The sequence below is a fragment of the Rhea pennata genome, chromosome 5, assembly GCF_028389875.1.
Source record: "Rhea pennata isolate bPtePen1 chromosome 5, bPtePen1.pri, whole genome shotgun sequence".
Taxonomy (NCBI): domain Eukaryota; kingdom Metazoa; phylum Chordata; class Aves; order Rheiformes; family Rheidae; genus Rhea; species Rhea pennata.
In genome coordinates, this window is record NC_084667.1 from 28725493 (window position 1) to 28869671 (window position 144179).

A 144179-nucleotide genomic window follows, 5' to 3' on the forward strand; every position below is an offset into this window, starting at 1 on the left:
CGACCCAAATTCAGCAGAGAGGCCCAACAAGACATTGCTCTTAACGGGCCCTTCCCACTTGCAACGGGCGGTTGTTCAGCGGTAACAGCCCGCAAGGCCCCCCCGACAGAGGCTCTCACTGCCGCGTGCCCGCGGCACCGCTCCCGGCTTCGGGGCGAGCTTCCCCGCTCAGCCGGCCGCGGGGAGCCGCCGCCCGCCCCGGCCTCCCGCCTCGCCGCGGGCAGAGCTCCCGCGGGGGGCACTGCCCCGCCACCGCCAGGCCCGGGCGGGGCTGTGCCAGGCCCCGGGCGGGGCAGGGCCACGCCGACCCCCACCCCACCCCACGCCGCCAGGAAACGCGCCTCTCCCCGGGCGGCAGCCGAGCCCCCAACCCCGGCGCCTCAGCCCACCTCCGCTCCGCGCGCGCCGCGAGCAGCCCAGCGGAACAAAACGGCCGCCGCCGCCCGGCCCCGGCCGCCGAATTCAAACACAAGCGGCCCGCCTCCCCTCGCCTCCCCATTGGCCGCCGCCGCCGTGACGTCAGCGGCGCGACGGCGAACGGGCGCGCGGCGTCGCCGCCCGTTGCCGTTTGCCCCGCGGGCCGGGGGCGCTCGCAGGGCCGGCGAGGCGGAGCCGCCCCCGGCGCTCCCGCTGCGCCGAGGCCGCGGACCCCTGTTGTCCGGGGCGCGCGGGGCTGCCCCGAGCGGGCTTGCCGGCGCCGGGCTGAGGTGGAGGCTGCTCCGCGGCCGCGCCGAGGTAGGGGCGGGCAGGGCGCCCCGCTCCCCCACGAGGAGGAGAGGGGAGCGGCACCGGGGGCGGCCGCGCCGCGCCGCGCCGCGCCGCGGGGGAGGAGCGGGGGGCGGCGCGGTGCGGCGGGGAGGGCGAGCCGCGGCCGGAGCCCCGCTGCGGGCGGCCCCGGCCCTGGGGCGCCGGCGGGCCGCGCCGCGCAGCCCCGCGGGGCGGGGGGGAGGGGGGCTGCTCTCCCTTCCCCTCCGCTCCGCACCCCGCGCCGCCCTGCTGGGCCGGGCCCGCCGCGGCGGCCCTTCAGCGCGAGCCTCGCTCCGCGGGCGTTTGGCTCGCGCCGTGCCCGCCAGCCGCGTTAACGCTTGAAACGGGAAGAACTCTGCTTGCTTCTCGCAGTGTTAAAAATAGCATAATTGAAAAAGCCCGGACGCGCCGTGCAGAGTGAGAACGGGTGCGAGTAAAGCGGTCTGTGTCCCTAGGGTTAGTAACATCTTCTGAGGCTTGTAGTATCGCAAGGCAGTGACACCGAGCGTGCGAGCGGCTAGATCATACTCGCATGTGTTCCCTGTTCTGGCAGTGATCTCCACAGAGAGGTGGTTCACTGCGGGACACGACTGATTAAGGCTGCAAGGTGATGCATGCTTTGAAATCTAAAACGGGGGGACGTAGTGCCCAGTCGGGGCTTAAAGTGCTCTGAGAGCGTAACTTCCCAGAAATGATGACTCTGCACATTCTTATCCCTGCATGCGAAATGGGCAAAACTTCTGGCTAGCTGAATCTAAACAAAACATGCAAAAAAAAATGTGATAGGTAAATAGGATTACGCATCTGTTAATGGTTTAAATACAGGATGCCATATTTTCAAATGATGTGTTAAAATTTGCAACTTTCCTGGATGGCAAGAGCAAGTGTAAAATGTACTATTATATAAGATCTCTGATCCATAAGAAAACATAGAAAACTTGTAAATAAAGCCTTATTATTACCTGTGTTAAAACAAATTGAAAGTTAGGTTATGGAAGGTAAAATCTGTTTAATACAATATTTTTCTAGTAAGTCACTGATTTATTTTTTTCATTGGGGCATAGGGAAAAAATCATCAGTTGTCAGGTGGTTAAAATATGTGTTTTAAAAACATTATATCTAACAGTTCTGATATTTCTGGGAACAAGACTACTGTTTCAGTTAGCAGTAGCAGTCATAGTTAGCAGTTCTCTCTCTGGAGATTCCTGTAGATGTGCTTGATGGTATTTTTAATTACAAGACACAATGTGTGATAAAGCTAATATATTTACTATGCATATGTTAATTGTAACACTATGTAATTATAGCACCATTTTGAATCTGGTTGCAATGTTTTGTCAATTCCTGGTTTAACTAGAAATATGGAGAACTTAGCAACCAAAGTGCTACTATTCAATTCAAGTGTCTTAGTATCTTCAGCAAAAGAGGGAGGAGGAGCAACTTGAAAGTGAAGTTAGTATTTTACTTATGCTTAATTTGATTACTGTTGTTTAATGTTATTAACCTCAGAACTTTGTAACACTGTTAAAGTCCAATGAAAAAGAAAGGAAGGTGTTTGTGAGAAGAAAACTGTTATGGATTGAACATGATTGATGGGTAGGTGGCCTTGAAATTTCTGAAAAAAAGACTTAAACAAGAGATTCTGATGAAATTTTTGCTGATGTGATGTTTCTGTGGGACCACCTATCTTGGGATGTGTAACAATGTTCTTACAACATTTTCACTTTTTTTTTAACCTACTATTTAAATATTTTTTTCTAAAATAATTCTGAACATTTACTGTTTTTTCTAGGTTGACCAACTTCAAAATGTTATCGCAGTGTCTATGCCAAGCTTACAAATGTTTGCTTCTACACAATTTAGAACTGAGCTCAATAAATGTAATTACTTTCACCAGAAGGATCCATTCTTCAGTAAAACAGCTTTCTGAATGTAAGTTAAGGGAAGAAGCCATACAAAAACATGAAACTCAAGAGTTGCCTCAAAATGCAGAAAACAAAAATTTTGGGAGATTGCATATACCAGTGATGCTGGAGGAAGTTATTAATTTCTTATCCCCACAGCCTGGCCAGGTGAGTTAAATAATAATTTACAGTTCCGATTCAGTAGCAGTCCAGAAAAGTATGTGCAGTATAGGGATAACAGAGAAATAAACGTGTGCACTTTAAACATCCTTTGTACCTTTTAAAGTTCCTAAATTGATTTTCAATTCAGATTAAGCTTTTATTTAAAAGAATAGAAATATTATTTATTAAAACTACAGTAAGTATTTGCATAATCTCTTGCTTTTGTGCTTTTCTAGGGTTGTACTAATTACTAGTAGTAACAGGGAGTTCTCGCGTGTCGTTATGCTGTTGATTTGTGAACAGCTTTGTCCCTTTTTGTATGAAGAAGTAAGTATATGGGTTTTAAACATCATCATCATACCTTGTTTTAAGATGCTTATTTTCATGAATTTAGGGGATTTGGAACACTACATCACATGAGGGTATGTTTCTTCTGCATGATGTAGTGCATTAAAGAGATGTTTAACGTAACCAAAAGCAGTTTAGGATCAGTAACATGGAAGTTGCATCTAATCTGGCCATGGTACAGTGGTTGCAGATAACTCATCCCTATTGTATGTGGGCTACAGAAGAGAAGGCTAATGAAGTGTTGAGCGTAAGGGTGTGTAGTTATTTATCAGAAGACATTGTAATGGAGAACATCAGCTTTGGGAGCTGGAGGTAGAGGTTTAAATCCTTTTTTTTTTCCTAAAGTAACATTTGGTAGGAGAAGTTGTAGTGATGTTCTGCTTAATTTTTTTGTTTTATTTTCTTTAAATTTTCTTCTTACCTTCATTCCCTGCCATACTCTAAGAAGGGGTGCAATCTTCACTCTTTGTTTTACAAGATCAATACTTTTTATATTAGAGTATTATTAGTAAAGTATTTTGTTTTCTGGAGCTCCACTGGCAGGGAATAGGACTAAGGGGATGAGGAAGTATGTGAAAGAGGATATTTGGCTGATGATGATGAAGGAATGTTCTACTGGTTGGCTACTGATTCATATTAGGATAAATAGATTAACTACATGTAGTCAGAATAATAGTTGTGAAAGTGGCTGGAATGTTATTTATTGTTGTTTAGATTTGTGTAGGAATGGGGCTAGGAATAAGATTAATATGGAGGCAGCTAGGGCAAATACTCCTCCTAACCTCTTAGTGATGCAGCGTAGAATAGCATATGTGAATAGGAAGTATCATTTTGGTTTGATGTCTGGAGGTGTGACTAGAGGGTTTGCTGGGGTGAAGTTTTCTGGGTCTCCAAGGAGGTTAGGTTAGGAAAGGGATGAATATGAGTGTAAATCCTTAGATGTCTTTCGAAAGAAGTGTGGATGGAAGGGAGATTTTATCACAGTGTGAGATAATTCCTAGGGGATTGTTTGATCCTGATTCATGTAGGGAGGTGGGGTGAATGAGGGGGATGCCAGCAAGTAGGAATGGGAGGAGAAAGTGTAGAGTGTGGGATTGTCTACTGAGAAGTCACCTCAAGCCCATTTTACTAAGGTCTCTGCAATATAGGGACAGCTGAGAATAGGTTTGTGATGACTGTAGCTCCTCAGAATGATATATGTCCTCATAATAGGATGTAGCCTGCAAAGGCGATTGCTATTAGTGTCAATAGAATAGCTCTGGTATATCAGGTTTCCTTGTAAAGTAAAATCCATAGTAAAATCCTTGGCTGATGTGAAGATAGATGCAGATGAAGAAGAATGGTGCTATATTTGTATAGAGTTTGCAGGTAAGTCATCTGTATTGCATGTTTCCACAGGTGTGGGCTACAGATGAGAAGGCTGAGATGTCAGCTGTGTAGTATATGGCTAATAACAGTCCTGTTAGGATTTGGGTAATCAGGCAGATTTCTAGGAGAGATCCAAAGTTCCATAAGGCAGAGATTTTTGAGGGAGAAGGAAGGTCAGTTAGGGAGTTTTTAATGATTTTAAAGTAGATGTGGGATTTTTGGATATTTGGAGCCATTTGGTTTTGTTCTTTAAGTGAATAGAATTAGGATGAGAATGGATAGGGTGAATAATCCTAGGCAGATTTTGATTACTCTGGTAGGCAGGGAAGTTGAGGTCTTCCTGCACTGAGTTGTAGGTTGGCTAATTCTTCTGGTTCTACTTTCTTGTATCAGGAGAGGTCAGTTAGGTGGGGAAACAAATTTTTTTTTTTGTCTGCTGTTGAGTACTTTTGTAGAATTGAGTTGATGTAATAGAGAGTTAAAGTACGCTAGCATAACAGAAGTTTGAGTAGGTATTTTGTTTGGGGGGAGTAATATGAGTCATGTTTGTTAGTTCTAGTGCTAGTAGAATGCCTATGATGGTGATGATGGCAGCTGTTTTTATAATTGTTGATGTAGTTATTGGGGGTATTTTTGTTGGCAGAATGTGATACTCAGATTAGTGAAATATGTAATGAATTTTTAGTTCAGATTTCCTCCAGAATTATGAACGAAATTTTCCCACATTAAATGAATATATAAATTAGGACACTATATGAGAAGTATTTTTTCAGTTTGTACTTAAATAAGGATTAAGAAGGCTGGTGGAGGGGATGCTGTTTCTTAAACTCTGGTTGTTAATAATAATAATAAAAAAAAAACTTGAAGGGGGAGGGGAGTCTTGCAAGAGAAACTCCATTCCTGGTTAGAAACTGTGGACAGTAATTTTTTATTGTTACTGAAGGGACTTCTTGAGAATTTTAAATAAAAATTATGAACGTAAAATGCTTATTAGTAGGGTGGGATTTTAAAAATTTTAATTACTGGTATTAGTCATCTCAGTTTTCAGATCTCTGTATGTTACTTCGCAGAGATTCCTAAGTTAGTAATTGACCACTAGTCTCAGAAGAGGCAGTGAAAGCATGTTATCTTGGACAAAAGCAGTTATAATGGCTAACCTGTGCCTAACCTTTTTGCAATAGCTAAGTAAGCTGAGGTATTTTAAAATAAATTTATATATCTTAAAATAGTTTCAGTAAATGTTTCCTAGTGAAGGACTATTTTTTTTTTCTTTTTAAAAAAGGATTTTGGATTCTGGTTTTGAATAGAATAATACTTAGTCTTATTCATGGGGATTCCTTTCAATTTAAACTGGGGTTCAAATATACATTTCACTTTAACTTTACAGTTTCTATTACTTTGTATTGTTGTAAAATGTAAAAAATTCTTCAAAGGAAATTTATTGGATTATTAAAGTGAACTGCTACTACAGGTGGATGAAGTTTTGTTGTTATAGTCACAGAATCCCATTTCTTTTCCCTGAGATTTTAACCGTAAGTGCTAAATGCACTTTTGTTTTTAAGACGGAGTAAATCCTGTATTTGCAGTGCTGGTCAATATTGAATCTTAAAGTTTTTCAAAGTCTGCAGCTTTGAAAATAAGCCATGTGCAAAAGAGCACATTGTGTTAACCAAGTTTTGCTAGCGTATCATCAATGAATTTTTGAATAGAGATTAAGAGACTGACTGCCATTGACATGAATGCTTAGTTACTGTTAGTATGTAGAACTGGAACTGTTGCATCAATTTACATTTTTAAGGTTATGATCAAGACTACAAAACTTAATGTTTTCTCTTTTCTTTGGTGGGCCAGGGAAGGTAACAAAATATGGTTTATGCTTATAATGTTCAGATCTTCAATTTTATTTTTCTGCTTCATGGAGATTTCCTGTATTCAGCTTTAATGCAGTTGTTCTTTGTTACATAAGAAGAAAAAGAAAAAAGCTGATTTGGGCCTTTATTTCCTGTAGTGTACTAAGACCAGGAATTGCTGATATATAGAAAATCCAATTAGAAGGACACCTTCTCCCTGTGGTTTTAGTTAGTGAAAAGGGTTTCCATTTACCTCATATGTATTCCTAAGAAAATAAATGGTACTTAAAGATGTTAGTGCCCCCCTATTGAATATTCTTGTTGGCTATCTCTTTTATAGAATCTGTTTGTCAAGAATTTAAGCAGTAGTATTTCCATTTACCTTTGAGTCTCCTTTTATTGCTTTAGTTCTTGTTTCTACAAAGTCACTGTGGTAGGACTTTCTTGGAAGCACAATGTAGAAATTATTATTTTTTTTTACCAGTCTATCTCAGTTCTCCTCAGTGAAAGTCTGTTGCAGTAAATCCACACAACTAATTTCCTCCTAAGCTTACTGTATTGAAAAAAACTACATTTTAGTCTTCTCAGTCCACTAGTGCTCTTTTTGCGTGCTTGGTGACAGCTGCTTCAGTTGACTGAGTGGCTTGAGTTTTCTCTGTCCTCATGAGTTTTACAGGTAGTAAAGAACCAAGCATACCTTTTCAGAATTAATGTCTTTGTCCTTCACATGCATATGTTCCTAATTTTCATTCTACTTTTTTGTAATTTTTCCTTTGTCATTCACTTGCCTTTTTAATTGATGTCTTCTGCATCATAGGATACAGTAATGTTAAAAAATTTCATTAGCAGTGAGTTCTAATATGAATGCCATTGGATGAAAATTTGGAAGTATTCTTATCAGGGTCTCATAATTAATCTTTTAAAAAGTTCCATATCTCCAGGAAACTGTTTTTTTAGTGTTCTAGCACAGACAGCACATACAACGTACACTCTATCTAGAATAAAAAGAAATACTGTATTGTATTCAGATTTAATGAAGAAAATGGTAATCTGGTAACATCTATGGATTTATATTAAATATGGTAGTCTAGAGAAGAATGGAGATACGGTAGGCTCTAGGTGAATTAATTTATGATAGCTTTGCAAACTTTAATATCTCTACATGAAATAAGTGGTCAAAGTTGGAGTGAGAAAGAGACAAGACTGATGCCTTTTATTTAGTTTTTAAGTGGTTCATCAAAACCAGTTAATATCAAATAGTCTTTTTAGCTAATTAATTTATATTAAAAAACAACAGAGTTAATTTCACCAAACAGATCTTATTTCACATCTTCTTCTTGAGTTAGTTGAGATTTTTTGTGGAAGCATCCCCTTTGATTCTTCGTAGAATTATTCAGATGTTTTTCACTCCTTAGCTTTCAATGAAAGCGTCCTCCTTCTCTTAAAGTAATGTGTAAAGGATCTCTAGGTTTTTAGAAAGAGGCAGGTACTTAAAAACATCCAATTTTGCTATGAGTTTTCCTTTCAGTCTTCCAGGTACATATTTCATTGTTCTCTCAATAGCTACTATGTGAATGCATGAAACTGTTACATGAAAGATTCTTTTTTTTTTCCAGTGGAGAGGGTACAAATGTGGCCTTCCAAAATAAGAGGAGGAAGCACAAAGACTTTGTTTATGGAGGTTTCATGTTCGTCTTTGACCGCTGAAGTGTTGTGTGAAAGCAGCCTTTCACTTGCTGAAATTCTGTTGCTGCTCTCGGATGTTTTTGGTCTGGAGTATAGTCATTTCTTATTGCTCAGTGCTAGTTACTCAAGTATTGGATGATGCTCAGTCAAAGGAAGCTGAGATAAACTACTAGTGTGCAAAAAGCATGGTCTGTTGTTCTGATCTTATTGTCTTTGTATCCTTGCCCATATGTCAGTATTATTTTTTCCTTCTCTTTATACTGCTCTTAAGGACAAAAATAAGCTTCATCTGTGTAGTACCCTGCAGAGTGGACTTCTGTTTTGTGAGAAGGGTTTCCAACTACCATGGTGTATAAATAGTTATGTGGCTGTGCTAGTGGCCATGTACTTATAATAGTTCTGAAGCAATCTGCAAATAATTATAACTGGAATAACTCACTTTACTGTAAGGGTTCTCAGATCTATGTGGTCAGCAGAGTTTCCAAAAAAAAACAGAAGACTGAAAAGCAAGCTGGAAAAATGCACTTTTCAGTTCCCAAGTAGTATGAAGTATTTTGTTCGGCATAACAAATAAAAGCCCAGAATACTAAGCTTGTCAGTCTCATGTTGCAAGATAATTGCTGAAATAGATGTTTTGGAAAAACACAGCATCCTATGGACGTTCTAATTGCTTATACCATTTTAACCTGCTGAAGTTATAAAATGAAAGTAGGTCCAATGGCATAAAGCCAGTGATTTAGATGATCTTTCATATTGTAGTAATAGCTGCATATTTTTAATGGGAAGCCTACTGAACATATTTTTTGCAAATTAGGAAGTTAATTTTCTGACAGCACAGCGATTTATACTGTGATGAACATAGATAAGCAAGTTGTTATGGAAGAGGAAAAAAGTTGTGGAACTTGCAGAAAGCAATAAATTAATATAGAGAATTTCTGAAGATACTCTGGAAATTTCAGAATACTTTTTTTTTTTTTAAGCTGGGGAGGAGATTTACTAAAATAGAATCTCGTCAGAGAGGGATCACTATTTAAAATATATTTATCTAAAATAAATATATAAAAGACTTTTTGTGAAGTTAGCATTGAAAATACATTATGAAAATGCAAAATTATGACGTTTTGACTAATAGGTAGTCCCTCAAATATCTGTTCTTTTTAATTAAAAGTAGTAGTAATATCTGTTTACGAAAGTAGTATTTACATGAGGATTTGGAAAACTAGAAAACCATTTTCATTTGGTCTTTAACTTATAATTGATTCTTAACCAATGGGTTTCTACTGTGAAGAGCAGTCTAAGTGAGAGAATAACAGGAGGAGAGTAGTATCATTTAACCAATGTGATGGCAACAAATGTGGTACAAGTTCTACAGTATCTGGGGCAGGGTGAATTGCATCATGAAATGAAAGAGGAAAGGGGGGAACAGGGAAGAAAACAAGACAGGAGATGGTCTTTTGAACAGCTTGTCAATTGAAGGTGCAAAGAAAGTCCAGTTATGCTCTTTAATTTTCTCCAGTTTCTTGCTCTTCTGTTTTTGCGTAGGGGGTCCTGAAAAAATACAAGGTACAAAAATTCCCTGATGACAAATTAAGACGCACGATTTATTTGAGATTAGACTGCAGTGGTGCCTGGAAATTAGAAATACTCGTATATTGGATCTGGAAAATGGCAAGACATTAACAAGACCTGGTCAAGAGATCCCTTCAGAGTTTACTTTTTTAAAGAGCTTCAAGATTTTGCTCCCTAAAGAAAAGTAACTCAAAAACTTGTGAGGAGGAAAAAGAGTAGGTTGATGACTACAGCTGCATGGGAAGAATCTTTTGGTTATAATTCTTAGACATCCTCCAGTCCTCCTCCTCTTCTCATCTGCAGCATGGCTCTCCACAGGCGAATCTAGATGTTATCCCCAGTAGCAACATATGACAGCTCTTACCAACTTCATTCTACATCTTTCTCTATTGCAGTAGAAGAAGGGAAGCTTGCAGCTGCTGCCTCCAAAGAGGCTAGCAAGGGAACTTGGTCTGCCTACTGAGAACAGCTCTGCAGATGCACCAGATTTCATTTTATTGTAATACTGAGTTAGCTAGCTGTTACCACTCTATCGCATAACAAATGATAGTGCTTCAGGAAACTATTTAAGACTCTGTGTTATAATAAAGAAAGATTCAATGCTTTTGGGTGACTCAGCTTGTAATGACGCTGTGTATGCTCTCCTTTTCTATTGTAACAGTATTAGTCTTTGCACCTCTTGGGGCAAACTAATAAAATTCACCAGAAAGTAATCTCAGCCCTTTAAATTTTAACTTGAGTGAGCCTATGATCCCAGAAAGGGTGATAATTAATATATGTAGCTACTCATTTCCTCTCCATCTAGTACTGTGTGCCTTATTTAGTCAGCCTTTTGGCTAAGCTTTCTTACTAAATATTTGAATTCTATTTTGCAAACAGGAATACAGACTTCTACCATACAAAATATTACCAAGGGTTTAAGATCATGATTGGAGTACAGGAAATAGCTGCAATTTTTTCTTACTCTATTGCATTCCCATTTAAGATAATTGGTTTAAGTAGCTCCTTTTGCAGATTGCTCTGCATAAAGAGGTAATTTAAAGGTTAAACTACAAATTAGCAGGTACCTGAAGTCATCCAAATGTATGATCTGCTTCATAACTTCAGTGGTGTCTGCTGGTGCTCAGTGTCTTGTAAGAATACTCTTTTCATAACTGCATTTTAAGCACTGAAATCAACTAATGTTGTTCAGACTATAACTTTATAAAATGTTGTATTCTCTAACATAGAATTGCTGTTTGCACCTGACAGCCAGGAGCTATTGGAAACATGCATGTAGAATTTTTTTGAGGTTGGCTACCCATAAATATAAAAGAATGGATTAAATTTGCAGTTGAGCCCTTGTAAAATTTTCATTGCATCTTAAGCACCTCCTTTGTTATAATAGAGGAAGGAAGTTTTTTTCTGAGATAGCTGAGGAAATCAACTGTCTTGCTAAGTCTAGTGATTAGCTGAAGTCATTCAGAGATTGAAATTTTAATTTCATATGGAAATGTTAACAATGGCCTGCTTGAGTCATAATGTCACTAAATCTAATTAGAGACAACATAACTCCTAGAAAAATGAGTAAAGTAAATAATGCATACTGAAGCGCAGCCTAACAGAGCTGTCTAAAAGCAGGTGACAGAGGCACTGTTGGTTTCTTCCTTGCTTCCCTTTCTCCCAGTTCTGAGAGGGAAGCGGCGGAAGGGTTCGTATGTTGTGTTGCCTTAGGAAAGCTTGCCCCCATTAATCCTCCTGGAGTTTTCACTCAGTTAAATGACGGGTGATATTTGGCCCTCAGGTTTCTTGCTGTGCAAGGACTGTCACTTGGCGGACAGGAGAGGGGCTGGGTCACAGCCCTTTCCTTCTGGACTTTCGAAGTCCAGAAGCTTTACCAGTTAATGGGCTCCTGGCAGGCTTCTGGGAAGGAGCTGCAGTTGATGACTGAGAAGGCTCTAAGGTATTTTAAAGTAAATTACAGATAGTTTCCTGGTGGAGTGTTCCAGCATGTTCTGTAGATTCAAGATCAGAAAGAAAGGTATTCAGTCTTAGATAATAAGAAAAGAAGGCAAAACAACAACAGAACAGATAAACGGCCTTTGTCTTGACATTTTAATACAAGAAATGTTTTAAGTAGAGAAGTATCTTGCCTATAAATTGCGGTTTCATATTTAGCTGTAATCAGAAGGAAATTTCAACCTGCATGAGGAAAATATTTGAAATTAATTTTGAGGATATTGATGAGTGGTTGTGATTGGTTACTTTAAAATACAATATTTTTAGCAATTTTTTTCCCTGCTGAGTAGGATGGTGTAGAAATAGTTGATACAAAATGCAAATTAGTGTAATGCTTGAATATTTGTCTGTGATATGACAGGTTTTGGTATGGGAGCTGTACAGCAATTTCATTTTTTAGTAGCCTCTATTAATGTACCAATGAGATAAATGCAGAAATATGGTTAATAATAGCTGTAAATAAAGCACTACTTGAAAATCATTTTCTGTTGTATTTAAAATAATGCATTTTTTTTTTGAGGGTTATTTTCCTACAAAATGCCAAGTGTTTATTTGAATTTCTTTTTGTAATGTAAGTTACTAGAGGTGGAACATAAACAGCTTTTTTAGTCTCTGAAAAGTGCCATCACATAATATACTTCTGGAAAAAGCTACAGTCTGCTTATAGTCTTGCTGCCAATTCTTATTTTTAAAAATTATTTGTGATAAGTTTTATATAGGTGAAAGGCTTTGTACTATGTAGAACTGATAGGAAATGTTTCTTGCTAGCAGATAAAATATTCTTTTTGGTTGTGTGCTTCATTTGCCTCTCTGTCTTCTGAAAGTGGTTTCTATAGAATTATAGAATAGTATGTTACCGTTAGCAAGAATATAGAACAGTAATTTTTTTTATTTTGTCTTTTTTCTAGCAGTTGATTTCATAAGGCAAAAGACCTTTTATCCTTTTAAAGTATGTATTACTATCCAGTTCACCTTGTGTGCACTTGAGCAGAATTCTGCTTACTGAGGTGAGAAGCGTGCTGCTGTATGTCTGTGTCTGTAGAATGTATCGCATTATACATTTCAGATCGCTGTCGTCAGCATCACTTTTTTGGTAGTAAGTGCAAAGTTCTGAAAAGTTTGATCTAGCTTCTGCATGCTTTTAGCATTTTGAGGTCCCACTACAGAAAGACTTGGAATGACTACTTTGAGCTAGAAGGTGACCTCAAAAGCTTTTTGCCACAGGTGGTTTATATTCTTCAGAAGTCTCTCTTTTTTTATTTACTTTTCAATGTTAAATAATTTTCTAATACAATGTCTTAGTATTTTGTTTCTGATTGAAACTGAGATGACATTTGAATGTATACTAAAATAGTAAATTTTCAGAAGGTGATTAGGAATCAAATGGATACTTTTTAGTGTAAAAACATATCTCATTTACCTTATGAAACTGAACATCTTTTTAAAATGTTTAAAATTTTTGTAAGAGGAAAGATTGTTAGTATACCTAAGATTAAATAATACTTCCTACAGTATAAAAAGATACTGATAAAAATGCCAGAGTATCTCAGGAGATTATCTTTGACCTCTCATTTTCATAGTTCTAGGATAATTTTATATATTGCATGAGAATAACAGTTGTGTATAAGCTTTAATAATTTTTTTCAACTGTGATATAAAAGTATGTATAGTTTATTATTTTATTTAGAGAAATACTAAAACCCTTCCAGCATTTCTCTAAAAGTAGAGTTCTCTACTAACAAATCTCTGTTATGATCCCATGAGTAACCAACTTTTATAGCATGTCTCACTGCAAACATTTTTTAACAATCCATTTAATTTAAAATAATTTGTGAAGGTCCTGCCTTTTGGCAGTCATATAAAACAAGTATGCCTTTTTAATTTTGGTATATTTAATAGTAATCAGAGACAAATTATTAGATATTTGTGGAGAAAAAAAGGTAACCTGCTCTGCAGGGTTTGCCTATGCATATATTAAATAGGACACAAGAGGTAGGTGAAATAAACAGATTAGTGGTAACTTTAAGGATAGATGTGGCTTGTACATCTTAAGCACAAGCATAAACCAAATCTTGAATCAAACAAAGAAGAACTGCTTAGAACTGAGAGGTGTCATAACTAACATTTATAGATATTTGTTTAGGAATTAATTGGTTAGGTAGCTAGACTTTGAAGTTGAGATTATTCTCAAGTCCTTGTTAAATGACTTTGAAAAGCTGCATGTCTTTAAGCTTACATGAGCTATGTTCTTACAAGAGAGAGCTTTTTTTTTTTCTAGCACTAGTAAGTTGTTCCCTCTGAGAGGAGAAAGATTCATAGCAATTTTCTGGTTTTTTTTTATGGGTAATTCTATTACCTGCTAGCTTTTTTGGAGTTTGAAGTGCTAATGCCATGAATAAAAATATGACTACAAATTAATACTTTTTTTATAAGTATTCTTACTCTCTAGTTCTGGATTGATATGATTAAACATAATACAGATTTTGACAGATGCCATTCTGTCAAACCAGCAAGATTAGTGCTGTGAAATCTGAATGAGTTAAGATAGTATATGTTTTGTTTGCATGGTGAACATTTTTTTTCTCTCAATCAAGAATTTTGTAGAAGAGTTATTGTTCCACAGGATTGAACGCTGATCTCTTTGCTGACTTGAATTTGTAAGCAAACAATTACCAAGGAAAGGTAGGTATGTGACAGTGACCTGTGGAAATGGGGAAAATGAATGTTGAAGAGGCCTTATTAGTGGAAAATAAGCCATTAATTTTTGAAGTAGAAAACTCTTACTTGACCAGCCTTGCACTTCGTTTTTTTTCTAAATATTATAGTACTTTTACCTTCTTCAGAAGGCTTTCTACTATAGATGTGTTTTATAACACTAATAGGATTTCTTCCTTTTGCATAGAGCATTTGATATAATGTTGAAAATGTGAACTATTGTAACGGTTTGAGGAGCTATAAAAGATTGCAGACTCACCTCAGTTTTCTCGTGCTGTCATTATCTTGTTGGATTTCCATTTTTGAGGAATTGGAAATACTGCCAGATAATCAAGCTCTGCTGTTACTCCTTCTAGTTACTTTTTTTGGTGAGGCGTATTTAAAAACTTCAGTTTTTGCAAATAATTAATCTTTTTGAATTTTTTCAGAAGATGTTTTGAGCATAGCTGACTTCAATTTATGTCTAGACGTGATATTGACTATGGACGTACAGTGAATAAATTTAAAGAACTTCATAATCTGATTCTTGTGGGATAGGTACCCTGAAATGCAGCTGCCATATGAAGATCATCCAGACAATTGACTCTGCAATAGTTGTTAGAGAATCTCAAGAGAACAGGGAGTTCTTTTGAGAATAATGATATTCCTGCATTGTCCTTTGTCAAGAACTAGTGTTACACAGTCCTTTGCAGTATTCCATTATTTTAGCTTTTTTCACAGAATTACAGAACATTTGAAATCTTAATTTGATTTTAAATGCAAATATTTTAAATGTAAAGTGTTGAATGTAGGCATGAAACTGCCTTTCTGTCTGAATCAGTTTTCCCATCTGTAGTGTTCAGGTAACACAGTGGAAGATAACTGAATTGTTTAATTTTGGTCACTTAGAGTTGTGGTGTTGAAAGGCTTTCCAGATTGCATCAATTGTTTCTATATTTTTTGTGCACTTTGGAAAATATTTGAAGACTATAGACACTGGGATTTGCTAGCTCTAAATTTATGAAAATTATATCTAAAAATAGTGTAGAATTAAGGTTTCAGAAATGGAGCATTCAGAAGTTAGGGAAAAATAAATGTAAGGTTCATATTTCTTGTAAGCATGCTATATGATACACAATTATAAATTTGAAACGAAAATCATTTTTTAGCACAAAAGTGAGTATTTGCCTGAGTGTTTTAGTTCCAGTAAAGAATCTGATTTTGAGAGGGGAAAAAACGTCCCTGTTTAAAGTGATTTGGTTCACATTGCAGAGTTGTCCTTCAATGCAGAAACTGGACTTGTTTCAGACTAAGCCAGATGTACTCAGAATGTTTATGTGCTTCAACTGTTAATGAACATTCAGCCCAAAGAACCAAAGTAGAACTGGTTTGTAGTAAATCCCCCTGGAATGTTTACAGGGTCTTTGGAACAGTTGTTTTGTCCTTTGAATCCGCCTCTGCTAATAGGCCTGCTAATATAGACATAACCAAACAACACTGAGTGAATAAGCAGCTATTGATTATTGTCTTTTCTACAAATGCATGTCTTATTTGCTGTTCACTATTTAAACTATTTTTAATTCAGAGGTTTTCCAAAGAGGTTAATGTTTTGAGGGCATTTACTGCTTCAAAATACATTGGAGTGGCATCAGTTTATAGTTGTGAGGAAATGGCATTTCTGGAAGATAAGATCTAGAGTTCTTGAGTTTGGTAGCCGAAAGGTGAGAGCCAATAATGTGACCTACCTGTTTGGTTTAAGTGAGCTGTCGAGAATCATACGGGAGCTCTTTCACAGAGATTCCAATATTCCTCTATCTGCTGAGTGTTTCTTCGTTACTGTGTGGGACATTACAATTTCTAACATTTCTTAGCTTTTTAAAATACATTTTAAATCACCAGCATTCTAATAATTGAAACAGTTTATTCCTGCAGAGTTTGCTGGAAGAGTGACTCTATGCAGAGTTGGGATTGAAGGAACAGGAACAATCAAATTGCTTGCTGCCTCAGAAAGGTGGAAGTCTGGCATCCCTTCTCCCTGTGCCCTTCTGTGATTCCATCCTGTCCTGTCCCTTCCTCATTGTTCTTTCCTGGGCACCCTTCCCTTCCCTCCCAAATCTGACCAACCCTGCCACTCATTGGATACTTTTGTGAATAGCTTAAACATGCTAACATGGCAGAACGTTTTTTTTTCTATGTTACTTTTCTATGTCAAGTTAAAGTGGCTTGTGGAAGTACCTGATAAACACCAGGACTGGGAGAAAGGAGCCAGAAGTAATGAATATGAGAAAATATTGCAAGCAGCTTCAGTTTTTTTCATCTCTTAATTTCTTGTGCAAACTACATCCTTGATACAGAGCTTTGTCCTCTGAGTTAGTTATAAAAGGGAGCTGAGGTATGCCTGTTCCCAGTGAAGTTCACATTTTTTTAAAATCAGTAAAAAATAATGTATTGGTATTGGGCTTTCTAGATCCTCTTGCAGGTTCTGGAGAAAACATCCTTTAATTAAAAATTCTGTTCAATTTAATTGTAAGATTCATGTTTGTTTTAGTCTTTAGGAACCCAACTGTCTTCCAGCTTGTGTTCCAGTCCTAAAATCTAACTTTCTGTTCTTTCTGTAATTTGTATGGCCTTGCATTTCATACAGCTTAAGAGATCTCAAATTACCCTGCATTTCATACTTCTTTCTGATTGCACATGCTCATCTTCTCTCTTGCTCTGCTGATTGTGCAGTCATGGGAAGGGCTAGAAGGAAGACAGTTACTTTACTTGTAATTGGTTTTAGGGTAAAAGAACAAGCTCATGTGATCTTTGACAAGGGGCCAATGCAAAAACAGCATCAGGAATGTGCACCTAGAGCTGAAGATGATAGTGAGCAGCCCATTGTCTTGAGAAGCCATGCTGCTGTTAGGTCAGTTTGCAGATACAAATGCAGGGCTCCTTTGCAAGTTGCGTGCCTTGGTTCTAGGCACCTTTCTCATCTGCTGTTCTACAGCAAGCAGACTGATTGCTCCCTCTGAATTGACGCCATCAGAAACGTGATTCAAGAGAACAGGAGAGATGACCGCCCCTTTCTGAAATACTGTGCTTAGCTTAGACATCATAGACTTAGCATTCAGAAAGAACAACTGAGAAGGAAGTCTTGCTTTTAAATCTATCTTGCATTGAAATTTTGGAGGTTTATAAGAATATTACAGTGTTTTACCCAGAGCTGTCAATTCTGTTATTTTACCCTTTGTTATTCTCAAATTTAATACTACTACTACTACTTAATGCAATTGTGAAATTCATGTTAGAGTTTTAATATTTAAGCAAACCTTTCTTTCCCCTAACCAAGGAAAAGGCTGAAGACTTTTTATTATTCTGCCTTGCACCACCCCATCAGCTGAAGATCTTACTTCTGAGACAAATTTCAGTCCCCATTTTTAAATCAGTCAGGACTCTAAGTGGTGGAAAATAGGATCTTTCAATGAAAAATGACAGGTGTCTTATTAACAATTAATACCACTGCTTGAGCAGCTTGTAAAAAGGGAATCCGGTGCTTTAATTTCAAACTGTACAAAGCATTGCTTGTGTTTTGATTTCTGAGATGATGTTTATCCAAAATGGAATTAAAATATTCTTGATACCCTCTCTCCTTGGAATACTTATTGAATGGTTGTGTCAGTATATGCTTTTGGTCATCTAAATTTAACACCAGACTTTTGCTAAGAAGGTCAGTGAAACTACTTTCCTTTTGATCTTGCATCCTTTTGAGTGCCTGGATAGTTCTTCTGTAAAAGAAAAGTTTTATTGGATGACTCAGTGCACTGAGTCATAGGCAGCATGAAGCCTGTAGTGCTGTAGACTAACTAATTGGTAACAGTCTCAAATTTAATTAAAGCACAGTTGTCAGCTCTGTTACTGATTGACATCCCACTGAAGTATTTTGTTTTTGCCAACTTACATTAATTGTTCTATGCTGCTAAAATTTGTATGTTTAAAGATCTTGTTTCTTTTGAATAGATCTGTCCTCATTATTCTTTTCATCCTTTTTATGATTTTTATACCATTCACATATTTTCTTCCTTGTTAAGTCACATATTCAGTAATTATGTTTTTACTGTGCCTGTGAATTTACAGATGTTTAGAATCCTTTGAGGGTTTTAAGTTTGCTTCATTAAGAACTGTCCTTTAAGCATTGGATATTTCTTTTTCTCTTCCCAAGTTTTGTAAACATGCAGAATTTCTTACAGATTAAATCAATGATTTTATCTGTTTTGTGCTTACTTGCAGATTACATTTTGAATTTTGATAGCTCTCCTATGTCCATCTTGGTATGTTGTACCTTGTTTTATAGTAATGCATGGCTTTATCTCAGCATCTGCCAGCATCTGCAGATAATGTTTCCAGTATTAGTGGGGTTTCTCTTCCTCCTTTTCTACAGTTTCTTTATGAATGTTTATTTCTTTGATTTCTAAAGGAGTATCCTAAAGGCTGCATCAGGATATAGTAAGCACTAAAGCTGGGATGGTGAGGAAGAAATTCCTCTTTCTAGGGACCTGAGGAGGAGGTGGAAAATGTTTGGGTTATCCTTCTGTCTCAACCATTTTTTTGGCTCTCCTAGCCTATGTGTATCTAAAGATCTTCTAAGTCATAAAGCCACCAGTAATGCAGTAGTGGTTCAGCCCAAAGTACCCCTGATTGGGTATCCAGCCTCTGACAGTACCCAATAACAGCTGATAAGAATTATACGGTTATATGTTATATACAATATAATGATGATTGCAGAAAGGGGAATTAGGGAATAATTGTTTTTCTTCTTTGCATGACCTTTAAGCTTCTGGCAGTTAGTAGTTTAACATGCAGTGTTGGGGATGCATTATCCACTGGTGTGGCCTTTCTTCATAGGTTTGATTAATCTCCTTTAAAAATGTGTCACATTTTAGCTCCCCCAACATGGGATCCATAGTTTCAATGTTTGCATGAGAAGCACTGTCATTTGTTCTAACTTAATGCCTGATAATACCATCAGGTTCCCCAAGCTCTTGTGTTTTGAGATACAGTGAATCATACCATCTGCTACAGCTGTGTAAAAGCAACATTAGTAGTCCTCCACAGAAAATAACTTGAGCCTTTGGGCATTGTATTGGACCAAAGAGATGTGCCCTAAGGGACTCCTTTTCCTCATTTTGGATCTTCTTGTCTGCATCTAAGCCCAGCTTCATTTGAAGCAACAGACACTGAAGGCGTTCTGCTTTCTCCTGAAATGATCATTCATCTAAATCTGAAATTTGTTCTTTGAATGTTGTTTTTTTGTTTTTTGTGTTGTACATTTCCTTCACATCAATTTTCTCCTACAGTGCCGGCCTTACTGATGCAGCTTAATTTCAGCTTTGTTCTTTTCTATTGGATTTCTCCTCAATTCATTTTTTCTTTGTTTCTTTTCCACTGCTTTTAACTGGTCCCTCTCCTTTTCTAGCAGTTGTTCCTATTTCTCTAATTGTACTGTTACTCAAAGTATCTGCTCAATATTTTTGATGTTAAAAACATATCTGTTTTTAAAAAGATTGAAGTATTTTAACATACTGATCTTGATCGTGAGATGTTTGAAGAGTTTGGGAGTTGTGTTTGCCCCTGTGTGATCGGTTTCTGAATAACCTTTTCAAATCTTAATGTGTTTGAGTTGTATGTCTCTTAAGTAGCCAAAACTCTTCCATGTAGGCATTTGTTATATTTTATCAGTTTGTGAAAATGTCTGGATATTTTGAATGTGACCACCAAAATAACTTTTATGCTAGAAACTCACAGTAAAATTAATCGTAGAATCAGTAAGGTTGGAAGGGACCTCTGGAGATCATCTAGTCCAACCTCCCTGCTCAAGCAGGGTCACCTAGAGCATGTTAGACAGGGTTGCATCCAGGCAGGCCTTGAAGATCTCTAGAGAAGGAGGCTCCACAACCTCTCTGGGCAACCTGGTCCAGTGCTCTGTCACTCTCACAGCGAAGAAATTCCTCCTCGAATCCTTTAATTTAGGGGAAAAATACAGTATATTTCAAAGCATTTTTTTTTTTCAATTTGAGAGAAGCATTAGAAGTGTAATGCAAAGCTTCCATCCACCTTACTGTTACTGAACCAAATAAAGCTCTACTGGACATACCAAATTTTTAGAAAAAGTAAAAATTGAATTAAAACCTTCCATTAGAGCTAAAATTTTTCTAAATGTTCTGCAAGGGGAAAAGAAAGATTTTTTTATATTATTGCAGACTCTCTCAACTTGGATTGTAAATTCAGTAATTTGGGAACTCTTAGGTTCTGTTTTGCTTAGTAAGAGGAGTAGCCTTGTCTTCGATAATACATGCATGTTGCTGCTTACATGGTTTTGGATATAGAGTTGACAAGGGTGATGGTTTCCTATTTGTTTTCTTCCTGTTTCCCACACAACTGTTTGTACATATTTTTTGTTTTCTTAGCATTTTGGGGGGTGGGGGGGCTATATTGTTGCTAGACAGAATCTATTCTAAATTGTTGAGTTGAAGGTGACGAAATGAGAATTTCTGATTTGTTAATGGGATTTCTGCAACTCAGCACATCAGTTTGGAACATCCTGTCAATAGTGGGATTTTCATTTACTACATATAAATATTTCCATATTCTGGTGAAGTCATGTTTCTTTAAATTTTGTGGGACACAAAGCATTCTTCGTAACCCAAACAAATAACTACTGTTGGTAATGCCTATATTTTTTTCTGTGTAATTTAATAAAACACACGAATGAAATATTTTCAGGTTATCTTCTGTAGACATTGATATTGCATGTTACAACCTGTGGTTTTGGTTTGCTGTGATAGGTAGATTACTTTTTACAAATTTTGCAGAAGAGCTTTTTTGGACTGCCTAATTCTTCCACTGAAGTAAGAAAAAAAATCATTAAATGGAGTCAGAAACACCAGTCTTTGAAGCATTTGTTAGTCTCTTGGCTACCAGTAGAGAGAATAATTAGAGAATTAAGACTTAATTTTAGCAAATGTTATGCAAAAGTTCTCTCTTGTTGACCTGAGTCGATTGAGTGGGCAAGAGTAAATGATCTGAGCCTGATAGAACTGTCATTTAGAAAATCTAGTAGGTAAAATTTAACAGCTACTGAGGTATGAAACACAAACCATTAAGGTAATCGTTTTAGAATAACTTCAGAGGCTATAATAATTAAAATCTAACAGTCCATGAGGTACACTTGGAAACATATTCTTAGCCCAGTGGTCTTTATAGTCTTGTAAAAAGCTTTCCTAACTGGTTTAAGAATATCTTTTTTCTTTTTTTTTTTCTCAGCAAGTTAGGTTATTTGTTTTAGGTTTTGTCTATTCAAATAGTATATTAAATTAGATAAATATCAAAAGCAAAGGAATGGAATGCAAGGTGTAATTTATTAAAATTATCCTAGCAATTATTTTAAGCAAATTTTAAAAGTTGTGCAAGACACTGTTATCACATGACTAATGGCCTGTGTGGCTCTGTGGACCATGTCCTTCTTGCTCTTGGAAGCAAACTTTAAAACTTATTAGTGAGATTTGTTGGATTTTTGGTGGCTGTGGTTAATCTAGAACAAACGTTAGTGCTGAAAAAATAATGTTGCTGTTCAAATACTTGATAAATATCTTTCAGTGGTGGAATTTTTTCTGCTTAATTTTATTAATGATATTCAACACTTTGCTGCTGTTATGAAACGTGAACATGTAAGTTATCGTGGTGAAAAGTCATATTTCGTATGTAAATTGACAGTTGTGACTGCGCTGTAGTGACAAAACCAAGTCTTTCCTTTTTTGCATTGCTTTTAAAGAACTCACATAACTAAGGTAGTAGCAGTTGGACATTATTTTTTCAATCAATGAAACTGTTAAAAGTCCTAAGTTGCCTTTACAGTTGTACGTTTATATTTACCTATTTTTGTGACCTGCTGTAGCCTTCATCAGTATTGCTGACAGCAGTTCCCTTTGTCATGTATTTGATTTGTTTGTTTTTTGTCTGGTACTACTCTCTTAGCAATTCCATGTTGTGCTTTGCTTTTCCTTGTAACTTTGGTACTTTGTCAACCTGTAACTTGCTGCTAATGTAGGAAGTGAAAAATGGTGAATGATTTATCCTGGCCTTGGACAGAAAAGTAGTAATCAAGGCCAAGCTTTGATGGTATTTAACTCTTTCAAATACTGATTTTTAAGGTGCTGGCATACTTTCAGTGTTGAGAGTAGATCTCACCATTCTTGAATCATTCCGTTCTTTGGGAAAAAATACAACACATGACCTAGCCCATGGTGTCTTTTGCACACACTTTTTTTAATATCTTCTTACTTGTATAGGCATGGTAACCGGGAGTATCAACCTGGATGAGGATGGTATGCTGCTGCATGTAGTGCATGTTCAAAAATTTTATTTTAGTTTAAAATAAGCTTAATAGTGTTTGGAATTATGTAAAATTTCCTTAGGAGGACTACTGGGAAAAAATGCCTGTTTTATTATATTTAGTTTTCTTTTTATTTCTGTATTTTGTTTGAACAATTGAATGTCTGGCTCAGACCGGGCCATATCGAGCAAACTGGCTGAAGTTTCGTCTAAATAAAATTGAAATAACTGTATATTGGAGAAAATAACCAGAAATCATTCATTTCTTTCAGTAACTGGTGTTATATCTTCACCTGTTGCTACTATATTCACTGCCTGGATGCTGAGCTATGAATTTGAGTGCTGCTGGAAAACTCTTACTTACAGTTAAGGTTGCTACAGGTTCCTCCTTCTTCCCTATCATGACCTGTGGGGTACATGATGTTGGAACTGACCCCATCTTTCTAGGGTATCATGTTCAGTTTCAGATCCAGAGTATTATACAAGCTTGGTACTTTTCTGTGTGAAGAAAAGAGTAAAGGATCTTCTTTATGAAGGAACGAATCCTTCCATTTGGCATGCTCTCCTTATTTGTTCAGTGTTCCCAAAGTTGGCTTTACCTTGTCATGTGCTATGAAGAAGGAATAAAAGAAACTATTGTTGGGGTAAATTTAAGGGAAATTGCAGAAGAGAGCATTCAAACTGATAATTGCTTTTTAAGTTTTTTAATCTGTACAAATTTTGGAAATACCAGACAAAACTAACACCTGTCAAACTAGTAGAACCGTTTAATTATGCATAGTGATTCTGAGACGGCTAAGTGCTCTAAACATTAACCCCAACATTAAACCTTTGAGGAGTCCTTTGAAGGTGAATGAAACTAAGTCTAAAGATAAATGTGTTTAATTGCTTTGCTCTGAGGGGAATGACTACTAATCTGTGTGGTTACGTAAAATTGCTACTTTTATCTGTACAGTCTTTCCTATTTTGTCACATTCACTTGTTTAATCGTGTCTTAAATTAATTGAGTCCTTTTGAAAAGAACCGTATTGTGTGTGTTTGTGTACCATTCATAAAAGAAAAAAGTTTTTTGATAATGGTAACATCTTTGGCTTCTGTAATAAATAATCATGTCGCACTGACACATTTATAGCAAAATTGAATAGAAGTAGTTAATTTTCAGGCAATAAATAATAGACACAGAAAAGCAGGAAACTTTTCTGTAGCTTTTAGTGATTAAAGCTGTCTCATTTCCTGTGCGTTTTTATGTATTTTTTAGAACAAAAATTTAGACTGGAGTATATTAGGTAGCGTTGCTTCTCTCTATTATGTTTTAAACTAATACTGTGTTAAATATGCTTGAGGCAACTATTGCATACATCTAATTTACGTAATTAATTTGGACATAGTTACTGTCCACTTCTTGTGGTGGACAGTTATTATTATTGTGGCCAATAATAGAAGTGAGTCAAAGCAACCCTTCATTTTGTAACATGATGCTACAGGTAATATTTACATCATAAACAAAGAGTGCTGTCAGCACCAGGAGATCTTGGCATGCTGCCTTCTCTTCTTGCTAGCTTTTGATGAAGACTTATTATGGTATCAATAATGTCATGTTAAAACACAATTAGGTTAATAACTTCCATGTAGAATATAATTTATGGTATTCTTAATGTGCTGTTTTTTCCTTTTGTAATTAACAGATAAAAATCCAGAGCAAATTTGCATAATCTAAAGTCAAGCCACTATATTCAATGCATTTCCAGCATTGTGTATTGTATTAAAATACCTAAGTAAGATGATGATGAATGCTGTTTGCCTTAGAAAAGAGCTAAAAGGACAGCTGTTCAGAATACAGACTGCAGTCACATGCTTGTTTTCAGTGACTAATGTCAACACTTCAAACACTTCAAACACGTTTTATTACTATAATTACATGTTGCTGATTAAGACCTTTTATACTACTATCGAACCAGCTGCAAAGTTGCAGCAAGAGGTTGGAAGTTCCTGGTGTTTAATTTTATACTCTAAACACCAGAGTTAGTCCCTTCTGTAATCAGTGAATTATATGAAAAAAAAAAAAAAAAAGTTATACAAGGTTTTTATCCTCATTATTGTTCCCCATTTTAAATGACAGGATTTTTTCAGGGTCAGTATTGTATTTTGATTACTATATGAATGTGATAAGGAGTATTACAGTAAATGATAATTTGTACTATTCTCACTAGGAATTTGAACACATATTTGTAGTAGGAAATTAATCTGGTTTTAATTGCCCATGAGTCTGAAACATGTTCCTTTTGTAAAGCTGATCTCACATAAATATAAATCAGTAACTGCCTGTTCTTTAATTATGTATTAGTGTATTGTATCTGCATAGTAGATGAGAGTATGAAGATCTCAAGTTACAAGGTATTCAAGGTCATTAAATCTTCTCCGCTCTGCGAAGTTTAGTAACAATGCATTTCTAATTACCGAAAAGTGTACTATGTTTGTGTTGCTTGCTTTAGAGTCATTATGTTTAGCTACAATAAAACAATCACTCTGTTTATAAACATGAAGATTTTAGGCAATATAGAAGACAATTGCTGTGAACATTTTACAAAATTACAAAAAATAAAACAATTGTCACTAAATTTTTTTATAATTTAATGTAAAATCAAAAATACCACAGTTATTTCAGAATATTTTTACTATTTCATAAATGCATGGCTTGATTCTGCTATGATATGAAAATATGTACTCATTTCATGAAAAGGTCAGTAACATGGCTAGCATTCTCAATAGTAGTATGTTTTCTCCCACCACTTTACACTTAACGTTTTTCCTTCTTCAGGCAGAGATTGTTTTTGCTGAAGGTACTGTAAAATTTGTGGGTAGGAAACTGAGATATGGAGGGATCAAATGATTTGCAAAAATTGTTTTTAAAAGTAGATAGGATCAGCTTTGTATTGCAAATTATAGGACATGGGGATACAAAAACTTGCTGCAATTAATGCAGTTGTGATTTGTAAGGATAAATTTTACTGATCCTTTTGGCAAATATATATGATTTATGTTTGAGGTAGCATGATTGCTTCTCTAAGAAGTGTTATAAACAGGGGTGATCATCTAACTGACAGAATCTGACTTCTGGTGGTATTTTAACTCCTATTCTGTACTTCTGTATCTGTTTATGTTATTTGTTTGGATACTAGTTCGTCTTAAGAGGGCTAGAGCAAGGACTGGTTTTTCAACGCAAGACAATTGTATTCAAAAATAGTTGACTAATATGACACGCCACAACTTTTAATAAGTCACCATATTAGCAGACATGGTTAGCATCCAGTACAAAGATGCAGGGCATCAGTCAAGGTCTAGAGACATCAGAATACCTTGGTCCTCTCTCCATCCTCTAGATTCAAGGTATTTCATTCTGCTGCACCATATTTCACTAAAGACAATTCCTTGACCATATTAACTGCAGTGGTCTGTACTTCCAAGTAGAACATCTTTTCTCTGACATTAGTCTGCCTTCTACAGTATCTGAAGTAGGCACTGTCAGCTCAGTATTCAGTATGTCTCTGTTAGGGAAGCATTACATGATCTGCATGCTGTCACTTCAAAATGCAGAAAATTCTACTTGATAGGTTAACATAAGCTGACATGATAAAGAAATAATTCTGTTGAACAATTGCTCAGACTCCAAACGTCATTAACAAGTGAAGGTTGTTTATTGACTAAGTGTGTTAGGAGCAAGAGAGCCATTGTAAATTTATGTGGAAAGAATATATGTATGTGTCAGGCTGCACAGCTGCTTTATCCCACCAAAATTCAATCAAGAAGTGTTTGGTGCAACATGCTGTCAAGCTCTCAAGCACTGCACAATTTACAGCAAGATTTACACCGTTTATACAGGTTAGAGTATCTGTTGTGTAAGTCTGGGAATGTGAATTGCCTTAAAGATCTTAAAGATGAATGGTGAAGTGTAATCTAAATTGTAATATTTTTTCTTAAATTCCTTCTTTCAAAATGATCAGTAGTAGCGTGGAGAAACTTTTTTTCAAATAATTTTTAATCTTAATGATTTTCTCAGACCAAAACCTGGCCTGGCTTCAGATGCCATTTCCTATTGTGTTAGAATCATTACTGTTGGACATACTTGTTACACTTGTAACTTCTTTTAAATATAATATTTAGTGCTAGTGAAGTTTTGTTGAAGTGTTCCAAGAGAGAATTCCATAGTTCTTAATCTTTCTTTGCCTACAAGCAGAAGCTGCAGGCAATACTTTCTGAACAAAACATGTTTTGTGTGGTCATTATCCTTCATGTACAATCAAATGCCAGAGCAGCAGATGAAAATGCCAAAATAGAATTTGTGTTATTTAAACTGCATGACTGGAGCTTTAAGAAATCCTAACTCCTTGGGAGGAATCAAAATACTACTACTTAATGTCTACTTTGATTCGTAAATCATTTCTAAATTCATCTAAGTAAGTTTTTATTTGTCTGCAAAATGTGCAGAGTGTACACAACCCTTAAAAACTTCTCATCTATTCTACTTGTCTACACAACCTGTTAAAAACAGAAAAGCATCTAAATTACATGCTTCCCTTGACAACTGGTTCTATGTGCTGTATCCCATTCCAGTGTAGTGCCGAATTGTTCATATCCTGAGCAGGAAGCAAATAGTCTACAGACATGACTACCTACAATTTCTCAGCACTCCTATGTTTGAGACAAAGGACAAATAATGTATTTAGCAGAGCCGAAGCTCAATGCTTTTTACAAGGTGCCTGTTGAGTAAGAAACATGCATAGTACAAATTTGCTTGACAAATTTCTTTTATTAAAAAAAGTAAAGAAAATAGCTCTAGTGTGCGGAATATGCCATTCATTTGTAAGTCAGCTGAGCTGACTCTGTTCCTGGAGAACAGAATTAATTCTGGTAATCCTATGGCCAGTTCCCTCATGGGGGTGTGCATGTCCGTATGTTTTTTAAAAAAACAAAATAACTCTAAAGAAGTTCAAGTTTACACAATTGAAACAGGAATTAGGAAATGGAAAGATCAAGGTAGCATAACAACCATGTCATCTTTTCTGAATAGGCATTATGGTGGAGACTATTTCATGATAACGTTTTTCAAGGTGTTTGTCTGTATTCATGATAGAAGACCTGAGATCTTTATTTTGTGGATGTGGTTGTGGGGGCATATAGAATATCATGATTCTTTTTTCCCTTATGAAATGGAACTTTATGGAAAACAGTGCTTCATTTACTCTGGGACTAATCTTTACATAAGCTGGCTCACAAATGCCATGTTATTTTGGATTTCTGCCTATATCACTTAAAACATTAACTCTTAGATACTGAGTTTCAGACATTTCTTTTTAGTAAGTTCACATATTAGTTATGAATAGTGGAATTTAAATACATTACTGGTCTGGGAGAGAGAACTTTCCTAGCTGTTTCTCAGCAAAACATAAATGAGTTTGTTACATGAAGGGTGTTAACATAAAGATGGTAGATTATGCTGCTGCTTATGGAAGAATAGTGCATATTTGAAATGTATTTGAAAATACCTATTTTTTAAAATATCCTTTGTTTAAAATAATGGTCAGTTGGCAATATTATAGGAAATAATACTACTAGGAGAAATCTTTAAGAAGGCTAGAATCTTTTGAAGCTAAGAGTTACTCTGTTCAACGACTTCTTTCATTCATAATGTAGTTCACTTGGTAGCCTGTCAGCAATTGATAATCTCATCTTTATGCTTCAGCCAAATAGGAATACTAAAAAATATTCTATTTTTCAAGACAACTTTTTTTTCTGGAGAATACCATGTTATAATTATGCATTTTTTAAAAACTACTCTAGCATACTAAAACCAAATTGAGTATCTATTAACATATTTAACAAAGACTATTAATTATTATTTATGTGCGTTGCAAGGCAACCATTATTATCTAACGATAGAAAAGTATCTGTGAGATTTATACACGCTATATTTTTTAAGCATATTGCTCTGAACAAAGTTGTAAATTGAGTCTAGACGTGAACTTCAGTTGACAGGAAGAGGACTCCCTATGTCTTTCAGACGAAAAGTGATCCTACTTCCATTAGCCTATCTCAAATGGATTGTTTGTTAGCATAATAAGATGTTTCAAAGTCAACACCAACGTTTTGGATTGTTCTGCGTAACTGAGCCTGGTGTAAGTGACTTGTGCACAAGTGTGCAATGGTAATGCAAATAATAGCTTTTTTTGTTGTTTGCACATATTAATTTAAGTTTAAAAATTTATTTTATTATATAAATCTTTTCAAAATGGTAATATTTGCAGATCTTTGAACTAAGGAAAATGTTATTTTTTTGTTGCACTTCTTGACCGTTAAATTTGTTCAGACTTGTAATGAAAAACACAATACCTAAAATAAATTCTATTTAAAGAGATTTGAGAGTACTTCTGTTTTTTCTCTTGCAAAATTACACTTTTATAACACCTTTTAAATTATAGAAGATTTAGCTTACTGGACTTTATTTTCAGTTTCTGGACTGAGTTGTTCAAAAAAGTGTTACTTCCTAAATTTCATTTTACCTTTCCATTATACTTGGTCATGACCTGTCGTGTGTGTGTGTGCATGTATGTACAGAAATTAAACATACATGTGTGTTTATATATATGTATAAAAAAAGCATTCTTTTATATACATACATGTATAAATACACATACAGGTATTTCTGTGTGTGTTTATATGTATATATGTACACATGGTTTAACTTACTCTTCAGGACAGTAAAGTTAACTTCAGTTTTTGGATATGGTTTTAAAATAATTTGGACAAATATAATTATTCTTAATGGACTTAAAAGGTTTATTTTATCATTACTGTGTCTGTTGTAAAATGATTGAACTGCGTAGGTTTTGCTGTGTGTATATATATACACACATATATATAAATAACATATATATACTGTAGCTAAAAATGATTTTTTTTTTAATAGAAAGCTATTCATTATTCTGTCCCTGAAATTACTATGTAGTACACTGCTGCATGTTGCAACTTCAAAAGTTTATTTCTCTTAGGATAGATTTTATATATTTTGTGAAGACTTTTTTTCCTAGTTTACTTGGTCAGTTCTCTTCAAGGCACTTGAATATGTCCATAAATTGCTGTTTTTCAAAGGGGCATAGTAATCTCATATATAATTTTGATGAAGTATGCTTTAAGTAGGAATAAAGAAAAAAAAACTCATTCACAATGATATTCTGCATTACATCACAAAGAATGTCTGAATACCTGGTAAAAAGGCCTAAATTCAGTGTCTGCAACTTAATTCCAGTAAGTATAATAGATTTGAAAGCAAAAGCACTTTTTTCCTTTCTTCTATAATGTTGACCAGATGTATTTTGAAATAAAAAATATTTTTCTCATACATTGAAGTTTTAATTGATACTTTAGTGAAATTCAGAAAATGATTTGGAATCAGATGAACCATAATTATATGTTCTCAACAATTATTACTTAAATCTGCAACAGAAAGTACTAATCATTAGCTATGCAATATTCTTATTAATACAATCTGAGACAGTCAAGAGAACTTTTTTCATGCCCAGAGGTTTCCATTCATTCTCCAAGCTTATCAATATTAACATTTCTGTTAACTGTTCTGTATAGATAGAATATGGATGCGGTGTGAGCTGTCATTGTCTTTGAGAAAACCTTCTTCTAAAAGTGACATTTGCTACCAGGTCCTGACAGAAGCCTATTCAGGATCTTGCATGTTCTCAGTCCAGCCTGTTGGCTGAAATAAGATTTGAAGGGGCTTTTTTCTGGGCTTGCACCATCCTCTTCTGCAGTATGATTAAGTTCTGTATCATTTAGTGGATCAACAGAATCCCTGCTTTGAAGGGATGTATTTTTCTTCCTTTTAGCATCATTTTTAGGTTTGTATTTCTGATTATTTTTCTGTTTTATTTATTGAAACTGTAGGTTCAGGGAGGTTGGTATTAACAAAGGCCAGCCATAAGCAATAATTCTCAATTTTGAGCTAGTGGATATAAGCCTTGGGGAAAGGAAGAAAAAGACCACAGAACTGAGAAAACCTTCCTCCTTCTGCTGTGGTCCTTTGAAAAATATATGCCCAAACAATAGTTTATATTTTATATTACGAAGCAGTTATTTTTTTTAAATACATCTATGATTAGCTGTGAAAAATATGGTGGTAATAAAAGTATACTTAGCAGAGTAGCAATTCCTTGAAAAAAAATCACTGCTAGAGAAGGAGATTCCTTTGTCACTCCCCTACCCCACTTTTTTGTTCAGTTTTCTTAAAACAAAAAATTCAAATCCTGTAATTAAACAAAATACTCATTTCACATCAGCTAAAAACTAAGAGCAGAACATGCCCCTAAGAACTGCACATGTACTTCACAGGCTACAACCTGTTTAAAGTAGAGACTAGCACTCAGTGAAGCTACATATTTATTTTTTTAAATCAACTGCAAGTTCTAGTTACAGGGCTCAAACAACAAAAGCAAGGAAGAAAGGTGGTAATGAAGAAAGTCAAATAGAATGGGAGACCAGCCTCGGAAAGTCATTCTCCTTTCATGTATATGACATAGTTCTTGTACATGAACAATGTATTAAAATTGGAAGCTATGGCAAACTCAGGATGTTTGAACAAGAGGTCAAATATATTTATGCTTTAATGCACTTAGAGTTGATATTTGAAAAATAAAGTCGAGTGGAAAGCAAGTGTTGTGACAATGAAGAATTTCTGTTGTGAATAACGAGGAAATTCAGACAACAACAAGTGTTAGAGTTTGGAGAGAATGACTCATCATAGTAATAGCAGTAGAATGAAGAGGAAGAAAATGTCTTGCAATATATTGATTATTTTGTTAGTGATACAACTTTTTATGGTAAAACTTCTTTATTTCTGGGCGTGTGGTGGTGTTTACAGTACAGTTACCAGTGGTGCCTGGCAATGCAATAAAAAATATTTATTGTTAATCTTAATAAACATCTCAGTTCAAAATACAAGTGTAATAGTAGTGGGACTTCCTATTTACAAGAAAATGCTATAATTCCTTTCAGATTGCTGGCTTGTCATCCCACTAAGAAAGATTGGTAAAAGCAAAGAGAAACATCATAACCTAGTCTTGATTGGTTTAGAAGGTACTAGTAAACAGTGGTCTCAATACCATACAAATATGCCATTGCTCTAACAAGATTACCATTTCTCCTGGTGATTTTTTTGTTAGAATATCTAGTATAACAATATGCCGAATTAAATTAGTGGTATTTTGATAGTTGATATCTCAATTGTATGAAAGAGTCTGTCTGCATTTCATTTTTCTTTCTTCAGGCAGTAGATACCAGGCATTTTCTTTAATGCTGACAGGCAGAGTAGTTGGGCAAGGTAGCTTTGATACTGCATAATCATTCTTTTCTTTTTCCCTGCTAAATTGGTTTCTAATAAATCTTGTGGGGGGGGGGGGGGGGGAAGGTCTGCTTCAAGCCTGTAAATAGTGGAAAGAATGAAGTTTGCTGTCAAAATGAATGTTATGCAAGCATAGTGACCAGCATTCTTTCCTTCGTTAGTATTACCAGCTATTATTTCCTTATATAAAGTACGCACCTGAAGGTACTATATTAAAAGAAAACTTATGCAAGCTGGTCATCCCTGTTTATAAAACTACAACTACCAAAGATAATTTTATGTACTTAAATCAATGTTTGCATAAAGTCCCTATGAGCACATTCATAAGCAAGAAGTGTACAGAGTCTTTCTCTTTGATTTCCACAGATAAGAACTCAGAACTACATTCCCAAAGTTGAAGTGCTAGGTGCGGTATCGCTTTCAAAGCTTGCAGCGAAGACTGAAGAGAACTTGCGGTGTGATATATGTATATTGCAAATGACAATGTAAGAGCTCTGTATTTGTTGAGATTGTATGTTGTAGTGCATGCAGTATCAGGATGACTTTCCAAGGCCGGTCTCCCATTCTATTTGACTGATGTTTTAGCTTTCTTCATTACCACCTTTCTTCCTTGCTTTTGTTGATGGAGCCCTATAACTAGAACTTACTGTTGATTTAAAAAAAAAAAAAAAAAAAAAGAAAGAAAAAAAAAAAAAACATAGCTTCACTGAGTACTAGTCTCTACTTTAAACAGGTTGTAGCCTGTGAAGTACATGCGTAGTTCTTAAGGGCATGTTCTGCTCTTACTTTTTAGCTGATATGCAATGAATATTTTGTTTAGTTACAGGATTTGATTTTTTTTTTTATTTTAAGAAAACTGAACAAACTTTTACATCCTGTTATTTTACTTGTTTGTTACTAATTTTTGCAGGTTAGCACTTGTAATCAATAAATGTAGTAACCTCTCTTTAACCCTCCAAATATGTCTTTTCTCAAGAGTGGGATATTAATCCTATAGATTCCATAATTTTTAATTTATGTTAAAATATGAATGCTAGACTCAATTTTTTGAAATTTATCTAGAGTAGATAGTATTCCTCTTTCAGAATTACATTCTACAACATGACCTTTTCCTGTTCTCTACACCATGTATTTCAATTTAGGTTATTTTAATTTCACAAGTGATATGCCTGCACTATGCTTGATAGGTCTTATGAGTGGTTAATTTGTGAGGAGGATACTCTAACAACCTGAAAGATTCTCCTCAATAAATTATCCTGTTACATTTGACTACCACTTAACAAAGAGTCCTTCAGAGAACAAGAGAAAAATGCCAACAATATGCTACAAGAGTTCAGGAATAAATGTACGATTGTCCCTTTGGTAGGTGTGTCAGTCCTCAGGGAAGGTGCAAAATAGGCTAGAGGAAGTAACTCCATCTCACTGGGAAGATTGGTTTGAGATTGATGTTTTAGTGAACTTGGCTTTAAGAGGTTCACGTAATAACACTGGTTAATGGTACAGAAGACAGTCCTTACCAGCAATGCACAGAGATTTCTTTTTTAGGGAAAAAAAAAATGGAGGAACTGGGCTGAAGAAAAGAAAAATGAATTATATGCAGGACAAGATTGTTTTTAGAATAACAGGCTTTCAGTTTTTGGAAGAGATTCTTGTTAGCTGGTGGAAACAGCAGTGGAGAAGGCTTCATGTGTGCTAATCGATTATATTATGCTAATGATGCTTTGGTGTATAGGCATGAACAAAGGAAGACCGAGTGTGTCTAGGTGAAAGGGTGACCATCAGAAACCTGTCATATAGTCAGTAATGGAAAAGAGAGAGATTACCCATGAAGAACTACTCAGGATAGAAGCCTGATTTGGCTTAATACTTTATGTAACTCAGGATCCAGCTTGAATATTTTCTAGTTTGCCAAAGCTAGGCCTTCTTCGAGATCAGAAAAATAAAGGAAAAAATACTAGAAAAGTAAAAGATGTAAATGTAAAGGAACAGGTGATTGTTTTAGAATATGAGAAAAGTTCTTGGCTTTAAAAAACAAAGCAGAGACTAGAAATGACTGGAACTAGTGAGAAAACCTTACATATTTTTAAAGCAAGACTCATGTAGTTTTAGTGCATGAATGTTGAGTTTTAGAGTTTCAGTTTTATACCAATTTCGATTTTATACTCATCACCTTTTGCTGCATAGTAAAAGAAAATGATTGCAAAAGCTATCAGGTATAGAGGAATAAATTTTTCTTAGATACAGTCTGTAGTGGTAAGGGGAATTACAGTTGACTTTTCTCATAGTAAGATAAAGTGCTTAAAAGGTATTCATTAGGAGGTACCTTGTAAGTGAAGTCTTGTGTAGAAAAACCAAAAGTATTTTTATCTGTATAACTATCTTGGAGCTAGCTGTAAAATGAGATCTGTAAAGTGTTTGCTTGTAGTTGTCTGTATGTCGTGAAAGAGCCAAATGATTTCTAAAATGTACAGTCATAAACTGATTATAAAATTCCCAAGGGGAAGCCTAGTGGAGCTATTGTAGCTTAACAATGGAACTGAGTCACTGTAGGAAGTACTCATGTAATAATCTTTTCCAGTATTTATAGGACCATGAGGATAAAATGTCATTTAATTCTATTTGATTAGAAACTACTAGGCAAGAAATAAAGTGAAAGAACAAATGAAGCATCTTCTATTTCAGACATGAAAGATGAATGGGATATAAAAGAAAAGTATATTACAAATCACTATAGCATGGTAATTAATTTTAAATTACTTTAGTGCTCCAGATAGTTGTAGTAATAATAAAATTACTTATTTGATAATTTAAGGTGGTGAGTTTTTTAGATTCTAGTTGTAAAATTTTGCCTTTGAGTGGAATAGCCAGATTATGAAGCTTCTGTACGAGTTCTTACTTGCTAGTTTAGGCATATACATATGCACTGTTCAAAGATTATCCATGAAAGGTCTTTATTTACTGTAAAAAGTTATACCAAAATGTACATAATTTAGTTAACATTCACTAGGTTTGCTAGAATGCCAAGAATGCTGTAGCCTATTCCATTATATAGTGTTACCAATTAAAGATCGTGTTATAGTTGTCTGCTGTTGCTTAAAGGTTTTTGCAGAAAGGGCAATAAAGTTTTGTGAGCAAGCATGTTTGCTGTGAATGCATGCATGAATTCTTAACTAGAGCTTTTAGATGTACTGACAATAAAGCAGAGGTTGTCTATATGATGGTACAATGTTCTTTATTTTTTTTTTCTTTTTATCTCTCTGCATTGCTAGTTTTAATTTTCTGCTTCTGTAAAAGACCTTCTATATTGTTCATCAATACTCAGCATGTCTAAAAGGCTTATCAAACTTAGTTTAACAAATGTAAGATTACTGGAAGCAGAAGTGGAAAGGTGAGGAAGTGGAAGCAGAAGTGGAAAGGTGAGAAAGCAAACTAATGAATACAAGTATTCTTGATTGAATCACAAGGTCCTCAAAGTTTCATTTGAGGATTAAAAAAAAATGCAACATTAAATACTGCTTAAAAAGGTCCCCCATTCAACTTTTCACACTTTCACCTCTTCAGACTTGATGAAATGAGGAACCTCCTCCATAATTAGGAAGTGTTAATGAGAGAAAAGATGCAGAGGATCATATCTCTGTAATATGTTCCAGAACTCACTGAGGAAGTAGTAGTTGTTTGGAAGAAGAGCAGATCCTCAAGAAATAGACAGATAAACCCATCAGAGAAGAAACAATATTTTCTGGAATTTTACATTGCTAGTGAGCTTAAGTGGAATAAAATTGCTGTACTAATTTTCCTTTGGTTTAAATAGAAGACAAATAGCTTGTTACTTCTAACACTTCCTATGCCTTCCTTGACTGTCTTCTGCTGATACTGTAAGTCAGTTTCAGGAAAGGCAGTGTTGAGCTTATTAAGATTTCAGTGTTAGGTTTCTAGCATTTCTTTATACTGGTTTTATTTTTAAAAGAAAACAGTAAATGTTATTTGTATTGATTAAATAGATGTTTTCTATGAGGTATTCTGGTGCAATTTAGCTTGATCTTGATAGTTTCAAGTCACTGCAAAATAGTGCAACCCTACATGATGCTTGAGACTGTTGTGAACTTTCTTCATGAGTGGGTTAATCCTACTTTATTTTCTTATTGTTCTTTCATGTTCTTTCAAAGGAATTTTTCTAAAGAAACAGAAAATAAAAGTTGAAGGGCTGTTTATTGCCTATACACATTACTTCTGGTAAGGATTAAATGGAGATAACTTGAGTGGAAGTCAAAAAATGCTGCATATCTCTTGGAAATTATAAGAGCAATTTAAGAGGATTCATATATTTTCTGCAATTTGTATTAATTTTAGAATTTCCTAAGCTAATTGCACAGTTAATGATTATATGCTTATACTAATAATTTCCACTTGAAAGGTAATAAAAATTTTGCTAATTAGTCCAGTATCCTATTCAATAGCTAGTATTGGATTTGTTCAAGGATAGTACAAGTAACAGTCTAGTCCTCAACTCCAGCTATTTTGCTCTAAACACATGCTTGGTAATTTATGCATAGCCTATATTTGCCCAAGAAAGAAACCTTTGTCCCACATTGGTGCTGCACTTATCTGTATGTAAAGAGAAGCGAAAACTGAACAATACAAAGGCACACCAGTTTAGCCTTGCTCAGTACCGTGGCAGAGCAATTGAGCTTCTTGACTCTTGAGAGTCCCAGATGAGGAGGCAAAAATCAGCTTCAGATTCTGCTCTACGGAACTCTGCCCGGGGGTTTCCTGGACTTCCTCATGAAGTTTCTTGTGACTTCTTTAGATGCCCATGGAAGGGAAGTGTACTGTTTTTTTTGAGTTGAGAGTTTCTACAGGAACCCAGAACTTTCTTAATCACAAGCCTGTAAAATATGAATAGTAAATGTTTGAATAGATATTCAATTCTAGTCATTAATTCTTAATTTTGAGAAACTGAATCAAATATCCATATTTTTTCTTAACTGGTTTGGACATTTAAGAAGGACAAATTAAATTTGAATCACGACTCTGTTTTGTCTCTCACAAAGAAAATTTCCAGGGCTGCATAGTAAGTAGTGATAGAGAAATAACATTTTAAATTCAGAAGTTTTAAGCTATAGCGTAAATATGATTTTTTTTTGTCCACATTACATCTGATTTTTTTAAGCTTAGTTGCATGCATTGATAAAGTATTGCACTAAAGTCTTCCTTTTAACATTTCTTCTTATCGCAGCTCTTTCCATCACTTTTTGTATGTCTTTATTCTTCATTAGTATTTTTGTACACCGCTTTTGTTACAGTTGGAAATAATAGCTTCATTTAATACAAGCTATAGATTCCTCTTCCTTCTCCCAGAGGTTTTCAAAAACTGCGTTGATTTTCATACCCTTCAGCTGAAGTTACTGGAGCTTGCATGTGCTGCTTATGTTACAGACTTTGACTTTGAAATTCTGATGCTTTTGTGAGTATATGGGGTTTTTTTGTTGTTTTTAGTACTTTACCTGATTCTTCTTGTATTCCTAATCTTAATGTAGCAGCATTTAAAGATGGATTTTGCAATTCTTACGACAGTACTTTCAAGGATCTAATGATTTAGTGAGTAGCATAACTTTGTGTTACATGTTGTTTACAGAAAACTGATATTCGATGTGAGTTCCTCATATGAATGATGCAATTTGATATTGGAAGATGAGCCAAATACTTTTTCCCCACAGGAAGTTTGTAAAATATCATAGGAAAATTCTGCAACTCAAGCATAGGCTGAGGAAGTCTGATAGTGTATATATAAATAAACTAAATAGAATGTCATATCAACCTGAAGATCTACATAAAGGTTTGTAATTTTCACCGACTTGTAGCCACAGTAGTGTTGGATTGTTAGTATCTTAAATACTTTTTTTATTATTGTGGAATGTCCTTTAAAAAGTCTTCATGGTTCCTAAAAAACTGTTTCCAGAAAAATGTTTGGATTGATCTGACTCTGGTCTTAATTGTCTTTGAATTTCTGCTTTTATTCAAAGGGACTTAGTGGTTGATACTTTCTTATTTCAACAGTTAAATTACAATATGTTTAGTCTGTTTAGTCTGAAACTGTTTAAAAAAAAAAAAAAAAAAAGAGTGTGAAAGAAGTTATGGTGTAATGTGCTAAGTGCAGCAGACTTTTCCTAAGAGGATTTGATAACTTTTAAAGTCTCTGGGCTTGCATAGGCTCGAAGTGCATCTACGTACATGTATATCTTACTAGCAGAATCTGAAATAATTGCTAGTTATAAAAGTAATAAAACTGCCATTAAATGGTGCTTAGCTTTCATGTGTATGATATATGAAAATAAATTTTGTGTACATGAAGTTTTTAGGTATTATAATTTGACTGTACTTGATAAGTAGTTTTCAAAAACTGTTTTATCATCCGAAAATTTGAGCAGGGAAAAAAAAATCAGATATTCATATTAAAGGATATGAGGACTCTATTTTTCTAGTTTAGTTTGCATGGAGTCTGCCTATTAATATCATCATTTTTTTGGACAAATAAAGTGAGAGGATAGAGTTAAGGGAATTTAGAGATGCAGAAACTACTGTTTCTGAAGATACTGTTCAATATCAGTTCTACTTGTGTTAAAATATACTGTTGTAAAACAACAGAATTCTGTTTGGTTTTTTTCTAAGCCTCAGTATATTTTCTATAGAGAGTAGAATAATAGTTATTCTCTTAGTAGTAATTTGAAAAGGAAGTATTTCTTAAGTAGAAGTGTACTCATACAACCTCTGAATTGCTGAATGAAGGGCTAGTTGTTTCAGTACAACAAAGCTTAAGTGCTAGAATTTCCGCCCAAAAGAGCAGAAATACAAACCAGCTCCTAGAAAAAAGTATAGTTTTACAGATTGAAAAAAGACTAATAAGTCCATTAAGTTTCATGTAGTTTTCCTGTATTTCTCCCTTTAGGGAGGACACATATCAAAACCTTTCTTTCTCTTATAACATCCTGTAGGTCCAACCTGCCTTGGTTCAGGGTGGTTTATCTGTCCCAAACAGCTCTTTCCTAGGCAAGTCTCAGGAATAAAGCCACCTGGTCGGCCTGTTAGTCAAGTGTACTCTGATTACCAAACCCTCTCTAGCATACAGAAATCAGGATGCAGAAACAGTAGAGCAAGCAGGGAGGGAAGTGTCCTCCTTCTAGTGTCTTATCTCAACCGCCCTTCTGCTGCTTTCTTCCTTTCTGTTGGGACCTACTGCATGCCAGTCAGTCCATCTCCTTTTTTGCACACAAATGATTTACCCTAGATGTTCCCCTTCATGAGTGTGGCATAATCAGCCTCTTGAAGCCACCTTATCTCTCTGTAAAATTCTGTGATCCCATCACTCTCCTCAGTCATGATACTGAAATTTTGTTGTTGCAGTTTTTGTGAAGTTTTTGATAAAGGAAATGGGAAATTTGCATTCATCTCCAGGAGCTCGGCATTCTAAGAGACTCGTTATCAGAATTGCAATGCCCGGTTCTACTTAACTTGAGCTTATACTATACCTGCGTATGTTTTTGTCTGAGTGCGTTCAAAGTTCTTTGAATACATTTTCAGTTTCAGTTGAGAAAAGGAAGTTTGGAGAGGATGGCTACATGTGGCTGCTACTACTGAAAATCTTTCAATCTGAGTTTGTCACTGTACCCAAAACCTTAACATGATACATACACACAGGTAGTAAATATTCTTCGGAAGTATAGAAATGTACATTGTTCATCAAAATGTGTAATTTAAGCACTTAAGTTGTCACATGCAGAAATTTAAATGTGGTGGTGGTTTAGGGAAATGTTCCTGTACAATTCTGAATCTAGTTAACACGTGTAATGCTGGTAGTGAAGATGCAACAGTATGGGTTTCAGCATATCTTAGTAACCTCAGTACATAGCCTTAACCTTGTGTAATGAATCTGAAATCATTGGTAGTGTGTCTTCAAAACTTACGTTTTCTGTGCTGGTTAGATTAGTCGCAGTTAGGATATCTGTGCTTGTGCTGCCATCATACTTTGTTCTGTGATGTTTTTTTTTTCCTGATGCACGAATCCATTAGCTTTCCTTTTACACAAACGCTTAAAAATCAGATGGTGTTGATTACTCCTTGCAGCCGTACATCTTTCAGTACGAGCAAATCTGAAGTTGTAAAACAACCAGCTTTCCTCTAAATTCAGAATGTAAAGAAGCAGGAAGAATATGGTGCTGTGCAAATGTTTGTTGCTTTGGGACTGGAAGGGACTGGAAGGGTAGGTGAAGTAGGTTAAGAGGATTGCAACCCCCAGAAAAGCACTGCTCTGACACGATTGCAGTTCTGCTCAAAATATGAAAATATTTCTACAATTAAATTTAGTGTTTTTTCTTCCTCCAGCATACGAGAGATTGACTAAGGAAAGTTCAACTCAACAGTAAGCTTATTTCTATTTTCACCATTATAAGGTAATGGTGTTGTCTTTTGTATTCAACAGTGTTTCCTTGATATGACGTTCGGAGCTGGAGGTCATACTACAGCTCTTCTACAGAAAGCCAGAGACATTACAGTTTACGCACTAGACAGGGACCCCATGGCTTACCAAATAGCTCAGCAACTCTCAGAATCTTACCCGTGAGTAGTTTTCTGCTGTTTTAAATATGTTTGAGATGAGGTTAATATTGTGATATTATATACCCAATTCAACCTATTTTTATAGTTTCGATATATAGTTTTTAATGGCTTATTATTGTAGAATGACATTATGTACTGTATAAAACTCATAAAGAAGATATCCTGTTCAATTTATTCACATAATTGCATGCAAGTTTTTCTGAGGTTTTTGGAGTTAAATATATGTTCTATACTCTGCTAACTGTGTATGTTTCAGGTAGCCAATTTGCTATTTAAAATTTATATATTTTTTAAACAATTCACATGCTCTTTACTTTGAGATTATTCTGATGAAAGTTGCACAAAAACATGTATGTCATGATTTTGTTAGCAAAGAAATATTTCACAAGAAAGTTTGGAATGATATACTTTAAAATAATGAGGTAAACTAAATATGACTCATTCTGAAAATTTTCTTTATAAAAGCAAACACAGTTAATTGTAATTCAGTATTATTTACTAAATATTTTCATTTGTGCCACTTGCTTCAGGAACCACTAATCAGTTAAGCCTCTTCTTGTGTTAAGATTGTTCTTCAGTTTCCTCGTTGAATAGAGTGCTTAATTTATTCAATGAAAAGCTGCTAAATGCAAATTCTTAATTTTTTGTTAGTTATACAAAGATCTTGTTCTTTTATTCAAAAAACAGTCAATCAGAATGGATCACGCATAAGTATGCAGTATGTAGAGTTGAGTATGTGCATTTCAAAAGCTGTTTTTTAAATTTGACCAAGAAGTAAAAATACATGGGTACAAAATCAAATATGGAAAAAATAATACTTAAGGATTTTAAAGAAAGGAAGAAGAGAGCATCTACTATCATGCTAAAAACTTTAGTTCAGGTATTTAGTTTGAACAGGATTTTCCATGAAAAAAAGACAATATTTACCTGCCTCTTCCAGCTTTCTCCATATTAGAAACACCTAGGTTAAACATACTCCCAGGAATGGAAGGGAATGGGTTCTAAGAGAGCAGTACTTAAAGCAATGCAGAAGATATTCCTCATGTTTTCTGAAAGAAAAGATTTAATTATGCGTTCCTTTATTCATGTGCTGTTGTCAGAGGCCCAGTGGGAAAAATTCAAGCATGTGAGAAGAAAGTATAGCTAATTCTCTGATCTTCCTACTTTGTAAGACCACTTAAATATGCATCTTCAAATTTTCAATTCTTTTTGGGCTGAAGTGAGATGCAGTGCGTACAGATAAATTTGTAGAATTCATGTCTCAAATACAACTTTGCCATTACAGGATAATTTTCTTTTTGACAGCATAGCGTGGAGGATATATGTTAGGATAGGTCCATTTTCTCTTGAACTAAACCTGCAAACACATTCCAGCAGATGTTATTGGAGTAGTAAAGGCTACTGTTTTTTTTCATTTTCTGTCACAGAAAAAAATATGTAGTCCAGGTATCTAAAAGTTTTTGAAAACATTTGTCAAGCATAATACAATGATGAAAAATCCTTTGTTCATCAGTATATTTATCCATGAAGTATCCTATGCAAACCTTGATGTGAACAAAGTTTATTTTCCAGATAGATGAAGAGATTTTGCAAGTATCAGATGTTGTTTTGCCAACAGTTAATTAGCTCTGAATTGATACAGTTTCTTCTTTACTTATATTTGTTAGGAGCTATGCTTTAATCAATGTAGTATTGCTGTTGATTTAACTTTCTGTGGCATTATGAAAAAGGGAGTCTTTGTGGTTTTGTTTGTAAACTCATATAAATCTGTTCAATAGTATTCCAAATATATTTTTATCCACCATTATTGACTCAAGGTGTCATTAGAAAGAAGTGGATTCTTAATGACTTAGTATTAAACTGTTGTTAATGTCTTAATCATTGAAAGAAGGTTCCATGCTATTTGTATGTGTTGTAAGATACAGAGCAGTATTGGTTTTGGTGTTTTCCCTCATCTTCTGTTATAAACCAGTGGAAAGAACTGGTGGGTCCTTTTCCAAAAGGTAAGAAATATATCTGTCTTACAGTAGTTTCTGTTGAAAATTAGGCTAGTCATCTTAAGATCGATGAGTGTTCTTATGTGGAATAAATGATTATTAGTAATCTACTTACTTTAGGATATCAGTTGCATTTTAAGTTGTAAATTAAAAGGGAGCAGAAGAAAATATGAATTTTATTTTATAAATAACAGTTGAACTTAAGGTCTGTTTGCAAACAGTCTGTATAAAGAAGTATAAAAGATTACTTGTGCTACAGAGGATAGATTTTTCATAAATTTTTTCTTTTGCTACTCCTTTAAAAGATGGTTGAGCTAATATAGTATTTTTTTATTGTCTATTTCTAGTACTGTTAGAAATAAACCTTTTATCATAGTTTTATCAATTCAGATCCATTTTGCCCCCCAAAAGATCAGGGAACCAATCCAGGTGAAAACTTTTATCTGGTCAGGTTAACTGTCAGTTAAAATAATTCCCTTGTGGCTCACCAGGCAGCCACAGAAATGGTTGTGCTATCATAAAGGTGGTAAAGGGAGCATGCATTTGCAGACAGAGAGAAGTGTAGGCTGTTCCTTTTGTAAGTACAGACACAAATGAAACTGAAGAACTGCAACACTGAAGGAATATAAACTTCTCCATTGTTTTTCTGATCTTGTTTTTTCACCTCTTTCAATTTAACTTACTGTTTTGGGAGAGGTTATTTGACTTACCAAAGTACTTCACTTCCTTTGGATATGATAGCACAAAGGGGGGAAAATGCTGTTATGCAACTGTAAGTAGTAAAATCAGAGATTCGTAGTATGCCTGTGAAATTTGAATGCAATGGGAAAATCAAAAGTCATACACTTACTGAATTTTCTGTTACACTTTTATTTCTGCTTAAAATAGAATGTTGTACCTATTTAACCATGTAAATGAATCTGCTCAATTTTTTTAGCATGCCAGCTATGTCAGATCTTAAATCTTGCAGTGTCATTTCTAGTAGTCTATCCTAACATCTTTAGTTATAAATATATTAACGGCTATTGCTTATTCTGGTTAAGCAACTTTAATAATCTTAGTAAAATCTTGTAATTTCAACTGTTACTTGGTTGCTTATTTTTTTTTTCTGTTATCATCCTATATCCTATGTCAATGAGTTGTGAGATTATTAAAGCTCAAGCTGCATAAATATGCCCAAAGATATAGTTGGAAGAGATAAGTATGACTAAATTAGGGTTTTTTCTATATTCAGAATAATAAATGAAGTCTCACGTGTACTTAGTCAAAAGACAGCTGGAGCAGTACGTAACTGAATGAGAACACTGAGGAAAAATGCATTTGATGTTTGTAGCTTAAATGCATCTTTTAGCTTCTTGGTAGTGATTTTGTCAGAAATAAAACACGAAAAGGGTAGAGTTCCCACTGCAATTCTTGCATTCATTTAGCTTCTCTGTTTATTATTATTTTTAAGTATGTAGTGCTGCTTTAATAAGGAGAAAAATGGGTCAGGGTGGTTAGATATTCAGTGTGTGGGTGGGAATCCTTTGACGTGCTTTCTGGGGAAGCCTCTAACTTGGGAATTGCTGAGAATCCAGGAGAACAAGATGAAATTCTGTCAGTAGCAATATATATTACAAGTAAACCCTTTCACACCCACTGAAAGAGAGAGGTTAGAAAGGTGGCTGAAATCTAGCAATTAGCCAATATCATTGCAAGCTTTTAAATATGAGAAACCTACGCAAAGCCTACGCAGGGAAGACAGTATGTTCTTTGTAATTCTCTGCACAGAATAAGAAATCATGCCCCAGAAGTAGGATCAGGTAGTACAAAATTTCTCACTTAATTGAACTGTCGTATATTTTACTGCAATTCTGGAATAATTTTGAGGTGACTGTGTTTGTGGGTTTTTCATTCAGGGTGACAGTAAGTTTACAAAAGTTTACAGCTATATCTTATAGGTTCTGGGAAGAACAGAATGTATATTAGGTCCTAGAAGAAAAAGCTTTTTTAGGTTACGATAAACTCATCCTGAGTGCTTGTGAATTGTAGCTGAGTGTGTAATATATTGATGCTTCTGTTGCTGTATGTATTAAAGGTTATTTTTTAGCTTTTGACTGTGGACTTGAAAGAAGGTACACTTGCCTTGTTTAATCAAGGCATATATATGTCATCATAATGATACTTTGACTATATGTAAACAAGGTTGTGTGTAAGCAAGTTTTAAATCTTCCTAAAGAATTCTCCTTTTGTATCAGCGTGTCTCTCTCAAATACGGCTAGCATAGATAAATGTCTTAGATGTGTGAGATGGAAAAATGCTACTAAGATCCATTAAGTGATCTTAAAATGCCATTATATAAGAATAGGGTTTTTCTGTCATTTAGTTTGTTACACAAAAGATTGATTTGGTAACAAACATGAGTAAAGTTCCTTCTAAAATACACGGAATAAAAATTCTTTCTATTGTTGCCAGAATTCAATTGTACAGGTTTCAGAATGCCTAGAATCCTTTACTTGCTTTCATATGTATAAGCTGATCCTTCATTGTGTTGAACTCTCGGTTCAATATTGGGTCCAATTCAAAGTTACTCTAGCACAGAAAATACGATCTACTATTACCACCTATATTTCTTCCCCTTTTACTCTACAATCTTTTATAGCTTGGCCTTTTAGGTGCATTCTTAAAACCTTGTCAATATGAGTGTTAGTTATCTTTTATGCAGTGTACTTCGATGTTGTATTACCAGTATCTCCTTGAAATTATAATTAAATCTTTTGTATGTGCACATCTTAATTTTCCTTTCTTTACAGGCATTTTGAGTGTCTTTTAATCCATTATATGGTCTGCAAAATCAATACTAGATATGGACTACAGTCTAGTAACTTGAAGTTCAGAGTTTTCTTTACATAAAAAACATACGTTGTTGTGATAGATAACTCCATAGTGGCCGAAGAAGTACTCGCTACAGTGTCGAGAATCCAAAACTGGCCGATGACCTTGAGTTTTACCATGGCAAAAACTAAACTAAACTGGTAGAAGAAACCAGCTGAGCCTTTTCAAGACTGTCGATCTTCTTTCTTCCCGTAAATATTCTGTAAAAACAATGAAAGGAGGAAAGCAAGTTTTGTGATTGAAAGGAAAATTTCTTGACAGAAAAGGGAATTCTTTATTTTCTATGGTTGAAGTGACTCATTAGTGAAGGTGTCTAAACCCTCTGTGCTGCTCCTTGAAAGCCTTTCAAAGACAGTATCTCTTCATTTTGGGGTATACAATACCCTGTAGCAGATGATACTGGAAAAGAAGAGACTGGTGTGTGTGTAGGAGAGACTTTTTGCAACAATTTCCAGAAGTACCTGCTTTTATGCTCAGCATCAACTTCTTATGTACCTAAGTATGTTAACTAGCAGCACTAAATGTTACTGGATTTTTTTTTTTTTTTTTTTTTTTTGATTTTCCTAACAATCCTGTGGTAATACTCTGTATTGCTATTGCATTCTTATACTCACAGTTAACAGTAATTATCTCTGTTAAGGAATTGTGAAAGACAACGTTATTGTTTTCGTTAGGGATTTAGATCAAGGAGCTGAAATGGAGTGACTAACATGCAGTTAAGAGAAGATCGGTTTTGTATTTGTTTGGTTTAAGCAGAACAGAATGTTTCATGTGGAAATGGCCACTGAATTACAAATGTTTCCTGGGTCTCAGGAAACTCAAAAGGAGAATGTATCGCTATGTAAGACCAGGTAGGCAAACAGACATCTTGGAAAAGCAGGGGGAAGAAAAACGGAGTGCAGAAGTCCAAGCGTTTCTTTAAAAGGGGATGTAATTTGGTTTTAGAAGTAAGTTTAGGAGGATGTAAGCAGTAAGAAGCCTTGAGCATGATCATGTGAAAAGATGACAAAGTTAGGTATACTGACAAAGCGGACATGATGGTGTCAACCTGAAGCTTGAGAAGGCTGAAAGAGTTGGATGTAACAGTGCATCTAAATATCTTTTAGATACCCTCCCCCTGTAGTTCCAATGGACCTTTAAGTTGCTCTGTTCGTACTGTGTTTATTCACAGATTGTTGTATCTTTTAAGATATAACGGTCCTGTTTTGCTACTTTATGGTGCAGTCGGAAAAAAAGGTAAGAGAAAAGAAGTTCATGGATTGGCTGAAGAATAGGAAAACTTTCCAGAATGATCAAGAGTAGTAAGGAAAGTTGGTTAATTTTCCTTCTGGGATAATGCCCCTGTCTACCAGGCTGTAGTAGGCACAATGTAGTGATATTCCACTGTGGCTCTTGGACCAGATTCAGCTTCCAGCATGTTTTTGCTTTTGCTCAGAAGAGAGAGATGTGAGCAGCTCAGACACTGTACCTTACAGAGTGGGCGAGGATATGAAAGTGCTGTGACTGCATCCATATGGGAAAAAATTAATAAGATCCTAAACTGGGATTTGTTTTTCCTGCTGTGTGCCACTATTGCCTGTGAAGTGAGTCCTAAACCATTGGTGCCTTCACTGGTATTCAGTTCCGGTGGCAGGAGTTGTTAGCCACTTTGTGCATGAGAAGCCAGAAAAACAACTTTTACTTTAATTATGTAGTCAATGAGGGCAAGAAAGTGCATTTTCAATGGACTGAAACAGGTTAACATGCATGTTTGGAAGACTGGAGCAGAACATTTTATGTTCAATGGTAGGATGTTAAGGATAATTTTTTGATGTGGTATTAACATCTCATACCTCTCCCTCACAGAATTTTTTTTAGCACTGTGTCAAACCAGAATTTTAATACTGAGTGACATAGAAAAGTTCTGTATACTGGATTTTCCAATGTAAATTTATCAAAATCATTTCAGAGCTCTATTTTTTTCTGCTTCAGTTGCAACTGCTGTCATGACCTGACTGTTGTTTAACTTATGAGATCTGTCTAGCTCATGCATTGAAGTGGGATGGCTACAGGCCATTTGCAACATTAGTAGCTGAGTTTAAATTTCACATACTAGTTATATAAAAGAGAAGTCCTCATTTGCACTGTTTACGTCTCGAAGGAGGAGTAAGGTGTCTTTTAAGAACATAGCTGTGCCCAAATACTGCCTCTATATGTATATACAATAGCACTAGTTTCAACACACGTAAAATTATGTTGACATTCCCACTGAAGCTTTTACTTAACACTATAAACACTTGGGGAATGATTAAATACTATTCAGTCTATCCAGGCTCATTCTATTTACTAGATTCTGTTAATCCCTTTTATGCTGCATACATTTATCTCTTTTATCTTGGCAAAACTATCTGGTGGTTATATTATTTACTAAAAATGGTTTTTGATGTGATGTCCTAAATTTATATTTTGTATTTCTTTTCAAAAATAACATTTCATTTACTAGTGTCAGACAATGTTATTTCCAGTCAAATGAATCAGTTTTAGGAAAACAAGTTGCTGCAGTTTTTGACCTGAATAGTCTTGAGAAAAGAAGCATCTTTATATTATTTTACTAAGAAAATCTTAGAGATGTTGACTTGAAGCAGAGAGATGTATTAGGCCTGAAACAAGGAACTACTTTATTTCCATCTTTTCTTTTTTGTATTATTGTTGTTGAGTCATTTACATTTAGATACTAAGTGGAAATTAGAGTTTTGTAAATAATTGATATTTATTGATTCAGTGATTTAGGCAATTTCTCACAAAAAAAAATACAAATTTTTTAAGTTTGGAAGGGATCTTAGGAAGTCATCTAGTCCAGTCTTCTGCTTAAAGCAGGTTTAATACAAACACTTCTAAAATGTAGATTATAATCTGATATGGGTGGGTCTTTTTGGATATTTCTAAGGCATGAGAGAACTCTGAAATTCATTTACTTTCTGATCTTACTGTACTGTAGTGCTGTGGCATTAAATGACAAGTTTGTGCACCAATGTTCTGTAGCAGGCAATAGTATCTCCAGGGTGGGCTACGGGGATGTAATCAAATATAGTGTTTTATGTTGGGTTATACTGTTTATGGAGCTTAAATTAAAATTGAGAAAGATGCATCGTCTCCCCAGAGTTCTTGCAATGGATCATCATCCAAAATGTATAGGCAGAGGTTCTGTTTCTGCAGTTCACTTCCTCATTCCCATTAATCCTTTCACACTTACTCCGTGTGTTCTAGATTTTACCTGGTCAGGGCAGACTATGTGAGCATCTGCTGTAGGCCAAGCAGTATTACCTGTCGGCCTGAGGTGCTGCTGCACCTTTAACCACAGATAGGTCAAGGAACTGCTTGAAAGAAACCAGGAAACGCTCTGTTGAATGTCAAAATTTTTTTTGTGCCACATCATTTTTCATCTGTGTTTCTAAGGATACTATAAAATGTTAACTGTTTGTACAGAATGAAGGCAGCAAGGACCTTTATTTCTTGACTCTTGATTAAGAGGGATAATAGGCTTTTGAAATAAATAAATAAAAAAAAAAAGCCTCTAGGTGTTGGTCAGGGATGCAGACGTTTTATTTTACATATATATATATTTGTAGAGGTATGGGAGGTTTTATTTTTTCCCAGTACAAATATTCAGATCTTTAATTTATCTTTAAGGACATATATATCTACTATCCTGCTTTCTCAACTTTATATGAAATGCAGTGCCAAGTGTTACTTAAAGGAGGAGTAGTTTCAAATGTGTTAGTCACTGTTCATTTTAATTCATTTATTATCAGTACAGTATAAAAATGTTCAGAACATCTTGCAGGTTCAATGTTTCAGCTCATACATGCAGAGCGTTTCTTAGGACAGTTCTTTGTAGCTTAATGAGAGTTAAGGCAAAGAAGGAAGAGAACATAAGTTCTTATCTTAACTTCTGTGCATCTGGCAGTTGCCTACAGATCTTTTTCTGCTGTTGGGAAGGTGATATCTTCATGTTTCTCAGCAACAGTTAGTACTTTAGCTTGGTATTTGTCAAAAGCTGTATGATTAGGCTACTGTTCACTTGTAGAATAAAAACCATCAGAGGCATTCTGTGCAAAGCTAAAGGACATTATCTGTATTGAGATACAGATACAGACAATAAAAGCGAAACTCTGTTGCAACAGTATGTAGATTGTAATTTTGGAGAGTAGAATTTTACTGTGAATCAGGATACTATCAATTTATGGACAAAAAACGGTACTTGTCACTTACTAAGAGAAGGTCAAGACTGAGGAGAAGTTAACATAAATACGTCATTTATTAAGTAGCTATAAACAAAAGAAGCTGTTAGTCTCTGATTCATACTTTTATTTCTTTAAATTGAATAAAGAAACAGGGAAACAGATAATTGAATGAAAATATTTGTTAATGGATATTTTTGCACCAGTACTGAGCTTTACACTTAGCTAAGTATGAAATATATACATACATGGAGAAGTTACTTGGAGTTCAGACTATTTTTGATTGAGTCATTATACCACAAATTCTGTTATTCTTACCCTTAGATACATTAGGAGCATGCATATAAGTGACATGAACCATAAATATGAATTATTTTGAATTTGACTGTATAATTCTATTTTTCTTGTCATCATAATAAACATCATTTGCATTTTAATTTGATTTTTGGGCAGTGTGACTCAGCCGTGCTAAGTGTTGTACAGAATATTCAAAGGACTGAAAGCAAAATCAGACAGTTGGTGGTTGGATTTGTATTCTAATACTTGAAAAATGCACTTAGATTGACCAAGCAGTAAAGATTTGAAAGGGATGATTTTGGAGAATTTCTTCTTAAAACCTTACAGGAGAAAGCATACAGCATAACTTGAAATGGAAGTTCCCTGTGGCCTTGGCACCACTGAATGGTGCAAGTATTTGAGACTACTGTTGATTAGTAAATAACCTTAACTTTGGCTCACACAGATTTGTAAGAAATATTACATGATATATCTCAACAACAGAAACAATCTGTAATATTAACATTACTTACTGTACAGTCTTAAATTGATCAAGATAAGTTAGAGATTTCTGAATAATTTTTAAGGAAGAATCAGGAAAATGGAACTGAATTCATTCTGGTAATAATGTCCAGATTGTCCATTTATCTTTAAGCTGATCTATGCCTGCCTGCTACTGCCTCCACTTGATTAAAGCGGGCTGGGAAGGACAGGGAGGGAAAGAGGAGGGTAAGAGCTGCTCCCATCCCCCAAGCCATTGCATCTTTATCTCTGGGAAACCACAAATACTACTTTCTATTCTGGTAATTATATGGGGCCTGAAAACCTATACCTTTACCCCTTGAAAGAAACTAGAAACCTCTTTCCTGTGAAACAGGCAGAAGCAGCCATTAAAAAGTCAATCTTTCTGCTAGTAGGGAAGGTCTAATCCATTGTTGCTTCCTATCCCTTCCCAAGACACAATAGGATGTGTCCCAAGACTCGTTTTCCATCTGTTTGAGGTAATAGCTTGTCCTCTTTCATCTCATTTCTGACCACTAGCTGTTCAGATGAAAAGAATAAATTACCACTAAGGCAGGGTAAAAATCTCATTTAGTTGACTGTACGTCTGAATGAATTTTAATTACCTGTAATACCAAAACTTCAGGTGAAAGCAATGTGTAACCTTCCAGATATTCCATACTTTAGTTCCAGATGTGGAATAAAAGAGCACCCATACAAAATCCCCATTACACAGTCTGCATTTGTAAAACATCGTAGATTTTATCAGTTGATGAGCCAAATACTAAGGTATGACCTACCAGCATTTTGAATAATATTTGAGCCGTGATCTGATAGTGTGCAAAATGATGCCAGTACCCTTTAATAGTCCCCAAAATTCTGTGTCGCAACAGAATTGAATTTGCAGTTTGTTAATCCTTGCCTTCTATGTACCAGGGAATTGCTTCTGTGAGGACTTACTCCATAATTTTTTCAGGGACTAAGGTGACATCTGCTAGCCTGTAGTTGACTGGATGCTCCTTTTTGACTTTTTTCTTTTTTCTTTTGTTGTGACATATGCCTTTTTCCAGTCATCAGGCACTTACCCAGGTCACCATGATCTGTTAAGGATGATAGAATGGCTTCACAATGACATCAGCCAACTCCATCAACACTGATATCTCATCTGATCCCATAGCCTTGCGTGTGCCCAGCTGCTATATATGACCACCTGTCAAATATAGCAGCTGGGCATACACTGTTGCATGTATAACATTAGCACCTTTTCTTTCCAGTGTTTGGTATTAGGCACTTTGAGCAGATTTTGCTTGTAAATAGCAAGACAAAGGATTGGACTATCTTAACCTTTTCTGTGACTTTTACTAGGTCACCTGTGCCTTTTCTAGTCTTCCTTTAATTCTTGACTCATCATTTCATATCTCCTCCAGTTTCTTCAGCCAAGTTTACATCTTTCTAACTCCAGCCCAGTGCAATCCAGCCCTGGATTTCTGCTTTTATATTTCTTCTTGGTAGTTCATCCCTGCTTCTCCCTCCTATGTCTGCCCCCCCCTTTTTTAAAAAAACAAGCATGTTGGGGTGGATTCTTCTCGTGCTTTGAGGAGACTGGTCTTGAAAATAGACTCACTGTCCTGAATTCTTTTGTTTTTCAGTACAGCTTTCCAAGTCCTCCTGCTTGCCACTTCCCCAAACAGCCTGAAATCCTTTTCACTGAACCCTTTAGTCTGGTACTACTCTTCCTCACTTTCATGAGGAAATATTGTCCAAATGTTAGAATGTGTTAGAATGAGCAATGACTCTATCTAATCTAGGATACCAATGTTCAAATGTCTTTTCAGACAGTTTTATTCGTTCTGTAAAGAATAGTCTGTTAATGTACTGTCATTCTTCAAAAATCTGTTCATTTTCTCAGGAGTTGAATGTCTTGAATTCAAATATAATTGAAATACTTGATTCTGATCTGCAAAGGTTTTTAGCAATTCTATGCCTTGGTTAGTATAGGTGTTCTACTTGACACAATACAAAGTGAGCCCAGAGCTTTCCAAGTACACAGACAAACGATCTTTGGATTTTCAAGTAGCTCAGAATCTGTTGTAGCCTTTTTTTTTGTTTCCTTATAGTAAAATTTACTGTAAGAGAATAGATTCCCAGAGAACAGTTAAACATGATGATGCAAATCACAGTTTAATAAATACATGGAAGGCCATTTCCCATAAACTTCATGAAGAGCTTGACTTCATTTTTCTTGCACTTGTAAAATGCGTGCAGGTTTTTAAACCACCTAGCACTGATGTTTAAATCACCTTTGACAAATGTGAGTTGTAATTTATATTTGTACATCTTAAACTAAGAAAAGCTATTACAGAGAAAAATCACAGTAACACATCAATTATGAAAATAGTCTATTAAAATTAGTGCATTGTATCATTGACTTTAGCTCAACAGCAAACATTATACTCGGTATAGGTGAAGTTGGACTCAGCTGAATTCTTCTATTCCTTTTAAAAGTGTCAGCTAGATTTTAATAATTAGTGCTGGTAAATCCTTAAATCATTTTTACAGATTCTGATTGGAAATGAGTTTGAATGTGCCCATTAAAAAAATCATCTCTGCTGTAATAATTAAACAACTTTATGTTAAATTGAACTTTTTTCGCACAGCAAATTTGAGAGTTTTTCTTTTCGAGTTTATTTACTTTTGTCTAAAGCTTTTGTGTAAAAGTAAAGAGAGAAGTGAATGATAACTTGGTACTTTGTTTCTTTTACCACCTACAATAGTGATTTGGAGAAAAAGAGTTGTAGTTCAAGGTTCAGTGTTTCTTAGTAAGCATGATTGTAACAGGAAGTGTAGTCTCTCCCTAAAATAGCTGGTGGTCTTAGAAAGTTATCTGTGTAGGTTACAGGGATTAGATATTTACTTCAAGAATTATATGGAGTTTTGTTTTTGCAAGTAGACCTTGATTGGCCCCAAGTCATCAATATGCAGAATGAGAATGGTAGTTCTTAAAAACTAGTGGATTTTTTCATTTGACTTTTAACATTATTAGATATTTTGTTTGTTCTGTCCTGTGCAGTGTTCACTCACAACCTGTTAAAGCGCTGTAGTGAAACTCCTTGAGTATTTTTAAGCTTGAATGACAATTTCAATAGAGGTTGTTTTAATGAAAAAATGTGTACCCTTTAACTAGAATCAGAATGTTCTCAGTGTTTTGGCCTTCTGACGTCTTTCTATCCCATAATCAACTTTAAGAGATAGTGCAGGAGGCTTGAAGGTAGAGTGAGTTAACAATTAATAAGAATTTACGCAGCTTTTTGCGTCACTTTTTATTTCCAAATCATTTGCTAACAAGTCACCTAAGGGCTTAAAATTGACCAGGACAATAAGCAGCAGGAGCCTGTAGTGCAATTGATGCTGAAGAACAAAGAAAGAAAAAATTACAGAAATCAAAATAAGTATTGTTTTATTTACTTGGTTTAACTTGATACAATAAAACATTTTTATAGTTAGGAATACAAAGAACCAATTCAAATAATTTCTCTGTTGCAACTGTAAGCAGAATCTAAACTTCCCTCCTTTTAATCAATGCAGCAATTACTCAGTATACTAAACGCTGGTATATGGGTTTTACTGAAGAACATTCACTCAATTGAATAACAGTCTTAATTATTTGATTTTTTTTCAGCTTTTTTCCCCCATGTTATTCATAGACCTCTTTGGAGGATGTTGTTTTAGCAGGAAGGCAGTATATCTTCAAATATTACAAAGCTAGATGAGCAATAAAAACAGTCATTTCTGTGATCATGTGGAAGGTGTCTGTCTGAAGAGTATATTTCTTGTGTTGTTCTTGATGTGTTCCTTTTAAGCCCCAGGATCCTTGCAAATAATACTAACTTCTTATAAACTGTTAACTAATGAAGGCTAGAGCCTTCTGAAGAGACGTAACATTTTGTTGAATACAAAATGTTGGGATGTATTTTTGTATTTTCTTTTTTTTAATCAACTCCATTGCCCTGGGTACTGCTTACCTAGTACATAAGCAATTCCTGTATTTTCTGAACAAATCTTAGGGAAATCTTCCCTTCTTTTTCCAAAATTGTCCTCACAGATTTCATAGAGTGGTAATATTTACATAATATTACCTGCCTTACATAATTTGATTATAAACATTGTGTTTTGCAGCTGGTGCCTAATTTTCTCACATGCTTCTGTAGGCTCCTGTACTGCTCAGATGTTTTCTGATTAAAGCTTAGATGTAGTATTGGTAACTTGTAAGCTTATTGCAAGTCTTTTGAGGGGAGGTTTTTATGCCTTTGACCCTGGATTCACAGTGGCTGCAAAGTGTTTTGATATTTTTTTTGTTTTGGGAGGTGCTTGTAATGGTGTGAATGTCTGCCTTAGTATTCTTGAACTAAACACTGAATGCTTCTCTCTTTCGTTGTCAGGTTGGCAACTCTCATTACTCCTAAAGTAGCTCTGATTTCTTCACACTTTAATCTGGAAATGTGTCCTAGTTCTGAATGATTTTATAGATTTTTTTGAGAGCTATACAGTTATTGCAAGACAGGATGACTTAAATGCTAAACAAATAAGTATTTAGATTTTATTTTTAGTTAGGAGAAGAGAAGAAATTGGAACTCAAGCAGTTAAATCTCCTTGACTGAAATTTTTTTTTCCAAAATGGCTCTTGTGGCTTAAGCAGAAAGTGCATACATCGTTAGTGTGCTGCATGTTTGCTGTGTACGAAATAAATTGGAAATGGCTATTAAAAGTTTGCATGTTACAATTAGCATTTAAAATATGCGCAGTTTATACAGTGATCTTGCATCAACGTCTGAATGTATCATGAAAATTTTACATGAGGTGATTTTCTAGTAATGTTCAACTTGCTTATTTTCAGTATGTTGGTTAATTTGTTTCTATATTAAGTAGCTACATTCTTGTGATGTTATGTGAAAACGCTGAATAGTTAGGAGTAAAAATTAGATTCTTAACTGGATGGGCTCACCCTGTTTCTGTTCGGTACTTTAGTCCTGAGGTTTATGTTCCTTTCTTAGGCCGTGGCTTGTTCCTGTAACACAAATGCTTCCAGTAGGAGATTTAATTTTTATGTCATCTTTATCCCTCACAAAGAATTGTGTAATAGAGTATCTTGTTTCATTTTACATTTTATTGAAGATTGGGAAAGGAGCACTTTTTATGCTTGTTACTGTGTATTTGTGTTTTCAGTGGTCCTGAATGAATTTGCATGAGAATCTGGCACTGATATTTAGCGTAAACTAAGTCATATCCTTAGTATGGCTGTCTTGCAGAAGAATAATATGATTGTTGATCATGTTTTTTTTTCAAAGGCTTTAGAAGTCTCTTAGTTTTAACAAATGAAGAGTACCTCCCCACTTCCTATTGCTTGCCAAGAGACCATTCTCTCCACAAACTTGGCACCCACCTTAGCGGACTCCAATAAGACTTTCCTCAGTGCCTAAGCTTGTGTGTGGAGTGTCCAGCTTTGAAAATAAATGTAAGACTCTTTAAGTTTGCCACTCCCTAGGAAAGAGAACAGCTAGACTTCAGTGCTCTCAAAATTAATTGCCTAATTAATGCAATTACACATTAATTGCATAATAAAAATGAACACATAATTTTGTTATACTCAGATAAAGAGTATAGTGTCTGTTTCCAACAATAAATAAACAGAAGCAGTTACAAAAGAAGAGCACAATGCAGAAAACTGAATTTTATGTTAAACTTCTTAATTAAAATCTTCCTTCATTGCTTGTCTACTTCGGCTAGATTGGGGTCTAGCCATTTAGTATCTTCATCTGACTCTGAGCTTTTTTCAAATTTTTTTAAACTTCTCTGTCAGTTTGAGTTGTCCATCCCTTTTGCATGAGCCGTAAAAACAATGCAAGGAGAAGGTGCTGACTACAACTTGTTTTCTTCACCAAGTTTTAGTCTCCGTTCTTGCTTGCCTTGTAAGGAATTGCCCATTATTCTCTGTATCTTGGTACTCGCATTCAAAATGGTAATTGTTCCCCATATTTCCCTAAGCTATTTGATCTTTTTAAAATGCCTTACCTAGTATAGTTACTTAGTCTTTCATCTTAGATTGATGTTTCTCTTTAAAGCCTTCAGAAGACACAGTGCTAAAACTTTATAAAATTGATACTTGGATAAATAAATATCTTAAAGCCACAAACTGGTATCTGTGCCAGCAGCTGTTTATCAATTGTGTTTTTCCAAGTAGAGGTTTAAACGAAGTTGTGGCTCCTGAAAGGCAACCTATTTTACCCTATCTGCCTTCAGAAAGGAAAGCATAAGGTGTGTGTAATCTCACTCAACTTGTTTTTATTATCTTGAAGTCCTTCAGTGTATTATTTTTAGATTATTGTATTATTTTTAGGTTGTTGTGAGCATCACATAAAGACCAATCAAACAAAAATGACTTTGAAACAGAGAATGGGATGTCTGGACAATGCATTTAAAATTACTGTTAATTTTAGAGGCAGTCTAGTAAAATCTATCTTAGTACCTTTTTATGCCCTTGGCTGCCTCAAATCTGTTTCCTCCCTCTCCCTTACCCAGGGAGGGAAGCAAGAGATCAGTGACTTACACAGTTGGTAGAGTCTTGTCCGTGTCCTATCTGGTCACATATCTTTCTCCCTCTTAGTGTACCATTAGAAGCTGCTACATAAAGAGATACAGAATTACATAATAAGTTTTTTTAAAGATTTGGATAATAACCTTGTGCTTTAAAAAAATTAAAATACCTAAGGAAAGGACTGAACAAATGAGCTTCCACAGACTAATGATATAATGTTAGCTATCCTCAAATATTCTAGAAACATGAGATTTATTTATTTATTTATTTTTTATCTATTATCAGCACTTTGACATTTGTGACTGTGGTATAACAAAGATGATTTTCAGGTTCTGTTCTAAAAATAGAGTCTCTAAAATATATAGAGATGCTTTCCTACAAATTCATTCTCTCCATTCTATTTGAGTTCTAAGAATACACTTTTAATTAAATGGTGACATTAATAAAGAGAATGTCCTGAAATACTGAGAACTCGGTCAGTATTTTCTTTAAAGGATGTTTTTTCTTATCAGAAACTAAACATCAGGGGAATTCTTGATGCAGGATGTACTTTTAAATGTAATACCTTTTGCCTTAAAGCTAAAAGTGATAAGGTAGTGAAATGCTGATGTCTTTTTAACAAAATTAATGGTTACTGTTAAGAGAAAGTTATTTTAGATTTAGAAACAATTAAAAAATTTTCCTAAGTGTTATCTTCAAAAGCCAAGTGAGGAGCTCAAAACTGATAGATGGTGTTTTTGTTTCTTTCTGAAAATGTCAGGGCTGACACTTAGGATGTTTGCTTGCATTTTGAATTCCAGTAAGAACAAGGAGGGAGATGGTGGGATGAATATGTCCCATCTATAAAAACAGTATGGTAGTTGCTAATCATAGTTTTTTATTAAAAAAAAAAAAAAAAAAAAAAAAAAAAGTTATACAGCCGGGACAACCTGCTATCCTAAACGAAAGAACTCCTACATATATACTTGAAGGTTATAACATGTATCACATAGAAAAATAAACAAGTGATGTCAGCTGAGGGGAATAGACACTGTAAGTTAATGTGCAGCTTGGTATAGTGTGGTAAAAATTTGTGACATGGGCAATGCTACTGCTTAAGTTCTAAAAATGTGCTCTAAGACAGTTTAATAGGTCTGGAAATTATCTGCAGAATATTATAATGTATGCACAACTAGGAAGATTTTCTAATACATGAAAATAAACTTTAAAGTAAGACATACTGAACATAACATAGGCTAGTTGCATAAGCTTTTTGTTTAAACTTAGACTGATATGGAGCAGCTTGGAGGTGAACTGTCTCATAGGTCAGGTGTACTGATGTTCTGTCAACTTCTGTGCTGTTTATTTTTGGTTATGGTCTGATTTATATACCCATCTAGAGTTTTAAGATAAACTTTTATTTTGGATTACAAGCCTTTACCTTGATTGCCTGTGTTCTACGTGTTTGGGTTTTTTTTTTTGTTTGTTTGTTTGTTTGGGTTTTTTTTGTTTGTTTTTTTTTGGCTTTGGTTGGAAAGTACTCTAGGAAAGTTGGAATAATTAATATAAGTTGCCAAACTGTGACTCTTGAGCCTATTTTTTCTCACATAAATGGAAGTGTTTAATGCCTTTTAACTAAATGAAGAATTGGGAATGTTATTTTGCCACTTCTGCCCTATTACGAAGTGGCTAAACTTGTATTCCCCTAGTGGGAAGAGAAAAGAGAAATCTGAATATGGCATAAATATTAGATACAGATTAATTAATTAAAAAAAAGAATACTGTCATGTGTCTGGCCATTTGTTCCTTATGAAAATCTGTGGTTGAAACACGCTTGTTCACTCTTGAGGTAAATTTCCTTTAGCTAGACTAGATATGATTTTAAAAAATAAATAAAAATTGGAAAGAAAACACTAGGCCTGTGTTTTTGAACAGTGATGTATTTAAAATGTAATGGCTATTCTGCAGTGTCAGAAAATAAAAGAACTAAAAAGCACACGTGCACAGTAAATGCAATGAATACGACAAGTAGTCGTCTTTATTGAAAGGATTAAAAGCTGCCCCATCTTTGTAAAGGAAATTTACTGGTTCTAATTCATTGTATTTTGAAAGGGCAGTTGTTACTTGTTGATTTTTGTTCTTTATTCTTTTTAGCACTTACTGCTATTCACTGGAGGCAAAAACTTACTGGAAAATTAAGGCTGCTTTGCAGCTGGAAAACATGCTTGTAATACATAAATAGGACACAATTTACTATTTAAAAGCTACTTGCAGACAATTTTTGCTTTCAGTAGCTTGCTTCAACTTAGAATCAAGTTCTGAAAATGAATTAGACAATTCAGCAATAAAAATATTGAAATGTAAATGGTAAGCTCTGTTTTGCCACACCGTGGGTACTCATGATAATCAATATGTAAGGATTCCTTTTTTTCAAGTTCTTTGTTACATATTTTTTTCAATTTGGCACTAAGTGTCCTAATACTTTTTGTTTTTAAAAGGAACAGATGTTAATGTTAACATCATTATCATTTTTTATTATATTTTGTGTAATCTGAATTAGTATTTAAATGACCATATATACTGAGTTTACAATTCAGTTTCTTAAACTTTATTATAAAAGACTGGTTACCAAAGTATTTTTGATACTTAGGAATATTGAAGTAGTATAGAGTGCCTAGTAGCATAGAAAGACAGCAAAGTAGCGTAGAGTACCTTTTCCTTTAAATGGTATAACCTCTGGGCACACATGCATTGATCACAGAACTGAGACAAAAGGGTAAACTTTGCAGGGGCTAGAGACTTAACTGGATTTATTTTGGCTGCATGTTTTCTTTGAGCAACATCTTGAGAAATTTTTGTTATTGTGAATGAAAGCTTGTTTATTTTCTTTAACGTGTACATCTAACACACACACACACACACACACACACAGAGAGAGAGAGAGAGAGAGTGTGGCACAGGCATTTAAATTACTTAGCTCACATTCTGATCTATGAAATGGAAATAGCAAGTGTTCTCCTAGGCGAACTTGGAAGGAACTCAAAACAGAAATGATTTCTTTGAGATGAACAGGTCTTACTGTTTGAGCAAAGACTTTTTTTTTTTTTATGGCTACACGAACAGTGGGTAAATTGTTCCCAAAATATCTTAATGGCAATAGCATCTTTTAAACAATTCCTATTCTACACTGTATCTCACTTGTTCTTTTTTGTCCGTAAAGAATAATAATTAAAAAAAAAAATCTATTAATGAAGCAATGAATTAGGTTATGTAAAATTCCCATTTAAAGTCTCAAAAGCCAGGAAATGAAAAAGTTAAAACTACTCAGAGTAATGACCATTCACATCAGTTTTAATTATTGCTGGGTGAGTGAGTATTACCTTGAGAAACCTAAATTTTTCCAGACTCCTCCATATTCAAACCTTTTTTTTTGAATTACTTAAAAAAATAACAAAAGCAAGCAAAGCCTGGAAAACAAACAAACAAGCAAACAAAAACTGCACTGAAAGAATTCTGAAGTTGAAAAGGCAGATACTTGAAAGTTGGACTATAATGGAGTTAATATTGTCCTGATTCATTCTCCAAGTATTGTGCTTCCTCCCTATTTTAAAGTGAAAGGGAGGGATCCTGTGGAAAAGGATTGTATGATTCTGTAATTACAGACTGCTGTATATGAATTAAAGCTGTATGCTAACTTCTAATTTTGAGGACTAATTTTACTGTTCTTTTAACATAGTTTTAGTGAATGTAAATTTATACTTCTTAATTACTGAACAAAAATGAGAAATTCTGTGAAACATTATTGACTCTCATAGGACTAAAGAGGATTGTTAGTACTGCTAAGTCCACAACGCAAACCTCTGCTCTTCAAACTCTAGGGTAATTGCATGCGGCACAAATCTTACCACGGTAAGATGGTGTGAGAAGTAAGAGAAGCACCTAGGCTATGCAGTCTTGTCAGGATGACCAACCTCCTCCTTTTGGGTGTGTAAACTTCTGAAATATCCTTTTTGCTTCTAGGTCAGAGCGTACTCAGTGATTCCCCTTCCCCTCCCCACCCCTCACCTTTTATAAGCCACAATCGAAGCATGTACAGAATTGGGAAAGTGCAGTTTTCCGAGGTTTATAATTTGGCTGAATGAGCCTGACCCTGTGCAGCTACCTTTAGAAAGGCACACCTCTGGAGATAAATTTCAGGGCTAGACTTACAGGAGCTGCAGTCACCTGCTTGGCAGGACTCGGTATAGTGTATGTTTTGTATTCAAGTGACAAAGCGGAGGTTTTGTTGCTGGGCAGCTTTTATTTCCTCTCGAACTCTCTTTGTAGCTGTATTTCACACTACCTTCTTCCTGCAGGTTCCAGTTCTGGAAAATGTGAGCTGCTGGATATGTTCAGTTAAACGATCATAACATTTTTGGCAAAACCAGCATATTTATTCTAATATCATGTTTGGACATGATATAAGGGCTTATTTTGTTGAAACCCTTTAGAGCATTAAGTATTTGAAGGGAGGGTGTCAAGAGGATAGGGCTGGACTCTTTTCAGTAGTGCCGTGCGACAGGACAAGAGGCAGCGGGCACAGACTGAAGCACAGAAGTTCTGCCTGAACGCGGGACGGGGAGAGAATTTCTTCACTGTGAGAGTGACGGAGCCCTGGCACAGGTTGCCCAGAGAGGCTGTGGAGTCTCCTCCTCTGGAGATCTTCGAGGCCCGCCTGGATGCAACCCTGTCTAACATGCTCTAGGTGACCCTGCTGAGCAGGGAGGTTGGGCTAGATGATCTCCAGAGGTCCCTTCCAACCTTACCCGTTCTGTGATTTTGGCTATCCCGAAATAGAACATTTTAGCATTTACAATTATGTTTTGGCAAGATTGTAATATTAGAAAGCTTAAGAAAAAGATTAGTCAGATAACAGTAGTGTTTGATCAGGGTGGTCTAGTCTTACCTGTATGGAACCCAGATAAAAGCTTGGGGAGTCTCCTCTCAGGTCGATCTTTCCGTCTCTAGCCATGCGTGTTGCCTTGAGTGTGTTGTCCTGACAGCTCCATTCCAGCCTTTCGCAACCATGTGAATGCAACTGAGTTTAAAACTAGAGTCCTCTAGTTGTGCACAGGCACAGCAGGAAGCATTCAAATTTAAGGTCCACGCTGGCACCATAGATATTCTCTATCATCTTGGTGGCGGCATCAGTGAACCTGTTAGCCATCAGTTTTAACTAGCGTGGCTCATGAATTATCTTTTACAAAATTAAATTTAAAAGAGAATATTTTGTTAAATAGTTGCTTTTTCCATTTGCCACTCTACAGGAGGAGTTGAAAGACAAGATAAAGCCTCTTGCTATTTAATATGTTTGTTAAAGAAGGAATCAAAGATTTTTTACTTTATTTATTTATTTTACAGTTTGCGTTTTACCGAACTGTCTTTTGGATAAAGGTAGTATAAATGTTTAAAAAACATCACTTTCACTAGAAATTGCTTATTCTGTTTTTGGCCATGCATTTAAAGAACAAAAGAGAAATCTCCTTGTTTTGCCCTCTCGAATCGAAGTAAGAGGATATTATGAGGCAGAAAATACTATTTTTATACCATCTATCACCTTTGTTAACATTTTATTAGACATAAATCATGTAGTTTCAGGTTGCATAGTGACAATATGGTTCACCATGCATTCTATTTTTATAACTTTATTTAAAACTGACATGTAACTTGCTGTACCTGAAACCCCAAGTGAGCCAGTTACTGGAGTGTAACAAAGTTTTGACGTCAGAACTGCTATTTATTCCACTGGCAACCATTAGCAATGCATTACCCTTTGGCACTCGCGTTTTCAGAAACATGGTTAAATTTTTATGACTGGTTCTGGCCAATTAGGATTCTTTCTCAATATAGGAATAAGGGAAGAGATCTTTTTTATATTCTATTAAATATAGCTTCCCCAAAACAACAGCATAGAAATACGAATTTTTCAAAGTTCACAAAACATACTGTTCAGCCACACCTCACATTGAGTGCTTGCTGTACATGTATACAGTCGGGGGTTAAGCTAGGCTGACTTGTCAAATGCATGAGCCTTTATTAGAAATTAATGTAATTACAGCTGAGTCATGCTTGCAGGTCATCCTGTTAGCTTCAGGAGGATGTAAAAGAGGGCAGAAGACTTGAGGTAGGGAGAGTTAGGAAGATACAGAGGGCATGAAGGAAAATTGTTGGGGGAGGGGAGAACCCCTCTCTCAGACAAATGTTAGTTTAGGTTCCTGTTGCTGTTTGTCCACTGCCACACACACACACACACTCTAAACTTCAGCAACATTAGACTACAGGGCATTTGCATAAACCATACAGAGCATAATGGAACTTCTGAACAAGGGTGTTACAGGATACGATAGTATTCCTAATTGCTTAGTATCCTTATCTGTTTGTGTTCTGGTGATAAGAAATGCCATTGTGTACAAATGTAACATCTGCAACAGTGAAATTTTTCTTCTGCAACATTTTTGGTGTATTTCTCCTGAGGGCTTGGTAATATGCACTGTGTATTCGTGCATGAAGTTGAAGCTGCCAGTCTACAAGGCTGATGAAACACCAGTTTGTACATGTTGCTTGACTAGTATATTTTAAGCTTACGTTGAAGAGATTGCTCTTTTACAGAAGAAGATTTTTCAGTTTCTGCACTTTGTTAATGATCTTGCATTCTCTAGATCTGTAGTAAAAATATTGTCAGCTTTTGCTGTAGGTTGTTGCATTTCCTGTAATAACACTTATCTGAAGTCTCTGGTCTTTATTTTTACAGGCCAGTTCTAATATAGTGCATAAATGTTACTGCTTGCAAACTAAAGATCCTTTGACTTGTGGCAAACAATTTTTATTTGCCAAGTGAATAGAAGAAGCTCAATCTTGCAAAGTACCAGGCATCTGCATCTTTTTACTCAATTTTGCTAATCTGCATAGTATATTTACATAATATAAAAAATACATAGTATAAAAAAAGACCATGAAGATAAACAGAAATATGACAGTCTCAAATTCACTATATAGCAATATTTATTTCAGTTGACTGAAATAAAGATAGAAAAGTGGAAAAGATAGAAAACTGCTTTAAATCCTAACCTTAAACATTATATTCTAATGTTAGTCCAACTTTAAAATTACAACAAAATATTGTTCCCGCTGTTTCTTGAATGCTAACAACTTACATGTGTTTCAGTTTAGGTAGTAATTGGAGCAGTCACTTTTTGAAGTTGAATAGTGACTTGACTTGTAGAATTTCTCTTACCTGCTCTATTGTGCAAGATTGAGGGCCAAGACAGACTCAAGCTTTTGTTAATCATATGAGAAGGTTCTTGAATGAAGAAATTTTCAGTGCAGGATCTACCCTTTGGTCTGGTAAATATTTGTGTAAGGCCTAAAATTAAGTTCCCTACTCAGACATTATTATAATAAAGACAAGAGGTGCATATTTTGCTATAAGGTGTAATTCATTCAGCATTTGCCTTCCCAAAAAATCAAGTGCATTTATCAACACAAATGTTAACTTTTTAGATGAATCTGCTTGAGAATATTCATCTCCCTCAGTATGTTACACTAACTTGTATAGTGGAATATCTGAAGTTCAGACACTGTTATATATTCTTCACATTGTCACAGAAGACTGTCGTACAGAAACTGTATGACAAAAGGATATTCCTAGTCCACAAATCAATTTCAGATGTGTTTTATTTTCTTAACATGCACAGTTTCATCATGAACTCAGTTGACTGCAGAAGCAAACTACATATGTGATTATTTGAAGTAACAGAAAACTTTTTATGAAGTACTGAATCATATCTATAATTCAGTACTTCAGCCCTCTAACTTCAACTGTGCTTTGGAAAAACTGTGATATAAGCATAATTAGCTTTAGCTGCTGATCTTTCTTTGTGCAGAATTGTGAAATTTCAGTAATTTCAAATCACTTCAGATAGAATCTATTTGTAGTAAGCATGAATATATTTAATTTGTTCTCTAGTGATGTAGTGGAAAAGAAGTATGTACTATAACTATTTGGGTTGTACCTTGGTTAACGAGCAATAAAGGCAGGAAATAACTGTTCCAAGAAAATACTTTTTTTCTCCTAGAAAACAGAAAAGCTGTTTCAAGTAATATTTTTCAGTGATATCTTATGGGTAGAACACCCATTCAGTGTTCAGTTGGTGTGAAAAATATATCGAGAATACAAATGGACTAGCACTGATACTGCTTGGAGAAGCAGTGCGATTGTGGAAGAAAGAAGGAAACTTCGGAATGTTTAAGAACTTAAAAATTTAGCAATTGAAGGAAGAAAAAATGCAAGTCTTAAACTAGAATTTAATGCAAAGTTTGAGGAGAATGTAGAGTCATGGAAGTACTGAAAGGTCAAATGAGTTTGGTAATTCATAAATGAAGGAGCTAAGACATTTTTAAGAGGACTGACATGAGTCAGAGGTGAAATTAATGGAAGGGATATAAATTTGTAATGTGACAGGAAAAAGTGCAAAGAGGAGCAAAATTTAAATTTTGATTAGCCATTTCACATCGATAGTTAATTTATGGAGAAGTCAAGGATAGCCAAGAAGGAGCTTTAGAAGAGTCTGCAGAATGTCTTCAAGATATCTAGTTCTCAGTAGAAATACTGAGTGATTTTTTTAAAAAAAACCTGTAGAATTAACAAAAACAAATCTGTTTGATTATGTATTTCTGTCTCACTTCATTCTTTGCTATACTGCAAGTGTATATACCATCTCTTACAGTTGCCGTGGAAAGTAATATGGCTTCACATCTGTTTGTCCACTTTAGCACAAAATGAGTCAGTGAAAACACTTCTAAACATACACTCTTACCTTCATGCTCTGCTGTCAAGCATCACATGTTTAGAAAAAAAAAAAGAGAGAGAGAGAGGGGGAGAGAGAGAGAGGGAGCGCTACCTCACTTCACACTTCACCATGCAGTAAGTGATTATAGTTTCCCATGTCCACTAACAACTGGGTAACAACTTTTGGTTCTCAGGTAGCTGACTCGCAACAAATAGAAATGTGGATGCTGTATGTTACACCTTTCTTGAAAAAAGTGTGTGTGGGGGGAACTCTGAGATAATTGTTATCTACATGGTTCTCATAGAATTTTTCCTCAGGAATGTTATATGTCAGTTACTGCAGTTTGTTGGAATGATCTGGGGTATTTTGGTATTTAGAATACTAAAGGAAAGAGAGTCAGGGAAGAAACAGCCACTTGGGGGGATCAGCTTCCTGCTATTACTGTGACTTCTCCATCAAAGAAATAACGTGCAGACTGAAGCAGAAGTATTTCTGTGTATCAAAATCTTGGTTTTTTTTCAATGCAGAATATCAAGTTACTGATAGACTAAGGTGATGAGGAGTAAATAGACTGAAAAGTGGAAGGCGATCTCTGCCTTTTAGATGTCATACTTGGGAAACCATTGATTCCTGAAGGGACAGGAAGATAAGAAGATAGATAGTATAAAAATAGTATATTGCAACTACCTTTTATCCAGAAAAAAAAAGCAAAACTTTCAATGTTTCTGTATGAGTCATGTTTTCTAACCACTTCTTTGTTTCCTCTGCATCTTTTTTCAGTTTGTCCGCTGCTTTTTGAAATGCTGTCTATAAAACTTGGTCCAAGAAATACTTGTTTGTAAAACTTAGTTGAGACCTGATTAGTTCTGCTAAGATGGTATAGTTGACTTTTAATTTTGTTCATCAGACTTTTGCTAATTATACTGTAAAATTATTTGTCTTTTTTTCTAACAGCATCACATTCTGATTTAGGATGTTTTGTTGAACAGTGTAATTCTCAGTTCTTTTTTGCAGGATTATGTTAATTCTACAATCCATGATTTTTGTGCTCAGTGCCACCTGGGACTTTAAAAGTATTAGTATCTGTTTCCTGAATATAGAAAATATTGACTTGTACATGGCCCAGGATTAGTGCCTGTAAAAAATTCTGTTGAATTGCCATCCAGTTTGGTTACAGGCTGTTTATAATTACTAGTCTATGATATTTAAATCATTTATGCACCTTACAAAAACTTTCACTGTACTTCCTTAGTGTACTATAATTTTGCGTGGAACACTTAAGAACTAGCATTACATGTGCTCTGTATTCCCTTCCTACAAGACACGCATTTTGTCAAAAAAGAAATGATTTCTTTTAATCTAAGATGCAGGTTTGATGAGACTTTGTCTAGCAAAATTATTATTTACTGCTACTCCTAACTGTTACTTTTGAGGTCCTTGCATATTGGTTCTTCACTAGCCTCAAGAATATTTCAATCAAGCATTAAGCGTGTAGTATTTCTAACCCCCTTTTTCAAAGGGTTTTATAAAGTGAGCCTGGTGCTATCTGGAAACAAAAGCCTGTATATATGATGATGGAAATTTTCTTTCATCTAAATCTCCAAATCCACAGCTAAAAAGAAGTGTAAGCCTTGTCTGAATTCGCACATAGTATCATGCGACAGCAGTGGTGGTGTTTGGGACCTGACAATCCATGCTTCATTCATTTAGTGGTGTTTACCTTGGACTACCCGCAACTCAAAGACTGAATGCGTTTCGCTGTGAGAGCACATTAGGTGCCCATCTTCATATTTAGTTTCATTGGACAGGTATTCATATTGTGCTTTGAAATCACTCTGATGCAAACTAAAGTGCAGTTAGGTGCGAGTAATCAGAAGATTGTCCAAAGAGCTCACCCCTAATGAAATGCTGATGTGTAACTGCTGTGGGTACGTGCTCCAAGTAAGGAATCTTAGAATACCAAGTTCCTAGCTTTGTGGGAAATCAGGTTCAGGTCCCCAAGATCACCAGTAGAAGTCTTCCGGCTTCATGTTACAAAAATTTATCAGCTAATGTACCGTGAAGAAAATATGTTGAGGAAATCCCAACATTTTATTGTGTAGAGTGTCTTTTTGCTGTTCTTTTCTTCACTGAACTGTGGATGAGAGCTTAAGTGTTTGTTAGAGTGATCCACAGAAAGATGGTGTCATGTAAACAAGTAGTAAAGATAAATTGCAAAAACGTTCACATTTCTGAGAAGGCCTCAAAGCATTGTTAACACAAATCTAGCTTAATCTGCTTTTCCTGCTCTTTGGAGAGGAATGGTGCAAAATAGTTTTGACACAAACCATTTAAATGGATGTATGTTTTTATTCCCCACCTACTGGGATGTTCCAGAAATACCTGATCATCTTTTCAGCAGACAGAATCTTCCATCGTATTTTATTCATTCATCTGTGTTTCAGAGAACTCACTGGTTTTATGCAAAAAAAGCCGTATGACATCAGAACAGCTTTCTATAAGGGTTGCACAACTTTCCTTTTATATCATGCTAGATTAACACTTTTAAATTATTTTGTTGTTCTCTGTGAAAAGGTAGATATTGAGCTTTTCCTGCAGTAATGATCAAAGCTGGTAACCTTGAGATCCTGATGTCCCTTTTTCAGTAGCAAAGGGGATTGGGAGGGGCTTTCTTTTCTTCTATATTTATAAAAAGGCTGAAAAAATTTGTATTTGGGAGTGGTACCTTTTTCAGAGTTTGTTAGCAGTAAGTAGAGTTTCCAGTCATACTAGTCTTATTTTTGATTCCAAAATCCCTTGTAATCACTTTGTGAAAATTTAAAAGAAAGAAGCCTTTTCAGTGCCAGTGTAAAGTTATGCATGCAATGTAGAGTTCTCTAAGAACAAAATGAAAAGTTTATTCCTAAGAGTTATTATATTTTTATTATTAAGTTGGATTATTTATATACGCTTGTAAAATGAGTAATGTATATATACATTCTGATGAGCTTAAATAAACATTATCTGGGTGAACTTTACAATAGAGAATTTTAGTATCTGTTTGAATATAAACATGCTGTAAAAGACTTCTAGATCATTGAATCCAATAGTATGGTATTACAAACCAAAACGTAATATAATGTCTTTCACTATGCTCTACCTTAAAAGTAGTTAGGAGTCCTATAGACATGCTTCAGCTGTTCCAGAGCGCAATTTCTCATGATTTTTACTTTCCACTTAAAGTAGTTACCTAGTCTAATTTAAATTAAGCAAAACTAATAGTTGATCGATATCTGTTAATTTTTTCCTGCCTGGCATTTAAAATAGTCATATAAACATTCACATCACTACATTAAAATATTAACTAATTCACATTTATTTCTTGATTGCCATCTTTTCTAGTTTCATTTCGTAATAGTGACTCTTATTCCTTCTAGTCATTGAATTAAAGCTTTTTCATATCAGTTCCACTTTGAGTTGCTCTTTTCTAAGTAAGGCTCCCATAATGGCATACGCAACTACAAATAAAGTCTTACAATCAGTAATTTTCTCTGCATAATGAAAATACTTCTGGGTTGTACACTCAAGGGGTTTTTTTTGCCTGTTTATGCTTGTATTAGCACTGTTGTTTACTGTTTATCTTTAATGATCAACAAAACTTCATATTCCTTTTCCTCTTGATCATTTTCAGATGATAAACTTCTGGGTCGTAGGAGAAGTTTTTCTTTTGACTCCTCAGTAAATGGTCTTACATGTTACACTATTGAACTCTAGTCATTTCTCCATGACTTTGTTATCCTTTACTGTGGTACTTGCAAAGAATTTAACTAGATTGATATTACTGCCTCTTCTAGGTTAATATAAAACTTGAGTAAAAATTGACTTTGCCATACTTTTTTGCTTATGCACTTTTAAGGATCATGCTTTCTGATGGTTGAAACTGGGTCTTGTGTCTCTAACAGTCTGGCAGTCACATTTTTATAATTATACGGCTCAGCACACTGATTCATAAATTATCTAAGTAAGACCATAAGTTAGTGACAAAGTCACTGATAATTGTTGGTGATTCTAAGTTATTCAGTACAGCAAAGATCAAGCTTACTGTGAAGAACTTCAGAACCTTACAAGACAGATGTATAGTTAAGCGTAAAACAGTATGTGACAGAAAACATCCAAGGTTTGCTTACGTAGTGATGGGCTATGAGCTGGCTAGTCAGTAATGGAATATTGGGCTTGTAACATATAATTCTATGAAAACATAAGCTTAGTGCTCAGTAGTGGTTAGAAGAGCATATTAGAAACTATTAGGAGTGGAATAGAGAATAGAACAGAGAATTGTGTCATTTAAACTCATGATATGGTTGTGTTTTTAATGTTACTCACGGTTCTGCTTTCCCGATCTCAAAAAAAGATAAGGCCTGGTATAAGCAAAGATGTAGAAAAGCAAGGGGTTATGGCTTGTGTAATTTCCAGCTGAATGATGCCCCTACTTCACTTTGCCTTTATTTTCATTGCTCTTTTTTTCTCATATTTTTCCTTCCCACAATTAGAGGTATATGGTTGGGAGGTAGACATCTAAGTTTTTGGATGATGCATAGAGAATTAAACGCTCAAAGGAGTAGTCAGTTAGGAATGTAGACGTGCTCTTTCTTATGTGAGAGAACTGAGATTTAGAATGACAGAAGGGCAGAAGTTACTTGTTTCTTTCATAATATATTCTTGATGCCAGATGTATTCATCCTTAGTGTTCTAACTACCATGTCAAACAAAGAAATAGTTTGTCAAAAGAAATAAAAATCGTATAGGACTTTTCAGGCCATTCCAATACTGTCAGCTGCTGAATAATTAAGGAATAAAAAAGCTACTGTGGTTCAGATTGTTTTTCCATTCATTGTCGTAGTATTACCACTGAGTCTTAAGGTCTAGACTCATGTTTTGCTAAATAGTCAAAGGTTATGCAAGTGTATTCCAAATATCAGTAGCAGCAGATCTGTCAAGGCAACAAGTATACACAGTTTTGAGCAAGCTCTCGCCATGAGTAGAGCACTTCAGAATGCCAGAGCTTATGATGTGGAAAAATACTGTGTAAATTTGTTTTGTTAGCTAAAGAAAATGTAATGGTAGTTACATTTATTAGAGGGTTCTGCAAGAGGGGGAGTTGTTTTTTACATGCTGCCTGTCTGTGTTTTTATAAGAGTCTTACAAAATTTAAACTAAATTGTAGTAGAAGTCATATTAAAGCAATTGAACGTGCGAGTGTAGCTAGAAGTAGCCTATTCTGACATTTCATTACATGTTACACTCTAAATCATTGATGTATGCCTTTTAATTTCATGTTTTATACGCAGAAAAAAAAAAACAAGCTCTTTCAACCAGTAAATGAATACTCTTGGAAGTTGCATAGCTATATTTGAATCTTATAAACTGACTACTTTCTCTATAATCCTTTGTTTATGAGCAGATTACTATGAATTTCTGAAGGGATAAGCTTGCTTAGAGAAAGCGCTGAACAATGTAAGGACTTAATTTTCCTTCACATAAAAATGATTTTTTTGATCTGAGTTTCCATTATTTGTAAAAAATTTCTTGTTCATTAATTTCTATATTGTTCAGAGAATAGTTAATTGCTGCTTTAGGTAGAGCAGAAGCATACTTAGCACAAACCAAGATGTTTGGGGAAAGAATGAAATTAAGGGAGGAAATACACTTTTTATTCCTTTAACATAGCACAGCAGCAAGCTCTTATCTCTTACAAACTTTAATATACACTATTTTGGTCATTATACATAGCTGATCATAACTGATTAGTAATTGGTCAGTAAATCTGATACATAAAATACATATATGAAATATGTATATGTATAAAGTATACAGAATTTCTTTCCATATTTTACAGGGTTTTGCGAATGAATTAAAGAGGACTTTTCTCCCTTTTAAGGCCAGTACAAGAATTTTTGTTGAGGTCAGTGAAGCAGCTTTGTATGTGTAATGAAAGTGTGGTGGGAAAGGGAGAAGTTTATAAAAAATACTTTACTAAGATGGTAGTATAGAAAGAATGAGGAAATAATGCATAAGATTTATTTACTCAAAGGAAAGTTGCTTTACTACATTGTTGTTTTTTTCTTTTTTTCTTTTTTTTTTAACAACAAAAAACACTTAGGAATAGAACCAAACGGTGAGATGAACATCTCCCTTTTAAAGGTGTTTGCATAACTGTCAGTAAAAATGCTAGAAGAATACCAAAAACTTCTTGCAGAAATCTAGTTAGTTATTAGACGATCTAAAATAACCGGCAGTCGTTCATGTATGTAATATTGTATCTGAGTGGATCCGTGTAGTTTCATTGGCTATAGAAATTATTGCATAAGTCTTTTCTGCTTTCAGAATTACTCTATTGCCCACTACTTTGCTTGTGGTTGAGTGGAAGGAGGACCACAATGATTGTGGTTGTAGAAACAAAACCTTTCCTGGTGTGATTTACTTCCATTTTCTTCAGTTATCTCAACTTGTGTTTCCTTGGCACATACGAATGACAAAATATATTTCATATTTTATAACAAAGATGATGTACATAAATTCAGTTATCTCAAAAATTTGATTTCTGTAGTCATGGAAAACAAGCATTTATGAAAACATACCTGGCATTTTTGCCATCTCATTCACCATCTTGCCCAAAGAATTGTTTCCGTCTTGATCTGTGTTCTGCTTCTTTATTTGCATTACGCTGCTTTCTGTGGAGGTCACGTGAGCAGAGAGGAGAGGGAACAAAAAGCAGTACAAAAAGAGTACTGAAGTCTGAAGTGAGCAGTGTAGCTTAAGTAAAAAACAGTGTTAATGAAGCTGTGGGTCACAGTGAATGTTGGTAGACCTGAGATGATTATACAGGCCTTCAGCTGGTTCTGTATTCCTCTGAACCTTGTAAAACTAGATAGTCTTATTGCCATGAATGCTAACCTAACATTTACCTCAATATAAAATCAACAGATGATGCAATGTAAAGTCAGAGAAATATTTACGGCTCTTTTCATGGATAGTATTTTGTCCTTTGAGCTGGTAGGTTCCTTGAATGAAAGGCAAGGCATTCTAAAGGTTTGGTTTCCTTGGCACATATGGATGAGGACGATATATTACACGTTCTGTAACAAAGGGAGGTGCATAACAAAATGTTACATGTTTTGTAGCAAAGATTTTAACTCTGGTTATCAGGAAATTGTATAAAATAGCATAATCAGCCACTATTATTCGGGAGTAATACTTAGAAAATTTATAAAGACATTTTAAAGTTTGAGGTATGGATTTTTAAATTTACTTCTTTAATCACCGGTCATATTTTATTGGGCTTGTGTTTGCCAAGAAAAAATCTATAGTGTTGATCTTTAATTTAGCCAGAGAGGTTCATTAGAAATTTATATTTTCAGTTTTGTTTTGGACTGGATTGAACATACCTGCTATGGAAGGTGTCTAATACAGTGAGGTTTTTTCTATATTCTATGGAACTGATCTTTGCTTTTTTGATTAAATAATTATATCTTCTCTTTTAATTAAATAGCTTTTGGTGCCTGGATTAAGTGGGACATGAAGGGCAAAGGCAACATCACTTTATGGCAGGGTGAGAAAGAGAGGAAGTTTGTTGGAAGCTACCAGAAAACAATTAGAGCAGGAAATAACTTATTTCCTAACGGTGTGATTAGGAAGCAATGAAACGGAGGTGGAAAAAAGGCAATTGACCAAAGGAGGCAGAGAAGCAGTGTACTCGCCTTTGCTTTACTAGTCTTGCCAATGCAAGATGTTTGGTGCTGTAGAGGCTAATATAAAAAGCTGGGTTTTTTCTCTTCAGATTTTATGGAGAAGAAGTATTTAACTTTTGGAATATATGAATGCCTTTTAATTGTTCCCAAATTTTAAGGGGGAAAACATGATGAGTAAAACTTTGTTAATTTGTAAATACTTAGAGGCATGTCTGTAATTGTAACATGCTGAATAAAATTATGGTTATACCCTCCAAATTTGAAAATAGGAACTTACTTGATTCTATGGAAATTGGTTTTTACGTATACTTCTTCCTAGTTTTTCAGGTCTTTGTTAATCAGTGACTGAGATTAGATTTTGTAATTTTGTGGTACAAAAGCCAATGTAGGCTGAACTGTTACTTCTTAAATAGATATATGGGCTTTTCCCAGAGCTGTAAATAGTAGTTTTTATAAAGCTGGGAATATAATGACAAAACTTCTTTGTCAGTCAGCAATTTAATAGATGTTGAAAATCTTCATTTATTTTTTGTTTGCAAACATAAAGACTGTGGCAATTCCCATTTGCCAAAGGTCATTTAAATGTTTTGGAGAATATGCAGACCTGGTTTTGAGAGGGAGTTTACACTGCAACAGAGTAACGCTCATAACCATTTCTAGTTAAGGTGCTGGAAGTTCCAGAGAGTTACAAACAGAATATCGTATCATTTATTCCTAGGTCCGTGGTTTGTATCTGCCCCAGAGCAGCTGTAAATGAAAATCACAACTATCTGACAATTGTTCAGTGACCTCGGTGAAGTGAGTCAGTGATACCAAACCAGGTCTAGCATCAGTACAGCTGGTGCTTATTGGCATGTATATTGGCAATCAGTAGAGTTGCTGAGTCAAAGTGCCAGGTTGGTTTGATTTGCATTGACAAATTTATCCTGTTACCATCCATCTTCCTCCCCCCCCCCCCCCCCCCCCAAAAAAAAAAAAAAAAAAAATCTATGAAAGCTGTGAAGGGTGTTGTCTGCTTTTGACATTCTCAGACTATAATCTCCTAAACTGTTTTAACTTTCTGCATGCCTATATTCAAGTCATTCGTTATTAAACCCTATAAATCTTCGCCATTTATAAGTTGGGACTAAAAGCACTTCATAACTGTTTAATATTTCTAAAATGTTTGAATATTTGAAGTGGTGTTCAAGTACTAATTCTAAGTATTTATTCTTAAGCAAGGCAATTGGATTTGGTTAGATTTTGGTCATTAGCTTCAAAGAATGTTTACAATACTTGAATTACTTTCTAGCTTTGTGATGCTTTTGTAGTCTTGATAGCTTCTTTGGTATCCCCAGGATCACTCATCCAATCCTAGTCTGTAATGTTTCTATTGGAGCAATGCTATGAGAAAAACCTTGCAAATAGTTAAAAAGACTCAAGGATAAGGGAGAGAGAAAAACAGTACTGCAAAGGATAACCAGCTCCAGCTAAATAACCTTGATGAAACCACAGCACTTTGAAGAATGTGAGAGGTAGGCAAGACAAAAACAGGAGAATAATCCAGAAGCGACCTTAGGTTCATTAAGGCTTATTAACATATTAAACTACACACCCCTAAATGAATAATGAGATGGAAATGACATGATAATGATATGTTACCGCCTCTTCTTCGCTTCCTATGCTAATTAACAGGAATGTGAAAGCGCAAGTGATTACCTGATGTAATGAAATTGTAACCAATAGAAAGATTTGTATAAAGTACTCCCCGAAAAGTGTGTATAAATAAAGAATGAGGGGGGAGGAGATGTGCTAGCTTTGTGGATTTACCCACCTAGCACCCATCTCTGTGCAGAAATGAAATAAACAAACATCTCGACCTCGTGTGTCTGTTGGTTGCTTGCACACCGGGTAACAGAACTCAGATTTTGGACAACATTTCCATATCCTCTCTCCTCTCAGGCTTTTCTGAACTATAAACCAGGCTATTTCATTTAATGCTTTGGGATGTTCCCTAAGTCACTGGTTTGCCTTTCTTGACTTCTCTGCTAAGTACTGTTTTTGCAATATATTAATACAGGAGGGGATTATGGATAGATTTTCACACTAGATAAATACGATCATTTCTGCATATCTGGGGCAACAGAAGGCATGTGACTCTAGGAAGTAAACGTATTTAGCAGAGGGTTCATAATTTTTTATTATTTGATCGTTTATTTGAGGCTATTTTGGAAAACAAGACAGTTTAAATTAAACATTTTTGGAGAAAATCATGTGCTTAACAGGCAGTTATTATTTGAACATAGACAGAAAGGGGAAGAGTTTTATTATGTTCTAATAAAATATTCTGAATGCTCGGTAAAATATTTTTCTTTGATTAAATATATCATTCTCATAATCAACTAGATTCATCCACGTCATCATTATCATCATTACAATCCTATGAAAAACAGTTGAGATTCATTATATACAGTTTCTGTATGCAGGCTATATTTTCACACAGGTGAAAAACTGACATCAAAATGTCAACCTGTTTTTTTGTTGTGGTTTTTTTTTTTTTTTTTTTTTTTTTTTAAATCTCCAACCTTTTCTATTTGCAAAGTTCAAAACATTTTCCAGCTGAGGGATACCTAACCCAAATAGTAAATTTCAATTTCAGATAGACTTGTTTATTCTTTTTATAATTACCTTTTCCTGATCGCAAAGTGTTGGCAGACCATAAAATAAAGGCCACTGTCTTAAACATCTCAAGCATCCATTTATTTATGATTTGCTTAAGAAACATAATCAAGTTTCTAGCAGGTCATAAGGATATAGATCAAAATAATTTTTCATAATGATTGGTAGCAGAATACTGCACTAGTTCATAGCCCCCAACATGGAATACTGTCTGGTAGGGGAACTAGACAACAGTAATTTAGGATTTTTTTTTTCCAATTCTTATTTATTTTTCTCTGCCACATACAGTAGTGTAAAGTTCATTCATTTATGCAAGTTATGAAATAGAAAAACTGCAGTTGGACAAAGAGAAATGGGTTTTCAATCAAATTCCTCTCATATTGAGGAGAAGAATAATCTCAAGCCTGTCACTACTAAGCTTCAGTAAAAGCAAATACATTGAGTGGATGATTGTACTTTTCAGGAACTGTCAATTCTTTTTCTTACTAAGCTGAATAGTTGCATTTAGTTTTGTACAGTACAGTAATGTGTATATGCGATCATGATAACCTTCATGAAATACATGTTTATTCCAGGTGTTTTTGCTAGAATGAACTATTTTAAATAAGTTGATTCATTTTACTGTAATGAGGATACCATTATACAGCTAAATATTCTTTCATGTATTTGAGTTTATATCATAATTTTTTTTAAATGGTGCATTTTTTCCCCTTTTTTCCCCTCATAGCATTTTTTTGTTTACTACAATTGGATGAGTGCAAAAATACCTCTGATTTTCTGTTCACACACTAATTTTAAAATGAAGCCACTGCAGTCAACTAAATTATGTCAAGGTATCTGTTGTGTCAATATTAAACTGATCAGAAAGTGGGATTTAAGATTTAAGCTGGTGTTTTGAAAAGGCGGTTGTCTCATTTCCAAAGTGACTAAAATGCTCAAGTGTCAAAAGGTATAAGCAGCTCTCCTTTTGTAGTTGGAACACTAAGGAATTACTCTCTCTGTTCCCTCTGTTGCCCATGAAACTTGGACACAATGATTAAAGTTAACCCAGCTGGCCTTGTAGTAGGTGAACATTAACCCATATGGCTGAAGAGCACTAATCCAAACCATTGTCGAAACTCAAATGCGGGGGCTCTTGCTTCTGTTTAGGGGCAGTAATATATTGTTTTTTTGCAGGTACTACTAAAACATTCAGCAGCATATTGGTTTACATTATAAATCGTTATGAGATTGTTGAGATTTTGACAGCCGGATCTAATAATCACTTAGTTATAGATCTCCTGATGCATAGACCATGATGAAAAGTACAGGCTTAGACACCAAGAAAGAGTTGGGGGACTTCGGAGGTGTGTTTCTTCCACTCTGTTGCCTCCTCACTTTCCCTTTTCAGCACAGGCATTTTAAGCAAGAACTACCTTAAAGCTAAGTATGAAAAATAATAAACTCAAAATTGCATATGACATTCCGCCCCCTCCAGTAATTAGGTGGCTGTGTCAGAACTGCACAGAAATATTTGATCTGCTCATGGTCCGGTGCACCTAATCTTGCCCAACTGTTGTTGAAACAATAAATACCACAAAAATAAGTGTTTGTTCAGTAGTAGGAACCTGAAATTTTCTCCTCTCAGATTAAGAATTAACCAAAAGGCTGTGCAGTCGTGGTCTATCTTGTCGGTTTTCCTTTGACTCTTAACAATCTTTGTTCTTTTCTGCATTTTGGCCTAACTTAGTTAAGAGCCCTACCAAGAGCAGTGGATACTCTAGTGGTTAGGACATTCCCTCTGGACAAGAAAGATGTCCCTTTGTATCCGTTCATGTTGAAGCAATGGAACTGAATTCCTGTTTCCCTTGAGTGGGTGCTCTACGTAGGCTGTTTTATAAAAGGTGGCTATAGGGCTGCCACAGGCTGTCATATGTGTACTTAAAACTTTATCTGAATGTGCTTTCACTGCATTTTGTTAAGACTCAGTTTTATGGTGTGCATTAGATGGGTTCTGAATTGCCTGTCAGATCGGCCTGATCTAGGAATTAGGCTTTGTTCTGTCAGTTATTTTGGATGTGAAGCAGCCTAGTCCTTGGCGAGCATTTGAAGAACTTTGAGGTCAGACTGGAAGGAAGTAAAAAGTAGCCACTGACAGTGGCTTGGATCAGTTTTGCATGTTGACTTATAAAAGCTACCTAACCTATTATTTTGAGTATAGCCTTGTTGCTTTTGAGTCATGTGAGCACTATTACCTAATTCCTACTATATAAATGGGAAGCACTGCACTATTACAAATAAAATTGAGACTATTCATTTGTGATTTTCTTACAGGAAACAGATTCAAGCTCTTCTAGGACAGTTTAGCCAGGCAGAGGCTTTGTTAATCTCATCTGGAGTTGAGCCAGGGACTCTAGATGGAGTTCTCCTGGATGCTGGCTGTTCCTCAATGCAGTTTGATACACCAGAAAGAGGTTTTTCCCTGCAGAAGGACGGTCCTTTGGACATGAGGATGGATAGTGACAGGTACCTGTTAATAAAATATTTCTCCTCAGAACTCCAAAAGCTATTGCTCAGCAAAACTCTGTGTATTTCATTTCGAGTTGAAGAATTCCCATCATAAAACTGCATCTAATTTTGCTCTAGTATGCTCTCTTTTGCCATGAAGCTTCTCTGGATTTTAATTCCTAGAACCTTGGTTATGTTCTCTTTCACCTCTCTGAAATACAGGAGAAGATATAGAGATGAGTAATTAAAACAATAACATTTTTTTTAATTATTAAAATTATTTTTGTAATGTATAGTATGTACAGTTATTGGGACAGCTTTTTAATGCAAGACTGAAGGATTTCTGATAACATTGAGGAGAGTAGAGAAACTGCCAAGTATGATGATTATGTTGACAAGTCACTGAGTTAAGAAAGTTAAGATTTGAGGTAGATTTCCTACACATTTTCCTATAGTGAGTTCCCCTAGAAAGATCATAGGCCTTTAAAGTTTAAAAATATATTTATTAACTAGAAGTTCTCACTTACGTGCCCTCGCTCTCCCACACTCACATTCTGGCACTCTCTCTTTTTCTCGCTTGCTCACGAACTCCTCCCCCCCCCCCCCCCCCTTATTGAGGAGTGACTATCTGAGACAGATTTTTTCACTCCTTTCCTTTAAAAGTTGAAGCTACTCCACCTTTTCCTGTTAGGTCCCTGTGAGATTTCTAGTCTTGGTTTCAGCATCTCCATGACTAACTGCATTGCAGTAAGCTCTCTACAGTCTTCTTTGGCCCCTAGAAGGCTTTTTGTTTGCTGCTTCTTCACTTTCAGAGACCTGTTTTCTCTGTTATTTCAGCAGTTTTTCAGACTCTTTGATCTACAGGCTCACAGCTCCTTACTGGGATCCCTTTTATTTTCTGCCACACTTACTATTTGTGGAAACTTCACTTAAGCACATTCAGTTGTTCCCTCAGGAAGGGAACAACCTCCCTCTTTTCTGGAATGGCCATCTAACCCAGTTACTTCTCTTTAACATGAATATAATGTAAAATTAAAACAAGAAGGAAAAAGATCTTGTCTTTGATACCTGTCAATTAAAATTAGAGAGCAACCTTGCTTTTAATGTAAGAGTATAATGTTGTCGTATGTGAACTTAGATTTTATAGTAAGCTTTCCTTGGCAGTATTATAAGCTTCCTTTCACATTGTGAAAAAAAACCATAACCTACTTAAGTCACAAATTAACAACTACTAGTAAATCTCATGTGTGCCTAAATTATCAGAATTGGTATGGAGTATATTCAAGAGGATGAAATGCAATAGTAGGATAATAATTTCTGTTTATGTAGGAATTTTCATCTTCAAGCAACCTAATAGAGGTTTGTACTTTTTACAAGAAAAAAAAGGAAGATCTTTGTTGTGTAGATAATAGTAATTGTGTAATGCATTATTAGGAAAATGAAAATTTCTCACCCAGTGTTTTGATGAACCTGTGGTCTTAAGAAATATCATTTGACCTTTCATTTTCACATAGAGCCTGTGGGAAACCTCAGTTATCGAGAAATTATTCAGAAGTCTTAACACATAACAAATTCCATGATACTCCCTTTTTCCAGTTTTGTATAAAAAGCTCAGATGATCCTATTGGGATTCAGCCCTCTGATTTCAAGAATCTGAACTTCGGGCTTGCATTTGTATCATAAGAATACATACATGTAATGATATCACAAGAACAAAGAATACCTGTGGCATAACAAAAGCCTACACTACAGTTGTTGCTATGATACTACTTGCCTCTGATTTCTAAGTTTTGTTATCTTTTGTGAGATACTGCAGGAGGGTAATAAATGGCTGAAAAATATTCTGCACATTCGTAGAAGAGAATTTATTAAGCAATAGATGATATGTTCTTTCCACATTATTAAACCTGCATATAATGTTCATAAAATACCTTGAATTCTTTCGGTAGCAAAGTGGCATAGATTAAAAAAATATGTATGTATGGTATGTAATATGTAATAGTTTTTAATAATTTTAATAGTTCTTTTCATTTGTCATATTAGGTCATTTGTATTCCCTCAAAAACAGTGTTTGAATATAAATTCTAATGCCTTGTAATAATAAGTAAATTATTTTCATAAACAATTACTTTTATAGCAGTAGATGTGAAAGAAAAGATCCTTGAGATTAGTTCTGAATAGAAACCAACATATTATGCAAGGTGACTAAAATGAACCTGTGAGGGACAGGTTTATATTCTGAAGCTGTCTAAAGAAAAATAGTCACACAGCATTTCCATTTTAAGGTGATACAGAGATATATTTATTCTTGTCAACTCATTAGGCATAGTTGTACTGTAATGCTTGGAAATACAAGCTAGTCTAATTAACGTTGAGGAACATAGTCCATCTAAAGTAGCAAGAAATAGGATTTATAAGGTGCAAGCTCTATCTGTTTTCATAGGGTTCCTGTCTCTTATTTAAAAACCTGAAAGGCACTTCTATGCAGTGTGTGTGTTTGACTCTGTGTCTCAATGCTATGAAGCTTCACCTCTTGTCAATGAAAACTGACGTCAGTGGACTAATTGGCTCTTCTTGTGCGTAGGTATCCTGACATGCCCACTGCTGCTGATGTTGTGAATGCTTTAGATCAACAGGCACTTGCGTCCATCCTGAGAACATACGGGGAGGAGAGGCACGCCAAGAAAATCGCTTCAGCCATCGTTCAGGCACGCAGCATATACCCCATCACCAGAACTCAGCAGCTTGCAAGCATTGTTGCAGGTACCCTCATTAATTCTTCACAGTGGCTGAGAGAGAAAAAATATTAATCCCCAAGGTCCCAGAGGGATCTATTTGTACTTGAAATCATGCAGGATCTAATCCTGCCTATTCTGCTCTGATGTCAGCTCTTTTGTTTTGTTTTTTTTTTTTTTTCATTTTGTAAGCTCCCACTTCTACTTTAGTTTGCCGATTAGTATAATAATAGATTTTACATGAAGCGATTTATTATTTGTGCCAACCAAGTTGAAACATAAAAAGACAGCAGCCTAGAGAATTCTTTATCCCAGCTATGGATAAGCCTTCAAATATCAGATAGGTCGTATGCTCTTAGTTTTAAAATTCTACTTTTTAATATTTTGAAGGGGATAGGGATGTACCACACCAGTTTACAATTACAAATGAAATCAAATTATTTCTTTCATTAAAGAACAAGAAAGCAAAAAGGATATATAGCTTGCTTCACTTCGTGAATGCCAATGAGTTCAGCCTGAAGTGCCTGTTGAAATACTTTATCTTACTTGCTCTTCACAAGAAAACTGCTTGAACAAAATGTAGTTAGGCGGAACAAGAACCTTCATGTTTGTGTTCTCGAGTAAAAATTTTAAAGGAGAAAAATGAGATACAAATACTCAATGTTATAACATACATTTTTTTCCCCCAAGAAATGAAAATTACTGAGTCTTGTCACAAATATGTCTAAATTGTTGACTCCTATGAATATAGACCTTAAAACTGGCTATCCACATTTAACATTTAGTAAAGAATAGTGTTAAAGTTGTATGTATGTCTTGAAGATCTTTAAAATTATTACTGTTTTCACAAAAATTTGTATTATCTAAACTGTAAATTTAATAGTAATTTATAATAAGTGATAATTAATAGAATAGTAATTGACAAATATGCTAGTAATTAATAACAAACCTTAGTAAGTTTGATAGGGACTTATTTTTAAAGACAAAAACAAAAGTTTTGGATTGTTCAGATTACCTCCAGCCCAGTTTAGCTGTTATGATAAAAGTACTTGAAGCAACTGCTTGCAATAGGAAGACTGTTGTGAATACAGTGTATGTGGGGAACAAATAATGTTGAATAACAAAGAGGTGAATCATTGTATGATCATTTAATGATACTTGACAAGTTACACTTTTAAAATAATCGTTGTTATCAACTTTACTAGTTAATAATTCGGGGAGTTTTGTCACATATATCTCATGCTCTTTGGAAGACGGTTAAATAAAGGTATACTATTACTAATGAATTTAAAGCAATCATATTGCTATGTTAAAGATACAATGTGTTATGTGCTGTAAAAAAAAGAAAAAGCAATAAAATAAATTCCAAATTAATTTTGCCCACTAACTTGAACTTGTAAATAAAAATGTTAGTGAGTATAAAAGACAGTGATCAAATATGCCTTCATGTTTAATGGGTTACATGTGGATCATCACCTAATGGTCACTTTAGATAACAAAGCTTTTTTTGTTCTCATTTTAAACCCTTACCTCTGTTTGAAGAGCAGTTTGATATGTGAATCAAGTATGCATGTACAGGGCACATCCGCCAATGTGATTGCTAAATACCTATGTTTTATATGTGCTTTTTCAAAGTATGCAAATAATTAAAACAAATTTAGATTGTTTTAATTGTTTCAGATTTAGAGCAGTACCTCTTTGGGTAGAATTTAATTTGATTCTTGAGTAAGGTGCACAAGGGTAGATCCTTACTAGTTTTTAGAATGATTATACCTTAAAAAAAACTCTAAATAATGGATAATTTTCAAATAAAAGAGGAAACAAACCACCAAGAATTGGTAACTATATATATTTTGTGTAATTCATCATCTCTTATCAATATATATTCTTCTGCAAAATAATACCCATGAAGGAATTGAGGTAAGCTAAAGTGCTAGACACCAACACCTGCAGAATTCCCTTGGTGGCCCAGCACAAAAATCTCAGACTAATTAAAGATTTCACCAGAGTAAAATCTATGACCCATTGTTTAAATATGAAATCCTTTAAAAAAAATTAAACGGAAAAATAAAATCTCGCATTTTAGATTTCACAGACTCTATATAAACATGATTTCTTCTCCAGAACAGAATCATTTTTTGTCCAGTGTAGGGGTGAGAAAAGAAATAAAAAGCCTAGCTAATGAAGCTATGTCTTTCTATCTCTTTTGCTATTGATTCTTCTTGCTGATCTGAGTATCTGATAATTCAGGTATAGCCATATTTGTTTCACAAGACACAGTTTATTATGGCTTCAGATTTTCTAAAATGCCAAACTTCTGTGTTAAGGTCCAGCCGATAACCAGAATCTGACTAAGTCCAAGCTAGGTTTGGACCAGCCCATAGAATGCCAGACTTCTGGTCTAAACAAAAAAATTAGAGGAAGTATTGTTCTTAGTAAATTGATAGGGAGGTAAGTGTGCAGGAAAAGAAAATATTTAAGCTTATAGAAAAATCAGAAATTTGTAACATTTTATTGGCAAGATAGAGAATTTTGAGATATAGTATGTTAAATTTATGAATAAATTTGTATTTCAGAGTTGCCTATAGCAGCTTGGGGCTAACTCAGATGTCCAAGTGATTTCTTTCAGCTTTGTGTTCCAGTTAAAGAAGATACTTTGTTCAAGTTCTTACATCTTTCTACATAGTGTGCCACTGAATGAATTCTTACAAAAAAAAAGTAAAGTGTCTGGCTTAATATCTTTTTCTGAATGCTATCCAAAAGGCTTCTGATCCATTTATATAAGCAGACTTTGTTGCTATGGAATTTGTAGTTTACTTTAAAGAAAAAAGAGGAGGGCTGTTCTTGTAGAATTAGTAAAACTTAAAAGTTTAACTGTGTCAACTATCTTGTAATCCTGATGTACTCAGATCTCAAAATCTTATCAGACGTCTCGTTTTTTATTCACTCCTGTGAACATCATCTCTTTCTGCAGCACAACCAAAACCCACTCACACTTTATATTTCTTTCAGCTAGCTATCTATAATGATAAATGCTCTGTAAATACTAGACATCAGTGGTTCTTAACTGAAGATTTTTGAATAGATGTGTGGAAGTCAATTAAGAAACACTTTCCAGTGGCCTTTGCTGTAGCTAGTTGAGTTCTGTTTGAAAGTGCTAGGCTTAACAGGATGTGCATTAAAACTGTTCAGCAAGATTAATTATTGAATGTGTTCAGTGTAACTTTAATATGCTTTTTCTGTATTTCTGATCATCTACTTTGATTTCTTTTCAGTTGGTAACATACTTTATCTCTTTCTTTGTGTTCAAAACTTAATTGTTCTCAGTGGCATTTAGATAGGTAATCTATTAGCAGGTTATTTTGAGATCATGTAATCATTTGGCCTTGACAGAAACTGATGATGAGCTATTAAAGAAATCTGAAGTTTAAGAAGAACGAGTGAGTTAAGCTACTCTCATCCAGATCTGTCCACATTTTATAGACTTTAATTATCAGTTTGAAATTTGTAATATTGCCTGAATTTCAGATGGGTGGGAATTAACACTGTGCTAAGGGAGCCTAGACAAAAGGACATCAGTTGCGTCAGAGAACCTTATTAAATGCAATGCTAATACAACAGACGGATTCCTGCAAACAGGTGCAAGATCTGAATTAATTTTTAAATTCTCCCACTCTCCTACACTCTAGGGACTTTAATAGTTCATATTGACAGGCACAGCACGTTGCTAATTTCATTCACAAGCTTAAAAAATTCAATACCTTTTAACACATAAATTTATTAGATTTTTTTTATAAAAGTGTAAGTAACATGAGGATATCCCAAAACTAAAAATGATAATTTATCTCTCTGGGATTTCAAACTAGTCATCTAGCCAGAAGCGTGGTGTTTTTATGAATGAAATCCATTTTACAAGCTTCCCATACAGATTTTTTTATATTATTGTACAGCCCATTACCAGGAAGGATTTTCTTTTAGTTTCATGATAATTGGAAGGAGCTGGGGGAGGGATTTGTTTCCTTAGCAGAAAGCACAAACAGGTTATTATTTAACTATATTAGGATTAACAGTGGGACAGAAAAATTTTTCACTCTACAGATCCATAGATTCATAGCTCAGTACATAAATCTGTAGATCCATAGATCAAATCTGTCTGCTCTAAAAAGAAAAAGGCTGGTGTGACAAAAATCACAATGAGAGGTTATATTTATTACATATTAGTGATCTTTGAAGACAGACCAATAGGTCACTGGACTTCAATATGGTTTGGTTTGGGGTTTAAAAGTGGGATTTTAGCTACATAAAGCTGTAAAGTGTTACCGTGAATATTAGTATTCTGTACTGCTCTATATGACCTGCAGTGCTATTTGTTCATATTCATCTGAGACATACAAGACTATTATAGTTACAGAATGTATTTGGGTTTTAATTTATTTATTTTTATTCAACATATGACATAAATCTGTATCCTAAGGATTCAGTTTTCAAAATTAACTCTTACTTTACAGATATTTCAAAGCACAGTTAATTGCATTCTACAATGGCCATGCATTTAGAAGAACCTTCCAAAGACATTTTAATGTTCTAGTCATCCTGGTAGCCTGAGCATCTTATTTTATTAGTCCATTCAGTGGACAAATGCTATTCATTTGTCAATTGCAATTGCAAAAGCACTGCATGGTGTTCATGGTCATACTGTAAAAAACCTGATCAGGTATCACTGTGTCATGTCTATTTAGATTTTTACAAAAGCAGTTTTGAAATAGAGCAGACCTTTATATTCTTAGTTCAGATAAGTGAAAGATATTTTGATGACATAGAAGATAAAGCTTTCTGTAGTTGACTAAAATTCCAGTACAATGGGCTATGGAAATTAAAATAAAAAGATCTCATTCTAGGCTTCTGTTTTTATGGGTTGGTTCCCAAAAATAGACACAGATTTGTACCCAGATTTCATCCTACCCTCTCGTGGATTGGCTTCACTTTTATCTATGATGCTTTTGGACCATGAATACTCTCAGAACGTCAGGAATGGATCATCCCCAGAAAACCAGCAGTATTTATATATATATATATATATATATATATATATATATATATATATATATGGATATCAGTATTTAGACTGCTAATACATGATACTTAAGATTTCTGGTCCTGCTTTGAGAAGTGAACGCAAGCTCTGGATGGTAACATCCCAAAATTGAAAGTATAAAACCCATGTTAAAACTAAAGTCACAACTGTAAAATTTTCAGCAAATGGCAGGAGAAAGGAAGTGCCAGTGTAAAGCTAATAAAATAACACAGAATTGAAAAAACACTTTCTGTTTTCTAATCAGGTAACTTCCTAGTAGCTAATATTTTGTAAAAGAACAGTACTTCTTTCTAGTTTTTTCTATTTTCAGTAAGTGAAAACAAAGGGATGGACTTGGTTTTGGAAGGGGGGTAGAAGGGTGAGATACAGTTTCAGTATTTTAATTGTAGGCTTGCAAAAAGCAAGAAATAAGTTTGTGATATGAAATCTTTCACAAAAACAGTAGTTTCTCCTCTCAAGAAACCAATAACTTCTGTAAAGTTCAAAAATATACTCAGGTGTCAGATGTGATTTTTTTTTTCCAACAAATTCATACCCTGACACTTTCTGCTGTATAGACCTGCAGGAGAGCAACTGTGTCAATTGCATTTTGTAAATTTCTCAAAATATTTTTGTAAGCATTTGAAGGAAGGAAGACAAAGAGGTAAACAATGTTTATACCCACGCAAAGAGGCCTCTTTTAAGCTTTAAGTAATTAATTGAAAAGTATTTATCACCTAGTAAGAATTCTATTGATCTTACCTGCCTCTGAATTAATGCATAATAATCTAGAAGGCAGCATTTCAAATTTACACCTCCATCATACATTATATATAATTTTTTTTTGCCTCAAGAGCGAAATACCAACCACAGCTAAGAAATACTTGAACTATCATTGTCTATTCTGAGTTGTAAGGCACAGGATTTATCTAGCCCATCTCCCTTTTTTCCCCTTTACAGTTTCAACTATTGTTTTGCATTTTAGCTTTGTGAAGCATTTGAGGAAGCAATTTCTATGAATGGTCCTAGGAAAAAGCAACACCCAACTTAAGCCAGCTCAGTTTATTAGGGTTTACTTTCAGAATTCAGAGCAGGCAATAAAAATGTTTTATAAAGAAGGAAGTTCACTACTCTGGGTTCAGTCGTAAGTATACTTTTGTTTAAAGTAATCCTGCATGAGTGGATCAATATCTGGTTAGCAGTATAGGAATAAGAAAATATTAATGTTATACCTTTTAAAATTTGACAGGTGCTTTTCCAGCATCAACGTTGTATGCGCGAAAAGACTTGCTTCAGAGACCTACACATGTTGCTACTAAAACTTTCCAAGGGCTGCGAATATTTGTAAATGATGAGCTCCATGAACTCTTTATGGGGCTGAAGACAGCTGAGAAGTTTCTAAAACCTGGAGGTCGACTTGTAGCCCTTTCTTTCCATTCACTAGAAGATCGTATCATCAAACGATTTCTTCATGGAATAGACATGACAGAAAAGTACAATCTTGGCTCAAGGCAGAAGATAAGACAAAGTCTAAAAAATTGTTCCAAAGAAGAAGACACAGAAGAACTTCCCTGTGGAAAATCCAACTCAAAGTGGAATTTTATACAGAAAAAAGTTCTCACACCGCAGGCCAAGGATATTCAAACAAACCCAAGAGGGAGGTCTGCCAAGTTAAGAGCCGCTATTAAGCTTTAAAACAAAATGTTTGATAATAAAATTGTGTAATTTCATTTTCCAGAAAGATAACTGGATGGATAGTATCAGATTAAAAAGAAAATGAAAAAAAAAAAAAAAAAAAAAAAAAAAAGGCTGTTGTAAAATATTTCTTTCTTTCTTTTGTGCCTCTTTTTACTTGGAATGTAGTGTTATAAACAGGGCATGAAAAGGTAAAATATAGGTAGATGAGAGAATGTTAATGATTATACCAAAAAGACATCATCTTAAAAAGAACATTTACAGTATTTACAGTGTATTTACAGTATTTCCTTTAGATTTAACACAGAACTTGGACATTAACAGTCTAAATTGAGTAGCTGATTGAGATGCACATTTTTACAGGGATTGATTTAGCACAACTAAATCAAATGGCTAATTTAGTCTGGAGTAAGTTTAAAGTAACCTAAGAATTCACAATATGTAAAATTCTATCTCCCTATTGTAGGAATATTCCAAGAGCTAGTTCTTAAATAAATTAATACCAATATCTAATATTTTATCCAATAATTTGTATATTTTACCTCTGTTAATTAGTAAATATTTACCTTATCTAAGTGATCAACTAGTTATATAGTGCTTATGGCATCTAAATAATGAATGTATTTTGGGGAAAGAAAAGATGCTTAAAAAAATCACCATTTGTATGCAGACACTAAAAACAGCAACAATTGAAGGAAAGTTTGTAGTAGATAATATAGATCTATTCCTGTGACTTTAACTTCTGTGCATAGATCCTGTATGTGTTGATTCAGTTATAATTAAACCATCAAAAGGGGAGTTTTGTGGGTCTTGTGCAGTGTTCTCATTTGCTGGTGACGGTTTATTAAGAGTTGCTACTTAGGTAAGTAGTAATTATTTCTGAGTGGCCCACTGTAACACCAGGTTCCTATTTAGATGCTATTCTAACTGGTATAAATTGTAATTTGGGGTTTTTTTTGATAGAGCTAATTAATATTAAATGGATTTTGCTCAGAGTTTGTATTCTATCTTACAAGACCAATGCTTTGTTATCTTAAGGATGACCCCCAAATAACATGAGTTTCAACGTCTTTGAGCTCTGACTCATCTCTTCAGAAGAAAAAGAAAAAAAATATTTAGATAATCAAATCTGTAGCAGGATTTCATTTCTGGTAAACCTGGAGCTTGGCTGGTAGAATAAGAAAATGCAATTTCTGACTCTGAGTTAAATGATTACTACACTAGCTTGTGAAAGAAAACTGGGTAATTTCAGAGTTGATTTTCATTGAACATCCTCCTTATGTTGATGTAAATATGATTACTTCACTGGAGTTGTTTGAATTATAAGACATTAACAAGTTGAAATTTAGTTTCCCCATCTATAATATATGCTGTACAGAAGTATCTGAATATTGTATAATTCCTTGGTAAAGCTAAGCTATCTAATGTTGGTGGTATTCTTAGGTATATACATCATGACATGCATCACTAGTCTGAAATAACAGCTGAATATGATGGGCACTTCATATTTTCTGAAATTTCAATATTTTTTCCTATTTTCATTATATGTGCTATTAAATATTAAATACAACGTTTCACTTCAAATAATATTATTTATTGTTGACATCTTAGAGACAACAAACTGTACCTTCAATAGACATTTTTTCATCCAAACATTAAATATAAATAGCTAAAGTTATTTTTGGTTAAAGTATCATATTGAAATGTTCTTCAATTGTAGTTGAAAAAATTGTGCGTGTACAATAGCTTAGAGTTATAATGCAGTGTTATGGGTTATTCAGGGATACACATCAGGAAAAGAGTATCAATAGAAGCAGGTAAGTATCTATATCCCAGAAGTTATATGAAAGTATTCCTTATTATTCCAAATTCCTTATGCTTAAAACTGTGTTTAAAAACCACACTCCTCCCATCTAATTTCAAAGGTACAATTTCATACGCTCGTTGCCAAGATTTGATACTATATTCCTGTTGTCAGTTCCTTACCTGTTTGTTGTGAGTTCTACAACCATGGCAGGGCATCAGTTGTTGGGCGCTTCTCGGTAGATGATCCGTTTCATTCCTCTCAGGGTCTCTCTACTTTCGGCTTTGAACTGGTGATACAGAGAGTGCATGGGGCTTAACTGCTCTTTGAAAGCAGAAGTTTCCATTTTTCCCAGAAAAACTTCTGTTTATCATTGGTCAATGTCTTCTTGTATCCATTAAGTGTTTCATTTTCATTTAGTAGGTGAAGTTGTGTTAGGTGAAGAATGTAAGATCTTTACATTCTTTTCAAAATGCAGCTATAAACATAATATGTTAAACTTCCCTAACATGGTATGTATGACACGTTAGTAGAATTAAACATTTTTGCCACAATCAAAAATGTTATTTGTGAAGGAGACACTATCTGATGAACATTATAGTCTCGCTGAAAACCAAATCATGCTATCAACATACAAATTGAATGTTATTTCTAGAATGTTGCCATTCAACCTAAGTGATGTTCATTTTAATACAGCCAAACATGAGATAATGTATCTAAGGAAAAAGACCGTAGCCCACGTTTACAAGAAATATGGCAATACTGTGCTGTTAAACACGACAGGAAGAAGAGAAACTTGAGATATGTAAGAGAAGAATATCAGGGAATAGTTGTGGCTGTTGCCAAAACAATTTTGATGTACAGAGCATATTGCTAGAGTACATCATATTTTTTCACATCAGTACTTCTAAAGGATGTTGAAAAATTAAGAAAAGGATCAGAAGTCAGCTATGTGAGTATTTCTGTACCTTGTAAGCATGCTTTATATTGAAATGTTATAAAAACTTGATTTAATTGGGTAATCTAAGAAAAAGTGAAGTGTTATTTTTGCATGCTGAAGTACCTATCTGGACAAGAGGTCACTTATGGTAGACAGTAGTAGAATACATAGAATAATTACATGAAGATTATGCACTGTTATACCGTAAGAAAGGTTTTTATAGTAAAAATAATATCCTTTTTAAAAATACCATTTTAAAGTAAAGCAATTAGCTGTATTTAAAGCCTATTGAAGTGTATGAGGGCCTGTCAGCAGCTATTAGTATTGCTTCACTATTGTTGCCTAAAGAAAATTAAAGTTTCTTTTTTTTTTCTGGAATATAAAGGCCTAATCATGTGTTATGTTTTCAATAATATAACTAATTGATACCATTTTCATTGATTTTTTTAAAAAATCTATTACAAATGTGTAAAATAATATGAGTCTTCTGGAGTAACATACAGAGAACACCATTTGAGAAAAATTCTTATTTAAAATGTCAGCATTTGTATAGCTCTACAAAAGTATTTTCACATATGGTGGCTTGAAGGAGAGGATTCCTAATGTAGTAGAAATGTTATTTCAGTAAACACTATTAGCAAATGGTTACCTTCTGGTAGCAAATATTGTATAAAACTTTTTGTGTATTGCTTTCTATAGTAGTATTTCTATTATTTATTACTAACACCTTACAGTAATGGCTACAATATTCTTCTTTATGTTGGAAAAGACTTGGTTATAATTGGAGAGTTTATACTCTAAAGAGCGCACCACTATGGGGGAGGAAGCATGAGAAAATGTGCCCTGAGGTAAGGGTGATGGTGCACGTGTGGGATGATTTCAACAAGCAGTCTTAGATACAGATTGTTGTTGATTTTATTTGATTAGTTTAAGTTTTAAAATAACTCAGACATTGATCTTGGCTCATTGTTTTGAATACCACTGTATAAAAGTGCTTGTGAAGAATGAGAGGAATTCAAATGAACAGGAAAGTAATGAACTCACAGACGAATTAGTTGCTGTCAACCCACTTAACATCCTTACCTTCAGCAAGATTAATAAATGGTTCAGCCCTGTTTTTTCCCATGCTCCATAATATCTCTAGACAAACTCCTTTAGTAGAAGTAGGACCATTTACACTCAGATTACAGAGACTACTCAGTAGACTATGGGAGTCTCTCTATGTAGGCGTGCATTTATTTTTCTGCATATAACACTTAAAACTAATCTCTAACGAAGTAATGTGCCACTATATTTATAATTTTTTCAATGTGTAGATCTTTCTGCACCTGAGGTATGCTGGAATTAAAGTAGACTTTCCTGGATTAATTAAAAACTGCAGTTCTATAGTGAATCTTGTAAATACTTTAAATGAATGTAGAACAATTCCTCCCCTTTCTCTCTTCCCAGCCACTGTGGAAGACAGAAGAGAAAACTATGTTTAATTAAAAAGTAAGAAATAAGCTCTAAAGTTGAACAACAACTTTAGAAAAAAGTCCCTTTTATAGTGCGGTTGAGTAAGTTAACATCCATCGTTAACAAAATTACATATACGTAGATGCAGTGTTCTGTTAGGTTTTCTTTATTGCCTATTTTTTTGCTGTTCTGGGTAACTGGCAGGATGGTAGCTCATTCCCCATACCTGAACGCCAAGCATAGTTTCTAATGCGTAATCACGGGTAATAACGGGAAGACATGGATGCTTCTAAATCCATGCCTATATGCTTTTTTTTCCACTCTGTCTTCCATGCAGTTAGAATTGTGTTTGTCTTTTTGAATTCTAATGTGAAATTACACCAGTATGAATGAGAGAAAGAGGCTTGGGAAATTATAATACCTGTCCACCCAACTTTATTAAAAAGTACAGCTTTCAATGATTTTCTTTCTTTTGACATATTTCACTGATGACATATGATGACATACCATGTTTTCTAATATTGCTATTACATAACTAAAGCAAGAGAAGGGGAAAATATTTGTTCACAAGAAGTCTAAGCTGAAAAAACTTAGTAAATTGTTGCTTGCCTGGATTTCTTACTGTACCAATGTAGACATATTTATAGAAAGAAATAAAACTTTTTCATTGCACCTTGATTTTTAGACAAATTAGATTTTGTTGATGTGTTTTTAAAACCTGCTTGGATTGGTTATAATAATCAAAAACAAGCAGAGATTATTTTTTTTTTTTTACTTTTAGGATTGCAAATTTAAACTTGACACCTTGTTTATATACACCTCTTTGAAGAGTAAAACTGGAGATGTAGCTCCCTCTATCTGTCTTGGGAATATCTATGCTTTGTTCCTTTCCCAATGCACCTGCATATGATTATAGTAACAGTATGTTTATTGTCGACATGAAGATACCAGTCAAAAACATATGGATAACTTCTTTTACCTGTCAGTGGTTGTTTTGAATTATTCTAACTGGAATCTTAAAAGAACAAAGACTACAAAAGGGTGAGTCATTTTCTCATCTGGAAATACTTCAATCAAGATTATCTAATTCAAAAGATAGGAAAACTAATGTGGATAGCAAGAATCCTAAAACTGTAAGTTAAAACATATAGAATAAAGAATAAAATTTATTCTGTAAATATGTAGGATACTATATGTATGCGTACAAATTCTAGTTATTGAGTGCTGTTTCTGTAGAAGTAACAGTGGCAAATGTATTTCATGTTTTTGTTAACATGCGTGAAAGACATGCTTTCTGCTTTGGTGGACAAATCTCTATAATAAACAGCAAATGCTAGAGTATATGACAGATACTGAAATAAATGACTTTCTATAAATCGCATCTTAGAATTCATCCATGGTAGAATACCTGAGTAAAAACGTAAGTTTTAGAGTATTCCACTCTCATTTGTTTAGAAGTCACATTAGCTGGAGTTTATGCATGTGCTTGTGGCAAAGGAAGTGTGATCTACCTTACAGTTTTGGCTTGACTGCACAGGACATACAGCAGAACTCAGTATAAGTCACTGCTAGGCTTATGCTGTTATTAGCATTATTTATTACCTGTGGTTGCATTAATAATATTAACAACATAACGTTAGTAACTGTATTGTAAGTTGGTAACAACAGCAAAATAATGAAATGATCTTGAAGCATACTGCCACAACTTGTGCACTAAAATGTATGGAAGCTTAATAATAACTTAGTAATCCACAATTTAGGCTAGAAAATCTCTTTTTATTATTTTAAACTGTATTTTATGCATTTTTAAATTTTACATAGATTTCTACACACTTTCTGAAAATTGTATGTTTTTCTCCTTTTTTAAAAAATCAAAGCAATTTTATGCATAGAAACATGTCTTACAGATTTTGCAAAGAACCGAAATAATGGAGAATTGGCAGTCCTGACTGATAGGTATCTGAAAATGAAGGTATCTATGTAAAACTGTTTTGTAATACAGTGCTCCTGGTGCACACATGCATGTTCATACATGCACAGTCTGAGAGCCTAATCAAACAACCTTTACTTTTGGAAATAGCTTTGTTGTAAGCACATGTTATTTCTAAATGTCCTGTTTCTCAAAGTCCTGTTAGAAATTGAAGTAGAAATCTTGGTAGTTAATGAGAGATGGGTGGAGATAAGCCTAGTAGTCTTACATCCACTGAGTATGGGGCAGGCCAGGCAGTTAGAAATAAGATAATGCTGAATTAACAAAGTTAGTGTAGAGGTAGATCCACTAGTAAATACAGAATATTCACAATGGTTTAATAATGGCAACAAAGGGTTTCAGAAGACTAAGGTTAAGAAGACTTCAAAAAATCCTTGGTACTAAATCTGCGTACAAAGAATGTGTTGGAGAGGGCAGGAAAGTGTGAGAAAAGTTATTTGAGAGGAAAGGATTTGCTACTGCTGTTGCAATTAAAGCTAATAAAAGTCTTCCACTGATTTCAGAAATGCAGGATCAAGACCTAAACTGCACGTGTACTGCAGTTGTCACCATTGATCACAATCAATTTATTAAAAAAATTAGATGTTGCAGACTTATAAATTGGGAGATTAATTAAATGAGCTTGACACATACCATGTTTTATGGTTGTACAGCAGTTAATTGTATCCCAAAACTGAAGTAATTAAGATAGAAAAGGAGGGATGTGTCACACTAGCTTTCACACCAGGCCCCTGCCAATTTTTGGTGTGTAGGTCTTAGGTAAACATAGCAGTGTTGGACTGCACCCTGCACACCTGAGTAGAAGCACTACTGTTGCTGATACAGTGTGATGACTGATGTAGATTAGAATCTGAGCCTTCCCTTAGAATGTTGCAATAATTTACTTTTTAGAGCATTGACATATTAGCTAATGCTTTATTAACAGAGCTTTAGTGATGTGGAAAAGAACATATTACAAGCTGATTGCAGGGTTGTTTTCTAGTTACTGTCTGAATTTGATTTTTTTTTTTCTCTCTCTCTTTCTCTCATTTGGGGTGAGCTCCTGTTCCTTTAAAATTAAGTGAAATTTTCCTGGAACAAGCAGCAGTCAACATTTTTCTTTGAGATATGAAAAATAATTAATGAATGAATTTAATACAGTGACAGTTCCAATTATATCCCAATGGGAGCACAATCCTGCTGTGTAAATACCACATTTTGCAATAGTTCAGTAGTTCAGCAGAGATAAAAATATTCTTGTTTGCTCTTTAGCCACTTCCATGGTTAAAACTGTTGGTTAGTTTTCAGGATTCTGTTTCATATGAGTAGGTTTCTTGTAAGAAATGTAAAGCATTTAGTTTTCCTTAGAAAAGGTAGTTGATTCCCTTTATCAAACATAATCCAAGTACTGAGAAAACAATGCTTTTTTCATTTTTTATTCTTGATGAGGAAATGTAGATCTAGTCACTTTGACTTCTGTCATCATGTCGTCTTTGAAGTAATTCGTTGTTTGCGTTAGGAGTACAGATTTAACACCGGCTACTGAATAAAACCATTGACTATCACTTCCCCCTTATATATCATGTGTTAAATGGCCTAACTTCCTGTCACTTCTTGTACCCGTATAGAATAATAAGCTCTTCTCACCATGCATTCAGCTTTTGTTCCTCTTAATACATGACTATAAAATACCTATGTATAAGTCAGAGTTTCTTTTCTCTAAGTGAAGTCTATGCTAGTATATTTTTTTTATTTATTTTCCTTACAAAAAATTAGGAAATGTTTTCATATTCAAGTCAATGCCTCAGATTTAGTGTTAACAATGCTCATTACCCATGTAATTAATGGTGTTCCAAATTTTCTCATAGGCATGAGAGTCTAGGCTTTCCTAAAATATTTAAGTCACTTTTCAGCCTTTTCCATAACTGTGGAGAAAATCATGTGACTTGGGACTCCTTATCTTTTCTATGAGCCCTTAGGTGATCTTTTCATTTTTTTTTCTTGTCCTTTCTGTCATCTCTTCAGATAAGCTTATCATTTTTGGAGCCTCACTTCTGATTTTTGAATGCTTTGGTTTGGCATTGGTAGAAATTAAATGTAATACTTTAGGGATTGCTGTTTTATCTGGGTACTTGGCTATTTTCAGCTGTTTTCTTTCTTGCTCCTCTACTGCTTTTACCATTCTACAAAGTGCATGTGTGGCAAACTGGAAGAAGATGGTTCTGCAGTTTGTCACTGTGTTTGCCTTCCCTTGTTCTTTCGTGTTACTGATTTGTACTGAGTCTGTTACTGAAGGATACTGTTAATTAACCGTTTATTGAAATGGTTAGGGAACTATGTAATAAAGTAAATGCATAGAACAAATCAGGGTATTCAATTACACACCTATATACAATGTGAGTGGTCTTTCCTACATGGATTACTGGCTCTGGTCCATTTGAGATCTTCCTGTTTTTTCAATTGTTCACACAATTATCTAGCTTTTGTTGAACTTTGCCTGCTATTAAGCTACAAAACAATTCTTGTTACCATCTTAGGAGTACAATAGACAGGAATCAGATGTCTTTATTTTTAAATTAATGCACAGAATTTGAGAATATAATATAATATAGCTATTCTTCTAAATGTTTTCCAAACTGAATTCTGAGCCAAACTTTTTTGTATTGATTTTTTGTATTAATTGTCATTTGCCTTTAGTATACAGGAATCCCTGTCATTACACAGTTAAGAAAATTTTATGTCATTGATTTGAAGTGGAAGAAGAGGAGTACCAGTACCATTGCACAGTATACGTGTGGTATGTGTGTAATAATCATGTCATATTCAACACACAAAGTTTTTACACTGTCTGTAATACACAAATCTCTTTTAAACTTGAAACTTTCAGAATGGATCCTTGAAAGTGTTTCTTATGCTTTATAACCCAGTGGATTGAACTGAATTCATGATTCAAAATTATTTATAAATACAATTTTGTAAATAGTCTTTCCCAGTGAGCAATTCCATTAGTCTCAGTAGCCAGAGTTAATATGTTTCCATAAGAATGTTTTTTGTTTATGTGAGGCAACTTGCCTAAACAAGAGTGTTAATGATTCACTAAGCTCTTTGAGGTTCATTGTTAGTTTGTTTGTTCTGCCTCTGGTTATTTTCAGCATTGACTAAGTATTTAAGCTATTTTGAAAGCAGTCTGATCAAATGATGAGTGCCCTTTGCCCACCCGAGATGCCCCAAAGAGATAATAAGACAGTATTTTACGCTTTTGCAATTCATGAGGTCAAAAACTTTCTAATTGAACCTTTGTGCTTGGAAAATCTCAGTTTAAACTGGTCTGGTGTAAACCAACTTAATTTTCTGGCATCATAGCCATCTTCTGACCACCATAGATGAAGAACCCAATAGTGGGACTTTCAGCATCCCCAAAGAGACTAGTTTTGAGTTATGGAGAAGTAGGACCGTCATTTCTCTGGGATGTTCATGCAGGCCCTAGGGAATGGTTTTGTAGTAAAACCTTGTGTGGGCTACTTAAAATTACCTTTATCTTTAGTATCTTGGTCTTTAGTTCTTGTTCTCACTGTGCAATGGAAAACATGTGCTGCCTTCCTCTCATTTTGCAAGTTGAAGAGTGAGATATCCAGCTTGTTTCAGTTTCAAGGGAAAGGTTATAATTTCAGTCACTTCCCTTCTGAGTCACTATTTGTCACGGTCAGATCTGTTTCTGTGGCATTGCTGCTACATGGCCTTTCTTTATCAGGGCATAGTACTAGCCAACGTATGAAGCAAGTTCAAAAGTCTATGAATAAAAAAGCAGAATGAGCCTTACATGAGTATTTTGAAACAATATGATGTGAATTCTCTAACTAAACACTGAACTTGCAAACAAGTGCATGAAATAACGCTTTATTTCCCAGCAATTAATACAGGATTAAATGCATCTTTACCTTCATTGATTTAAAAGTAAAAATCCTAGGACCTTCTCAAGCAATCCTGTCATATACTGGGTTTAGAGTGCCTGCCTCTCTAATGCCTTGTGTGCGGCAGGGCACTGGGATGGGGTATGCGATGGGTCTGACTGTTGACCAACATCTAAAAGCATTGTGCAGTGATATCAAGAGACTGCGTCTCTTCTTGCTGAGACTCAAGCAATTTGCAATATAATTGGTGAGTGTGTAAAGTGGCCTTTGTCTAACCCTCAGTATAGATTGAGGTTTATTATTGGAAAGGGAGAATCATTTTATTCTCAAGGAGAAGAATAGTGCACATGACTTTGTTGGGGCAGGTTGAGTGTGGGGGGTATCCTCTGCAGCGGGGAGAAGTGTTTAGTTTAAAAGATAGTTCTTCAGCAATATCACTTTAAGTGATTAAAATCTAAATACAATTCAAGTTGCATGAGATGTTTCCATTCTTTCCCTAAATCAGATTAGGCTGGTTGGCAGCTAGCAAATATATGGAGTCTGACCCAGTGTTAAATACAACAGCTTGAAGTTTTCCAAAACAGCCTTTAAAATGGGCCAAACAACTTTAAAATGAGCAAAAATCTATATTGTTTCTTGTATGCCATTTTATGCAAGTTGTTTAATGAACTAAGATGCATCTCTGTAAAATACATGCCTGTAACTGTCATTCCATCATATAGTCTGTACATACTCATCCAAGCAACAGCTAAAACATGCTTGTATGTATGCAAAACATGTCTAGTGAATGCTTTGGGCTTTGCAGGCCAGAAAATACTGCAGAGCATCCGAGGTGCTGAGAATGCTGGGACTGCTGGGAACGGGCTAGCGTCTCATGGGGTCTGGCAGGATCGGCTTCATCGCTAGGGGAGGTTTTGGATTGATATCTAGGAGACGATGGCTGCTGGAATAGGAGCAGGTATTAAAGTGTCACTGTGAGAAAACTCGAGAAATGTAAGAATGTGTGACTAGTGCTCAGTACATTAGTGGTTGCTGCCTTTATTATTAGCTCTGTTAGCATTCCCTCAGAGCTACTGCTTCCTTCTCAGAGTTCAGTAGGGACCCTGAGCAAAGGGAATTGTAGTTGACTGGTTGCCTTGGCAGTGTATGGTGTGATGGCCTTTTATGGCAAGAAGGAGGAACAGCGTAAAAATGTCATTCTTTATCTCAGTTAAGCTGTATGCAGGTATGAATAGTTGTTAAATGCCTGAATGCTTAATAGAAAGCACAGGTTTTACATCAAAGGAGAGTCGAGACTTTGGTATGATTTCACTCAGAGCAAAGAATTGGCTTATCCGCACACAGTTTGTAATGACTTAATATGAGTTGATTTTAATAGCTAGCATACCTGTGCATAATACCTGTACATATGACACATTCATTCTGGAAATTAAAGCAGTTTTTTTTAAACCAGAGCTATTGATCCTTGCTGAGCAAAATGTATTAGTTTGATAGCATGTTAAAATGACTATATTGCTTTGGGGACAAAACAACTGTTCTGTCTCTCTATCCTTTTCTTGAGTGTACTAACTTGAGTCCACAGTAGCTTGGGTTCTTATCCATGATATTTTACTTAATGCCATGTTAGCTCACTTACAAGCATGTAAAACTGTCATTAAATGCCAGAGCATGTTACAACTTTAACTTTTCTTTGCAATATTTGTGAATGTCTTTTTATAACTTTTTTTTACATTATCTTTCTCTCTAGAATTACTTAGTATGTTATGAGCACTAGTGGAGCACACCAGTAAAGCAATGTTAAATTAATTCAGGAAAAGGTTGACAAGTACTATTTTGGCAAATAGTGTGGGTTTTTAGTCCAGCGAGGTTAGAGTTTTAGACTCCTGAACTCTTTCCTGGGAAATGGTAATATCTCCAGCAGCTTGCCAACAACTGTATGTCATTTATTCTGAGTTTAACATACTGGAGATTCGTCATCTGTGGCAGATGTCTGTAAATACACAGATCTATTGATCTGTGGACTCATTTTCTGCAGAAGTTTAGCTGGCAAGGATGTTTATTTCTCCTCTGTGCCGAATGTAAAACATGTTGCCTTATCTGTCTAGACACAGAAAAAAAGAAAATGAAAGGGGTTTTTGGTAGGTCATTGAATAGCAGAGGTTAATAGGCTGGGAAAGTATGATTTCCTTATTATCTTTGCTTCTTTCCTATCATCGACTCTCATCAATAAATAAATACGTTAATTAAAAAGCTGTTTCTAAGGGACGAAGTACAGATCTTTAAGATATATCAAAATCTCTTTAAAGGATTTAGCCTCTAGCTTAAAAAAAATAACTAGGGTTGTGGATGGATGAAAGCCCTCAGCTTCAATGGCTTTTACCATTATAACAAGCTGTACAAGTTACAATAGTAGACAAATGATACAGCTCCCCTGGACAGTTTGGCCAGTGGACCATGACAAGGATCACTATGCAGAAAAGGTAACATGAAGATCCTTGTTTCAAAAATGTGCAATATTTCATATATACATTTAATTGTGTTCCTAATATTTTGGAAATGTTCCAAATAATCAGGATATGTATAAAATATTCAGACTCTAATTAAATGCACATAGGAAATTCTTTCTGATGTTCAACCAGGAGTTTATGAAGTGTGTGTGCATGCATGTGCAGAAATGAGCATATTATTTAATATTTAAATACATTATTTAATATAATTTATTTACCATGTGTGTTTTTTTCTATGACCTCTTTCTTTTCTGTGTTTTAGGCTCCCTGTGATTGCACTACTTATCCAAAGATGCAGTATGATATTTGAATTCAGTATATCTGAGAAATGTAGCTTTAGCCCTACCAATATATGTGAAGAAAAGTAGGTAGGTACTCTGACGAATTAGGCAACATATCCAAATAAAACTTTGGCTGAGAAATTTCAGTTCTAGGAGTTTAATTTTGCTTAATGAAAAATCACATTTCCATGTACGTTTTATGACTCTTTAAATTAAAGTCTGTTTTCTAGCTATTTAAATCAAACTAAATTTTACATTGAAAATGGTTTAGATAAAAGAATTTCCACAACCCAGTTTATGATCTAGTTTATACTTGCTTTTTCTTATATATCAGCAGGAACAGCCTTTTGCTTACGTCACTGTTGGGGGAGCTGCTATTCTGAGGTTTCTGTGACAAGTTAAGTGTCTGTGTGAACCGATGTATTTGTGCCCAAGTGCTTCTTCCATGAGGTGCGTGTGAATTGTCTTCTGTGTATGGAGGGTAAGTAGTCAGAAAGACTGAACAACGCAAAAGGTGCTCCAGAGCATCCAGAACTTGCAGCTCTCGCTCAAGCCGCTGGGAGCCAAGGGCACTGCCTTGTGGTGCAAAGCAAGCCAAGGTGGCAGGCAGCGGACGGGGGGCACCACCCTTGTTCGGTATCCTCACCGAAAAGAGAAGATGGAGAACTTCACTCACGGGAGGGATAGCACTTTGCTCCTCCAGAATCAAACAGCATTCTTCCTGTAGTAACTATTTCTGCCATTTTGCTTGCGAAATGTAAATCAGACGCTGGTGGGTATTTTGTTCATTATTGTTTCGCACCTGAGTTGTCTGCGAAGTAAATAGAAGACCCTGTTACAGTCAATGTAGCTTTTTTAATAGGACTCGTGACCTCTCTGCACAAATTAATAACTGATGATAAATACCTGCCTGGTATTTCTAGATGCATTTTATTATATTCAGTGCTCTTTATAGCTGGACGATAATTTGTTCATATTCAAGTAGCATCCAACAGTTCGGGTAGGTTTAGCGAAATAAACTTTGCCAGCTGTATTTGTCAAGTCACAGCAATTCTGACAAACAAAAAAAAAAATGTATTTTGTGAACAATAAATTAGAAAAGGGAAGAATGTGTATTTCTCTAGGAAACTTCACTCATCACAGAATTAAAAATGTTTGAGAGCTTAAATTTAGCTAGTATTTTTTCAGATTAAGTTTTTGTTGGATATTGGTCATTCAGGATGTTTAACCCTATGCAGTGAATGAAGATTAGCCAATGTGAACAGCCATGGAGAAGTCACTGCTCTTCTTCCCAACAGGCAACACTTACTCATTAATAGAAGAATTTAATTTTGCCTGTTTAGTGTCTTCAAAGGAAATAATAAGTAATATCATCCACAGAAGACAAAGAGTGGGTGATTGGTTCCTTTCATTTTCCTTTTTAATATAAATACAAGCCCTACAGCTTTATAATTCAATTGTGTAATTTCCTTCCTTTTAACCTAAGTGGCTGTTTAGGGAAAGATTTCTTTTCTTGCAGATTAGTTCATGTGAGGGTTTAACTTTTTTTGCAAAAATATACTATTGTTTTCTTTTATCATCTTGGTGGAGAGCAAAACACAACATGTTCCATTAATTATGTCTTGTTTTCTTTATTTAAGCTTTTCCAGGGCTTAAAGTTAACAGTATTATCACCTATTTCTGCAGATTGCTTTATGTAGTGCTGAAGGAAGGTATACTTATCTGAGTGGATTAAGTCTGTTTTTAAAAATAGAGTTATGATTTCCCTGCCTGTATAAATGTGTCCTTGTCTCTCCATTAATAACACTCCATCTGGCTTAAATATTTCCAGTACGTTATAATGAGGCTCATTGTCTTATCAAAATGGAAATGCTGTTCTCAGATCAAGAAAAAACGTATAAAAAAGCAAGCCGTTCCTGAAGGTGGTACAGTTTATTCCATAGGATTAAAGTTAACAGATAAGTTATGTAATTTATCTGTGCTACACAGTTAACTAATTACCTGGCATTACCAAAGACCTAAACTGAGAACGCAGTATTGCAGTTTATCATGAAATTGCTGTTTAATTGTATATTGATTAATATGAAAGCAAGTTTCTTGCTAACTAGACTGCAGTGCTTAGAGGGTAGGACGGCCAGCCAAGACCTCAAGGTCTATTCCCAGCTGAGTGCCTGCCTCTCTGGCTGGCTGGAGGCAAGTCAGTTAAACTGAAATGTTTGAGTATGGATGCTAAAAGTTAGATGGCTAAATCCGTATTTCATAACTTGCTTGGCTTTTGCCGAAATGCTGAACACCAGAGCTTCAACTCAACTGAAACGGTAAATAGACTATTATTAATTCCCTTGCTTTCCAGTGCTAGTGAGAAGAGGAGACTTCTGTTGCACTTCCTGTTTTTAATTGAACTGATAGTCATAGCTTTTAGTAATTTATGGTCAGGAAAAAGTCAATCATAAATATGTATAGATTTACATATTTATAAATATAAAATTACTTATAAATTATTAGCATTCTAATGGCATACATATAGAGAACTGTCTGAAAACAAAGCTTTTATTAGTATAATTACAACATAGTTCCAGCTCCAAAGTTGCCATTGCAACAGCATAATCTCAAAATGGGATCAGAGTTCTAACATGGTCTTTGTCAGCATGCTACTCAGTCTATAAAAGAAAACAACACCACATTTCTAGTAAAATTCTGTTTTATGTAACTATTAAATACCTTCTGTTGAATGAAGTACCAATTAGGCAATGAATTGCAAACTATTGAAATTCCTTTGAAATGGTGTTAATTACCTCTGTAGTTCCTAATTGATGTTGAATCTTTAGGTGTGGACTGAAGGGATAAATATCTCACCTTAGAACAGCTTTGACCTGGTAGTGTCTTCCTGTTACTGTTTACCAATACTGAAGTACTCAATACTTTTCTGAAGTATTCTGAATTTCTTCTCATCTTTTGTCTTTCCCCTGTGCAAATCCTATCCCTCCCTGCTCTTGATGTCACTGAAATAATGTACAGCTTGCCTGAAACTACCTTACACCTAGTGAAAATATTGCACCTCTTTAAAATGATGTCTGTTGGAAAATAATAAGCATTTTCAGCCAAAATTATTTTAAAAAATGAAATAGATTGTGTATTTGAAAACAAGCAAATCTTTTCTGGGTTTTCAAGTTGAAGCAATGAAATTTCTGCTTTTCTTTCTTTATCCTAAAATGAAATATAGAAAGAAATGAATGGGGTTTGAGCTATTTTTCATCTCCATTTTATTTTTCTTCAAAATTTGGACCAGCTGTGGTGGAGGTTAGAGCAAACTTACATTTTCCACAAATATTAATGATAATATGAAGAGCAATACAATGGCAAATGATTCCTGAAGGCTATGAATTTGTTTGCATCTAAGGTCTTATGCTGTAGGGTCAAATTCTACTATCATTGCTTTACCTCTACACATCTCTACTTCTACATACCTTTACCAGCACAAAGTTTATATAGTTGCACTGTTATAACAGAATTAGTTGTTTATATACACACATATTTGTAGGGTGTATATGTGTGTGTACACATTTATATTAAAAGAATTCATGCTCCATTAATTAGCATGCCCTTCCCTATGATATTTAGCAATATATGACCTTTTGCTTCAAGAGGATGGCAGGCTAATGAAGGGAATATCGTATATATGTAAGCGTGAGTACAGATCATACATTATCTGCATATGTCACCAAGTCATTTGCATAAATACAGTGCAGTCCTATGTCTACCATTTATCACATGTTCTCTGAATATGATTTCTTGCTCTATATCTCACCAAAATCTTGTCTTTGTATCTTACTGCCTTAGGCTGATAGCATTATACAAAATTCTCAACTGAAAGCATAACCTGAAAAAATGGGGGACAAAAACCTAAAAAACCTAAAAAAAAAAAAAAAGGTACAAAGATGAAGTGTATTATTTTAAGAAGCACTTCTTCAGTCACCAGATACCAGATTCTAAATTATCAAATGTGAACATCAATAACAGTGCACTTGCTAATCCATTTACTACAATAATCTTTCATCTGTACATTGAGTGCTTGGCTAACAAGTGATATTTGAGTATAAGTACTTGAAAGGTGCAAAGAGCAAGAAAGAAGAGTTTGAGGATGATTTGAAGGAAGAACGTGAATAGATGGATTAAAATATAAGGGTAGTTTTAATGGAAAACTTTAGGTTAAGACAGGAGATTTTCTAATGAAAGTGTAGACGCGTCTTTGCCAAGATATTTAAAATTAAATTTGATAGAGAAATAACAATTATCATGGAAGAAATTATTCTGTACTGGAAGCAGAATGAACTGAAAGAACTTCTCCATTTCTCATTTTAGGCCACTTGGTTGTGTGGATGCTATTTAATTGAGCTCTGATACTTGCATCTATTTTACAAAAAGTTGGAGGTGGAAAATGTTGGTGAAGTCACCTACTTTGTCTCTACTCTCTTCTGTTTTTTTTTCAGATAATTTTGGTAACCCGTTTTCACATTGACTTTCTTGGGAAGACAACTGGTATTTCCCATCTGTGATACTGTTCAAAAAGAACATTAATTACATCAGTATTTCTACTGTTATATTACATGGCCATTGTTTGAGGAAATGAGGTATGTATATGAATACAGGGAACAGAATGAACTTGTGGAAGTAAAAAGACAATTATGATGGCAAATGAAGTTACTCATCTCCAGTTTTTCATCAGTAATACTTTAAAATATGTTTCTGTTATCTCTGAGGGTGAGGGTGGTTTGGTTTATATAGTTCAGTTTTTGCAGTATATATAGCATAGAAAAGTAGCAAGGAGACCCTGATTGTTGTTGAATTCTCTCTGGGGTTGTGTAATTTAGTCTGTGAGTGAGTCTCATATTTACACGTGAGTGATGCCACGGAGAAACATTCTGGGTTGTTGTAAATTACCAAAGTAATTGTGTAACTTTGTAAAGTTCCATGTTCTGCTGTCTAAAGACCACACTTCTTTTGATCCTGCAGGGAGCTGTTTGTGTACAACTCTGGCTGCTGAAGAGTGCATTGAGTCACACATCAAAAATGCAGCCTTTGTCCTCTCTTGGCTCATACCGATTATTCTTTCCTTCTCTATTACTTAATGATACACCAACTCCTTCCATGAAGCGTGCAAGACTCAAGGCTTACACCATACAGTTACCCCTGAACTATTCTTCTCTTTCTGAATCATAGCTTGGAGGCTTGGGAGGGGTTTATTAAGGGAGAAATATGGGAAGACCAAGTTATAAAGTTCTTGTGATATTAGTTTCAATTCTTAAAATGGCAATTTTGTTTAAACCACTTAATATATTGAAAAGTCGGTCTGAAAAGTTTTAGAGATTCAGCTTAAAAAAAAACACCTCAAAGTGCAGAGTTTCTGTTGAAGCTCTCAGTGCAAAAAAATTCATCTGAGGATTATATGGGATGGGTTTTTTTTTCTCTTTACATTCATTTGCACTTTAAATGAGTCCAGAAACACTCTGAAATAAGCCTTTCATTCATGATTTTTCAGCATTTCTGATTAAAACTAGTAAACTGAAGCAGCATGCAGGAAGAACCAGATCTCAGAAATTGTTTTGTATACAGAAAATGAAAAAAAAATAGCAGGAATTAAATACCTTGAAAATTCCTGTATACTCTTATCTTCGTCTTTAGGTGCTTGAATAGCAGACAGTGTTTTCTGGAATTTTGTTAACTTTTGTTTTTACTCTGTGAACAAAGATATTTGAAAAAGAGTAATTTAATGTGAATCACCAAGATTTTAAATAAGAAAAATGAAACTTTGTATCAGCCATATAATTCACGTGCTTAAACCTATTTTGCTGCAAGTTCCCGTCCTAGAAAAATAGGTTAAATGGCTTAACATAAAGAAAAGAAAAGAAAGAAAAAGAGCAGTGATTAAAAAAATAAAACTACTTTGGGGTTAGTGTCACTTTAGAGATTAGATGTTGGACCCTGTAACTAAAAAGAAGATACTGATCAGTTCTTTACTATCTCTAGCTTGACTGTTGCTGTTAGGAGACTCAAAACTTCATGATCTAAATACAATATTAATATTCCAACATCAGTAATAAAATGATGATAGCCTCATTTTTTAGGTTGGTTTGTTTTTCCAAAAGATGACACACACTTATAATATGAATTTCTTATGATCATTAAAATAATAAGACTCTCCTTCATCTTGGCAAGGCACTGATAGAGCTAGTTCTATACCACATTTTAAAGCAGGCTTTAAAAGACAAATATTCCAGCTTTTACCGCTGGCATGCTATCAAAGTTTTCTCTGTGGCAACCTAGATTTGATGTCTGAGGGGCAAAACACATGAGCACACTTTGTATTAGAAGCATCAGGTTATGTCTGTGTTATGTCCCAGGGATGTGGCTGTACATTATCTAGTTGCTCCTTTGTAACTCGTCTGCACTTTTCTCCACAGACAAGATGGCCCACAGTCCTAATGAGAAGGTGTACCACTTGGAAGCTGTGGATGGTCTGAAGCTGAAACTGTCTACAAGAGCCATGTAGTCATAGAGAGGTAGATCATCTTGGATGTGCTCCAGTCTCATTCTAGAGTTAGTTAGTCAGCTGTAGCTCAGTGTTGATATATATTTGTGCGGGTATACATTTGTATATATATTTATATTATATATAGATGCTTAATAGAGCATATACCAGCCATCAAGGGACTAATGAAGCACATGGAACCTCTGGAGATGGTCCTCTTTTGGCAGTAAGGAGGAAATCTGGTTTTAGCAATCTACTGTGGCTGTTTCAGGGGAATCCCCCTGTGTCTGGTTAAGTCATTTCATGGGTAAACACAGCTGAAGATTGCATAAACTCATATAATAATGTAATATCTCCTGCCAGAGGAATGTATCTGGAGTTACTGATGATCTCAGTCAAATCTGCTGGATAACTGATCACATGATTAAGGTGCATAAGGCCAAAAGCTAAAGAGGAAAGGAAAATGGATGTACCTAACTGCTAAAATGTATACACTGCATGTTGGGAAAGCAAGATTGACAGTCAAGTGTGCAGTGACTAAAATCTTCCAGATGATTGAGAATAGTAAGTCTGATTTTAACTTAGATATTGAGAACAAAACAAACAGTAAAGAAGCAAAATAGGAAGAGAAGGGTATGAAAGGGAGGGCAATAATCTTTTACTATTTGTATTTACTTCTGTATGTGCAATTACTTGCTTCATTGCTTTGGCTGTTATTCCATGGTACTTCCTGCTGAGATGCTAAAATACCCAGAAAGCAGTAGCTTTCAGTTTCTACATACCTAGGATGCTGAGAACACTTGCTTGATTTGTGTTGCTCATATTCAGTACATTTTTACTATATAATGATACTTTGAAATCTTGGATCCTGACAGATTTTTAGAATTTTGAATTTCCTTAAATAACTGAGATACAGGAATGCCTAAGACTGTAGAGATCAGCCAGCCAAAGAGTAAAAATTACTTCGGTTTTACATCTAAGCTTCATTTAATTTTAATCTAAGTTTTCACAGAATTATTTAGTTATTTTTGGAATAAGGCTTCTGTGTTAAAAAAAAAAAAAAATCAGGAGTGGGACAAAAAGCCATTTGGTAAAACATATGAAACTCAAGTTTCAAGCATATGAACTCAAGCATCTGGAGATGCTGGATAAAACACAAGTGAGCATTTTGAGGAGTAAAAAAAATTACTTTTTTCTTTAAGTCAATTATTTTTTAATGCTTTTATTAACGTTTTTTGTTCTTTAAAAGATTATACTCTCTGCTGTTAAATATAAATTAAGAAAAAGAAGGCAAAAATCTCCTTACGGTTTCTGACAGATTCTGTCAATCATAGTAACATTCAGGAATATGCCTAGACTAGAGAAGCTCTTTCAGAGGAGGGCTTATTCACACATGCAGGGATGACTAAGTGTACAGCAAGATACATAGCCATGTAATATTCCACTAAAAGAGAATATTCTGCTTTGAATTCACCCCTTCAGTATGAACTAGAGATATGCAGTCACTCAAAAGGCTGCTGTAGTGCCTAAGAAAGTTGAACCAACCATTCAGGAATTCTGCAGCCCTAGGCAAGACTGAATCCAGGTAAGTTCACAAATAAGTGTCTCATGCCCAGAGAGGCTGGAAGAAAGATAACTGGCTGTTCAAAAACTTAACTTACCTATTTCGGGGTACATAGATTACATACCCTACTTCTGGGCTAATGTTATCATATTGAATTTAGGGCCACTCAGCATTATGGTTTTACTGACTGTACTAGTACCTCTTACGGAAGACTCTGGAGATGGAAAGTATATTTATTCACAGGTTTCGGAGATACTTTCAAAGAAGGCATCAACTAATTGAATCATACTAAGGACTCAGCACCTCATATATTTGTCTAATCTTGCACAGCAGGTTGCCCCAATTTTATCTTGTCCCCTATCTTTGCTTAGAACTACCTCCTGTAGCAAACTAGGATCCATGCTAAGCTGAAATCTCTTGCAAGATTTGTATTTTCCTCATTATGTCACTTCAGCATGTTATGTTTTGTTACATGCTTTCGATCTGTAGGTGACAGGAATGTGTTGTCCTTTAAGTAGTTTACATCCTCATTGCTTCTATACTCCTGAGAGTCTTGCCTTATCTAGACTCTACAGTGCAGTATACAGGAAAAACACTGAAGCTTGCATCTGCCTGTGATCATTTTGCAGTTCTCTTTACACACGTGCTTTGGGGAATAAACTGATGAAGGTTTTTGGGGCAGAGGGGTGGTTTGTTTTTTAAAGAGGAATGTCATGACTGTATATCGGTTTCTTTCCTATTATATCACATTAGCCAGAGAACTGTCTTCCCTATAAGTGAAATAATATTAACTAATAATATCAATTAATTAATTTAGTATGAAGTTTTATTTAACTTCTTTACAAGATTTGGAGCTACTCTTAAAAAGATGTTATGTAAGGGCAAAGATCTCTATACTAGTATTTTCACATAGCAGAATTTACTCTTGTATTTCAGGCTTATCTTCACTGTGTCTTTCATAGACCAAATCTTTTTTCTAACAGATATCTGTTTTTCTTTCTTTTTTTTTCTTTTTTGCCCATATTACAACCAGTTTCAACTTGTAACATACCCTTCTGCTGCATGCATCCACATATTTATGTCTGATAGTGTTGTGAAATATTTCTAGTGATGTTTTGTTATTGCAAGACAATTAATTTTAAGAAACTTTTATACAAAATTAACTCATCTTTTGGTATTGAGCTATTAGACTACATTGTCATAATTATTTTTTTTCCTTTTTATATTATTTTGTATTTTTTCACACCTAATTATTTTATGATTGATTTATTGTCTCAGCAAGTGTATTTTCTTTTAAGGAATACTGTTTTTTAAAAAAAAATTTTGAAAATCAGCAAATTTATAGTACCCCTAAAAATTTATTGAAAGTGAAACAATTTTAATAATTAAATTCATATGTCATTATTCACTCTGTATATTTGCTTTTCTGTTTTCTTTAAAAATTCAGGAATAAGGTTCCCTTGTGATGAAGGCATTGAAGCCTCTGGAGAGCTGAACTCCTTTTCATGGTAGACTTTTCAGTGCAATCTGTGGAAATTATTTAATCTCTCTCCATTTCATTTTCAGCCTGTGGAACTGGGACTGGAAATGTTCTCTCTGTAGCTGCAAAATCAGTAACAGATTTTTTTGAACAAGAAAATAAAAATTATCTGTGCTCTCTCAGCAGAAGAACCAGGAATTACTCAGTGAATATTATACAGTAGCTTGAAAGTGAAGGAATTAGCCTTTTACACCCTCTTATCTGTGCTGATAAATACCCAAAAGAAAACAGGAACCTTCTATACCTCACAACCAGACAGGCAAATTGTAATCATTTGTAATGCAAGAACATGTGATATGTCAGGCAAGAAAGGCCTAACTGCTAGCAAATGTGCAATTTCATGCTGTTGTGTTATTGTGATTTTGTTAGCCCAAAATAGGGAGAATGTCTCAAAGGGGGATAGAATCTTTTATTTTACTGTTGTTCTGATTTGAATAGGTATCTTATGATTGACTGCTGAATTAAATACTTTTCCTTTATGCAAGCCTGGAAAAAAAAAAGTAAAATGCACATGAAAAGAGATGTAAGCAGTATGAAATCTTTGTCCTAAATGTAAACATACTGAAGTAAGTTCTTTCCAGGAATTTGTCCAGGTGTGCAAAAGGTACTTTCTCATAGATAATCTGTAAAAACGTACACACCTTACTGCTTCCTTTCCTGTTTGCTTTTGATTAATAATCTTAAAACAAGCTGTGCTTAGGGGCTTGGTCACCTTGCAAAAATTTATCTTATCCAAAGTGGCATTTTGTTTATACAGGTATTGGCAAGCGAACCTTTGCCATTCTGAAAGAATTCCTTAAATAGGGACATGTTAGTTTACAGGCTTAATCCATATGATATTTATTGGCTATCATACAGAGAATGACAGGCAGCCAACACACTGTTCAGTGGACTTTTCCACCCATCTGTTTATCCATCTGTTACTTGAAAAATAGATTGCTTTTTTCCAAAAAAGCATTGTTTAGCAGGCCAGTGAGATAAAGATATGTTGATGTATAGAATTTGTTGTAAAAGGACCATCTGAAATAACAACCAACATCTTGATAGGAAATAGTACTAGGAAACGGTTGTGCCTTCTGATCCTTGACATCAATATACTTCTTACTGTACTACTAGAATAATCTCATAATGGACAAGTTGAACTTGCTATTTTGTGGGTGAGAGAAAGAAGAAGATAGCTTTTTGACCATCTTTTTAAGCTGCGTGTTGCTGGGCACATGCTGGTTGTTAAGCTTAGAATGCTCTGAAACAAAACTATTCTGATTTTTCATGAGAAGGATGATGATAACTCATGCACCACATTGACACAGTAAGAAAACCTCTGAAATACAATCAGGCAGTCAGATGCTTAAAAAATTTGTTAATCCTATGCAAGTTGTTGTTACACTACTGATTTCCGAAGCCTACAGTTTTAAATATTGCTATCCTATTGTTTAACCATGTGTTATTCCTCAGTCACAAAATAAAATCAGGTAGGTGAATATGATTTTGAAGGAAAAAGAATAAAATTGTACTCCCAAATTTGATAACTTCATATAGATGCAGCTGTACACCTCCTGCCTACTTATTACTAGCAAAACTGAGGAAAATTAATCATTTAATTTCTGATGGGCATCTGTTTTTTAATCTGTTGTTTTAGATTTGTGTTTAAAAGAAACACCAAAATTATAGGGGAAATTTAATCTATGGTGTTGTGGTAATTGTGCTGATGAAAAAATGTACATTGTCACAAAGGTAGTTATTAAGGCACAAATGTGCCTTCACGTAAATTCTTCAGAGCCCATGTGCTAACTTATTCACAGCATTCTCCCTGAAAAAATGTCTTGGTATGAGATTCTATACAATTTATTTTGGCAACATAGTATTCTATAAAACAGAGAATAAATTACAGATGCTGTCTATCAGATCTGTTCTGTCTAACCAGATCTATTGGGAGATCTGGTTTCATTCTGGTAACATTTTTAGCCTTAGAAATACATAAATTGAGAAGTGTATTGATATTTTCCTTAAAGAAAAACAAGCTCCAAGAAACTTGCACACAATTTTGCTGATTCAAAAAAAGTATTGCAAATGACATGTCCAAGAATGATCATATGAGCTAAAACACCTACGATGGTCTCCTCTTCAGTGTTATTGTGCTATCTGTGTATAGAGGGAGAGAAAGGAATGTGTTGTTCCATCAACTTAAGAATGCTTATCCGATATATGCAATGGAAAATAATATATTGAATTAGAAAATAATAAGGTGGAACAGAGGAGAATCAAAGAACTGAGGGGGGTAATTCTTTTTCTTATTTCTTTTTTAGCACATCTTTCTATTTAGAGTTGAGAGATTGCAGCAATTGAAAAATGAGGACAATAACAAAGTAAGGGTATTACTATTATTATTATTTGCCCTTTAGGCAAGCAGCATACAAGTATGACTTTTTTATTTTAATTTAATTTTAATTGAAAGCATTAGTAGTAGTTTACTGAATTGGATCAATTTTTAATATTTCCTAAGGGAATTTATTCATAGATTTCAAAATTATAAATTACCTTGTTAGGAGACTAAGACCGTAGGATTTTCCCCCCACCATCTCCTGGGACAGCAGGTAAGAGTGCTTATAGCTCATTGCACAATGGGATGTTCTGTGAAGAAAGAACTTGAAAAATATTTGTTTTAATCTGAAAAGTGTATCCTATTTTCTACAGCACAGAAGCAATGTGATGAAAGAAAAGCAGGAGATAAGGGGAAAAGGAAAGAATAGCCAGCTTTTGTGTTCTAATGTTTGTCTGGGGTAGGTATGCTACTGAAAAACCTCACAGAATATAATTTCCTAAAGGGCTATGGTGAAGATATAATAAGTAAATGCAAAGTGTTAAAGTACTGCAATTCCAGTCTTTAGAAACATGCTGCAAAGGCATTTGAAATATATATCATGATATGCATATAATGAAGTATGCAAATCTGGAAAGCTTTTGGCAAAACCTTCAAGGAAAGATCTTCATGGCATGTGGTTAAGTTTGTAAGCAAATGTAAGTAATGTAAAGGAAAAATTTGTATGTGTTATTACTGAGAGAAAACTCCAAGGAAAGGTGAGGTAAAGTCATATGGGAATTTACACTAATTTTCAACCCTAATTCTCCATGCTGATATGCTTGGTGTGCAAAACATGCAAGGTAACTTAACCCACCTGAAATAAGCTATTTCTGCCTCATTTGAATACTAAAGCCTAAAAGTTTCAAAAAGCTCATGCTTACTGTCAGCTAAGAGAGTGTTTAAAGCATAATTCACATGGTCTTGCTCTGCAAATTGATATCCTAGGTGATTACCTGATAACAAGCCCCCACATTTTGGTCCTCAGAGATTACACAAAGAAGAGTATTAAACAGAGCGGCACACTGGGCTAGATGGCACTTAAGTATTCTGTGAAATACGAAAGAATTTATTTCAATTGCTGTTGAACAGAGTGAACACAAGATGTATTTGCACCCATTAAGAACTCCTTCGGAAATAATGTGGAGGAAACTCACTATCACCCTTCCTTGACTGTAGTTGCAGTTGGACCTTGGAGAATAGGTATGTGTGTATGCCACTTCACGCAGGAGCAGCCTTTAAAAACAGGCTGTTCCTAGGCATAGTAAACTCTATTAAATATTCTTTAATGGAGTTTTTCCTGGCCAGGTTATTACAAGTCTATTAAATGCCTTTAGAGTATGTAATTGTACTGCTTTGGATACATGTTACCTTAATTTCTACAGGTAACTCAGAAAGTGGAGTGAAACTTTGATATTCATTCTTCTATTGATCCAGAAACTTGGTGATTATTAGCATAGCAGGAGAGAGAGAGAATGCTTGATAATAAGATGGCGTAATCAGAAAGGGAAAGCAGAAAGAAATTTAGAGAGGAAGAAAGTAAGGATAAAAACCGAGAGAAATATAAATGGAAGAGAAAGATATGAGCTTTTGACTTCACCTGGAAGCTGGATTCTTTAACCTATTATGTAATAGTTACCCAAGCAAGTTACCCAAGTATTAATGCTGAGCAATACTTAGTACCTGCAAAAATCTTCCATTTTTTCCTCTGTGTATCCCTACTGCAGGTCAAAGCCTAGATTATGATCCAGAAGAGATGAAGTCAGCAGTTAGATGCAACATAACGTAGGTAATTAACGAAAATATCTATATTCCAGTATACTTTCTCTGGAGTTTGCTCCTCCCCCAGTTGAAGTGGAAATCAGAGAAAACTTAAGGCACTTCTGTTAATGGAGTAAGGTGATACTAAACAAGTGAAACAATGACCTGAGGTCTGTATTACTTCTTCACATACTCCTACTGCAGTACTTGTGTTCCCTCGTAGAAATGTTTGTGATTGAATTTAAAACCATGCTTTTTCCTCAGCTTCATTGATAACGTTATTTTTAACACACTATGTTGACTTAACAGTATTTTGTTTAATGCTTTCTTGGGGTCTTGACTTTACTTAGCGAGAGCTCCGTTTTCCTTTCATTCTCTCATTGTAAGAAACTTAGAATTCTACAGTCTCTCTGTAATTGAATTTTCTCCCACCTGCATCCATTGTGGTCTCTGATCACTATAGTGAATTACTGCATCAGTGTATTAATATTTGTATTTTAACATACCTCTCCTGAAAGCATATCTCCTTAATGTGAAATTACAGGAAATGTTCCTTCAGATCTAAAGGCACTGTATTGCTTTTATGATGTCTGGATCTGCAACTACCAAGCCAGAAGGGAGTTCTAACAATGTTTTCCTGCAGAAAATGTGAAAATCTGAATATACAGTCCTAATAAATGTGTAAGTCCATTTGAACTTACTTTTTTACCGTTCAGAGCACCTGCAAGCAAAGTGAGAACTATGTTTCTAAAGCAGAAAGCTACTTTTTCTTTTTAGTGGTATTTTGTAAATTCTAGCAAGACAGAGATTTAGACATTCACTTTGAAGCCCTGGAAACAATCTTTCAGGTTGTCTCATGCTTGCTTTTCATCAGCCAAAACCTAGGTCTCCCTTGGCCCTAAACCTGTGTGATATTGATAGTTGGCCTTTGCCCTCTACTTGTTCATTAATTGATTGTCTTATTAAAATATTGTTTTTCTCTTGGAAGACAGACTATAGTTGAAATTTAATCCCTGTAGGAAAGCATCTGTATTAAATCTGGCTTTTTAAGACCTATGTGAATGGAAGAGCAAACTGTTTCTGCTAACTCTTTATTTCATAGACCTGACTTATCTTAGAGATATATTTTCAAAGCTACTTGTTTACTAGCAATAATATACTAGGAGAAATCTTTGTGTATAGAATACCACCTTGTGAAAATTTGTGGTATACAAGGTAACATGGACAATGTTACCACCCCCCTCTCCACCCCCAGCCAAATTACTTAACGTTTCTTATTGCCATTGCCCAATTTTGTGAATTCTAAAACCTTGGTGAATTCAGTTTATCTTCTGAAATTATTTTGTCCTTCAATTGAATATGACATTTGGAACTATTTCTTTAGTTGCATCCTGTCATGCTATTGATAAATAAGAGGGGCAAAAATATAAATTTTGTTAATTTATGTTTTTTAGTCTGTTGGGTGGTTGTTACATGAAGAGAAGCAAGAAAGGTGCTTTAAAACAGATTTTAACTTTATTGTGGCAGAACTGCATCCACTTAAAGTCGTGATGATTCATTGTTTGTAAAAGATCTATTTTTAGTTGGCCTGAATTATATGGAGATTAAAGAGAATGATTAGCATAAAATTCCCCTTGATGCTTCTGCAGTTGGTATAATACAAAAGACTTGGATAAGATTTCCTCAGCCTAGATAACTTTGATGAATCCCTTAGTATGTGCAGAAGGCAGGCTGGTAACCATGCAAAAGCTTTTGTGGGTCAGTGATCTGTTCCTCTGAGTATAATGCAACTTTTTATAAAGAATGCACTCCAAAATAATGCTTTACAGAAATAACAGTGTCAGAAGAAAGAAACTAAGAGATAAAGAGAGGAAGGGGTATGTTTGTAGCTGTAGAGAGAACACAGAGATCTTCAGGAAAAGCATTGGTGTTGGATTTTGCTGTCTGTTTGGCTCTCTTAATGCTGAATGAAAACATCTTTCACTTCAGTGCATCCATCCAGACTGCTTTTTCTCTCCTTATAAAAGTCTATGCAAGTAGTCCGATTACTAGATGGTGCAGATTCCAGCGGTGACAAAGATGACGGGCTACATTCAGTTACAGATGAAGGATTGTCTGAGCACCTCTCTTCATTTATCAGCATGCCATAGGGAAAAAAAGCTATGAAGACATTTGTTACAGTACTTAAGTTGTCACAACAGATACGAAATATGATGAACAAGGCAGAATATGTAATTGCTGTAAAGCACTTCTAGTTAGTGCAGCTCACATACCATAATATATTGTATTCTTGTAAGGAACAGTATTTCCCATCCCAGGAAAAAGGTGTCTCTGGAGGGAAAATCCAAAAGGTGCTAACACTCTATCTTGCTTAAAAGAAGAAAAATTTAACAATGGAGCTCAGAAATGATCTATAGAAACGTGAACTAATCATGTCTATACTTAGCTGGGGAACTGCAAACAAGTATTAGAAATATTTTCTTCGTATAGTGAAATCTGATGTGTCAGTATATCATCATATCTGAACCTGGCGTATTGGCTTATCAGTTAATTGTTAAATCAGTAACAACTGTTACTCTGTAAAAATAATGTCTGAAATGTCCTTATCCTTTCACTCTGAACAGACACTTACTTCCCTTTCTGGTCCTTAAATAAAATCCATTTGCTATACAAACATAAAAAGTGAAATGAGGGCCAAACCAATTGTTTTCTAAGAGAAGATTTTGTCTGAGTTTCCTTCATTTCAAAGCACTGAGATTCATTGGAAATTCATGTATGTGGAGAGAACACTTGGACAGAAAATAAATCCATTGCATAATTCTCACTGTTACCAGAGAGACTGTATGTCTTTCACATTATGCAAAACCAGCAAACAAAAACAAGGATCACAGCTTTAAGGAGGATTGTTTCAAGTAGATGTTAGACTGAGCAAAATGTCACAATATTTAGTGTTCTTGAAGAAGCAAATAGGCCATTATATCTCAGATGAATAAAGCTCGTTTCCGAATGGCTGCAGATTTTTGTCTTTTTGGAATCACTGCAGCTGTGCTTGGGCTATGACTGTGTTTATAGGAAGACAATAGGACAATAAGTTTTAGTGGGACTAAAATTTGACCCTCTGTGCCATAATGAAGGGCTAGTTTGAAAACTGGCTTATGCAAAGAAACGGACCCACCAGCTGCAAAACAGGTGGTGACTCCCCAGGGCAGATGTGTATGAAATCATGGCTCTTTATTTGGATTATAGTGAAAGGAAAAATGGAAGGCAAAAAGTTAGGAGAGCTGATTTAGAGGAGCAGCCTCCTGACTTTTTATTAGGGCTTTCATAAATTAGGTCACTAGTTAGGTATACGTTAGAATAATGGAGATTCCAAATGTTGAGCATGTAACACGCAGGCCTCAGAACCAGATGCGTATCTGTTCAGTGTGGTGAAAAAAATCTAAGAGGTGCAGGAATTGGCTCTTAATAATGTATTTAGATGTTTTATACAGCTATTTCTCTAGTGAAACTATTTTATACTATTAATATACTGAAGGAGCTTGAGGAGTTGCCCTTCAGTTGCCAGTGGCTCCATCATGAAACCCAAGACTGTTGGCCTTTTTAGAGAACTTGGAAATGAAGAACGGGATGGAACAACCTGTCCTGCTGTAAAAACTCAGTGAATAATGTAAGGCTACCAAGAGCAAAATTGACATTACTTCAAATCTTTCATGAGTTCTAAACTCAAGTGAAAAGTCAATTTTAAAAGAGAATTAAAATTGAGACAATTTTGTTGAATAGGAAATGCAAGTGTTAAATCTTGACTAGCATGGTACCATTTAGAATACAGAATTACAAAGGTGTCCTGACTTTACCATTAGAAAAGAACCTAACATTAGATTTTTTTAAAAAATCACTATACTGAAATAAAACTTAATAAGATGAGGAGGGAAGGGAAGTGATAGAAGGGAAGAAATGAGCAAATCAGTCCTCCTAGCTTCTCGAGAAAAATAAAGCTTTTCAAGATGCTGAGGTTTCCACATAAGGCATTGACTTGAATATTATGGGAGCCTACGTAAAAGCACAGGAGAAAGGACTGAGAATTGATTGATCCTTTGTAGCTTGGGTAAGCAGATTTCAGCCACAGGCTGCTTAGCTTTTAGGCTTGGTCTTTTTAAGGTCTTTTTTTGAGATTAAACAAGAATTTATGTGAGGTTGTGTCTGCATGGTGCAAGAAAGCAAGAATCATTCATACTTGGTAGACTGACATCTGTGAATGGTTTCACCTGGGCACCACTGAGATGAGCTGCCTGTGGCGGAAGATTAAAATATAAATTCAATCCTTTATTTGAGTAGCTGGTCAAATAAGTATGAGCTGGTATAGGTCATTTAGCTTCCCAGAATCATCTAGGATAACTAAAGTCAGCTGTAAATGCAGAATGTATTTCAGTGATCTCTCAAGAGAACATGAAGCTGTCATTATTGAACAAAAGAAAATTTCTACTGTATTGAGACAGATTTTACTATTAGCTTATGGTAGACGTTTTCTTGTAAGTAAGAGTAGGTGCTGCCTCTGAACTTCTTAGGATGGGCATTTTAAAATGTTGTCAATAACTGCTAATATTTGAGTCATGTTTCGTTAATTAACAAGCTTCTAATATATTTTTATAAAATTTTCGGGATTGCAGTTGTCCATAGTGAGTTCTGTACTTTTAATAAGATATATTGTTGTCTACTACTTTGCAGTCTTATGTGTACTCCCTTCCTAGTTTGAGTTAGTGTTTAAAACTATTTTGAAATCCTCCGATTTCTTTTGTTATGACTTAAAACACTTTCCATAGCTAGTTTCTAAAAAAGGAAGCAACAGTTGACTGGTGTGTTTAAAGGCTGTCCATGGCAGTAGTGTAAAAATGACTTTAGCCCCCTGAATTAAAAAAAAAAGGGGGGGGGGAGGAGGACCTGGCTGAACACTATGCTAATAAGAACGCAGCTTATTCTCTGTGGAAAGGGGAAAAAAGCCTACTCAATGAACCTCTCTGAGGCTAGAGTATGTGAATAATTTTTCTGAATGACGCAAGACTGAGTTCATGAGAGTCGGATCAAATCCAGCTGAAGAGAAGGAACAAGAGTTCTGCTGGGAATCGTATTATTCACAGATTCACAATAAAAATGTTGGTAAAATATGAACCTTCTGAAGTCTAGATACTCCAGGGAAGGTGAAACAATTTAAATAGAACCAATGAATAATAGCCAATTTTGGCTATTAAAGCCTGTTGCTGAAAACAACAAAAGTTTGGTAATAGAATTTGATTTAAATTTAGATTTGATTATTTTCATCATGTATTTGAACTGAGAGGCTACTTATTTCTTGCCTCTTGATGTCACTGTGATTCATTTTCTTGTATCTTAACAGTTTATTACAAAATTAACAGTCGCCAGCTGGGAACAAAGTCACAAAGCTGTGAAGATCTTATCAGTGCCAGCAGAAACCAATGAAAAAGGTGTTGGTGACTTCAGCAGACACTGAATCCAAGAGGGTAGGAGGGACACTGACCTTTGTATCTTCTGCTTTACTATAAAGTCATTCTTAGTGCTTCAGCTGTAAATTACTAAAACGATATTGTAGCAATATTTAGAATATGTATTTATGACTGTAGGTCTATTCTATTTCTATTGGGCTAAGCTGAATCTTTTTTTAGAGTGATTTTAAAAATTGGGGAGAACCATGGTGGTAAACACAAACTGTTGGAACTATAGTGGTTATATTCACATGTCAGGTGATTCACTGGAGCTTCATAGAAACATATAATTTTGTCCACAAAGTTTTGTACTAAGGCATAATATAAGATGGTCTTGTGATAATCCTCTCTGTGGATATGGCTGCTCTTCCCTTTTCACAAAAAAAAAAAAAAAAAAAAGAAAAAAAAACTTGTTGAAAACACACCTTGCAAAATGGACAATTTTAACTTCACAAATAGTACAGCTGTCTGGTGCTCTGAATAACAGATTTATAGGTGAGAGTATTCAAAAAGCCATATAGCTAGGATACTGCACAGGCAGAAAGGAAAGGCTGCACAGTACAGTAAGCCTGAAAGTTTAAAATTAGAAGAAATTTATGTGACTTCCTAGTATTCTTACTGAAAAAAGTAGCAATAAATCCTTTTAGATGCACAATTATAACAGGTTCCAACACTTCACGTTCCCCTTGCGTCGTCAAACCACGCCAGCATTACAGTTTGAGCAGTGTCCTGAACTCTGGTATTTAAAGTGCAGGATTAACGGAGCTAGCTGAAAAGAAAGCAAAACCTGTTACTAAGAGTAGGTGTGTACTGCTTTTATCTTGTAGTGGGTTCAAGGAAAGAGTTGTACAATGGAGACCTTTCTTTCTTTTTTTCCCTTCCTCCTTGCCAAGGGAACGCAGAGCAATCTCGTGCCGCATGATCCTCTTGGAGGCTGCTGTGAGCACGTCCAGTGGGTGAGACTGCAGCCCTCTCTTCGTCTTCACAGTCATTTCTAGAAGCATTCTTAGTGCCTGGATGGTAGCTTACTATGGCAAAGACATTAAAATGCTGTGTACGTCATTCTGGCAATCCAGAGAAACAGATTCTACCTGACAGAGGTGTACATGTATTTACGGGGACTTTTGGTGGGGAGGACTGCTGATCCACTACTTTTAGGTGAAATATCACGCCGTAAGAAAAGTATGTTGTTGTTAATCTGAAAAATTTTTACCCGTGAAATGGCTTGGATTTTTGCTTTTAAAGAAGGACACAAAAATTTTTTTTTGGATGAAAAGTTTTTGCTAATCTTGATACACAGTAAGTTAACATTTAATTTTAATTATTTTATGCTTTACAGTTTTATTGCACTACTATTACAGCAGTTATTTCACAGTTATTAAATATTAGAGCTGTGTTATTTCAGCTCTTAATTCTATAGCTAAAACAAAAGCTAAAGGTACTATTTAATTTATGACTGAATTTTGTATAGTGCTGATAGAGAAGAGCTAATGTTGTATATCAAGCACTCACTGCATTCATATAGAGTGTTTTGGGGATTTCTTAAGATTTTGTGTTGAATTACCAGAAGATCTTCAAGCACTCTACAAAAAGTAACTTTCCTTAGATCAGTCTTCAAACCGAAGTAGTCATAAAGACAGTGTAGAAAATCCCTTCCTGATGAAACAACCAGCAGTGCTCTTACCCGGAGAGCAGCACTGATGGTGAGTTGGTTCTGCGTTGTCATGCGGAGGGGAAGAGCCCAACAAGCGGCATTTGCTGCGCAGAACCTCACACAGCAAGGACAGATCCTGCCAAAGTCAAGCAGTTTCTTAAGTCTGTAGGAACTCTGAAGATTGAGTGAATCTGCCACATTTTAGTAAAGGAATTGGATTGGGCTACCTCATGCATTCTTTAAGTCTCGCATTTGAATTTTTGCAAATTGTCACAACTTTTTGGTTGTATAATCAGATCCAAACAGCAGCCTTCTGCTGGACCGCATGCCCTACTACCAAGCAGAAGCTTAGGCTTAAAAATGAGTTGTTGATTCTCCATATTGTATTTTTCATTATTTTGATTTGCTGATTGATTATTTTGGTCTTTAGAACTGATTCACCTAGTGATAACTGATGTAAGTAATGCACGTAGCATAAAGCTATGGTACAGGACACATGTATGATGCAATGTTTGTATATAGTGTACAGAGTAGATAAGAACGACAGATATATTAAGGTGTCAGAAGGACATCTAACTTTTAATGTTGTAGCAAAAAGTCTGTACTGATAGGAAATTTGTGCAGACTGTAATTATTAATTATATAACTGGCCTTACTGATATGTCCAGCATAGCCCTGGGCACTGAACAGAAGTTTCTTTTACATAATTTTTTTTCTACAATCTAATGTTACTTATGAGCATCGAGGAATTATGCAATTAATTTGCTTAATGAAGAATGACTTTAGACTAGCTAATTGATTCCTTGACATTTTACATAGAAAATTACTGAAGGTGATTCTTTGTGCATTTCCAGATATCACCTTGTAGAAGTAGCTGGTTGTATTGTCATTCTTTTACAAGAAAAAAAAAATACAGGCTTTCCCATTAATCTGTAGAGATTCTTTCAGATATACTAAGACAATATTATGAGTTGTCTCTATACTGCTGTCTATGTAAATTTTAGTGATTGAAATATATTTTGATATACTTGATTAACACTTACCTGCCTTTGATACAGCTCTACTATTTTCTGAACTACTGAATTAGTATTTCTGATGCACAGCTTTTCTGCAAAACTTTTGATCTGAAGGCAAAGTCAGTCTTGAGTGGCAAGAGCTCAGAAATGTATCTTGAAATCATATTTCTTGTGCATTGTTTTTAGAAAGTAAAGTAAAGCAAATTTATAGACCACTTGCTGCTTGGAAAAGATTTATGGTATGTGTCTCCATCAAATTCTAAACCTTTTGAATTCTATTTTATGAAATAAATTGTATGATGAGTAACAGAGTGTTGTTTTTTGTTTGCACAGAACAAGTGGCAGCCTACTGTAAGGCTTCCAAGATAAGCTCATTCCTTTTTCGTGTCCTGCAAAGCTTTTCTGTGTGCTTTGTATATATGTCTGTGTTACCTTAAGGAAGCTTAGACGGAACAGGATATAGCTTCTCTGCACTTTATATGTTATTAAGCATTTAGAAGTTCCAGCACAATTCTTTGCTCACTATTGAAATAAAAAAAATACTAAAATAGCAGAGATTTTTTTATTTTGCCTAGAACAACAAAAATGAATGTACAAACTTTGCATTCGGGGCAAAATATTGACTGGTGCTTAATTCCCTTTGCAATTAATAACTTCAGGTCTTTGACAAGTGAGCACTGATTATTTGGTGGTTTTCAGTCTTTGGTAGTTAGTTTAGTTTTTATTGCCCTAGCAGGAGTTATTTCTTCAAATACTGAGCTTACCTTTCCATTCAGGAATAGAGAATGCCCATTTTCATCTTTGTTATAATGTATGATTCAGGTACTTCTTGTAGCTCTTTCTTTAATGGACTGTTGGTGTGTAAACCACTGAAGACAGCTAATGACTACTGTATATTATCTGTGCTTATATAAGTTGTGCTATGTTGTGGTTCCAATCTTTAACTTGAGTATAAAGTTTGAGGTCTATCAACAATAGAAATGGTACTGTCAAGTAACTAGTATATTCATTTCAAACTATGTAATTAGTTGCAATATTTTTTGCTTTAATTTTTTTGATTACTGGGTGGCACTGTGTATTTGAAAGCCATTAAATTCTTCATGTGACAAGGTACGCAAGTTTCTTTCCACATGTATTCTGAGGACAAATCTATTAAGTTTTTCTGCCTACTCACATTCTGGTTTTGTAAATTTCTATTTTTAAAGCCAGAAACAAACCTACAGATTGTATATTCTAAATTCTTGCAGCTAAAAATGCTGCGTTTCTAAGGGGCCCAAAAGTCCATAGACACTTTTCTGGCCTTCTCTTTTTTTGTTCCATGTTAAGCCAAGAATGCTATCTTTAGCAAGTTGGCATTCCACTTTGATACTTTCTTTCTCACAACAAATCTCATTCTACTTGAGTTTATTTCTATGTACACCTGTTACTACTAGTCCTTTGAATCAATCGCAGCCAAGAATACAGGTCATGCTGAAACCCCATCTACTCTGCTACATGAGTGTATAGTAAAATGACAATGTGTATCTGAAGTCCAAGATCTTTGAAGAACCATGTGAGAAGATAATGAAGATATCCAGTGGGATATCTTCCCATAGCATGAGGCTATGTGGAAAAAAAAGGGGGGGGGAATGAAAAAGCAAGAACCGCCCCCCAAAAGACAGTCTGGGGGCAAGAGAAAGGTTCCTCTGTTACTAGAAAAAGACTAAAATAGGTTGAGATTTTTGTTCTGGTTACATCCACCCCACCCCCCTCCATATTTTCAAGGCAAAAAGGATGAGATTTATAGGAGAGGAAACGCTAAATACTTTTTTTTTTTCCTTCTCTACCGAGGAGAGAGATATTTGTGGTCAACAAACCAGCAACAGCCTCTGCGGTTAGTCACCTGCCTGATCATTAGTACAGTACTATTAGGAGTTAGTGGTAAGGAGGGACTTAAAGGAGATTAGGAAATGGCAGTTTTTTTTCCTGCAGGGAGGAGGGTGCTGCTAGTGTAAAGTGAGGAAGAAAGTATTGGGTATTTTAGGGAAAGCAGATAAGCAGTCACCAGAAGCTGGTATCACTGGAAAAAATAGAGGTGAGCTCCCCTGGAAACACCAGCGAAAAGTTGATTCTCACAGTGAAGGGTTGGTGACAAAGCTGTTGATTCCTGTTGCTTTGCAATCTTACAGGTTGCCTTGTGAAACACTGCCTGTTCTGCCTTCCCTGATCTGGCTGAAACTAAAAACATAACTGCCTGTGTCCTCTTAATATCTAAGAACCAATTTTGGACGATGGTGCAAGTACAGGAATTAAATTTCCTCTGATGTTCAGAGACGTAACTGCTGCTTAGTAGTATATGAATAGTATGAGCCGTGCACTCATACCTGGCCTTGGACAGACTGAGAAGAGACTTGGTTGTTCTCTTCGCTGTCTCCTACCCAAGTGACTTGCTTCTGGTGGTCCACTACAGTTACTAAGTTTCCATTCTTCTCTACACTTATGCTTCATCAGATGAGAGGTTTAAAAATTCTTCATCATCACTTTATTTTTCTCTGCATATCAAATGAACTTCACCAGATGCTGAAATATTTCATCTGTGTGTAGGTATTGTTTTGAGTTTTTTTCCTTCACTAATATTAGAAATATCTATTATGTTAGCATATAGGTTTACTTATTTGTACAAGTGGAGTACTGTCACTAAAGACTTCTGAATTCCTGAAAATGAATATTTTACCCTAAAAAAAAAAGAGATTTTTTAGAAACAGTACAATGATCAGCGACAGGAAGAACCAAACATGTAACATGCTTAAGCTGAAGAGCAAGTATGAACATGATTTTAGTTTGTCATTCTGGGTTCTCTTTTTCATGCTTCATAAAATGACTGTAGGCAATCTCTGCCACTAGATTCTTAAATTAGGACTTTTGTGTCCCTGGAGTTAAGACTTGGGAGCACTATGAAGTATATGGCAGTGAGGAATACTTGAGATTAAGGCCTTATTTAAGCTTTTTTTAAATTTTTTTGATCTGATGGTTAGCCTTTTTTCCAACATGCCAGATGAAGAGGTGAATTTCAGCAGCAGCTAAACACAGTCTGAAACATGCTCAGTGTAGAAAGATTTTTGGAATTTCTTATGAATAACTTTGAGTATCCAAATGAGCATGTACAGCAGGTAGGATACAGCTCCCAGATCCCTGTCCCTCAAAGTGAATGTCAACTTCAAACCATACATTCCTCTTTAAGCTTGCAGATGTTTGCATGAGTGAGGACATAGATGCATGACGGGAAATTGAAGTCAGTTGTTACAGTGTTGGCAGGCATAATCATAAAAATATGTTCTATCTGCATGTCTAGATCTCTAATGTTGAAATTACAATTGAAAATAAATTTCCCAATTCCACAGTTTAGTGACTGTTCAGAATTAAATACCACATTTCTTTCTCCTAGAAAAAACTGCAATATAGTTTGTTACCCCAATGGCCCTTAAATATCTACAATGTTCTAAAGGGGCAGTGCTAAGATAAAAACCATTAAAATGGGGGTGTGGGGGGAGATCTATGCTGAAATTAGTTCCTTTAACTCTGTGTAGCGCTGCATACAGTCACAGCATTAGTTTCAGAGTTTAAACACTCTGACAATACCTGTAAGAAAGATGGACAGATTAATTTCATATCAAACTGAGTTGATTCAGCGTAAGAAGTGAAAATCATCTGATGTATTTCATAGATCAAAGCTAATTCTCCATTGACACACATGCACTTGAGTAGGCACATCTGTGTGACAGCTAAATTATAGGAGTACTTTACACACACATTATCTTGTCATAACATAAGAACATCCTACTGTGTGAAAATACCTCTTCAAGGAGAAACATGTAATTTCCATATATTGGTGGGAAAGACACTAAACACCTTCTTTCTCTTTACACCTCTTGTATTTTCACCTTCTACAGGCATGAGGCAAGAAGAAAACTCGCAAATCTTTTTTGAAGCCATTCATTTTGTTGGATCTACATTTACCCTTTCTTCACCTTCTGTTTGTTTAATGAAATCTATTGAAAGCTGTGTCTCTATCTGGAAGGAAAATGCTGAAGGAAAATAGTGATTTCTTTTTGGAGTTTAGCCCTTGCTTATTAAAGGGACTGTTTATACAGATTTTTTTCCCCTTTTGTATATTAGGGAAGGCAGATATGTCAACATTTGTCAGAGCATATCTATGACACCAGCTTTATGAGAAAGAGCAACAAAGTATAGTGGTTTTCATCTTCAGGTTTGTGCCACTAGGATGAGAATTTTGTTTGTGTGTTTGGCAACACTTTGTGAACGTGTGGTACACTTTTCACACTTGCTAACAGTTTATACTACTCAATTTGAGAGTAGAGTTAAGGCAAGCCAGGCTATTGAAAACTTAATCTTTATTAAACCAAGGTGCCGTGAATTAAGCTCAACTTTTCCCAGCTTCCTGTAAGACAGTTCAACATCTGCTGGCCTAGACTTTGAACTGCGTGGTGCTGGCACTTGAACTTCTGATGCTGGGGCTTTGTGTGCCAGAGCTTTTTGTTCTTCAGCCCATTACAAAGAAAAAGGACAATTACAATTTCCTTGTATCCTTCTAAGTTCTTGACCATATATATATATTCACTTAAAAATGATGCTGTAAGGGCCCTTTGAAAGTCCTTTGATATAGTGGCACACATTGATCTATGGGCTCATTGGCTGAAGTACTGATTTTCCCTTCTTGTGTATCTGTGCTACTTGCCTATGACGGGTTTTAATCTAATAAGTTTTAATCAGAATATCACCATCTTTGTGTTACAACTTAAAAGGAAGGCAAAGAAACTGTAAAATTGTGAAATATTTAAATAATTTGTTACCTTCCTTACTTATACCGGGAGTGCATTTCCCAGTTTGCCCTCGCCTTAAGTCCCCCCTAATACCAATCCTCATCCTGTCTGCTCCCAGGCAAATTCAGAGACACTACCGCTGTCAGAGTTGCCTCCTGAGGAGCTGTTAAAGTACTTTGAGGTATATTCATGATAACATTTTTAGCATTGTGAAGAGACTGTGGGAGGAGGTGAGGGAGAGTGGCGTAGCATTGCGTGGAGTGCCTGACCCTGCACCCTTACCGACGTGTTTAGAGGGAGTGAATTTCTCTAGGTAGCTAACAATGTGACGTACTTCTTCTATTCATCAACTGTTAGTTTCAATAGTTTATATGTTTATCTTGTCAATGGTACTGGTTTACAAGCTTTTCCCATGTTTTTTGAGGTCTTTTTTAGTTTTTAGCATTACTACTCTTTCCAGAGGAGCTCTGTTATGTTCTGCCCTAAGCTCTAGCCATGGTTTCAAGCTTTTCCATATCAAAACTAGCTCCAAAGAAATAAAAATTACTGATCAAGAGGCTTGAATTTCAGGAGTACTTAGTGTATACCAAATTTCCCAGGTTTTAGTTTGGTCTGTTAAATATGGATAGGCTTTCATCCACTGGCCTGGATACTGTGAGGTTACTGTGCTCGCTAAAAGTGGCAGTACCTGACAGTAAGTGTGACTGCCAGGTCAGTAAAATAGTTTGACGTACAGGGTGATTTTTAATGGCAACTAAAACCACACATCACAAAAATAGATGAGATGTTGTGTTTCCTTATATTCTGGAAACTGGGCAATGGTTTTTGTTTTCATGTATCATGCTTTGGCTTGCCATTATGTGAATAATGAATGTAAGGTAAGTATATTAATTCTCAATTTACCAAAGCTGCTGTTTTACAGTAATTTAAAATTAGATGACTAGGTAGGTCTATGCCTTCCTGTCCTTCTCAACACCACTAATGTTTTCTGCACCTATTCCCCTGTCATTAAGCTCAGACATCTTGCCTCTGTAACATGAAGGTTGGTTGCCATGGAAAGAATTGTGATACTGTAAATGAATACATTTTATGCACAATTCTGATACTATTCTAATAAAATGGAAAAATATATAAAGCAAAGGAAATGAATAAAATAAAAATGCATGTATATTTCGTACACAGTCAAGATTATTATATTGTAATATTATGTTGTATGTTTTGTGTATTATATGTTTTGTATATCCTTTTATACATATAGATTATCCCACCTGAAACAGTAAAACATAGCACTGTACTTCTACTAAGAATTCTGAATTACTAATTCAGTAAAATGGAACTAGGATAGAACATTTTCAGCAAGTGAAGCCTATTTTTTAATCATCTGTCATAGTTTTGTGTATATGTAACACAAAATATTTTAGTATGCTTTTTCTAGCTGATTTTCTTCTGGTTTTAGTGTGAATTATTCACTGGCGTTCCATTGTAAAGGAATGTGTTGCTTTTTGATAAAGCTGAACACATCAATACTACGTAAGGAAACTTTTATGTAGTAGAATAATACATGAATATACAAAGATATGAATGTAAAGAGTGTGGCACAATTTTGAATCATTGTGATCTAATGTTTTCACAGTTTTCTCATAAGAAAGGTAATAAGCCTACACTATATATCAAATTTATAATAGAATGGGAAAAAGTCATTTTCTTATACTGTTCAGTTAGTATCATCAGATAATTAATTCACATCATCAGATAATTAATTCACATCAAGTACGATGTTTGGAAAATTTTTGTGCTTCTCAGGGGCACTGTGAAAATTTTATTTTATTTTATTTATTTATCCCCCCTAGAATATCACTACTTCAGCTAAATACATTTAATGATTCACTGGTCTCTGTCCCCATTTGTGCCCTCCATAAACATGGATTTGTAGTTCAACACACAGTATGTGCTGAGTGATTATGTGACCGAAATCCTACTGTGAAATGACAAATCACAGCTGACAAGAAAGTGGCAGGCTTGACTTTGAAGAAAAGTTATCTGTCGATACCATTTGTATGCCAAGTTAGTGGGTCCTCTAGAAGCTATAAAGACCAGACTTTTTTTTTCCTGCTTTCCTCTTCAATGCGATATTTTCTGTGGATCAATCTATCAGTATTGTTGCTTACAACCACAGCATCGCTGTGCCTTTCAGATCAAACAGATGAGCAAGATGGAGATTCAAAGGGCTTATCCTTGGCCTTTAGAGAAAGTTTTGCCTCTCTGCCAGGAAGTTTAGAGTTTTTTTTTTGTTTGTTTTTTTGTTTTTTTGTTTTTTTCTTAAAGTAAAGGTGAAATTTGAGATTAAGAGAGAAAGAATGTGTTTATGGTAGAGTACTGTGAGTGACTTTCTTCTACTACTAGTGTAAAACCTTAACTGAATACAAAATAAACTCATACTGCTATTATTTTGGCTGTGATTTGACTATTGGATCAAGATTTAAAAATGTTTGCACATTGCTGAGCTGTTAAGTTCAGAAGTAACTCTTCAGATTACTCCCAGACAAGCCTGTAGTCAAAGGTCTCTACAAAGCATTTGGTGATAGAATGGGGGAAATCATGAATGTTCTCATCTATTTGTATCTTTTAAAGAGGGATACCAAGAAACAGACATATATTTTGACTGTGAAGTCTTTAATTTTAAGCATTTTGAGTTTGACTCTTCTGGAGGGAAAGCAATCCTAATGTATCTGTACCATTTCTGTACTTTATCTATTGTTAAAGGTATATTCAGTTTATTTTAGCTGTTAGCTTTGAGAAGTAAGAAATATGCATCAATAATTAAAGGCACCATCACAACTAAAGCTTCAGGTCTTGGAAAAGCTTTCTTCCATCTTATGAGTCAAGAAAAATCAATGACATCAGCAAGAAGCCAACTATTTTTAGAAATGTCTCAAATACAATGCACAAATTTTAAAATATAGATTGAATTTCTTTACAGAGACTACAGTGGTTATTATCCAGTGACATAACTGCCCTTTGCTATAATTCTGAGTTAGGGAAACTGACCCTTGTTTTTTGTGAGTTTGATTAAGGTTCCTGACATGATCAAAATCAGTGCTGCCTGCTTAATAGAGTAGTGAGTGACACTCAAAAATCTCTTCAGGTGGTACCCAAGTTTGCTACTGACACATTAATGAGATGATAGTCCTTCTTTATCTTGGTTTCTCATCTGTGAAATGAGGATAATAATACTAACCTACTGAAAAAAAGCTCTGGAAAAGTGTATTTGTGTTACTGGTTGAAGTTTGAACCTCACTGTGGTGCTGTGTAATGCAGTATGCCCGGTAAATGTTGTTGATGTGTATTCCTTAAGACAGTCATTTCAGTATTAGTAACATGGAGAAGGTGGCTTTCAGAAGAATACCGTTCCTTCTTTGAAGTATACGTGCATATTCTGCATGCTGAGAAAGGAATGTATTGTTCTATTTTACATATGGGTTACTCGAGCCCCATGATGCATCTAGGATTACTCAGGAGACTAAGACCAGAACGAAGGACTTAACTAAATGTTCAATAGGTTATCAAGAAAGTAATCTATATCTGGTTTCTGTTTGTTCTCATTTGGGTACATTTTGTGTATCTAGTGATGAGAGCTATTTAAATTAAGAAATAAAAAAGAAATGAAACTTAGCAAAGACTAATCCACGTACCCTAGTGGGCAATAGATTTCATAGCTTTCAGAACAGATGTGTTTTACTGGCCAAGCAACAACTCTTGAAAAGTATCTGAAAAGCTTAATCTTAAAATAATGAGGGAGCTAGACTCATCCCTAGATAAAAATTCTACTTAAGCATATTGCCAAAACATGTTATAGTGACTGGTAGATTAATAAACTGGAGGCAATGTTTGCTCTGCTGAGTTTGTGATAGAACTTGTCCAAGAAACAACAGTAATTAAATACTGGAGTCTGATACAGGCACTGCCAGAGAAAAGCATTTAAGTGCAGATACTTTTTAAGAAAGGATACCTCTCATTAACGGTCTTGTGGAGAGTATTTTCAAAACTCAGGAAATCAAAAACATACAGATCGCTTCAAAGTGACAAACGGATAAGCAGGCAGGCAGCGTCCTGTTTAAACACTGCAGAAATAAAGCAGGCAGTCGCAGTCTGAGCCTTAGTGGCTTAAAATTTCTAGTAATTCCTACAAACTGAGAGAATGTGAAACTACCTAGAAAGCTAGTAGTGCTTCAGAGTCATAGAAAGGAGAATGGCTTTTGCTAGGGTTTTTACCCATGATTTAGTCTGTTTGTTTTAGTGAACATGAGGTATGAGCTGAGATTATTCTGTAAGGGTTATGTTTGAATATTGGCCAACATGGTGGCACCCTCATGTTTGTACAAACAGATAAATAAAGCTGTTTAGGTGCTATTTAGTCATTTCTGGGTTTTAAAGCTGCATTAATCAGTTTAAAGAAGTTACTCTTGCTTCTACTAGAGGCACAGTAATTGACTAAACACACTCAGTCTGTTCCAACACTGCTTAACTAGGATGACTTCTCTTATGGCACCTTTTCATTTATGTTTTTTAAGTAGCTATTATACAAAGCAGTAATAGAGTAAAAATAAATTTTGCAATTTTCTGGTTTTGTAAAGGTTTATGCAAGAGTGTCATTGTTAAAACAAATATCTAATCATTGATTTATCCATTTTGATTGCCACTGCAAATTTCAGTTCATCTGAATGCATTTGTGTATTTCCTTTATAGTACTTCATAGTAAGTCAGTTCTATAGTGTTTTAAGTATTCATCCTATTATACATTTTGCTGTGAGCTTTCTGACCTCTTTTAGTAAATACACTTCTATACTTCTTTAGCAAAGCACTTCTAATAAATTATCCCATGATGAGTTTAGCTAACTGATCTACTAAGAGATCTTTTTCAGTATAAAAGTAGGGATAAATATTTCTAAAAAATTCTTTTGTTTCAGTTCTTCTAGAATGCCTTTATATACAGATAAAATTTATTTGTTATTTTACAAATAAACAACCCAAAACTTTGATGGTATTTGATGGGAAATTCTTTGAGGCATAGAATGGACCCTAGGGACCTGATTTTCTAAATAATTATGCACGTGAGCAATGATGGCGTCCTCTTTTCAGTGCTGCCTGAACTTGTTTTTATGATGTGAGTTTACCTAATCAGGAACCTACCTGATTTTATTTCCCAGTTGACCAAAGGAAGTAGCTCTCCTCTACTTTTGCACAGGAAGATAGTTGCTCCTAAGCGTACACAGTTGAACTGCTAATTCCTCTTCCTAAACTAAGAATAATATGAGGTCTCATTTAACCACTGTTACTTGGAAATCAGATGGGAGCAGCCTTAGGCCTTTTTCTTTTTTATTCAGATGGGCGATTTAGACATCAGATTTTAATCTTAATTTAGAAGGCTTAATTATTTCTATTTTTAAAATATTTTTTTCATTTTTCTTTTTCTTTTTTTTAACTTATTTTACTCACTTAAAAATCAGTTTTGCACTGCCATTGGCTAGCTTCATTTGTATCTCTTTGGATTTCCAATTGGAGAACATTTGCATTTGAAAGTTTTTGGCCTTGCTCTGGAGACTCTTGTGACGAAGTGTGGGTGTGAGGGAGGTTTTACTGATCATGAATTCCTCTCTTTTCTTGCAGTTCGGAATACTACAGAGCTTTCTAAGAGCACTGTGAAGTAATTTGTTGGTGGTTCAGTGTGGCAAAGACTATGGGAACATCAAATTTCATAGACTTCAGGCATCATCTGACACTGATAAGATATTTCAAAATATTTCTGAAAAATGTGGCAGCTATCATCAAACCTCATATACAAAATTATATAGTATGTGCTATACTTTATGTATTTCTAGCTTAATATAAACGTAACAGTTGATTTATTAACAATAGTACTTGAGATATGGTTTATGTCACTTACCCACATCCTACTTTGTTATATTGATTTCTGTGAACTTACTCTAGAGCTCAGAGCTCTGTACTATAATAAATATCCCACCGTCCTGGGTAAGAGAAGCTAGAACATTCATGGAGCTTGCTCTGGAGCTACAAGCGGTAGAGTGAACTGAATTTTGGAGAAGTCTTTTGTATCCCAACAGCACAAAGGCTTTCCTGTCAGGCAAAAAGTATATTTGTAGGGGAAAAGTGAAAAAAAGTGGCTCAGTAGTTGATTATTTGGCTCTGTCTATATGTTCTTTTCTGGAATTGCTCTTTTCTTTGCTCTAGAAAGAGAAGTTCTTAGATCACTGAGGTGATAAAAATTTGGAAGAACTGAAGCAGTCAATAGTAGTCTTTCTTTCTTAAAATACGATCTTCTGAGATGAAGATTCTAGGACACTGAACATAGTTTGATGGTAGGCTGAATTTCCTTTTCCTTTCTCACAGTGTTTGAAAGCTAGCTAGAGACCATTCCAGGTGACTGGAGCGAGCCCCAGAAAAGAGGATAAAACCACGGGCTATGGGAGCCGTGGGAAAACGCCCAGGCATTACAAACCTTAATTCACGTTCTAAATACTGAATTTTGACCCCAGCATGTTAATTTCAGTGTGCTTTCTGGGTAGAAAAAGTCCAAACGCCTGTACATCTGTGGATACATGAAAGGTACGGTAGAAAATGGATCTAGGTGACATGTAATACGATCTGTTTCATTGTGTTTGTTGAAAAATTGAAGTAGGGACATGTAACTGCTAAGAGAAAGTTGGTTTTGTTGTGTTTTACTAATGCAAGATTATTATTAATGTAAGCTAAGAAAAAATTGTATGCACACAGTACAAAATAGCAAACAAAAAGTGAAATGAATAGGAGGTAGAAAATCAGTGTGAATGCTAGTTTTATAAAGCTAGATATTTTAACTAATTTAAAGAGCAAGTTAATCCTATTAGAAGTGGAGTGCTGCTGCTTGTACTTTACCAGCCCAGAAAGCCTATCTTTTTACATTGTTTGTTCATGACAGGAGTTGCTTCAATTTTTCGTATGATCTTGCTTAATATAGCATCAGTATTATGAATACAAATCTCCAGTGAAACAATTAATAGAATCTTAACAAGTGCATTTCAGCAGTTCAACTCATCAAGATTAATATTTGTCAAATACTCCCCTGAGGTTTATTTGCTTTCCAGGCTAACATGGCTATCTGCCTCTCTATTGTCTCCTACTGTTGTTAGAGTTTTCAGAAGCATCACATATTTTGACTTTTGCCTCCTTTTCTGTGACTTTTCTGAATTCCTCACTCACTAGCCTGTAGGTGCAATTTGTACTCCAATAGTACCAAATGTTTGAGTTTGAAGCGACCTGTGAGATCTTAGGGTTAGCTGGAGGAGATGAGAATAATTGACATGAAATAATAAAAATTTCTTTGGTCCATCTGTGTTTGTAAAGTTTTGCTCTGGTTATTAATTGACAGCAGCTTTTTCTTTGTAGAATATTAGCTCCACCAACCAGATAAAACAAAAAGTCTCAAACTTCACCCAAGTGCACACTAAAACTACACTTACTTTTCCTTTTCACACTATTTTACTTCAGCATTGGAACATAACAAGGAGATGTATGCTGATGCAGACAAAAAGTTATCATTCAGACAGCTTGATGTTGCAGTCTATTTGAGGGTCATACACAATGTGAGCTGATTCACATTTCCCTCATAGTTTATTAGGTTTTTTGAGTGAACAGGACCACTCTGTTGGAGAAATGTAAGTTGGAAGAGTGTCTGTATTTGCTTGACTGGTAAAATAACTGGATGTTCTGTTCCTTTTCCTTAGATGTATGGCAGATTCTGTATGTCTGGCTTCTTGGTGTGCTGCATTGAGGTTGCTGTCAATAATGGCTTTTGATTCTATCCCTTGCCTAAATGTGAGTCCCAAGAAGACATATGGATATTCTCACTTCTCTTTCAGAGACTTTGGTTGTTGTTTTCTTCTTGTATGAGGGAAAAAAAAAATCTTTGTGCAAAGCAAGAACACAACAAGTTAGCCTTATGAAAAATAAACAAGGTACAGAAATTATTTCTATCTGGGAATATATAAATTGTTATAAAAAAGCTTGTGGCCTGGCATTCATCTTGTGCATGAAATCCTCAGACTGTAAATCCTTGCAGAGGTTCTTGTATTTTTTCCATTAAAAAAAAAAACACAGGAAAACTTCTTCCCAATCTTTTAGTAATATCCTGACTACCTTCACGTATGAGACAGTGTTTAATTTTTGGGAGACTATCCTCAAATAACGTTAAACTGCAGGAACAAGGATGCATAGATATCCTTTGAATTAAGGACAAGTGTGGACATTCCCTTTGTTCTCTGCCAAAGTTTATTCAGGAACACTCCAACTACTACAGATAGAACTAGGATTAAAAAAAAAGTATTCAGTGAATGCTCTTATTTACATATGGACACAATTATGATTGAATTATTTTTCAGTGAAAAATGCTGAAAAATGCTATGCTTTATTACTTTCCATAGAAGATGGGTGCCAGTAACTTATTTTTGATGCAACAACAGAAAATGCAGATTTCAAGAAAGTTTGATTTTTATACTGGTGCTTTGACAGTAGATGTTATATAGTTAAAGAACATGTTTCAAGACAGGCTATTTTCTAATCTATTTTTTGGAAAAGGACTAGGAAACAACATTGAAACAAATCTTCTTTCAAGTCTTCAGTTATCAAGGTAGTCTCAAGATAGATTTGTGTTGCTTTAATTGGCACCTTTCATATTCCAGCCACTTTACTAGAAATAAAAATGTAATCCTCACAATAAGCCTTTAAGTTTGGTGCTGCTGTTTAAATAGTAGCACTGCTGTAGTGGTGGTTAGCCTCCAAGCGGAATTAGTGATTATAGATGCATTCATTTTGGGAAATGGAAAAGAGAAGCTCACTTTTCAGGACGTGGTAAGTTTCTACATCCTAAAAAGAAGTTTTGTTCGTGATCTTCCAAGTTGAATGCCCACAATTACAAACACTTCTTTTCTTTATATGCCTGTCTCTGTAGGTTCTAAAGGAGACACAAGAAGATGAGAGTGGATTTTTTTGACTTCATCAAAGAGAGCTGGGATTAGTGTTGGCATTGCACTTAGTAGAAAATGGCATGTCTCTGCCTCTAGGAGCAGGGAAGGTAAGGGCAACTCATGCTGATCTTCTTGCTGTTTGTTTTTTTTTTCTTTTGGTTTTGCTTTTTTTTTTTTAAAACAGATTATTATGTATCTTAAGTGTAATTGACAATTCTTCAGCAATTTTGACTGTAGTAAATATCAGGTTGCCCTTTGCTGTGCAAAACAATAAAGACTTAGCTTTGCAATCTCAGCTCTGTGCTGTTCATGAGCTTGTATGACTGTCAATCAAGTTTTGAGCATCCGGTTAGGTTAGGAAAAGATTTTAGAGTAAATATTGTGTTTGTAGAGGTAGCAATGATTAAGTTTATGAGGCAAAATGTTGAAAGGCATTTTTTATATAGCTGTTATGATTATGTTTTTGGCTCATTTATAGACAGCTTGTATCCTTGTAACTCCCATGGCAAGACTTCATAGTCCTGAGTTACCTTAGTTCAGCAAGGATTTTTGCTTTCATGAGATAGTAAGCTCACCTTTAAAGCTAAATATGCTGTAGATTAGGGAGTCCTTAGACTGTCTGTGTAGTTAGATTTGAATTGGAAGGACTGAGAGAGCATAAAAGGTGGTGCGTGTTGTTGTTGTTTTAAGTAGCTGTGTCCCAGAGAAAATGAGCATTATGGCAACCTCAGAGGATAGGTTGAACAGCTTCTTTGCTACTACATAGCTGTAAAAAAGATCTGGTGAGCTTACACAGATACACTCATTAAACAATCAGGAGTTTTGCAAGAGCATGTCTCGTAATGAATGTCTCTCACATAATACAAAGTTCATGCTCCAAAGTAGACTATTATAGTATTGTTCCTTTCTTTAGAAGAGGCTTCCTCTTTTGCCAGATCATGTTGTGGTTTGCTAATGGCATTAAATGCTCATTAATAATGAAACCACGCCTTAGAAATATTTTCCACATTTGAACTGGGATTCAGGCCTTTGGACAATACAAAATCGGAGATGGTGCTTTCTCTCTAATGTTGCCGTACTGGAGATGTTGTGTCAAGCACCCTGAGGAATGGACTTAAATGCGGAGAAGCAAGCTCTGTATTCAAGTAATCTATTATTGATAAAATATTCCTTAAAAGTTAACAGTACTAGTCACCTGTTTCATTGCTTTCCCATGATAAAATAGCTTTCTCATTGGAAATAATATTACAGACTGGCGCAAATCAGCTATTTCTGATGGCTTCTTATTGCGTGCAAACTGAACACAGATGTGAACTGTAGGAAGGTGGCCAGTTTTTCTGTCAATTTGGCAGACAGTTTGTGGAAAGCCTTACAGTAGCTGGCAGTTTTTGGGACTGCTAAAAGGTCAGCCATACTTTATTACGTAAATGTGTATAGCATTACCCATAATAAGATTTTTCTCTTTCTTTTTTCCTCTTCAACTACTGCTTTTACTTCAGGTGAGGAGAGAATGGAGACATCTATGCTAATTTGTTCTTTTTCTTTTAACATATACATCGCTTTTATTAAGTTACAAATGATATTTACATTGTAATAAAACAAAGGCAGTTTTCGAAAAGACATGACAGAATTGAAATGTAAATTAGCACACAGCCATGAGAAATGCTGAGGGGTTTAATGGCATTTATATCACGATAAAACCAAGTAGTGTGCATAGATTTGTAAGGGAGCAAAATGTTCTACACAAATAAATTAGATGTGCTCAGTGCCAGTTGCATGTAGTTATGTATCTGCAAGTCTTTAATAATTCTTTTGATTTCATAATGGTAATAGAATGAACTTGGAAGTGGTACACTTTTCTTCAGGGAAGTTATCGGGGATAAAATGGATTGTGGGTGAACACGGCAAGTGCTGCTTGCAGAAAGGAGTAGTCTTAAAATCAATAAACAGCACTTAGTTTAAACCACTAATGATCTACATACATGTTTCAGGAATTACAAGTTTGTTACATTTTAGCAAGATGTTAGAATAATTTGTGGCTAAGCCTGTCAGCATGCTAGACCACAGTTTTGTTATTTTTCTCTGATTTTCGCAGTAAAGCATGCACCAATATATAAATTTTTAAATAACATAGAAACAGATCTGCACAGGGGACAATGCCTCTCAGATTTTTTCTTTTTTCCAAAAATTCCTATTGGAAACTCCCGTAATTCCTATTGCAAATCTCATAATCATTGAAAGGGGCAGGAAAAGAAAGAGTTAAAGGCAAATATCTAAAATACAATGATCTAAAGGATGCACATTGCCCATCTGTTGCATAGGGAACTATTACCAACGTGGTTAAGCAGTGCTGAGATTCCGTCATCTCAAGCCATCCATGAACTACTTTTTTTCATGAAAAACCCCCAAACCCTACCCTTCTTAACTTTGTACTTGAACCAGTTTCTTGATGCTTCATGGCTATAATATCCAGCTTATATATTCCATAGTTCTAGGACCCTTAACTCTCACGTGTTTTTAACAACTTTGTTTCACGATCTGCTAGTTCATCTTTTCTTTGAGCTGCACTAGCAAAGATCTTTGCTGGCTTCAAACACAGCGAGTGATGCTTTCTGTCCTCAGACCAAACCCGTTTTCTTTTTTCACATTGTTCTGTTGGTAATTTATTCCATTTTGATGGTAAGAGGCTCAAGAGTATTCTAAGCCTTCAAAGAACTCTATTACAACAAGGGCTGTTTATATGAGGGAGAACTTGATGGGGAATGTGAGGTTTGTTGTAGGAACATTAGCATTTGTACATTGTTATTTTGTATAGAGCTAGAAAGAATTTTGTAGGCATCATTCATCATGGTAGACATCTGCCATCCCATGAACAGTCCCACTGAAACTGTGGAGTTACTCATAGAAGCAAGAGAAGCAGGCACAAATCTTAAATCGTTTTGCATTTTTTTGCTATCAAAATATACTTAATGTGTCATTTTCTTTTATTGAACAAATTCTGAACCAATTCTGGTTTGGTTAAAAAAATTTAATTAAGACCGATTTGAATTTCAACTTGCATCTGTACTTTCTTATTAAAATATATTTGATGACCATTTTCATTTCTATATCAAATAGGTTTAAAAAAATTATCTAGCAAACCTCTGCATGTTGCTGTTGCACATAACAGAACAATGTGAGCTCCCTCTTGTGGTCGAAAACCACTTCTCATTTCCAAAGCTGTGAATCAGAGTCTCTTTATACAGTGACAGAAATATTTCAAAATTTTCTTACTTCTTCCTAGGCTCCATTAAAGATTAACTTCTTGATGTCCCTTAATATTAACAGGACATGAGATTTAAGTGTGGCACAAAAGGAGGTAGGACTGAGGGTCATTCTAACCAGAAAGTAAAAGCTTTAATTATAGCATGTTTAAAAGTCTGAATAACCAAGCCAGATATGTAAGTGGAGAGTCCTTAATTTAATAGAACGTGTTTCTTGGCCATTAACATCACGATAAGAAGCATGTTTTCATTAGGATGGAAAGAATAATTAAACAACTTCTGGGCTGACAGACACTGCAAAAATAAGCTACTAATTGTAAGCACTTAATAAAGATTGAAAATTCTTAGAAAACTGTAGAGAAAAACAATCTTCCCACACAAAAATAATAATCAGGAAGTGACACCTTCATCAGTAGTACTGTTTTATAGGTTGGCAGCCCAGAGTCTGCTTATAATTATTGCTTGTTTACAGAGATTACTTTTGCTCCTGTTAATGAATCAGATAGAAAACAGTATAATGACACTGGAATTGTGGCTCTTATTTATTCTGGATTTGATACTCTTTCCTGAGGGAGTTAATTTTATGTGATTCCTTCCCTGTGTTTACAAAACAGCAGAAAACTCGTAATTCTTACACTTACTTGAATCAGAATAGTATACAGAAGCCATAGACTTGTATTTTGTGTCCTGTAGATACTTTGTTTTCTAATCTGTGATTTTTTTTTTTTAAATGACTAGGTTGTGGTTCATTTTGAAAAAAAAGTTTGTCAACTAGGAGACAAACTGTAAGTGAGACATTGTTCTGGTTTGAGAAGTGTGGTGACTATGAACTCATACAGGTTCTTGTAATGACATCCTAAAGAGTTCATTTTCAGCAGTCCTTTTAACTATTTCAGGTCATAATGACAAATACTCAGCACAAGATTTTGCATCATGTTATCAAGGTATTGTAAAGAATCCACCCTATTTTCCTCAGGGTGTTATGAGATCAAAATTCTGTTTTCATTTCTAAGCTAGTTTTAGCTTATCTGGGAAGTACCCTGTGAAAAACAAGGTCAGAAGGAAAACCTGGCACACGCGTACTTTCCTAGAGGGAGGCGCCCGTAGGCGGGGTGACAGTACACCTCCTCAGAGTTGAATGTGTGGTGGATTGGGATCATTCATTAGTCTGTACTAAATGTCATTTCTTTGGCAGAAGAGAAAACTTGAACAAGAGATTTGAGACGTTAGAAAAAAGTGAAAGATAATCTGAGTGAGGGAGAGGAATTGGAGGACTTTGTTAGAAAGCATAACTAATGCTCTTCTATAACTCGATGGAAAACATTCTGGTATGATAATTTATTCTAGACTAGATTCTCCAGTCATGTTAACCCGGATTTGACTGTATTCAGGAACAATTCAAATGCTATTTTCAAAAGTGAACTTCTGTGGGATATTTGATGGAAGGAGTTTTAACTGCATGGACATTAAATTAGCAAAAAAATTCTGTTAAAAAAGAACAAACACGGGGGTGTCCATTAATAGAGACGAACCTGTTATCGTCAGAGAATTAGCCTTACACAGAGAAAAGATGGAGACAAATGAGCAGCTGTGCTTTCTGGAGTGCGAATAACTTTTCCAGCTGTGGAAGAAAGCATTTTTACCATTTATCAGATTTTTCCGTTCTTTGAAACACTTAAACCTTCTATCAATCACTTTTGAGCCCACTTGTTTAGTTTTCAAACATTCTTGAGCCTAGCTGCAGAAGAGCTTTAAGAAATGGTGATTTCCTTTAAAACATAGTTTAAGAAGCATTGTCCAATCTATATGTGATTCTGAACTCTAAAAGAAAATAGGATGATAAAAGTTTAGCTGGAAAGAGGATAATGGGGAGTGCAACAGGAAAATTTTAACGTTTTACCTGGAACAGTTTTATGTTCAAATGAATACTTTGGTAGATGTATTAATTTTTATGACTTCTTAATTAGAATATGTTAACACTGTGGCTTTTCCAGAGTAGCAGTTTTGATATTCTACAACTGCTTTAATAATTTCCACTTATTTTTCCTGCTTTTCCATCTGTTCCTTTGTTTTCTTTCTTACACTCGTCTGTTCATTTAGTTGTTTTTGTCTTCCTTTCCCTTGCTCTTACTTCCTTAACTACCACACCATATGAAGCCAGAGAAAACCTCACTAGCTCATAGCGTTGCTTAGCAATGTCATGCATCTCTTGTTGTCTGTTGCGAAGCCATGGTAGCCTGGTCTTTCAACAGATTGCTACATCACTGCTTTGCTATAGGTCCATTTTTTTTCTCTGAGATTTCTGATAAGAGATGATGTGTCTAGACAGCATACATAAGAGATTACCTTCCATCCATTATAATATAATTAGACCAAGCCATACCAAAGCTCACCAAGATTTTATGTTTAAAAGGTCAACAGCTTTTATTCCGTATTTCAAAGATAAGCACCTTACATTGTGCTTAATGTGTAGAGTGCTGTGCCTGAAAGAAAAGGAACTTCAAAAGATTTCTCCTTCTGTTATATCATTTAAAATAGATATTTGATACTGTAATACGTCCATTTTAGCGTCTGTGATTCATGGAACCAGAGATAAAAATAGGTCAGCTATGCCCCTACTGGTACAGGATTATTTCCTGAAATATATTTTCTATTTCTAAGTCCAGAGTAGATTTAACTATCTCAAGTGAGGATTTACGTTTATTAAACTGGAGAGCTGTCTTTTGGTGGACTAATACATTACCATTTATTATTTGTATTATGGTGGCAATTGGAGAGCTCAAATGAAATTAGGGTCCCATTGTGCAAGGTAATCTGTGAATGCATAGAAAGAAGTAATTTTTCCCTAAAGGGTTTACAGTTTAAATGGATGAAACAAAAAACCAATATCCCTGTTTTAGTAAAGCACCACTGAAGTAATGAGAGATGAACTAGATTACTCCTGGACTCACTGGTAATATGTGTAACAGAACTAGTAAGTGAGTCTAGAGCATCTGCATTCTAGCCGTGTGCATCACCTAGAAACAGGTCTTTGTGACTGAGCATCTGTCCTTGGAGGATTTGACTACTAGATTTTTTGTTTGTTTGTTTTGTTTTTTCCCTAATCTGTTGCTTTTCTTGAATTTGTGAATTTCACACCATCACTCTGAAATATACAGTTTCCAGTGGTAATTAGCCCTACTTATTCACCATACTAGTCAGAACATAAGAATATGTGTCAAGGAGTCCTCTTTTCTTAAATCTCCCCCAGCTGCTTGCCAGAGTGTGCTTGTGGAGTTCGTTCTTTCTGTTTGTCTTTTTTTTCCCCTCCCTTTTCTCTGCCAGCTCCTCTCTTACTCTGGGTTCATTCCGTCTTTCTTTAGCTTTCTAATTCAAAGTTCCCAGAGTTCAGTGCAGTACCACAGAGCAGTTTTGCCAAAATCCTACAAAACAGCAGGGTTGGCTTTAATTTTTCCAAGTAATCACTGCCTTGCATATTCTATAACTGGAAATACTTCTCCTTGGAAAAATTTCTCTGCCTTGCAAAGATCAGGAAGGCAAAGCTAAGCTAAAATAATAAAGCATGATTCCAAACAGCTTAGTATTATAAAGCTAGCATGTCAACCAAAGTTTGCAGACATTTAAAAACAAACCTATTTCTTCTGATATTTTTGGCCAACAGACTTGAATGTGTCAATTGAGTAGTACAGACAAGTCTTCTTTTGCTCATGTATTTTGTTCAGTAGGCTTTTCCAGCAGGGTATTGTTGTGTCCTGTGACATAGCAATCTTGTATCATGGCTTATCTAACGCTGGGTTTTCCGACACACCTAAAAAGTTCCTCATTAAATACATGTAATGAGGTAATTTCAGTAACTAGTAGACACTGTTATACTTGTTCTTTCTGTGGTAATTGAAAGAGTGAAAATGTCTTACCAGCCTCGTGCTC

The 144179-nt window shown here is 35.2% G+C and overlaps 1 protein-coding gene and 1 pseudogene across 2 annotated transcripts; one reads left to right on the top strand and one right to left on the bottom strand.

The window, feature by feature from the left end:
- Positions 1–597: 597 nt before the first annotated feature.
- METTL15 (methyltransferase 15, mitochondrial 12S rRNA N4-cytidine) lies at positions 598–89159 on the top strand. 2 transcript variants are annotated; one of them, XM_062576493.1, is made up of 6 exons: positions 598–735; positions 2540–2819; positions 40582–40718; positions 78684–78875; positions 81442–81620; positions 87916–89159. In XM_062576493.1, the coding sequence occupies exons 2-6, from the start codon at positions 2556–2558 to the stop codon at positions 88359–88361; spliced, it is 1218 nt and encodes a 405-aa protein (XP_062432477.1). In that variant the 5' UTR covers positions 598–735; positions 2540–2555; the 3' UTR covers positions 88362–89159. The 2 variants fall into 2 exon arrangements, with proteins under 2 accessions (XP_062432477.1, XP_062432478.1); XM_062576494.1 differs by lacking the exon at positions 598–735 and adding an exon at positions 1116–1203.
- Positions 4066–4765, bottom strand: LOC134141647 (cytochrome b-like; annotated as a pseudogene).
- Positions 89160–144179: the final 55020 nt, after the last annotated feature.

Coding starts and splice junctions, on each gene's coding strand:
- METTL15 (XM_062576493.1), top strand. CDS start 2,556: ATGTTATCGCAGTGTCTATGCCAAGCTTACAAATGTTTGCTTCTACAC. Junction 2,820..40,581: donor TATCCCCACAGCCTGGCCAG/GTGAGTTAAATA, acceptor TGTATTCAACAG/TGTTTCCTTGATATGACGTT. Junction 40,719..78,683: donor CAACTCTCAGAATCTTACCC/GTGAGTAGTTTT, acceptor ATTTTCTTACAG/GAAACAGATTCAAGCTCTTC.